This window comes from Schistocerca piceifrons, chromosome 1 (assembly GCF_021461385.2).
Source record: "Schistocerca piceifrons isolate TAMUIC-IGC-003096 chromosome 1, iqSchPice1.1, whole genome shotgun sequence".
Lineage (NCBI taxonomy): Eukaryota > Metazoa > Arthropoda > Insecta > Orthoptera > Acrididae > Schistocerca > Schistocerca piceifrons.
In genome coordinates, this window is record NC_060138.1 from 622,712,380 (window position 1) to 622,816,180 (window position 103,801).

Below are 103,801 nucleotides of genomic sequence, written 5' to 3' on the forward strand. Positions count from 1 at the left end.
CTCAATCGTTGAAAATCTAGGTGGTTATGATTCCAAGCTCGGATGCAAAGAGGCCTAGGTTTTATTCTGCTATATTCAAAAGTTTTGTAAATGCGCTTCACAAAACATTCTTCAAGATTAAACCTTTCAAAGTTAGCACAATGGTGATGTAAAAAAATAATCAGCACTCCGAATTTAATTTGCACTTCCTTTTAATTGCAATATCACGTAAACACAAAACATCACTTCACAATACAAAACATACTTGAAAACATCTTCCTCACAGTCACTGTTAAAGTTCACATTTTATAAGCGGACTACAATACGCGTCTTTCCAACATGACGTCCAGGACTTGACCTTCTCAAGGTCCGACTCTCTAACAAGTTAACAACCAACCAACTATCGCTTACGAGTCCAAAAATCAGAGTTACAAGTACGTCAAAGATCATAGTGACAAAAGAAAGAAGACACATAAGAATAATATCATTGCAATATAAACATATCGATGGATCAAAAGTGAAGTCAAATCTGAATGTTGTCTCAGAAATATGTTAAGTAGTTAATAGAAACAGTAGAATATTACTGGTATCAAGGGGTTCAGATGAGGTACAATAATGGTTACGTAATTAAAGTACCATTACAGGCTCTACGTCATGAAAATCACTGTTGTCTGTGGTGCAGTATCAGCGTTAACGACAGATGGCAACTCGAAATCTCAAATTAGCTTTCAGCAATGTGTTACAGTCTGTGGCGACACAGTCCCTCTTACTTTTGCCCGTACACTATACGATCAAAAGTATCCGAACACCTGGCTGAAAATGACTTACCAGTTCGTGGGGCCCTCCATCGGTAATACTGGAATACAATATGGTGTTGGCCCATCCTTAACCTTGATGACAGCTTCCACTATCCCAGGCATACGTTCAGTCAGGAGACGGAAGGTTTCTTGGGGAATGGCAGCCCATTCTTCACGGAGTGCTGCACTGAGGAGAGGTATCGATGTCTGTCGGTGAGGCCTGGCACGAAGTCGGCGTTCCAAAACATCCCAAAGGTGTTCTATAGGATTCAGGTCAGGACACTGTGCAGGCCGGTCCATTACGGGATGTTATTGTCGTGTAGCCATTCCGCCATTGGCTGTGCATTATGAACAGTTGCTCAATCGTGTTGAAAGACGCAATCGCCATCGCCGAATTGCTCTTCAACAGTGGGAAGCAAGAAGGTGCTTAAAACATCAATGTAGGCCTGAGCTGTTATAGTTCTACGCAAAAAACAAGAGGTGCAAGCCCCCTCCATGAAGAACACGACCACACCATAACACCACCGCCTCCGAATTTTACTGTTGGCACTACATACGCTGGCAGATGACGTTCACCAGGCATTCGCCATACCCACACCCTGCCATCGAATACCCACCTTGTGTACCGTGATTCGTCATTCCACACAACGTTTTTCTACTGTTCAATCGTCCAATGTTTACGCTCCTTACACAAAGCAAGGCGTCGTTTGGCATTTACTGGCGTGATGTGTGACTTATGAGCAGCAGCTCGACCATGAAATACAAGTTTTCTCACATCCCGCCTAACAATCATAGTACTTGCAGTGGATCCTGATGCAGTTTGAAATTCCTGTGTGATGGTCTGGATAAATGCGTGCCTGTTACACATTACGTCCCTCTTCAACTGTCGGCGGGCTCTGTCAGTCAACAGACGAGGCCTGCATGTACGTTTTTGTGCTGTACGTGTCCCTTCACGTTTCCACTTCACCATCACATCGAAAACAATGGACCTGGGGGTGTTTAGGAGTGTGGAAATCTCGCGTACAGACGTATGACACAAGCGACACCCAATCAGCTGACCACGTTCGAAGTCCCTGAGTTCTGCAGAGCGCTCCATTCTCCTCTCTCGTGATATCCAATGAATACTGAGGTCTTTGATATGGAGTACCTAGCAGTAGGTGCCAGCACAATGCACCTAATATGAAAAACGTATGTTGTTGGGGGTGTCCGAATACTTTTGATCACATATTGTTTTTATGCTGTCGTTATTCGTCTCTGGTTGTGTGAGCCAGTCAAACAGTCTTACCATCTTCTCCAGGTAAAGTCCTTCTGAAAGGAGACGAAACTACTCTCCTTGCTGTTCTGAGTCCATCTCGTCTCTTCTGTTTCTGCGGTCACGGTGCAAGAGCTGACTGTATGTGCGATTTGTCCGTTTCGTGCTCCCCTGCCCCTCAAACCAATGATTCGAAATGTCTCAAATTCAGAAAGATGGCAAACAGCTACACATGCACGAACTCCGCGGGTGCCGTGTTGCTATCTCCAAGTGAAAAGATCCAATGGCGTTAGACACATCCAGCAGCCACCAGGTACTTCCTCGAGTCATCATATATCGAAATGTCTTTTTTCTGTACTAAAAACAATGAAAAATATGCTCACATAAGGATGAAATTTTAATCAATATACAGGGTGGTCCCGAATTCATGGTACAAACTTTAATGGTAGGTACAGGACATTGTAACAAGGATTTATTGTATAGGAATGTATAGTCGCAGGTGACGCGGTGAGGCGTAAACAGGGGAAAGAGAAATGGAGTGATCGGTTGGTGTCACTGCCGGTAGAGGGCAGTAGATGAACATGATGTATCGCAGTAGGGACAAGCGCCATTCACAATTGTGCTGCCGTAGACGATGGGTGACTTTACGTATGCAGAAAAAGCAGACATGCATTACATGTACGGCCGTGCAAATGGTAACGCCAGAGCTGCGTTACGAATGTATCGCGCGGAGTATCCTAATCGACGAATGCCGGATCATAGAATTTTTCAACGGTTACATCGTCAACTTTGTGAAACAGGTACGTTCGACGTCAACAGACATGACGCTGGTCGATTAAGAGCTGTACGCACTCCAAGACTGGAAGAACGCATCTTGAACGTAGTGGCTGATAGACCCGAGTCAAGCACAAGAACTGTTGCGCGTGACGTACATGTGAGTCATCAGACTGTATGCAGAGTGTTAAATGAAAATCGCTTACACCCCTTCCATTTTCAAAAAGTACAAGCATTGAATCCGGCAGATTATCCTCTTCGCGTGAACTTCTGCCAGTGGTTGTTGCAGCAATGTGCGTTGCAGCCGGATTTCGTAGGTCATGTGCTATTTACAGATGAAGCGACATTTTCACGCGAGGGTGTCTTTAATGCGCACAATTCCCATGTGTGGGCAACAGATAATCCACATGCAACGCGTCCACATGCGTATCAACAACGTTTCGGTATTAATGTGTGGGCTGGTATTGTGAACGACTTTTTGATTGGGCCATACTTACTACCCACGCGACTCTGTGGCGAAAGCTATCTTATTTTTCTGCAAGAAGTGTTACCAGAACTGCTGCAAGATGTTCCGCTCGCCATTCGTAACCGCATGTGGTTTCAGCACGATGGAGCGCCAGCACACTTCAGCACTGCTGTACGGAATTACCTGAATGCCACGTTTGGTGCTAGATGGATTGGGCGTGGTGGACCAGTCCCTTGGCCACCCCGATCTCCTGATTTCTCTTGCCTCGATTACTTTTTATGGGGACATCTTAAGAGTCTTGTTTATGAGACTCCAGTTGACTCAGATGAGGATCTCGTTGCTCGCATATCTGTAGCTGCTGCAGGTGTGCGTGAAATACCAGGCATCTTTGAACGTGTACGCCAATCGCTGCACCGACGCTGTCAAGCATGTATCGCTCATGGTGGACGCAATTTTGAACACTTACTGTAAACATGACACTTGTCAGCAACGATTTCAATAAAATCTTTCGTTTTCCTTTCGGCCGTTATTTCCCCTGTTTACGCCTCACCGCGTCACCTGGGACTATACATTCCTATACAATATATCCTTGTTACAATGTCCTGCACCTACCATTAAAGTTTGTACCATGAATTCGGGACCACCCTGTATACTACTGGCGTGGAAATACTGAAGTATCGTAGTAACTTTGTCTGCGTGCTTACATTACACAGCAACTGCTTACTATTGCTGTGTTAACCAGGTGCATTTCGCTTTTATTTATACGGCTTACTTGGTTGTTATTAGTGTTTCTGCCTTTTGTTTACCGAGTGAGGTGGCGCAGTGGTTAGACACTGGACTCGCATTCGGGAGGACGACGGTTCAATTCCGTCTTCGGCCATCCTGATTTAGGTTTTCCGTGATTTCACTAAATTACTCCAGGCAAATGCCGGGATGGTTCCTCTGAAACGGCACGGCCGACTTCCTTCCCCATCCTTCCCTAATCCGATGAGACCGATGACCATGCTGTCTGGTCTCCTTCCCCAAACCAACCACCCAACCTTTTGTTTACATTTAACGTACTGCAAACCACTGGTTTTCGACTTCAACCTTCTCTAACTGTCCTAGTGCTTTCCGTTCCAGTCAGTGTAGAGACCGCGATTCTGTATAGAAGGAAAGTTACAGAAGCAACTGAGCTACAGCAGAACTGAAGTAATATTCAAGAACTAAGACGTTCATAATTGCCACAGCTAAGATCGAAATAGAGTCACGAAGAAAATCATAAGGAAAATAGTCAATTTCCGACTCCGATCGTAGCATGATTGTCTAGCACAGTGGTAGTAAACGTAGTCTCCACCACCCACTAGAGGGCTTTTCAGCTTTCATAGTATACGGCAGGCAGTTGTGTTTTGAAACCACATGCATTACGTTTTCGTAAAATGTTGACATAAAATATTTGATAATAAATTATTATTATATGCTTTAACATGCTTTAGCTCTACTTCACAAAATTTTGTTGTAGAGTTACTTCCCTGCTTTTTAAATTACAATTAATGTGAAACTGGTGGTCGGTTAGAAAATTTTATTACTCACAGAGATACAAAAGCGGGCGCCAGGTAGAAAAGCTTGACTACCACAGGCATAGCTCATGCTTCTATTTACATAAATTGCGTGCAGTATTTTGCACGTTTTCTTTTGCGTATAAGTTTCACAATGGCATTAAAAGTGATGGATTGTAGTTCGTCACTTTCTGTAAATTAGGTGACACATGTCGTCATTCGTTAATCAAGTAAAGGAAATTCTCAGATGCACAATTCTCTTTCTGTTATATATAAAGTAACATTTAAACACCACTGTCATGCAGCACTTACAAAAATTGTTAGATGTTTTTAGTGTATTCAGTGTACCTGTGCAAAACCGGTTTCGAGAGCATGTGTAGGGTGTTCCAGGAGGAACGCTCAGTATTCAGTGACATGACATGAACGATGATTAGAGGCACTACATACGGGCTCTAAAATGTATACCGTGAGAGCTGTGAGCACCTGCTCAGTACAAGAGATGGGTTGTCATAAAGCTTATAAACTCCACTCTGAAAAGTTTGCCAGGAGAATGATCATTATGCTATTCAGCGAACTGGACCCTGGTGTAGGTAACGTCGCTGTCTCCCAAGCCAGCGCTCTACGCTTTAGGTATTCCTAGCAGATCATTGGCGATACTTATCGTCTTTATAAAAGTGTAAACATTAGTCTTACCTGGCTATGGGGTGGTAAGTTATCTATTCCTCTATTTTCCTTCTCAGGAATAACAATACCACAACAGGAAAAAAATGGTTCAAATGGCTCTGAGCACTATGGGACTTAACTGCTGTGGTCATCAGTCCCCTAGAACTTAGAACTACTTAAACCTAACTAACCTAACGACATCACACACATCCATGCCCTAGGCAGGGTTCGAACCTGCGACCGTAGCGGTCGCGCGGTTCCAGACTGAAGCGCCTAGAAGCGCTCGTCCACTCCGGCCGGCCCACAACAGGAGCCTAGATGTAGTTTTATACCTGGATTAAACAACAACAACAACAACTACTACTACTACTACTACTACTACTACTGCTACTGATAGTCTTAGTACTAATCGATCATTCCTCCGGGAACGACGCTTGTTACGTGCTCTTATTTATCATTGCAAGAGAGAAATGATAATGTAAGGGAGGAAACGGGACACAGTCAATTTAGACGACGGAGGTGCAACACTTCCTCGCTAAAGTAATGACTCTTTTATATCAAGTGATGATTTTCTTACATGAAACAGTACATTGGAGAACTGATTTTTGTTCATATATCCCTATCTGAATACATCCAAAGTCCCTATTTCTCCTTCATTGCTAGTGATTTATCGGTTTATTGTGAATCTCGAGCAGTGTCTGACTATGAGCGATATCTGTCAACGGACGTTTCCACGAGACTTCTGCAGATGTTCACTAATCGTTACCACTGGACAATCGCAGTTTAGATACACCAACAGTACTGGCACACAAGGAACGTAATTGCACAGCTAGCAACAGAATTCGATTCTTGTTGGTACCTTGTCAGTGAATCGAGACTGAGTCAATTACTGTTGCATATCATTTAAGTAAATAATAGTTTTAGACACGACATGTTGTGGTGGCCATACCACTCCTTTTCAACTTCCATTGGGTAATTAACCTATCGGCTGTATCCTGTAAACTTGGTGAGCGAGGCGGCGCAATGCTAATGAACTACACCAGTATTCGGGAAGAGGACGATTCAGTTTTCCGCCCAATCATATTTCCGTTTTCTGCGATTCCCCTGAATCTCTTGTGGCAAATGTGGAGATGCTGTCTTTTAAACGTCACGGTCGATTACTTTCTCAACACTTTCCGCGTTTGAGCTTCTGCTTCGTTTCTTATGTACTGGTCGTCGACGGGACTCCAAAACCAAATTCCCCTTCCTTCCAATGAACTGTGGTTCGGTTCCTTAATTGGAATTACACCTGGTTTTCTACTTGATAATTATTAGTGTCTGAGAACCTGTATTTACTAACGCAGTCAAAAATAGATGGACCAAACCTTATACCATCTGAAGCTGCTTTTTACTACTAGTTTTATACAAACGGCGCACTGCAGCTCTCGCGAAAGTCAGGAACTTCATTTTTTGGGAATAAAATATGATATTCTATGTCGCCGATAGAGCCTTTATAGTCTCAAAACTTAAGTACTTAGTTTCAAAGTTAACAGTGAGGCATATTAATACTTTTCATGCCTTACCTGCACACTAAATTCCCACTTCGCCGAACGACTAGAAATGAATATGTATTTACTGTATTTCATGTCATGCACCGAAAGTGCATGGTGCCTTATTGACTGCACAGCACATCAGATGCTTGGTACTGTGTGATACTAATCCTGAAGCTCATTTACTTCTCCTCCTAAACCAATGGACTGATTTAAACCAAACTTGGAACGCATATCCCCTACTGTCATGCAACAACTGGTTTTAAAAAACATGCGAGATGTAACAACGTACGTTACACGAGAGCCTGCAGCTGGAGAAATATTATATGAAGTAGTAAAGTTCATTAAGCTTCTTCAAGTAGTCCCAATCATGACAGCAACAGCAGAACAGTCAGTTAACGCCCTTAGACATCTGAAGTCATATCTCCGATCAACAATGGGACAGAAGCGATTGAACAACTTGGGTGTTCTTCATGCCCACTGAGATGTTTTGGATGAATTGGATATCCGACCAGTCATCAACGACTTCATATTCAGTAATCCAGTCAGACGGTCAACATTTGCACCTTGCTACAGACAGTCTAGCCCTAATAATGGCATTTAGAGCAATATTAAAAATCTTTATAAAATAGAGAATTAAATACATACATAATGTTAAATTTTCAGTTTCGAAATATTAGTACTAGTTTAGTACTGTATTACTATAGTACAGTATTAGTTATTTTCAAATACGTAAATACTGTGTAAGACCCAATCAAAACCCGATATTTACATACCTTTTGTCTGAAAGTATTAGGCATACTATATTAACTTTATTAACTTTGAGATATTGTTTTTATTTAATGAACCCTGGGCCTTATTCAAAGTAAGCTTAAATTAGCTATTTCACTTATTAATCAAAGTACTATTACTGTGCGACAACAATATTTTATGTTTTATTCTTTTAATGATAGTTTAGGACTTATTTAAATATAATTTCAGTATTTTCAGAGCTATATATTCACTACTCTGTAATAGTCTATAAGCATGGTTATTACTGTAAATCAAATAAGCTTTTTACGAAAATACCGATCGTGTTTATGTTTCGTTTCTTTTTCCAAAGCCAAAAAATGTCTCAGGCTTGTCGAGTTTCCCTAAGTGTCGAGTTATCGAGAGTTCAGTTTTCGGGGCTCTAATGTTACCATATAACTCTAAAATGCTTAAAAACTTTAAAACTCACTATTTTTCATCTAAAATTTAGAACATTTCCCAGGACAAGACTCCCAGTATGGGCAGCCCCAATATTTTTTATAAGTCGGCGCCCCTGGAAGCCTCCATATCCTCCACATGATAATAATTATTCTCCACATCTAAATAATATGCCGTGGTTACTGAACGTTAATGTAACTTCGAAATTGAAATAATTTGTTAATCTCTCATTCAGCCATTATTGACACACATGTCATTTGTCATTGTCATTATTAATACTTTTTCATGATGATTCTGAAATTTTAAATATACTTAATTAATGAAATCCCTTCTCAAAAGTTATTTAGTAATTAACAGGACCCAAGGAAACTCCTTTTTATTAAATTCATTCTTAGTAACAATAATCTTTAGGCGGTGCTGCTGCACAGGACCCAAGGAAACTCCTTTTTATTGAATTCATTCTTAGTAACAATAATCTTTAGGCGGTGCTGCTGCTGCTGCATGCTGCTGCGCATTGCTGTAAACCACGAGGAAAAAGGCAGTCAGCTGAAGAGATGAGTCCAAAACTTAGAGCCAAAACAGAGATACTGACACACCACAACATGTCATGTACTCTAGTCCTGTAAATTCCGTTGCACAAGTCAGATTTGTATCACTTGTAAATTATTGTTCAAAAACGCAGTCAGATAGCTTATCAAAATGTTAGTTTTAAGGTTTTCATGTAACGATCTGTTGAGGGCTTAAATGGCAGTGAAACTGACACTCATACAACTTGCACATAGTGTTATGCAGGTTAGATTCCGTTTGCTGATAGCTCAGGTTGCTTATCGAGTCCAGTTTCATAGTCGAACATAGGCAATATTCAATCATCAAGAAATAGGCAATATTGGCTGCAGCTACGTTACAAAATATACCATTCTTTCATACATACTACAAGAGATATGACGCCATGAACACTGAAATATGTGAAAAATGCCGCACCGTGGGAGACGTTTTTAACATTTATTGTTTACTACTAAGACCAAGTAGATAAGAAAAGAAGGAAACTGGCGCTACATACTTACGCTGTTGGTTGTTTCGGAGCCAGTGTGGGCACCATTTTAAGTAGCCCACAAAACTATCAGGATACTGTTTACAAGTGTTTCTGTTCATTATTTCTGTCGCAAAAACTGTTTTAAATACTATAAATTATAGAGCTTACGTGAATAAAATAATTTCAGTAAGGCAATTTTGAACGTTTTTTTCTCTTGAATGTGTATTTGCTCTAATAATACGACACAGAGTGGCATCATGTGGAAGTGTCACCGCGTTGAACCTAATGTTTTGGGCAAGTTAAGATGGAGGGCATTGGCTTCAAGTTTATGTCGTAATGCCACCTCTATTTTTTTTATCTCCATGACTAAGACACTCCTACAGTCGAGTCAAGGAAAACTGACACATGGCAGCGCTTTTGATAGCTTAGTTGTGTTCCAGGTACAAACTACGGGATGGAAACTCGAAATTAATTACTATTTTGAAATTTATTCTGGAAACAAGGTGAAACATAACTCAGCGTAATCACTCGAGATTAGGGATAAGTAAGGAAAGGTGGGTAATATACAAAAACTAGGGGAACCGAGAAAAACAGAGGACCAAGAACGAAGTGCTCGGATTGAAAAGAGTATTCAGTCTGAACGTCGAGGAAGCAATGACGGAATTAAAAGAAAGGTTCAAGAGTGGGGTTAAAATTCTAGATTAAAAAAACATGAATACTCGCTGATGACATTGCTGTCCTCAGTGAAAGTGAGGAATATTTGCAGGATACGTTGAATGGAATGAACAGTCTTACGACACACTCTTTGGATTGAGAGTGAACCGAAGGAATACGAAAATAGGGAGGAGTAGCAGAAACGAGAGTAGTGATAAAATTACCAACAAAACGGGGATCACGAAGTAGAAGAAGTGAAGGAATTTTGCTGACTTCGAAGCAAGCATACTAGCAAGGGCAAAGAGGGCATTCCAGGTCAAAATTCTCTACTAGTGTCGGACATTGGCCTCAATTTGAAGAAGGAATTTCTGACAATGCCCGTCTGGAGCACAGCGTCACATGGAAATGACTTTGGGACTTTTGAGAAAACCTGGAAATATGAGAATCGAAGCACTTGAGATACGGTGCAATAGAAGGATGCTGTAAATTACTTGGTCTGATAAGATGAAAATGGGGTGGGTCTCCGCAAACTGAGGCAAGAAAGGAAAATATCGAAAACATTGATATGAAAAAGGATCATAACGATAGAGCGTGTGTCAAAACATCAGTGAATAGCTTCCATGGTACTGTAGGGAGCTCTTAGAGTGTAAAAACTGTAGGGAAAGACAGAGACTGGAATAAATCCAACAAATAATTGAGGACGCAGGGTTAAGTGCTACTCTTAGATTGGGACAGGAAGGAAAGTCGTGGCAGGCCGCATCAAACCAGTCAAAGCACTGAAGACACAAACACTTGTATAGATGGCAGTGGTAATATGTACGCTTACGTGCTGTTGGCTGTCGTCGGCGGTTTAGACTTAATATGGTACGCAAAGAATTGCATTACAAGGGAATAAACGAGTCAAAGAATGTAAGAACGTGGACGGTTTACTGTAACAGAATGAAACAAAGAACTCCGCACTGTATGGCATTCTTTTACGAGCACAGAGGCGGCAGCGATAGCAGGGCGGAAGTCGCGAACTCAGATGAAGATGTGCCGCCGCGGGAATCGGTTGTGCCTGGCCTCGGTGCTGCTGGGTAAGTGTCACAAGTACTATGTGGAGGCTGCATTTTCCGTTCTGTCAATGATTATTGGATAAGTACGATACCTTATGTTATTATTCACAATTTCATTGGCGTGTACTGGTATTTGTTCCCTAAACCGTCTGAATTGGTTAGAACTGGAGAGATGCCAGTAGCTGCTCTCCGATGACGTGATTTACGGTTCGCAGCTCAGCTTACAGCAGTTGGTACGTACTGTAAGCAATTTTGACACCCCACATTGATTTGGATGGGCTGCAAAAATCATAGACTGGTTTTAGAGCGAATATGTTTTTCTTTCGCAAATGCGGTCTGTATTAGTCTGCTGTGCATGTAAGTAGTGGAAAAGTCTGTGCAGCTTCTGATTCTAATAGTTTCGTATAGAATTACAAATCGGGGCACAGTGTTTCCGATTGCTACTGCGACGCAAATATCTACCTCCAAGCACTCTGAGACTAATACTAATTCTGTGCTCCTCAGGTGCCGAATTCGTAAATTCTATTGGGTGAGTTGTTGAATTGCCAACTTTTACCCTTATTCACTGTTGTGGAATTTTCTCTGCATACAGTCTATCATTAAACGGTGATGTTAGCATAAATGACTAGAACAAGGCGCTGCACTCTGGAACCGCGCGACCGCTTCGGTCGCAGGTTCGAATACTGCCTCGGGCATGGATGTGTGTGCTGTCCTTAGGTTAGTTAGGTTTAAGTAGTTCTGAGTTGTAGGGGACTGATGACCTTAGAAGTTAAGTCCCATAGTGCTCAGAGCCATTTGAGCCAATAGAACAAGGCAAAACTACCGGTATCAGTGTTGCTGATTTGATCACATTTTTCATGGGAATCGTTCTATAATTGGGCTGCTTGCGTTATGTCCGAGAAGTCCTCATAACCTAAGGTCGAAACAGTATAGAGTATATACCTAGGGCAGTTCATCATTATTCTTGTAGCGACGTTGAGGCACATAGGACATGATTATTCACCACAATGAGTTATCCAACACGGTAAGGTGCTGGCTTCGCTCACAGCGTTTCAATGGAAATGTTGATGTTGGTTAAAACCACGGCCAGTATGCTCCTAAACAGCGAAGTGTGTTGGAACTTCACACATGATCCATAATTCCCTTGTCTTACAAGGGGAGGCCACGACGTTGGGATCACACATTTACTTCAAACTTTCTACACCTTTTGTAGTGTTTTCCATGTCTGCATGACAAATACCATGCTGTAACATGTGATGCCGAGAGCTCATCCGACGAGTAATTAATTGTACATTAATCTCGTGGCCTGGAATATTGTGACTTACTATATTAATAATTGTGAATGCCATTCTGACATGTCAATGGACGTTCGAACACCCACGCAAACGCCATTAATCGCTGCTTAGCAGTGGCACCCAGTCCGCTAACATCAGCCATCATTCCAAAATTAAAAGACAGCAATACTGTAATAATACAATACAACCATGACAGAAATGATTTTCACCAGCTTCGAAGTAGAGACATCAGCAGAACAAATACTTAACTCCGGAAGTGTACAGTCCAAAGACGTACGGGAACTTTCTGGAGACCCTGTGCCCTCACATCACACTAACGTTTGCTGCGGGATGGATCTTCGTGGTTCAATAACTTCGTTAAAAAGAATCAGCTACTGGCACTTTTAACTACCACGACTTATTCGGCAACACGCTGCCATAATCAGGTGCTTTAAAGTTACATATATGTTAATTTTTTTGCTATACATTCCTTTAAGTGCGGTGAGGTCTGTTTGCTGGTTGTGCCAGAGACGTGGTCTATCGAAAGTTGCCCCTGTCCAAAAATATTTCCGTGTCCACCAGTACGTGTGTTGTGCGTTTAAGTAATCTCAGCGATGTCATTAGTCACATTTTTGCTAAATATATTCTTGTTTGCCACACAGGGCACAAAGCGAACATGTTACCATATATTCACACTTTTGCTTGCAGTTGCTTATATTCCAGTGGTGAGAAAACTTATTTCAGTTGCTAAGATAATGCACACACTCAGCGGTGCTCACCAAAATAAATCAGTATTTCTCGATAGAGACAAATTTTGGAAAATAACTTCTCTGGCACTCCCATAAGTTAGACCTTACTTACCACACTTCAGAGGAATCTATCAGTAAAAATTGATATACGTGTATTTTCAACTGTAGAGCATCTGATGATTGCAGCATGCTGCGGAAACGCGTCAGTCTCAGACCTCAATATATTCCACACAACATGGATAAATTTAAGTCAACTAAATTTCACTGCTCTTAAAATTCTTACCGAATTCTTTGCCTTTGAATCGAGAAATGGAATGTTAAAGTTTAGCATCTCGTCGAATACACACCATTAGAGCACCTGCTCATTTCGGGAAAGACTGGAAATAGGAACTGATTGTGACTTTTGCAAAAGGCTCATCCCGGAATTCGACTTAATTTGTTTAGGAAGATAACGGAAAATGTGAGGCCGGGTGTTCAAGCAGGACTCTGAAACACATTCTTCCTGAATCCGAGTCCAGACACTGCACCTATGCACAGTCCCGCTTGACGCATAAAATGCAAACAACACTGCAGTTAAAACACCAGTAGTCTTGTTTAGAAGGAACAAGCTTTACTTAAGTGACACATGTGCCTGTGCCAGTAAAAATCGTGGAGATAATGTGGATCGTATTGTCACTGTTTCATACAGTGGAGCTAACGCCTCCCCGCTATGCTCTCCACTATGAAGACGACTGTCGCCAGAGGAAATTGTTATCTCAGTCACTGGCATTCCTACCCAAGCCTGAGAGCAGTTTGTAATAGAATTTTTTTTTCTGATTCCTTACTTCACGCATATTCCAGTCTGGTCTTCCTTTGCTGATTCATTTCTGAGATATTTACTGTATATGTTTATATATATGTGAACCGCTCGAAATTCGCACGGTTCGCACTATCTACGCCAGAATGATCTGTCTGCCGTAACTGTAATAAATTATATAAAATAAATAAAATAAAATTATAAAAAATAACTGTAATAAATTATATAAAAACCTTCCTTGTAAATCTGCCTATTAGTGAAAACCATATCAGAATCTCTACAGTAGTTCCTGAGATCAGCCTTCATATACGAACAGAAAGATAAGCTTCAGCTATGTAGGTGCCAGCTCATAGCTCCTGTCATTGCCACGAGATATCACTCCAAATGCTAATTAAATATGGAACAGGTAACGACACATAACTGCATCAAAACCCCTACGGTAGTTCCCGAGATTAGCCTCCACATAGAGCTAGAAGAAACCGGTGACGGAAACATGTGTTTCAACATTTTTGGAAATTTAATCCCTATGGCGGTGAAATAGTTGATGAAAGCCTTTTTAAAATAAATAGTCTCTAAATAATTAATAAGCGTTTTTAAAGCTACATCTGTGAAAACTGGTATTTGACTCCTCGGTTACAAACAAAAAATAGGTGTTCCAGTATTTTTGGAAATTCAATCCCTAATGGGTTTTAAATAGGGGATGAAATGTTTTATGAAAGAATTTTTAAAGTTAAATCAACGAAAATTTGAATTTGGCTTCTCGTTTGAATATAAAAACTATGTGTTTCGGAAATTTAACCCCTAAGGGAATGAAATAGAGCCTTACTGATTCACTGACCCATCGCAGCGCAGCCCAAACCGCTGAGGACAGAAACTTGAAATTTCGAGAAAATGTTGATCTTATATTGTAGGAATCGTTCAGTAAGGGATTGTTAGAAATTCCATCCCTAAGGGGGTGAAGTAGGAGATTAAAGTTTTTTTTAAAATATGTCACTGTTAAGGTAATTTTGAAGGTAGAACTACGAAAATAGGTATTTACTTTCCTGGTTAGAAATATATTTCGTTGTATCAAAACGTTTTAAAGCAAAAACTATGAAAATGAAATTATGAAACGTGTTAGGCACGAAAGAACTCAAAAGGCAGGTTTAAAAAAGACATCTGACTCCAGCTTCAAAAATCGCTTTTTGGTCATAAGCACATTCGAAAAGACCGTGCTGCTGTGGCCTTAATTAACGTCAAAAGTTTAGAAGATGTTGCAGTTTGTGAGCAAGATTAAAATTCGATTGAAGAAAAAATAAATAAAATCTGTGGAGACGCTACAGTCTCCGCGAGCCTGCGTTAAATTGGTTTATAACATGTTTACATTGCTTGCCGTTTCTAATTGGTAGTTTAAAGTCTTATCTTGTAAGTATATTTTTTCTCAACAAACGTATCGAACCATTTTTGAAGATCATACCACTGGAATTTATGTAATTTCTTTTGATCATATGATTGGTGGTGAATGTTCCGGACAATTTCTGGTATCTACCACAGCAACTGCATTAGCCGTGCCATTTTAGTGAACGATTTTAGGACGATTTGAGGATAAATAATTTAATTATCGTAGATTGTTTAGTTCTGTTGAGTGATCTTGCATAACGATAGCAAGAATCTGAAGTTACACTATGTGATCAAAAGTATCCGGACACCCCCCAAAAACATACGTTATTCATATTAGGTGCATTGTGCTGCCACGTACTGCCAGGTACTCCATATCAGCGACCTCAGTAGTCACTACACATCGTGAAAGAGCAGAATGGGGCTCTCCGTGGAAGTCACGGACTTCGAAAGTAGTCAGGTAATTGGATGTCACTTGTGCCATACGTCTGTACGCGAGATTTCCACACTCCTAAATATCCCTAGGTCCACGGTTTCCGATGTGATAGTGAAGTGGAAACGTGAAGGGACACGTACAGCGCAAAGGGTACAGGCCGACCTGGCCTGTTGACTGACAGAGACCGCCGACAGTTGAAGAGGGTCGTAATGAGTAATAGGCAGACATCTATCCAGACCACCACACAGGAATTCCAAACTGCATCACGATCCACTGCAAGTACTGTGACAGTTAGGCGGGAAGTGAGAAAACTTGGATTTCGTGGTCGAGCGGCTGCTCATAAGCCACACATCACGCACGTAAATGCCAAACGACGCCACGCTTGGTGTAAGAGGCGTAAACAATGGACGTTGTGTGGAGTCACGAATCACGGTACACAATGTGGCGAACCGATGGCAGGGTGTGGGTATGGCGAATGTCCGGTGGACGTCATCTGTCAGCGTGTGTAGTGACAACAACTCGGAGGCGGTGGTGTTATAGTGTCGTCGTGTTTTTCATGAAGGGGGGCTTGCACCCCTTGTTATTTTGCGTGGAACTATCACACATAGGCCTACATTGATGTTTTAAGCACCTTCTTGTTTCCCACTGTTGAAGAGCAATTCGGGGATGATGATTGCATCTTTCAACACGATCGAGCACCTGTTCATAATGCACGGCCTGTGGCACAGTGGTTACACGACAATAACATCCCTGTATTGGACTGGCTTCCGCAGAGTCCTGACCTGAATCCTATCCTTTGGGATGTTTAGGGACGCCAACGTCGTGCCAGGCCTCAGCGACCGACATCGATACCTCTCCTCAGTGCAGCACTCCGGGAGGAACGGGCTGCCCTTCCCCAAGAAACCTTCTAGCACCTGATTGAGCGTAAGCCTGCGAGAGTGGAAGTTGTCATCAACGCTAAGGATGGGGAAACACCATATTGAATTCCAGCATTACCGATGGAGGGCGCCACGAACCTATAAGTCATTTTCAGGCAGGTATCCGGATACTTTTGATCACATAGTGTATATGTAGTCAAGCAGCCTTTGTGTTAAACGTTTACCGCAGGTGTATTTGCTTTCTCTAGATCGACTATACTGCTTTTGACTGGCTATAACTATCGACACAATACTGTGATAGATGCACCCCTTTAAAAGTCGAACGGTGTGAGGATTCATAATGGCGTCTGGTATAGGGTGTCTATAGGTAGGGCGAAACTTATAGGAGTTACGGAGACAGCAGCGGCCATCTTGAAATCCAGCCATCTTCCATTTGGGTTAGTGTTTCAAATAGGAAGGCACATCATTTTAAACTGCTTCTTTCTCAGGAATACACATGTGGAATCGATTTTAAGATATTTTAATTTGCCTAGGGTTTATGACCTATTAAAGTTTAGGACATTTGTCAGATTCGGTATTATAGCATATGCTCAATAGAGATATGACCTCCATTGCGCTGGTCACCAATCGGAGTCTCTTTTGCCAGTCCTGCTGCACACGTCGCAGGATCCGTGGGTCAGCAGAGGCACACACCTCCTCAGTACGCCGGCAAAGATGGGCTACATTGTTGATTTTTACCTCATACACAGTTGACTTCAAATGGATTTCAAATGTCCCCACAGACAAAAATCAAGAGGTGTAAGTTCTAGTCACTGAACAACACCTGTAGTATGAAGTTTGGATTCATGTTACACTGATCCAGAGCCGATTCTACAGACTGCATCCGCCGATCAGGGTCATTCTCCGTGACATGATGTAACAATTGTAAGCTGTACAGGTGCCATGTGTGTGTGTTCAACGCCCACAGGATTGAGGGCTGACCGACTCCGGATATGACTGATAACCGACGCGTACTGCGATGTGGAACTGCTATGTGGACTTTTCGCACACGATGCCACAATTGATGTTGCAGTCTCCTCGTATGTGGCTGTCCCTGGACGCTCACTGCGTGGCTTGCCCACCACATAATCTGTGGCACGAAATTTGTCCAATAACTTGGATACTGTCATACACTCCTGGAAATGGAAAAAAGAACACATTGACACCGGGGTGTCAGACCCACCATACTTGCTCCGGACACTGCGAGAGGGCTGTACAAGCAATGATCACACGCACGGCACAGCGGACACACCAGGAACCGCGGTGTTGGCCGTCGAATGGCGCTAGCTGCGCAGCATTTGTGCACCGCCGCCGTCAGTGTCAGCCAGTTTGCCGTGGCATACGGAGCTCCATCGCAGTCTTTAACACTGGTAGCATGCCGCGACAGCGTGGACGTGAACCGTATGTGCAGTTGACGGACTTTGAGCGAGGGCGTATAGTGGGCATGCGGGAGGCCGGGTGGACGTACCGCCGAATTGCTCAACACGTGGGGCGTGAGGTCTCCACAGTACATCGATGTTGTCGCCAGTGATCGGCGGAAGGTGCACGTGCCCGTCGACCTGGGACCGGACCGCAGCGACGCACGGATGCACGCCAAGACCGTAGGATCCTACGCAGTGCCGTAGGGGACCGCACCGCCACTTCCCAGCAAATTAGGGACACTGTTGCTCCTGGGGTATCGGCGAGGACCATTCGCAACCGTCTCCATGAAGCTGGGCTACGGTCCCCCACACCGTTAGGCCGTCTTCCGCTCACGCCCCAACATCGTGCAGCCCGCCTCCAGTGGTGTCGCGACAGGCGTGAATGGAGGGACGAATGGAGACGTGTCGTCTTCAGCGATGAGAGTCGCTTCTGCCTTGGTGCCAATGATGGTCGTATGCGTATTTGGCGCCGTGCAGGTGAGCGCCACAATCAGGACTGCATACGACCGAGGCACACAGGGCCAACACCCGGCATCATGGTGTGGGGAGCGATCTCCTACACTGGCCGTACACCACTGGTGATCGTCGAGGGGAGACTGAATAGTGCACGGTACATCCAAACTGTCATCGAACCCATCGTTCTACCATTCCTAGACCGGCAAGGGAACTTGCTGTTCCAACAGGACAATGCACGTCCGCATGTATCCCGTGCCACCCAACGTGCTCTAGAAGGTGTAAGTCAACTACCATGGCCAGCAAGATCTCCGGATCTGTCCCCCATTGAGCATGTTTGGGACTGGATGAAGAGTCGTCCCACGCGGTCTGCACGTCCAGCACGAACGCTGGTCCAACTGAGGCGCCAGGTGGAAATGGCATGGCAAGCCGTTCCACAGGACTACATCCAGCATCTCTACGATCGTCTCCATGGGAGAATAGCAGCCTGCATTGCTGCGAAAGGTGGATATACACTGTACTAGTGCCGACATTGTGCATGCTCTGTTGCCTGTGTCTATGTGCCTGTGGTTCTGTCAGTGTGATCATGTGATGTATCTGACCCCAGGAATGTGTCAATAAAGTTTCCCCTTCGTGGGACAATGAATTCACGGTGTTCTTATTTCAATTTCCAGGAGTGTACGTGAAATGTCATTTCTCTAGGATGCCGGGCATTGAAGTCAGCAGCAGTCACTCTGGTACTTCGTCCACCACTCATTAACACAATTTCAGTGCCTTCATGTTGTGTATGTGTCACTGTGGATCACCTGCAACAGTAAACAGAATTGATCACCGTGCAATTTCAAACTTTAACGTGACATAACTTCTACCCAAATAAAGATATCTTAAAACAAATTCCACATGTGTATTCCTGAGAAAGAGGCAGTTCAAAGTGATGTGGCTTCACATTTGAAGCACGTAACCCAAATGCAAGATGACGGACTTCATCATGGCCGCATCTATCTTCATAGCTCCTATAAGTTGTGCCCCAACCTGTAGACACACATACCAGACGCCCCATACCAGACTTTTGTCTAACCCTGTGTATACTTAGTAGGTACTATACTCTGACACATTCTTCGATATGAGGCAATTATCACTAAATAGTAACTCAGGGATAGTCCAGCACCAAAATACTCTTTTGAATAAACCATAATATGTAAGATCCTATGATAAACGCGGGGACGTCAGCGGGATACTCATTCAACTTCAGTGAGAGACACTACAAGACATCACTTGTCCCTCACGGAGAGATTTGCTATTGAAATTCCGATGACGCACATTCCAACAAGAATAGAGGAAAACATTACTTCCTCCCACATACACCTTTCTTAGTGAGAAAGCCCATAACATTCGAGCTCATATGGAGGTTTACCGAGCACCATCCGCGAATGGAAACCGAAAGGAGAGGAATGATAATTGCGCCCGAAGCATCCTATGCCACGCAGTGCAAAATGGCTTGCGATGTAAAGACATACGGGGTGAGCGAGAAGTCTCCGTAACCCTAGTATCGAATGCTAATTTATTTGTTGTAGCGTAAGTACTTACTTACGTATAAAGTGTATATCGGTAAATTCCCCATCATACAGTATCATATTTCCATACGCCTGCATTTTCTTCTTGACATATTTTTGGGCATGTCCGAAACTGAATATTTGTGGTAAGGTCTTATTGGGCCAAACTGCTGAGGTCATCGGTCCCTAGACTTACGCACTACTTAATCTAACTTACGCCAAGGACAACACACGCACCCATGCCCGAGGGAGGACTCGAACCTCCGACGGGGGGAGCCGCGCGGACCGTGACAAGGCGCCTCAGACCGCGCGGTGGCATGTCCGAAGTTAAAGTGCGAGATATACCATCGACAGCATTGCGCAGTACTTCGTTTGCGGCATAACGACGTGCAGGTAACGAGTTGTCTGGTCTGACGAGGCCAGGACTTCTTGGTGGACATTTCAAGGGAGCTAGTGTTGCTGATGAATCATGACATATACACCGCCCAGGAAAGTTTTTATTTAGGAACTAAAGTACTACAGAAGCTTGGTGTCTTGCTGCATCCATATGCGTTCTGTGAGTTGTCCTCGGTATACCGATTTGCGAGGCACTTTTACGTGTCGACTTAATAGGAGATTGTTCAATCGAAGCAGAGACTCCGGCACATACTCCTTCTCATGTTTCCTTTCTTACAGTCCGCGACCTGTCTTTAAACAGTCGAAACCAAAAGTACGCCTTTTCAATCCAGAAGTGTTGCTTTTAGCTGTGAAGTCTTATTAAATCTCCCCTGGAATGATCATATAACGTGTCTCATTGTCTGCCATGTGTGTCGTTGTTCGTGCACCCGCACAGTAGTCACTAAATGCTCCTCAATAGTGTAACTATGTCTGCTCACATATCCCACAGCAACAGATTAAAACCCGACTGTGACTGCGAGAACATGTAAACACGAATTCCAACAATCGGTATGGAATAACTTAATCACCAATCTCCATAATAACAGGGGCACGGGGACTTCTCGCCCACCCAGTAGGTGTAAACTAAAATATAATGCTTCATTTCTAAAATATGGCGAAAGGTATACAGATTACAAGAGCAAACGAAATTTTATTATGTAAATGTAATCCCGATACAATATCTCGGTTAATGGTTCGGTAAAAGATCTACTACTTGAGTCAATTTGTATACGAGGTGTCTTAATCTAATAAGTGAAAGTGTAGTTGAAGCTACACTTCGTCATGCGTGTACTTTAGTCAAACGCAGGTGATTCTCCCCATCTACAGAACTGATCAAAACAGTTGAAGCTTCACTACGTTGCCATTTTCTCCAAATTCCTTTTTGTCAGATCCATTGCCCAATCTATCACGTACATTTGCAGATTATCAACGACAGTAACAATAAAAATCAGTGCGAATGAAATAGCGGACTGAAAGAATTGTATTCTTTACTCCGAGTGCAGAACAATGGCACTCGAGGGGATCTGAGGCTTGGAATACGTATTGTGGCCTCTCCACGTCAGCGGGCAGACAGAGTGAGGAGTGCGGCGCTTGTCAGCAGCTCTTCCTGCGAGGATCTGCCACAGCTGGGCGCTCGCGGATGTCCCCAGATAGCGAGGCGTGTGTGTTGAGCCTCGCGCTGATTGCACCCACACCGGAAGTCTGTTCGCGGGCTCTGACCGCATTAAACATCTACACATCTAAAATATGGTCAGGGTAATAGCCAGCACCCTGCATCAACTGACGCGCGATTGATGTCTATCGTTCTCACTATATTTTAGATGTGTAGATGGGCTAATGAGGCCAGAACCGTAAACAATAAGAATACGTGCAATACATACGAAGCGTGATCAAAAAATAACGGGATTTTTTTTTTCTTACAGAATCTTTCTTGTTCATCGTCATTAACTTTATCCCCTTCAAAGCAATCCACTTCACATATAATACACTTGTGCCAACGCTTTTTTCAATATTCAACGATGCCGTTTTCATCTCATCAGTGGTCGCAAAACGACGTCCTTTCATCGTTCTCTTCAGCCTCGGGAATAGAAAGAAATCGCAGGGAGCCATGTCTGGCGAATACGGTTGCTGGGCCAATATAACGGGTTTGTCTTTTTGCTAAAATATCACGAAAAAACATTCTGGTGTGAGCGGGCGTATTATCGTGATACGATTTCCATGACTGGTTTCTTCCTGCCTCGTGATGACTGGGTGTTGTGTGATGTCCTTAGGTTAGTTAGGTTTAAGTAGTTCTAAGTTCTAGGGGACTGATGACCATAGATGTTAAGTCCCGTAGTGCTCAGAGCCATTTGAACCATTTTTGTTTCTTCGAATTGCTTCACGCAAACAGCGCATAACCTGCAGGCAGTACTCCTTATTGACCGTACGGCCATGAGGTGGGGACTCATGATTCACTATCCCACTGTAACCGAATCAAACGGTGAGAACAACCTTCACATGTGATCGAACTTGTCGATTTTTTTCGGTCTTGGCCTTCACGCAGTTTCCATTGGGACAGTTGAGCCTTGGTTTCGACGTCATACCCGTATACCCATGTTTAGTCACCTGTTATAATCTTCTTTAGAAGTTCTGGATCGTTGCTGACTTCTTTCAACAATTCCTGAGTGATTTCTATGGGACGTCTTTTTTGGTCCAGATTCAACAACTTCGGAACAAATTTTGCTGCTACATGTATCATGCCCAAAACATTCAAAAAAATTGCTTGGCATAAGCCAAAGATATGTTGACATCGTGAGCAATGTCTCTGATGGCGATTTGACGGTTTTACGGAACAATTTTCTTTACTTCTTCGGTGTTGTGGTCAGTAATTGATGTGTTAACGGCGTAGGACGGTCTTAGTCTTCAATGCCTTCTCGACCTTCTTTGAAACGTTTACACTAACCGTAAACTCTTGTCCTACTCATAGTATATTCGCCAAAACTCACTGTCAACATTTCGAATGAGGTGCTGCACTTTATTCCATTAAAAAAATTAATGTAAACTGCTTAATTCATCTTTTTCGAAAGTAAAATATTCGTCGAGCACTCAAAAACACTTACAACCTTTAAGACGATAAACTAGATATTAAAAACAGCTGAAAATGCAGACAGACATCAGACATGTACCAATAAGATAAAAAAATTGAAAATCGAATGTATAAAGCCAGCGAAATTAAAAAATTCTCGTTACTTTTCGATCACACCTCGTACAGTTTCTGAAGGGAAAGTCTTTTGAAAGTGAAATTTTATTTTCCCAAGAAGGTTCTAACAGTCATCGAAGTCAACCACTATAAATTATCAGGACTGACGGTAAATGTAAAGTATCACGTTCAAGATCTCGTGCTGGCACTGAATTCTGCTATCTTCACGTTAAGAATGATCTGCACTGTCCCTCAGACTGAAATACAAGACTAGTTTACTTTGCTTACTTTTACTGTATTATCTGTACGGTATTATATTTTTATCACGAAACTAGGGAGAGAGTGACACGCATACGATACGGAAGTGAGATTGCCAATCATTAAAACAAACGAATTTTTCATTGCGGCGAGATCTTTTCACGAAATTTCAGTTCTTTTCCTACGAATACGAAAAAAAAATTATGACATAATTTTTTTTGGTTGGACATCCACAACTGTTCAGTAACATGTTCATGGTAAACAAATCCGCCACAGTAGGAAAATGCTTTTATTGACCGAAGTCTTCCACGACAGAAGTCGCTGTACACTGCCACGGTTTCGGGGTCTTAGCTGCATCATGATGTGTATTTGAAATCTGGCAGAAGTTGGACGTCACGTCCACAACCACGCAAGCCGCGCGGGATTAGCCGAGCAGTCCAAGGCGCTGCAGTTATGGACTGTGCTACTGGTCCCGGCGGAGGTTCGAGTCCTTCCTCGGGCATGGGTGTGTGTGTTTGTTCTTAGGACCATTTAGGTGAAGTAGTGTGTAAGCGTAGGGACTGATGACCTTAGCAGTTAAGTCCCATAAGATTTCACACACATTTGAACATTTTTTTAAACCACACAACTAGTAGGCAAACATCTATGAAAGTCAGCGTACGGTAGATATTTGCCTATTACTTGTTGTATTAGTATCTGCAGTAATAGTAGTAGTAAGTAGAAGTAGTAGTAGTAGTAGTAGTAGTACATAGTTGCTTGAGCATGGGCGTGACTACTGTCGTGTAAAGGCTTTGGTCAGTAACAGCATCTTACAACTGACAGATTTTACTTGCATGTCCGGATGAAAAGGCGTTGTTGACGATAGACAGCCGTCCGAAATTACTTCGAAATGAATTTGCTGAATGCGAGTAACTTGGCTTCAGCTGTGTTAGGTATAGATGTACTACTTAATGTTGACGTATGAAAATTTGTGCCGACCGGGAAAGCGAACATAGATTTCCCGCTCATCGCGAGCGGACGCCATAATCATTATGCTATCCTTACACGCCTCCCGGACCCATCCAAACTTCCATGTCTCACACTGTCTACATCCCTTTAGCATAGTCTCGCACATACATCACAAAATTCTCTCAACTATGCTCTGTATTCCCGCAAAAGTGATAATGAGACAATGAGGAATCGAGACCCACGATGTTATCGTCTATAGCAAAATAGTTAAGGCGATAAGCGAAAAATACGGGTTCGAGTCCCGGTCCGGCACAAATTTTCATAGGTCACCAGTAGGTAGTACTTCTATAGTGTCTACCTAATACAGCTGAAACCAAGTATTCGCGTTCAGAGAATTTATTTAGAAGTGTGGCGGATTTGTTTGTCATGATCATGAAAATATTTTGTTGACTCCCACCTACATAGGTGGGAATAAACGTCGCAATAAAAGAAATTGAGTGGAAAGATCTGGGTTATTTTTTCCATTTGCTGTTCGAGAAATATGAAAGTGCCAAGTAATTGAGTGTGGACTGCAGAGTTGTCATACAGATGTAGATATTTTGGAGCAGCTCTGTGCACTACCAAAGAATATTATCAGCCGAAGAAACGGCCGGCAGAATGACCTGCATGTAGTTTATTATTCAAGTGTCTGGGAATTCTGACTCAGCATCCTAGTACATACAGGGTGATTCCTGTTAACTTTTAAAAACCTCCGAAGCGACGTAAATGATGCTGAGACACTTAATTTAATATGGAGACACATGGTTTTGCAAATTTGGGGAAATACCGGAAAAGTAGATGACAAATGTTGAACAACACTTGAAGTCACCAGATGACGTACCTCGCCGCACGTGCAGCGGTTGAGTCTATCGGTCTGCCGCACGTGATCATCCCAACCCAAGTCAAGTATTCACGTCCATGTGGCTCCAGACCTAAATGTGCGACTTTAGCTGGGGCTTAGAGTTCGAGTCTTGCGTCTGGCAGTCAGCAATTTTTTCATTGCATTAGGCAATTACGTGTTTTCATTGAGGTATGGATTATTATTTACCGAACTCGCTGTCTCCGCTGGCTTATTATGAAGTACAGTAAAACAAAAGCCTACCGTTGATTTACAAATACATGGGTATAAGCTTCTGAACTCCATCATTACCACCAGTAAATGACCTATGTTTTCTTTATTAAATAAAGTCTGTAAACAAAAACAAAAAAAGAAGGGACAAAAGGAAAGAAACACAAAATAAGAACAACTTTTATTTGGTTACAGCGAGAATAGCAATTTTGTTACTTCTACGTTTACAACAGATAACATCTACAAAGGTTTTCGAAATTGGCGCCGTTTCCTCGAATGCAAGTACTGTATCGCTGAATCATCCCTTCACACCCAAGCCCAACCGCTGCACGCGCGGTGAGGTACGTCATATGATGACGCCACATGTTCCACATTTCTCATCAGTTTTTGGGGTATTTCCCGGCATTTGCGACCCTTTGTCTCTTGTATAAAATTACTTGTCTCAGCAACATCTACATCGCTTCGGGGCTTTTTAAACGCTAATAAGGATCACCTTGCATATTCCATGGTGGAATCGGTTGTTGTCAATACTATGTCATTCAAAAGAAACTACAACATTCATTCAGTGAAAAAATGATGGGTAAACGATATACAGTTGGATAACACTTCCTAAAAGCATTGTACAGCAAGGTGTGCACTATACAGCAGGTTTCATTTTCACTAACTTACCAGAAAAACTGAAAAAATTGAACGATAAAAATCAAGTATTCATATCCAAGTTGGCTTCACAGTAGTTGAGAATTTTTCTCTGTAACTTATTATTTATTCATATTTATTATTTACTCATATTCGTATATTCTCTCAATTTTTTTCATGTCTTCTGATTCTTCACTTACTTGGTTAACAAATTTTCTTATCAGCATTCTGTAAACTATGCACTGACATGTTCCTTGAGCACGTAGTTCTGGTTGACATTTTCCCGCGGAACCCGATACATAAGTAAATACAAAAAATATCACACCACCGCCGTTCTGTATGCAAATCACAGTCTCGTGTGCTACCTGGATTCCATTCATATTGAATCTCTTTTGTCAAGTAACAATGGTTCGTCAGGACTGCAGCTGATGGAATGGTGGAGCCAATAAAATTTCTTCAAAAATGGTTCAAATGGCTCTGAGCACTATGGGACTTAACATCGGTAGTCATCAGTCCCCTGGAACTTAGATCTACTTAAACCTATCTAATCTAAGGACATCAGACACATCCATGCCCGAGGCAGGATTCGAACCTGCGACCGTAGCGGTCACGCGGTTCCAGACTGAAGCGCCTAGAACCGCACGGCCACACCGGCCACCTTAAAATTTCTACATACTTTTTATCAATATTAGTAAATATATAGGAGATGTCGCTACACAACTTTTTAAGAATTGTAACTCGATCTGCAGACTGCTTGAGAAATGTGAGCAATTTGTGGTAGTTTTTTTTAGGAAAGTAATGTTTATCAAATCAGTCTTCTCATTGATAACTTGGTTAGGGACAATATTTTTTGTGTGTGGGCATCTATCTCTTGGAATCTTAATGCTTCACTTAACTGCTAGGTGTAAGATATTCCTGTTTGTGAGTGAGTGATGTTATTCAGCAATATGAGTTGCGAATTCATGTTTGTTTAGTTTATCGAGACGTAAAGCGTCATTGGGTTCTGTCTATCTTGTCTCAAAGTTTACACCTGTCTGAATAAAGTAGAACACTTTTTAGTTATATTTAATATTGTGTATTCCAGATTTTCTGTGGGGAGCATAGACAAGATTTGCATCATGGATAGCTTTTTGACTGAAGTTTATTAGTAGCAGAAAAACTGCTTTTAACGTTATTCTAGAAAACTAGGTTTAATATTTTGTACGAAAGGGGGTCTGTATGTGGAATACTACATAATATCGCGCGGTCTACGCTAGGGTATGAGTTGTGGGCCAGTGGCCATTGAAGGAGAGCTTTACTTTGTGCATTGGTGGTTTTTCTTTTTATTGTGTTGTAGTTATTGTTACCGGAAAGAATGCGCTGTTTTTTAGGGCACTTCGCATTAACAAGGTAAGTGTGTTTTCGAACACTTTGTTCTCTCTATTTTGGTTGCCCTGTGAGTTTTAACAATGTTTTATAAGATTCATCTGTCACTTTTTGTATCATTTCATAAATGGTTAGTAATGGTCATTATTATTAAACCAAACTTCCCTTTTCTTTTCTCATGTTCCAGTATTTGCGCTGGTGCCAGTAGCTTCTCCACAAGAGAAGAATGACACGAAAACACTGGTAAGGTTCAGCTATAAATATTGACATACTTACTCTAGAATCATCGCCTGTTAGTAAGAGCTACTGAGCTTGTGAAGAGCTTCAGTTTGTAGTAAGCTTTTCACACGACGTAGGCCGTATATTAGTTTCTGGCGGCATGGGCACAATTTTGGTAGCTTAAAAATACACAGATGATAGAAATGGCTAGGGCGTCTAGTGACAAACACTTCAGGGCAAATATAAATAATTTTGTTCCCCACTTGTTTTTCCTTTCTTCTGAGTTGTAGTTATTGATGTAGGTTTTATATCAGTTTTGTCTGAAATATGTTGACAGTAGTCATGAGATTGCGTTAAAATCACCCAGTCGAGTCCGTTTTCAATGGGCAACTTACAGGGGTGGACAGTAATACGAAAAAGCAGTGAGAAATGCATGCATGAACATAAATGCAGATACTAGTTAAGCCTGTAGATTGCACTGTTGTATTAGACCATGAACAGGACCTACGTTGCAAGTATCATTCGTGGTTAGAACAGCGTTCCGGGTTGTTGTGAGGGCATTATGTCGGAGCTCAGTGCATTCGAACGCAAATTGTTGGTACTCATATGCTAGGCAGCAGAAGTGTTTCAGATCTTCATATCGAAGACCTGTACCGCATACACGGAAAGAGGAAAAACATCATCCACTACATCACACGAAAGAGACTAGCATTTAAGAGGATTACGGCGAAAAATAAGACGACAACAGCTGCAAAAGTCAAAAGGCACTGCAGAACTGAATGACGTACTCGCGATTCCTGTCAGCATCAAATGAACACGAAGGGACGCCATAAGCTGGGAACTGCACGAGAAACTGGAATTTCAAAACCAGTCACCAACGCTACAAATCTCCGTAACAGAAAAACATGCTACCGAAGCCATAGAACTGGACTACGGAGCAGCAGAAGAATGTCATTTGGTCGGATGCTTGTTGTCTCACACTGTTGCCAACCTCTGGACGAGTTTAGTCCCAAGAGTGAAACATGGTAGGAGTTCGGTGGTATTCCTGGTATTCCATGGGCCCCATGATTACTGTTGAAGGTCACATTATTGACAAGGATTACGTCACAGTTTTGGCTGATCTGGCTCATCCCAAAGTACAATGTCTGTTTCTCAGTAGTGCTGCTGTGTTCCAAGGCGACAGGGTCCCTGTTCATGCAGGTCACATCGTCCATGACTGGTTTTGTGAGGACGAGGATTAATTGTCACGTAGCCCCCGGCCACCACAGTCATATGATCTCAGTATGACTGAGCCTTTGTGGTCTACGTTGAAGAGAATAATGCTCTATCGCTGCCCACCTTCATCATCTTTACCTGAACTTGTCACTATTTTGCAGGAAGAAAGAATAATATTCGCTTGAAAACCACACGACACCTGTATTTACCCATTCCGAGACGACTGGAAACTATTTTAGATGCAAACAAATTTCCTATGCCGTATTTGGCATGTTAATATGTTGTGCTTTGGCGTTTCCATATTTTTGTCCATCCCTTGTATATTTCAAGTGCTCGTTCGTGCCAATATCGCGTTGTAGGTCAGTCATGTCTGTTGTATTCCTTTAGAGAAAGACACCAAAGAGGAGCTCCATGTTCTTTTGTCTTTCTCTTGGCGAATGTAATTTTATTTTAAACCAGCTACGGTCGGGATATGGGTGTATCTGTATTACAGAGTAATATATACTGCCAGAAAAAAATTAGTACATCCTTTTACAGGCTTCCAATTCACTCAGGGTTTGTTGTTGTAATAGTGCATATCGAGTATGCGAAATGATTACATTTACAGATAAATAGCGCAAGCGGTTCTGAGGTACCAGGTACCGACCCATGCTGAAACACCCAATTAGTATGCGGTGTAGTCTCCACGGGCAGCAGTGCACGGGCTGACTTTGGCACGCAAGTGATCGTACAGATGGAGAATACTGTCCTGGTGTCGTTAAGTCACCCCTGCCCGACCTTTTTACGTATTTCTGTAAGAGTTTTGCTTGACGAGTTGTACGAGTCACTTCTCGTCCCATCATATCCCACATGTGCCCAATTGGAGACAAGTTTGGAGATGACTTCTGAAATTTTCCCGCCGTATTTCTTCTTCTAGTGATTTTCGCCTTTGCAGCCGGATCCCGTCAACACTCTGCCACGATATTTCGGCACAGAGACGTCCGGCCATCCGCATGTGAGTAGACGAAGTACTGAAGAAACCTGATGCAGTCATGGTATTTATAGCGAATTCCGCGCATGGGAATCGTACTGGCGGTTTACGGCGCATGCGTTAGGAGGTGACATACGCGAGGCATCCAAGTTCAGTGTGCTGCCCTCAGTGGTGAAGTAAGAACAGACTAATCGTTGAGTATGGACTGAGCATGTCGATTCCATTGCGAGTGCATAATTTTAATAACTGGATTCCAATTTTTATCAAGCTGAAAGCCGTTATCAGGATTCATTAAATTGTCAGTAAGACGTATTTCCACGGATTCTTTAATTACAGAGTCCCAGAAGCTGGAAATCGGTGCTAAAATTTTTGATATTATTGTATTCCACTGAACGTCCCACGGAAATGCAATGTTCTGCCACTGTTGATTATAAAGGTTGCCGCAGACGGGTGTGTCGTCTGTGTTCTACACAGAGCACACTAACAGGGAATTTTATAAACACCCGCCTTCCTCAATTGTAAATCGTCTTTAACGGATCCGACTAAGGCCCTACTCTTTGCTGGTGGACGGAAGATGACACTAATATTATTCTTCCTAAGTAATCTGCCTATTTTAGAAGACACGTTCCCGACATATGGAAGGAACGCAGTTGATTTATAGTCGTCATGTCTCCTCAGAGAGCTGCTTCTTTTTATTATAATTGTGCATGGCCTTCCGTATTTGAAGCGAAGTATAAACATTCTCTTTAAAAACCTTCCCCAGACGCACCAATTCTTCGTGAAGGCTATCAGCATTCGATATTACAAGCGCCCGATGAATTAAAGTACTAAGAACAGCGGCGGTTTGTGCAGGGTGATAGCAACTGACGCCTGAAGATGTAGATCTGTTTGTGTGTGTTTTCTGTACACCGAATGTCCCTCAAATCCACCATTATTACGGCTACTAACAAGTCTAGAAAGGGTAAAGTCCCATCTTTCTCAGTTCATAGTAAACTTGATGTTCTCATGTAAAGAATTTAAATGACAAAGGAATTTTTCCAGTTCTTGTCTGCCATACGGCCATACAACGAAAGTATCATCTACGTAACGCAAGGAAACCGTAGGCTTTAAGGCCGCAGACTCAAGAGCTTTCTCCTCGAGATCTTCCATAAAAAGACTGGCCACCACAGGCTCTTCAGTACTTCGTCTACTCACCTGATGATGGCCGGACATCTCTGGGTCGAAATACCGTGGCAGAATGTTGATGGTATCCGACTGCAATCCCAAAAATTACTGGAAGAAGTCCGGTGATCGTGCTAGCCAGGGCAGTTGCTACACGTCTTGCACAGCACGTTGAGTTTCACGGGCAGCGTGTGGGCGAGCATTATCCTGCTGGAACAACGCATCACCTTCCTGTTGCAAGAATGGCACAAGAACGAGCCTATCAACGTTCTGCACGTACCGAGCGCTGGTTAGTGTCCCCTCCTGAAACTCCAGACGTGAACGAGAGTTGTAGCTTATCGCGCCCCAGACCATAAAGCCTGGGATGGGGTCACTATGTCTCGGACGAATGCACTCTAAGAGACAGCTCTCACCAGCTCTACGTTGTACGCGCAAACTGCCATCACTTGCTTGCATGCAGAATCTGCTACATATGTCACTGCGCTATCTGTTGGCGGACGATGGTGAAACCATTATCAGAACATCTATTATACATATGCCGTCATCAGATAAAAATCGATGTAGTCTTTACAGGTTTAATAATTTTTTTCGGCAGTGTATATTGGTTCAGATTAATGAGTGGTAGTATCGCACAATGTGCAGCGTTTTCTATGTATATTTTAGAGTTCTGCTTCATTCTGCGAAGTTGAAGAGGGTAGATTTCCCTTATTTGGTAGATTATTTTTGATTCTGTATATCACAACCGAATTTACATTCACTTTTCAGTTATAAGCGTGTAGAAATATAGTACACTATTGGCCATTAAAATTGCTACACCACGAAGATGACGTGCTACAGACGCGAAATTTAACCGACAGGAAGAAGATGCTGTGATATGCAAATGATTAGCTTTTCAGAGCATTCACACAAGGTTGGCGCCGGTGGCGACACCTACAACGTGTTGAAATGAGAAAAGTTTCCAGCCGATTTCTCATACACAAACAGCAGATAACCGGCGTTGCCTGGTGAAACGTTGTTGTGATGCCTCGTGTAAGGAGGAGAAATGCGTACCATCACGTTTCCGACTTTGATGAAGGTCGGATTGTAGCCTATCGCGACTGCGGTTTATCGTATCGCGACATTGCTGCTCGCATTGGTCGGATCCAATGACTGTTAGCAGAATATGGAATCAGTGGGTTGAGGAGGGTAATACGGAACACCGTGCTGGATCCCAACGGCCTCGTATCACTAACAGTCGAGGTCACAGGCATCTTATCCGCATGGCTGTAACGGATCGTGCAGCCACGTCTCGATCTCTGAGCCAACAGATGAGGACGTTTGCAAGACAACAACCATCTGCACGAACAGTTCGACAACGTTTGCAGCAGCATGGACATCAGCTCGGAGACCATGGCTGCGGTTACCCTCGACGCTGCATCACAGACAGGAGCGCCTGCGATGGTGTACTCAACGATGAACCTGGGTGCACGAATGGCAAAACGTCATTTTTTCGGATGAATCCAGGTTCTGTTTACAGCATCATGATGGTCGCATCCGTGTTTGGCGACATCGCGGTGAACGCACACTAGAATCGTGTATTCGTCATCGCCATACTTGCGTATCACCGGGCGTGATGGTATGGGGTGCTATTGGTTACACGTCTCGGTCACCTCTTGTTCGCATTGACAGCACTTTGAACAGAGGACGTTACATTTCAGATGTGTTACGACCCATGGCTCTACCCTTCATTCGATCTCTGCGAAAACCTACATTTCAGCAGGATAATGCACGACCGCATGTTGCAGGTCCTGTACGGGCCTTTCTGGATACAGAAAATGTTCGACTGCTGCCCTGGCCAGCACATTCTCCAGATCTCTCACCAATTGAAAACGTCTGGTCAACGGTGGCCGAGCAATTGGCTCGTCACAATACGCCAGTCACTACTCTTGATGAACTGTGGTATTGTGTTGAATCTGCATGGGGAGCTGTACCTGTACACGCCATCCAAGCTCTGTTTGACTCAATTCCCAGGCGTATCAAGGCTGTTATTACGGCCAGAGGTGGTTGTTCTGGGTACTGATTTCTCAGGATCTGCGCATCCAAATGGCGTGAAAATGTAATCACATGTCAGTTCCAGCATAATATATTTGTCCAATGAATACCCGTTTATCATCTGCATTTCTTCTTGGTGTAGCAATTTTAATGGGCAGTAGTGTAGTATACTTCGTAAAACCAGTCTAATCTTGCTATACGAACTACGCATAATTTATAAACTTTGGTATCGTGGGGTTGGGAAACATTACCTGCTAGCAGGAGAGCTACGCGTACTGTGTACACAGCATCACTGCTGTGTGTTGATGAACACAAATGGTTGCATGGTAAACTGTCGAAGCTAGTACTCACGTCCGAAAAGAGGTAAGTGCAGGGAAATGCAGCCTAGTTTATTGTAGACTCAGACGAGAGAGCACATTCTTGGTGTTAGTGTCCCGCGTGTGCGCCAGGTGTCGCAGCCAGAGGACAAGGCGTACCAGCGCTGCCTGACGGCGTCGGGACAGGAGGGCCACTGCCGCTCGCTGCAGTACTGCCTGCCGTCCGACTTCCGCAGGACCTTCACCAGGCTGCTCGACTCCATGTGCATCATCAACAGGGCGTGAGTCCACACTGCTTACTCGTCAGCCAGTGACACGGGCTGTCACCCTAGTGAAACGTAGCATACACTGGCGAGCCGAGACATTATGACTACCTGCTTAATAGAACGTTGGTCAATCTTTAAAACGCAAAACGGAAGCAGGTCTGCGTGCCACGGATTCGAAAAGTCGTTGGTAGGTTACCAGGGTGTGTGGCACTAGATGTCTGCAAACAGTTCATGTAATTCTTGTACTTAACGGATCGGTGGTTTGTTGGCGCCAGAGGTGGCGTGCTGTTGCGTCCCAGAAACGTTCCATCGGTTTCAGATCAAAAAAATTCGGTGACGAAGACGTCAACTGTAGTTAACTATCATGCACCTCAAACCACAGCAATACGATTCAGACTTTGCGACGCAGATAGTTATCCTGCTGGAAGATGCCGTCGCCATCAGGGGAGACAAGCATGAAGAGATGCAAATGATTCAAATGGCTCTGAGCGCTATGGGACTTAACTTCTGAGGTCATCAGTCCCCTAGAAATTAGAACTACTTAAGCCTAACTAACCTACGGACATCACACTCATCCATGCCCCAGGCAGAATTCGAACCTCCGTCCGTAGCGGTCGCGCGGTTCCAGACTGTAGCGCCTAGAACCGCTCGGCCACCCCGGCCGACGAAGAGATGCAGATCATCCGCAGTAACGTTAAGTAGGCACATTGTTTTCGATTACTGCCAAGTGTCCCATGTGAGGCCAGGTGAATGTCCTTAGCATAATGCCGCCCCCACCGACCAGCGTTCTTGGCGCGGTGCACGTTTCGAGCAGCCGTTCCCATGGGTGACAGCACTTCCACACACGACCGTCGAACTGGTGCAACAAGAAATGTGAGATATGAGATTAGAAGACCCGTTTGCACTGATTCACGATCCAGTTTCGATAATCCCGTGCTGTCTGCAACCGCAATTGATAATTCGTTAGGCCAACATGGGAACATGTAAGGGTCATTGACTGCGGAGCGCCAAGCTCAACAATTTGCGATGAACCCTGTGCTCCGAAATATTTGTGCCTGCACCAGCATTCTACTCTGTCGTGAGATATGCCACAGATGGTCGCCTGTCCTACTTTACAGAGCGGACAACACTCCGACTTCCATGTTTCGAGATGAGGTGTGGATCTTGAACGCCTTGTACCTAATCGTGGTTTTACCGTGATTAAATCGTTTCCCGTATATGCTCACGACTTAGCACGCTCACAGCCGATCAGCTTGCCATTTCAGAGATGCAGTGTCCTAGGTGGCGGGCTGTAAGAAATTGTCCTTTGTCAGTGTCGCTTGTGCCACTGGATCTCCCCATCTGCATTTCGTATCTCCACTTATATTCAGGGTGATTATCATTAAACTCTCGCTATTTGAGCCACTGTAGACAAAAAACTATTTACCATATGGGTACCTAAGTTTATAAGGATGAAGTTCAGATTGTGCACTGCACGATTTGGGTTGTTAGTCGTGTTAGTGCCATGACTTGCCGTCAGGGGCGGTTGCATAGCGACGCTGGGTTGAATCACAAGCATCAGTGTGCATTACATTTGCAGACAGTCAACGTAGGTCTGAACAAGGTGAACAAGGCTTCACTCTAAGCTTGTTTTATCAAAACAAAATCAGTAGTGTTGTTGCTCTTCGCGAGTGTCGACACTACAGGAATACGGAAAGATCGTCTTTCTGCACCGGGCTTCATAATCATAATTGGGAAGTTCCAATTAACTGGTGATTTGGGAATTTCTCTTGGAAGAGGCCGACATCAGCTGCGCCACAAATTGCTGAAGAAGTTACTGCTGCCACGACTCGGAATGCTACAGGCAATGAGCAGTCTGCAAGCCGTGCACGAGCTGTGTTACGACAGCTGAACATTCCATGGTCAATGCTCCCAGGCTGTCGTGGATGTAGATACTTGTGACACTGAACGATGTTTGTAACCTGGAACGTAAACATGGCACACAGTTGACAAATGTTACCCTCTGACGAGGAAATTAAAATGTTTTCCTTTCAATACCTGAGTCGTTCTTTTCTTCCGCATGGCCTTGTAAATGTTTCCACGGGGTTTCATTGTCCTACGATCACTCGTTTTTCATGGGAGCCCTCTCAAGTAGCGAAAGTTTAAGGGCGACCACCCTGTAATCTCCTTACCACGTCACTTGTACGAATGTCATCAGGCAGAATTCTGTCTCGTGATGTGCAGTGGTCATAACGTTTTGGCTCACCTGTGTGACACTGTTGCTGTATCGGTCAGCAAACTTGTCTCTTGACAGCTATTCTTTGCACTGCAACGCAACTGCCGCATCGCACATCATCGACGATCACCTTCGAACCGTCCAAAAAAGGCCACAATAGACTAAAACTACTATTCGTACAAACATGCTAGCTGTGTCGTACGATCATCGCACATGCCTAAAGGAACCTCATCCATCACATTCTCGTCTATACTGACCTTGTATGGATCTCCGCTCCCACCTAAGTTTAACCACTCCCTCCAAATACAAAGTAATACACTCTACCTCGATTTACATATCATATTAGCCTCTCCTTCCGTCTTTCATACTAGATGGTAAAGTCACATATCCAACACATAACCAACGAATGGGTAACATTTTACGAGTCTGTGCGTAGAATGTCAGCAGTCTGAGTGTGGTAGGGACGCTATAAATATCTGAAAACGGAAGTCAAATGGAAAGAAGATAAGGATTTGTATTCAGACGAATGTAATGTAATATCAGCAACAACAGCAAATGGTTTAAAGAGAGTAGGATTCGTCATGGATAGGAAGGTAGGTCAGAGAGCAAGACACTTTAACCAATTTGGTGATATAATTATTATCGTCACAGTCGACAGCAAACCAATGCCAACACTAATAATTCAGCTAAACACGCCGACGTCACAAGCAGAAAATGAAGAGATAGAGAGAGTATATGAGTTCACTTAACTGGTTGTTCAGTGTGTAATGGGAGATGGAAGCTAATAACTATGGGGGGATTGGAACGCCGTGGAAGGGTGAGGAACCGAATACGTTGTTATGGGAAAATATGGGCTTGACAACAGGACTGAGAGAGGAGAAAGACTAACTGAGTTCTGCAATGAATTTCAGCTGTTAATAGCGAATACACACTCCAAAAATCACAAGTGGAGGAGTGATACTTGAAAAATGCCTAAAGACAAGGGAAGATCCCAATTGGATTACATCTTGGTCAAGCAAATATCTGATATCAGATACTAGATTGAAAGGCTTACTCATGAGAAGATGTAGATCCAGGCCACAGTTTAGTAATGATGAAGAGCAGGCTGAAGTTTAAGAGACTCGCCCTACACAATCAACGTGAAAGAATTCGAATACTGAAGTACTGAGAAATGATGGTGTGGATTTGAAGTACCTCAATTGATAGACGAAAATAGGAACTACAAAGATGCTCATGGAAACAGAAGAATACAGCAATGTAAGTCACTTAGAATTGAAATAAATAATAAGCGTATGGAAGCTAAGGCTAAACGGTTACAGGAAAAATGTGAAGAAACAGAAAAGTCGTCGGAAGCACCGATTTACATACAGAAGAGTCAAAATCCCTTATTGAAATTAAAAGCAAACGTGTTCACAAAGTGCACGAGGAATTTTGCTGTCGGACGCCGAGGCGGGAGCGGATAGGTGGGAAGAGTACACTGAAGACCGTTACGAGGGAGCGAGGGAGAGGAACATCTGGTGACGTGACAGAAGAGAAAATCGAAGTCAGTATGGAAGACGCGAGATCCACTATTAGAGTCAGGGAGTAACTGAGCTTCGGAAGTGTTTTGATCAAATAAGGCCGAAAGCATAGATAAAATTCCAGCGGAATTTCTAAAATAATTATGGAAAGCAACTACCAAATGACTAATATAGTTCATTTGTAGAACATTTGAGTCTCCAGACGTACACCAAACATGCGGAAAAATACCTTCCCCACCGATCCCGAAGATAGCTAGGACAGATAAGTGCGAGAACTATCGCACAATCAGCTGAACACAATGATTCCAAGTAGCTGTCAAGGATAATATACAGAAGAATAGAAAAGAAAACTTTGGGTCTGTTAGACGACGATCAGTTTGGCTTTCGGAAAGGTAAAGGCACCAGAGAGGATGTTCTGAGGTTGCGATGATAATCGAAGCACGACTTAAGAAAAACACAGACTCGTTCATGGCATTTGTCCACGTCGAAAAATCGTTCAACAATGTAAAATGGTGCAAGATGTTCCAAATTCTCAGAAAAATAGAAATAAGCTTCAGGGATAGATGAGTAAAACACAATATGTGCAAGAAACTGGAAGGAAGAATAAGAGTGGGAGACGAGGAACGAAGTGGTAGGATTATGAGGGGTTTAAACAAGGTTGCAATCATTCTTTCAGACTCTTGAATACGTATATCGAAGAAGCAACGACGGAATTAAAAGATGGAATCAAAAGTAGGAGTAAATTATAGGGTGAAAGACACTCATTGAAAGAAGATTGACACAGGAGATACTAAATAGAATGAACAGTCTGAAAGTAAAGAATGAGGACTGAGAATACACCGAAGAATGTAATTAGGAGTGGCAGAAATGAGATTAGTGAGAAACTTCATATCACATTTGGAGGCCGCGAAGTAGTCTACTCCCTTGGAAACAAAATAACTACGCTCATGTTCAGGAAAAAAAAAAATCAGAACACTTTGAACGATTGGAGATAGGACGTTCACATTCTCAGGACATGTACCTTAGTGTGTTCTGCATAAATAATTAGCATTTCAGTCACCTCAGTTCAGCATGTGTCCTGTTGCGTAGTAGGGCCAGGGTCCGCCATGGGCCGTGATAACTTGTTCCACGCATGACACCACCGACTCGTATAAGACGCGAATGGCGTCCTGTGATATAGCCATCCATGCTGTATTCACCTGGTTCCAAAGTTCATCTGCGATGGTTGGCATTGGGTCAGATCACTGCACCCGTCGTTTCACCACAGTCACACATTTTCTATTGGCGACAAATCTGGTACGCCAGGGCAAAAGGCTGACATCCTGTGACACCAAAAAGGCACGTGTTCGTGCAGCAGTATGTGGTCGTGCATTATCTTGCTCAAAAAAGGCGTCTGGAGTGTTGTGCAGAGAGGGTATGGCTAAGGGTCGCAGGATGTCATTCACATAGGTCACATTGGTCACAGTGTCCTGGACATACACTAACTATGATTTATGGTTGTATCCAATAGCATTTCACACCATAAGGCTTTGAGTTGGCGTTGAACGTCTCATGCGAATACAGTCACCGTAATGTCGTTCCCCCTGTCTGTACCGAGCGAGGTGGCGCAGTGGTTAGCACACTGGACTCGCATTCGGGAGGACGACGGTTCAATCCCGTCTCCGGCCATCCTGATTTAGGTTTTCCATGATTTCCCTAAATCGTTTCAGGCGAATGCCGAGATGGTTCCTTTGAAAGGGCACGGCCGATTTCCTTCCCAATCCTTCCCTAACCCGAGCTTGCGCTCCGTCTCTAATGACCTCGTTGTCGAGGGGACGTCAAACATTAACCACCACCACCACCACCCGTCTGCGGCGAAACAAAATGCGGCCATCATTTTCAAACAAACAGAACCTGTATTTGTCCCAAAACACTATCTGATGCCATTCCTGTCTCCAGTGACGTCTTTCCTTACACCATTGCCGTCTAGTATGTTTCTGCACATTCGTCAAGGGTCGGCAGATAAGTGGATGACACGCATGAAATCCACGCTGTAATGAATGGCGACGGACTGTCACCCATGATAGTGTACCGTGTGTTACACCCATTTCACTCTTGCGCCAGAGCCGAGGAGAACACAGACCTGTCCTTCAGTGCCATTTGGATGAGGTGTCGACCTTTTCAGTAGGTGTTCTGGGTGGTGCGATCTGACCCATCTCAACACGTTCTAGTGCCTTCCGCGAACCATTCTGTACTCACCCGTTACACTGCCGAAACACTTCGTCCTAAACGAGCAGCAGTTTCCCAGATGAATGCGTCACATTCTCTCATGCCAATAATGCGCCCCATTTCAAAGTCATTGATTTGACGGTATGCTTTGAGCGAGGTATCCTGCACGTCTGTTCACGTCACACTGGTCCATTACTTTCGGTTTATAGCGACAACGAGGACCACAGGCGCCTTGATATCGATGTTGATCTTGAACCCGCGGGTTGACGTGATTCAAATGCTAATCATTTTCTGCAGAACATACTAATACACATGTCGTGTGAATATAAACAATTTTTGAGGAAATATGTCTGCAAGACAGCATAATATGGAAGTGAAACATGGACTGTGGCAACACCAGAAAAGATGATAATCGAAGTGCCGAAGACGTGGTGCTGTAGACGGGTGAGGAACGTTTGGAAAACACTGACAGGGAGAAGGGACAGGATGACGGTACATGTGTTAAGACATCGGAGAGTGACGTCCTTTGTGCTGGAAGGGTCTGTAGTGGGTGAAAGCTACATCTTGAGGTGATTTTCTGCAGAAAATTTCACTATTTGCTTCCTTGTTTTTCTGAACCACTACCACCAACAACGAAGAATCAAATGACAAAATGAGTTAAATTACCAGCTGTACTGCAGAAGATAAAAGCAACATGAACGATCTAATGTGCTGTTAAGTAGAATAGAGAGAAACTCTTTGATAACGGTAAAAATCACGGAAACATGTATAGGACAGCTGGGCAAAGTTTTTTTTTAAACTAAGTAGCAATAGACGGACATACGTATAAATGAGTGATTATGATCTACGATTACTGAAGTATAATATCGAGTAGTTCAATTACCTTAGCATCAAATTAAGAACTTTAAATAATTCAGTTTTTACAAAGTGGATTCATCTCCTCCTGTAGCCATCTGTGTAGTGGGGCTCTTATGTACCCGTCTGGCTGAGCCCCCTACAACACAGTGATCGCACTTCTGATAACTGAGCTGTGCTATGAGTGGTTGCTTGCCATTCTAGATCATCAGAACTCTCGGCAATGACCAACATGCCAGATGGCCCTTGCTGTGGCTGGGTGGTGCCCTTAGGAAGAGCCCCTGATTGGAGTGGGTGATATCAGGGCAGATGCGTTGGGTATGAAACGTGTCAAGCTCCAGAAAAGTGGCTGTACTTCTACGGTTGTCTCTTAAGTTGGTGACGGATTATTGAATGCTGTTTTTATGACCCTGTAGCCTTCTCTTCCCTGGCTATACCCTGGGAGAAGAGCTAGGCTCGCCGGCTTGTGGTGGAACACTTTCCCCACTACCTGGTCCCTACTAGGAAAGACGGGTACATATTCATCGCCACAAAGCCGTTACTTTTTGTGGAAAATATTGAAGACAATTTTGGCGAAGTGAAGTCTTGGGTTCCCTGTTGATCAAAACGTCTTCTACGGCCCAATCTGCAGCCCTTCATGCTTGTGATCATCTTGGCGACGTCCCAGTGTCCATTACTCCTCGCCAGACTTTGAATGTGGTTCATAGAGTCATTTTTCATAGAGAACTCATCCTTCAAATTGATGAGGAACTCCGGGCCAGTCTGGAATGACGGGGTGTTCATTTTATTCAGTGTGTCCAGAGAGGTCATAAGGGCAATCACACCGATACTGGCACCTTTATTCTGGCTTTTGAGGCAGATACCCTCCTTGAGAATGTCAAAGTTGTGTTATCAATGTGATGTGAAGCTGTATGTTCCGCCACCCATGAGGTGTTTTCGGCGCTCGCGTTTTGGGTTTATGTCTTCCCACTGTACGGTGGACTCTCTATGCGGTGCATGTGGACATCCACCCATGTGTGTTGTTATGACTGTCACTCTCCATGCTCACCAGACTTCCTGGCTTCTAAGAAAGAAAAAAGAAAAGAAGATACAAAAGTTTAAGTCCCTTGGTCGTTTACCTTACACTGAGGGTCATCAGAAATTTAACCAATTTCTTCTTGTGTCGAAGACTTCTACTTTTGCCTCTGTTATGTCCTTTCGCCCTCCTTCCTCTTCCTTACTCCAGTCCAGTCGGCCTCTCCTCTCCCCATTTCCATTGGTTCCCATACCTTCCCCTCTGGTTGACACTCCCCTTCCCCAGCCGAAAAGTGTCAATCTTCTTTGGTGCCCAGTGGTGATGGGGCTCCCTCCCAGGACTCCTCCACCTGGCATCTCTCATGCCTGCTACCACAACTCGACCATAGGACACACAGTCTGTGTGCCCCAATGTCGCCAGCTCTCTTTCAGTACCAGATCTTGCAGAAGCCTACTTCCCTCTGTGGCCCCCTCACAACCTGAATCTGACTTCTTATTTATGGGTGTCATCTCATCCTTGGTGACAGACAGTGACGCGGTAGCGTGATTGGCTGCAGCTCATCCATCTCCCATATGGATACCCATTCTGTGCTTATTCAATGGAACTGTAATGGATACTACTGTCACTTCCGAAAGTTGCAATTGTCTTTTACTTGGCATCTTGTGTCGTTTTCTAGGAATCTCATTTTACTGATACTCACTCACCAACACTTTATGGGTTCCATGCTTTCTGTCGGAAATGGGTCAGCCCTTTGAAGGCTTCCAAGTTGATATTGTTAGTACATGGATCCCACTTCCTATCCCATTGGAAGCAGTTGCCACTGGGGTACTCTAGGACTCTGTGGCTACAGTCATCAATCTATACCTCCCTCCTGAAGGTCACCTACATCTGCTGTCCTAACTGCACACCTTTAGCATCTTCCCTCTCCCTTCCTTCTCTTGGAAATTTTACTGCCCGTCACCCTTTATAGGACAGCGGTCTTCATCTAGTCAAGGGCCCCTCACTGACCAATTTCTTGTGGAGCATGGCCTGTGCCTTCTTAATTATGGTTTCCCTACTCATTTTAGTGCCACGTATGGCACTTTCTCTACCACTGATCTTTCGCTCTCTTCCCTTCCCCTTCTTTCTTCCTTACACCAGTCGCCACGTGATGAACTCTGTGTGATAGTGACCGCTTCCCATAGTGTCTCTATTACTCCACTGGGCTTTCCCTCATGCTGATTGGTCTCTGTATACGTCTCAGGTCGTGTTTCCACCTCTTAATAAGGTTGTAGTGATGAAATTGTCCGTGATCTGTCCAATAAGATAATCCGAACTGCGAGAATTGCTGTTCCCCACTTGAGAGGCTGGTGGAGCACGGCCATTACCACCACTTCAACACCTTAATCCTCCATAACGCCAACATCTCCTCCAGCTGTTTAACTGTATTTAGCTCCAAGGCATTCTCCTCTCTCAATGGAGAGACAGCATTGTGGTTCCCGTCGTTAAGCCTGGCAAGGATCTGTCGTCCCTTGATAGTTACCAGTCCATCAGCCTGACCAATGTCCCCTGCAAGTCACTAGGACAGTTGGTGGCTCATTGGCTAAACTAAGTCGTTGAATCTCAGGATATTTTATTTCCTTATCAGTGAGGCTTTCGGGAGGGACTGTCTCCTATCGATTACCTGCTTTGACTGGAAACTGCATTTCGGCAGACCTTTTCTCAGCGCCGCCATCTTATTGCAGTTTTCTTCGATTTTCGTAAGGCCTACGTCAGCTTGGCGGCATCACATCCTCTTTACACTCATTGAGTATGGTCTTTGGGTGCTCCTCCCGAGTTTTATTCGCCAGATCCTGTTCCACCAGTCGTTGTTTGGGTTGACATTGTTCCCAGCGCACCGCAGGCAGAGGAGAACGCCGTTCTACAGGGCTCCATATTAAGTGTCCTTCTTTTCCTCGTCGTCATTAATGGACCTGTGGCCTCTGCTGTACTGTTGGTCATCCCTGCTTTTTATGTGAATGATTTCTGTATTTGAGCTAGCTACCATTCGGTGGCCTCTGTGGAGCGACAGCTCCATGATGTCATCTGGTGTGCTTCCACGTGGACACTCTCACAGGGTTTTCAGTTCTCTCCCCTTAAGTCGATGGTGGTGCATTTATGTCGCCATACTGCGATCCATCCTGATCCAGAGCTGCACTTCGACGGCCAGCGTCTCACTATGGTCTCCCAGTTCTGATTCTTGGGTCTTATTTTTGACAACAATCTTTCTTCATTGCCCCATATGAGTCATCTGAAGGTTGCCTGTTTTCTTGAACTCAATATTCTTTGCTTCCTTGCCCACACGTCTTGGGATGCAGATCATTTGACCCTTCTCCACCTTTCTGGGCATTAGTTTTGTGTTGTCTGGACTATGGTTGTCAAGTTTATGGATCAGATGCCTCATCCACGCTGGCACATTTGGACCTGGTTCAGCATTGTGGTACCCGTTTAGCCACAGTGCCTTTCGCACTAGCCCTGTCGATAGTCTTCTGGTTGATGATAGGATCCCTCCCCATTCGATTCGGCGGTCCCAGATCCTTGTTTCCTATGCCATCACTATCTGCTCTTCCCCTGCTCGCCCCTGCCATTCTATTCTTTTTGTGGCTTTGGGCTGTCACCCATCCACTGCCTGCCCATTGGTGGGTTTACTGGTTGGGCTCCATCTCGCTTCTGTCTGCCGTGACTTCCATCTCCCCTCCTTCTCCACTTCTCTACGTTTTCTCCCGACCACTCCTCCCACCTCCTCACTCCTCCAGGTAGTTCCTCGGCCACAGATTCGGATGAATCACATCTGGGGTCAGAAAGTTTCCATTTCTCCAGTGGTATTCCGTTATTTGTTCCAAATATTTTTATAGGAGTTTCAGGACGCTACAGTTCTTTACATCATCATCATCATCATCAGTGTTCTGCCTAAAGGCAGGTTTTCACATGGTAGTTCTCCAGGCTGTCCGATCCTCTGCCATCCTCTTCAGATCTGCATAATTTCCTCTCCCCTTTATGTCATCTATCACCTTGTATCTCCTTCTTCCTCTCAGTCTTCTCCCACAAACCAATCCTTCCAAAGCATCTACTAGCAAGCACTCCCTTCTCAATGACTGTCCCAACCAGTTCTTTTTCCGTTCTCTTACAACCTTCAGCAGACATCTTTTCTCACCAACCCTTTCCAATACTCTTTCATTACTCACTCTTTCCATCCAGCTTATTCTCTCCATTCTCCTCCACATCCACATCTCAAATGCTTCTAACCTTTTTTCATCCTCTCGTCTCAGTGTCCATGTTTCTGCCCCATACAGTGCCACACTCCAGACAAAACATTTGCCAAGCCTTTTCCTTAGTCCTTTATCTAATTTGCCACATAAGAGTCTCCTCTTTCTGTTGAATGCCTCCTTTGCTATGGCAATTCGAGTTTTCACCTCCTGGTTACATCTCAAGTCTTCAGTTATTGTGCTTCCGAGATATTTAAATTGACTTACTTGGCTAATGGTAGATTGTCCTATTTTAATGTTGGACAGTCTGCGTCTTATACTGATGACCATACTCTTTGTTTTTGCTGTGTTTATTTGCATCCCATATTCCACACAAGCTTCATTCAGATCTTTGAGCATGTTATTCACTGTCCGCTCACTTTCTGCCACTAATACCATGTCATCAGCAAATCTTATACATTCTATTCTCTTTCCACCAATACATATTCCTCTTTTCCCATCTAAACTTTTAGCAATAATCTCTTCAAGGTATACGTTACATCAATGGCTCTAAATCTATCAATCATGTAGGAAATGCTTTCGTTTATTCTGTTCGCACGGAACACCATCTCATACCTGCCACATGTGGGGTGTTTACTGTGGAATTGATGGCTATTTATGGGGCCATCAGCTTCTTTAAACAGTCCGCACTCACTGCCTCCACCCTTTGGCCCTTCGCACTGAATACGTCCTCCCACCTTCCTTGCCTCGGATATCAGCGGATGACCCTCGCATGTTTACCTCTGTTCTCGGTTTCTTCGCTAAAGTGGTTTGGGCACTCAAGTATAAGTCCTTGACGTTTGCTCTGGAATTTGAATCCCTCCGTTAGCGTTGGCTTTGGTTATGGAGGCCTTGACATTCCCTCCAAAAAAGGGTTCAAATGGCTCTGAGCACTATGGGACTTAACTACTGTGGTCATCAGTCCCCTAGAACGTAGAACTACTTAAACCTAACTAACCTACGGACATCACACACATCCATGCCCGAGGCAGGATTCGAACCTGCGACCGTAGCAGTCGCGCGGTTCCGGACTGCGCACCTAGAACCTCTAGACCACCGCGGCCGGCCATTCCCTCCACACTAGCCAGGTTCCCCAGCCTTTTCCCTACATTTTAACTGGTCTCTTGTGCTGTTTTGTTTCTCTTTTTCTTGTGTCGTCTTCCCCGTTGTGTTGTCCCTGTTGTATCGCGGTAATGGTATTGTGTGGGAGTTGGGATAGATCGATGGCTGTGCTGGTGTCCCACCGCATGTAGCATTTCTGGGGTACCCCTGCTCTTCCCGTTTGCACCGACCTCCCTCCTCTTCTTTCCTCTTCCTCCTGCTCTGACGTCCCTTTTTCCTTAGTTCCCACGTTATCCCTTCTCCTTCACCGGACTGTGCTGTTAGTGTTGTTCCTCCCTTGATATCTACCATCCTAGATCACAGGGCAGATGACCTCGCTGTTTAGCCCCCTCCTGCAAATCAACCAACCAACCAAAGTAGCATTACGGAGTCAAGATGTGACACTTTCAACATAATTTCATTAAATGACATGAGTCACATTAATTCTCAATATTAAATGCGCAAACTGACACTTTACCTTACATCAATATAACTAAAAAGCGCGAAACTTTTTATGAGTCCGAAGAGCAGCACAGCAAACGCGTTAATGACAAGGTCCTCCAGAGAGGTTACCTCAAGGCCAGCATCTTATAGCCCTCAGGATCCCATTAGCCACTTTTCCCGCCATGGACACTTTGTCCAGCTCTCTCTATTGGTAACGGAAGAATGAAGGCAGAATCCTCAAATTACATTTACTGTTAAGACATGCAGTGATTTACGTAATGGTAGTTTATTTTATCTGCATCTTGCTAATCTATTCAAGTTTGCAGACGACACTCAGACCGCGCACTGTACAGTGCTGCAGGCTCTCCTTTATATTTCTTGCAAATGTGTATGGCCTTGAACATACCCTAGATATCGTTGACAATGACATGTTTGTGGCTGTGCTGGCGCGCAGTTTTGTAGGCATCTGCTGCCCGGACAAACCCACCGCCGAGGACGGCCCCGTGCTGCCAGGGGACGGGTCCCCACCGTCACTGGAAGAAATCGTCTCGAGGCTCAACAACCCAAGTAAGTGCTGTCTGCTGACGGCGTTTTTCTAAATATTTTCTTTCAGATAAGTGTGCTGACGCATGGTAGAAAAACTACTAACGGAAGATCAAGGAAGATTTGTTTTAAAGATGTTATGGCTAATATGCAGCAAAGATTGGTCCTCGAATTGCGAATAAACATTTCTATAGCAAATGTGAAACAGTGGTAGGCAATTAGAAGACAGTACTACAGCAGACCTACGAGAACAGATGGTGGTGCGTACATTGTTCGGAAGCGTTTTCTGGGTATTTTGCTGTAATGAGCCTATGACGTCCTGATGGCTCGTCACAGAATAATAACGTAACCATAATTTATTCAATTTTTTACCGCTATTATCTTAGTTTCTGTGAAAATATCTCCACAACGGTGAAAAGAATGTAATATTCAATTATCAAAACGTACAAAACAGGACAATGCAACAACCGTCAGATGAAAGAGGTATATTTTTATCACAGTGGTTTCATATGTTCTGTCAGTGTACAGTTACAGTACGCAACAAAAGCAAAACTGTTCCGTTTCAGGAATTGTTCAAAACGTCGACCAACATGGTCAGTTCAGAGTTACTCTGACAGAAGCCCAGGAGTTTGGCGTACTACTTCCGCACCTGGGACAATTGTGCCAACCAGGACGGCCGAAGTCTCGTAAACCAGGCTTTTCAAGGGTCTTCAGAAGAAGGCCACTGGAATAATGCTGACGATCATATCGGCCATAGAACAAGAACGCCGTGACCAATCCATTGTTGTCCAAACGAAATGTAAGGGTCGTCAGTCGTGCTTGGGTATCTCGTTCGCTTGAGCAACTGCCCACGATAGGCAAAACTCCCAACTTCGAGAATCGTCCAGCGCACAATTTTAATCTGCCAGGAAGTTTCATATCAGCGCACATTCCGCTGCAGAGAGAAAACTTCATTCTGGAAACATCCCTCAGGCTGTGGCTAAGCCGCGTCTCCGCAATATCCTTTCTTCCAAGAGTGCTGGTCCCGCAAGTTTCGCAGGAGAACTTCTATGAAGTTTGGGAGGTGGCAGACGAGGTACTGAACGTAAATAAAGCTCTGAAGATGGGACGTGAGTCGTACTTGGGTAACTCAGTCGATAAAGCACTTGCCAGCGAAAGGCAAAGATTCCGAGTTCGACTCTCGATCGGTTCAGGGTACAGTTTTCATCTGGCAGGGAGTTTCATATCAACGCACACTCCGCTGCAGAGCGAAAATTTCAGTCTGGAAATGCAGTAAATTTGCAGATGCGAAGACCAGGGTGCCTTATACCAAACTCTGACGCCACAACTTCACCCTTCGTCTTCATGTGTTATCTTCTATGCGCCAGTACCATTGTGTCATTTTACAACAGAACAAAGGTCGTTCACGCACGGCACGTGTGTCTCCATACCAACTGTCCGTGTGACGTTGAGGTGCGGCCGTGGTCAGCAAGGTACCCGGACCTGCCCCGATAGAACACATGTTGGAACAGGTCGGACGTCTACTCCATCCCAATGCCAGTTTCCAGGATGTCAAGGACTAGTGACAACTGTGTGCTAGTTTGCTTCGGGAGAGAACGAAGATGGTTTATGACACCCTTCCGAGCTGAACCCCGCGTGCATCACGCCCAGACTGGTTGCAACGTCATACTGCCAAGTTCTTTGTAAATTTGACGCGATAGAAGGGAGAACCGATTGAGGTACTCAAAGTACCCTCCGCCACACACCGTCGGGTGCCTTGCAAAGTATGAGTGTAGATGTAGATGTAGATGTTCTAATCATCGAATACCATCTCTTACTCTTTCAAACAGTGAAGTTTAATTTCGTTTCCGCCTCCTCTTCTGGCTGCTTTACTTCAAGCAGTGTATGTCCCTCTTATTTCAACCTCTTATGTGCACTCTCTGTCTTGTTGGTGCAGGAAACAAGCTGCTATAAAGTGATCAGACAGTGCGAGTTACGAGTCGTATGTAGTGAAGTAGACGCCGTGCTATGAACCATCCACAATTTTTTCCACCTTGTTGTGGTGTAAGTGCTACTGTTCGGCTGCAGACCTCCCCTTTAACCGTTGCTATCCCCGCCCTTGGAGAAGTAAGTGACAGTGGACGATGTGGCGCTTGCAGCTTGCGGCAAGACGGAGCAGGGCGAGTGGCGATGGATGGTGGCGCTGATCCGCTACGGCGAGGAGCACTTCTGCGGCGGCGCGCTCATCTCGGAGACGCACGTGCTCACCGCCGCGCACTGCATCGAGCCGTGAGTACCGCGCCGCTCCGCTGCTGCGTCTCGCCTACCGGCCGCCACACTCTCCGACATCGCCAGATGTGGACATATGGCGGTCTGCGCTAAGCGCTGCGACAGAGCTACGATCTGGGCAGCTCTCGTAGATTGTTAGCAGATACTATCTACTAAAGTCATCAGAAGATCAATACGAATCTCGAAACGATTTAGACAAGATACCTGCAGAGTGCGAAAAGTGGCAATTGACCCTAAACAATAAAAAATGTGAAGTCCTCCACGTGAGTACTAAGAAAATCCAGTTACATTTCGGTTACCTGATAAAGAACACAAAGGCTTCCGTCCTTGTCACTCCATTCCACCGTCATTCAGGCTTGCTTCAGTACCTCATCCCTCCACACCCTCCGAAGTTCCTCAAACAAACATACACCTCCATAAAACCTACACACCACCTAAGATCCCACGATGTCCTTACTCCTGGGAGAATACATAAATTCAACACCTCATTCATCTGCGTAAACATCTTGTTGTTATTGTGGTCTTCAGTCCAGAGACTGGTTTGATGCAGCTCTCCATGCTACTCTATCCTGTGCAAGCTTCTTCATCTCCCAGTACCTACTGCAACCTACATCCTTCTGAATCTGCTTAGTGTATTCATCTCTTGGTCTCCCTCTACGATTTTTACCCTCCACGCTGCCCTCCAATACCAAATTAGTGATCCCTTGATGCCTCAGCATATGTCCTACCAACCGATCCCTTCTTCTAATCAAGGTGTGCCACAAATTTCTCTTCTCCCTAATTCTATTCAATACCTCCTCATTAGTTATGTGATCTACCCTTCTAATCTTCAGCATTCTTCTGTAGCACCACATCTCAAAAGCTTCTATTCTCTTCTTGTCCAGACTATTTATCGTCCACGTTTCACTTCCATACATGGCCACATTCCATAGAAATACTTTCAGAAACGACTTCCTGACACTTAAATGTATACTCGATGTTAACAAGTCTCTCTTCTTCAGAAGCGCTTTCCTTGCCAGTGCCAGTCTACATTTTATATCCTCTCTACTTCGACCATCATCAGTTATTTTGCTCCCCAAATAGCAAAACTCATTTACTACTTTAAGCATCTCATTTCCTAATCTAATACTCTCAGCATCATCTGATTTAATTTGACTACATTCCATTATCCTCGTTTTGCTTTTGTTGATGTTCATCTTATATCTTCCTTTCAAGACACTGTCCATTCCGTTCAGCTGCTGTTCCAGGTCCTTTGCTGTCTCTGGCAGAAATCTTAAACGATCAAAAAATCAGCTGTTTATCATCTAGAGGTTGAAGCTCTTTTGCCCATGTTTGCTTTAACAATACATATGTTTTTGGATGGAGTCCACCTTTAGATAAACATAATTTTGTTTTATATCCCAAACATGTTTCACTGCAGTTGCAGCATTATCAGTGGGCTTATATTTTATGGCTGTAAAACATAAAGAATGTTATATAAAAAGGTATGAATACATAATTTTATGTGTTCTTCAAAAAAAATTATAATTACAATTTTAAGAACTAATATCTACATGCGTACAAACAGTAAAGAACATTCTTTATGTTTTACAGCCATAAAATGAAAGCCCACTGATGACGCTGCAACTGCAGTGAAACATGTTTGGGATATAAAACAAAACTGTGTTTTGCGAAAGGCGGACCCCATCCATAAACACATGTACACCTATTTATCTTTTAACCAAGGCAGTTCTCCATCTTTATTTTGTGAAAATATTCAGCTTTTAACGACTTGTAAAAATTGCAATACGTTTTAGACATTTTAAGATCGTTTGCCTGAAGAGCGGCGAAAAGAAAAATAAAGAAATACAAGACGTGTTTTTTAAGTAAGGTCCGTTTTGTTATAGACACTAGTAGTTCGCGCGCATACCGCAACGAGCACGTGCGTCGTGTACTGGCATGCCTCGGGAACAACTGTGCTCAGTTTCAACTCTGTAGCTAGCCTGTACGATTCTGTTCTGTGCTTTCAAAATGTTTAAGACTATCAACTCGCCCGCCACGTGTGAGGTTCACTCAGTGATACGGTTTTTGTCAGCAAGGAACCTGTCTGCTGCAGAAATTCATTGACAGATTTGCGAAGTGTACGGTGATACTGTTATGAGTGAAAGCAAAGTGCGTAAGTGGGTACGAGAATTCAAAGATGGCCGTGACAACGTCCATGATGGGGACCACTCCAGTCGCCCTTCTTTGATTACAGACGATTTGATGGCTTCAGTTGAAGCAAGGATTCGTGAGAACAGGCGCTTCACAATAACAGGTCTCTCAAACGAATTTCCAGACGTGTCGAGATCAGTGCTTTACAACATTGTTTCTGAACACCTTAAGTTTAGGAAACTGTGCTCCCATTGGGTCCCGAAACTCCTAACAGAAGACCATAAAATCCAAAGATTTGAGTGTACGATGACGTTCTTGACTCGTTATCACGAAGAAGGTGACGGCTTCTTGAGTCAGATCATAACTGGAGACGAAACATGGGCTTCACATATCACGCCCGAATCGAGACAACAGAGCATGGAATGGAGACACACACACACACACACACACACACACACACACTCGCCTGTAAAGGTGAAGGACAAACAGACTCGGTCCCAGTGCAAAATCATGGCGTCGGTGTTTTGGGATAATCATGGTGTTTTGTTGGTTGACGTCATGCAACGAGGAACCACTATCAATGCAGAAGCATATTGCCAAACCCTGAGAAAGCTACGCAGAGCGATTCAAAACAAAAGAAGCGGCATGCTGACAAAGGGAACTGTCCTTTTCCATGACAATGCAAGACCTCACTCTGCAGGTCAGACCCGCGATTTATTGGACAGTTTTGGCTGGGAAGTTTCAGACCACCCACCCTACAGTCCTGATCTTGCGCCTAGCGATTACCATCTGTTCCTCCATCTCAAAGAACACCTCAGTGGCAACCGTTACAATGATGACGAAGACGTGAAAACGGCAGTGAACTCTTGGTTATCGGAGCAGGCGGCAAGTTTTTATGAGGAGGGTATTTTAAAATTGGTTGAGAGGTATGATACGTGTTTGAACAAACTTGGCAACTATGTCGAAAAATAGAGTGAAGTATGTACTTTCTGTAAATAAATTTACTTTCTTGAAATAACCTCTCGTTGTATACTTATGTTCAAATGGACCTTACTTAAAAAAACACGCCTCTTAACACATATGTAAGGTTGTAGACTTTGATAAATACAAGTGGATAGAAACAATGTAAACTGGAACCATTACACAGAAAATGAAAATGCGAGTTTTAAAGACAGAACACTTGGAAGCTGCAACAAATCTACTACGCTTGTCCGTCCTCTTCTGTTACTGTGCTGTATAGGATCTTTACCAGGCAGGACTGGCAGAGGATATCGAGGAAGTTCAAAGAAGGGCTGCTGTATTATCGCTAAATGCCATGCATATTATAAGCGATTTCGAATAGCATCAATAAAACAAAGGTGTTTTTCGTTGCAGGTATATCTTACCACAAAACTTCAATCCCCAACTTTCTCCACCGAATGCGAAAATATTTTATTAGGTCTCATCTATATAAGGAAAAATGACTCTCTTAAGAAAATGAGAGATATCAGCTGTCCCTCGAAAAGATTTGAGCGTATATTTTCCCCAATTGCTAATCGAGAATGTGTGTGGTCATCAGCTAATAACCGATTCGCTCTGTTACAGGTAATATTCACTATTCGCTAGAAACAAGTCCTGAACAGCACGAAAAACAAAAATTACGATCTCTAACATGACAACATTTCCGCCATTGACTATTATTACTGTTTATTTTTCACTTGCCATTTTCGTCTATTCCCCCACCGTCAAGCGGTAGGTGCAACGAACGGGAGACAGTTACATACAAAGGTGTCAAAACTATAGTCCTATATCTCTTACATCGAATTGTTGTAGAATTCTTGAACACGTTTTACGTTCGCTTATTATGACATTTCTGAAGACCGAAAATCTTCTGTGTAGGAATCATCATGTCAAACCCAGCTCGCTCTGTTCCTCCACGAGGCCTAGAAAATAGTAGACGCCGACGACCAGGTAGATGCCGTGTTCCTTGACTTCCGGAAGGCGTTCGATACAGTTCCCCACTGCCGTCTAATAAACGAAATATGAGGGTACGGCTGGGCGGAGTGGCCGAGCGGTTCTAGGCGCTACAGTCTGGAACCTCGCGACCGCTACGGTCGCAGGTTCGAATCCTGCCTCGGGCATGGACGTGTGTGATGTCCTTAAGTTAGTTAGGTTTACGTAGTTCTAAGTTCTAGGGGACTGATGACCTCAGCAGTTAAGTCCCGTAGTGCTCAGAGTCATTTTTGAACGAGAGTACGGAATATCAAACCTGCTGTGTGATTGGACTGAAGAGCTTCTAGCAAACAAAACTCAGTACGTCATTCATAATGGACAGAAATCTTTAGAAGTAAAAGTAACTTCAGTAATACTCCAAAGGCATAATATAGGACCGTTACTTTCCACAGTATATATAAATGTGTCCCAGGCGATAACACAGAAAATTCAGTGAATATTCTCACGGGTGATGTTGTTGTACACAGAGAAATCACCTCAGTATAAAACTGTGTCGAAATCGAAGAAGACCTGCAGACGGCTCAGTCTGTGATCCGCACCATATAGGGTTGATAGACGAAGTAAAGAAGATTCAAACAACAGCAGCGCGTTTCGTTACAGCTTCAGTTAGTAAGCACGAAAGCGTCACGTAAGTGGTCAGCCAACGCCAATGGCCGACGCTGCAAGGGAGACATGCTGAATCACAGTGTGGTTTATTCTTAAAGTTAGGGGAGTGTATTTCCTAGAAATGTCAACCAGTGTACTGCTTCCCCGTACGTATATCTTGCGAAAAGACCATGAAGGTAAAATGAGAGAAACTCGAGCCCACAAAGAGGCTTACCAGTAATCATTCTACCCGCGAACCATTCGCGACTGGAACAGGAGAAGGAGAAAGTGACAGTGGCGCTCAAAGAACACGCCACGACGCAGCGTGAAGCGGTTTGCGGAGTATGGGTGCAGATGTAGACAAAATGACAGAATTGCAAGCAATGACGGCTTATTACTACAATGAAGAGGTGAAAACTTACTCGATGCGGGTGAGGAGAAGTCACGAAAAACCGAGTCACCGACGTATGATAAGAAAGCATGACTTACGTCAGGATGATATCCTGTCCTCAGGCATGTCAAAAAAATGTTTACTTATTCATTGTACTAATAAGCAGTGACAGCCTTTAATTTTACCGTTTCTTGTCAATGTTGTGAAAAATTTACAGTCCGTTCCTTGCAGGTACAGCGTGGCAAGTGTATTGATGCCGAAATTTGGCGAATATTGGAAACTAAAAGATAATTACAGGCGATCACATTGTCATTTTTAGAAATTTTGAATGACTGTGGTACATTCCCGAAAGATATTAAAAATTAGGATGCTTGGGCAGGTATTTGAACTCTTAAGAACTAAACATTTTTGTAAAACGTAAACTTTCGCAGCGGTAATTGTCACAATTAATAAAATATTCCGGGCTATTACGCCATGTCGGATGATTGCACATTAAAACCCAAAAAAACCAAGAACCAGAAGGAAAAGAAGTGACAAAAAATTACTAGAAAAGCACAAGGGCAACTGCAGAAGGGGAGAGACTGACAGAGCAGCTGTTGCGGAACATGCTTTGCAACCAAGAGACCTCCTGACTGTTTCTGGTAAGGCTCAAGTACTGGTAGCCTCAAGCGGATACCATCAAAAGCTATACAGAGGCCATAGAGATTACAAAACACCCCAGGAATTTCAGAGGGAAGTAGGAGGGCGTGAAATTGAGTGACATCTGGATCCCGGTGATGAATAAGATGTGTACCAGTCTTTCACCATTACGTGATATCAACAGCGCAGGACGGTAACCGTCAACGCCAGTTGCGCCCGGGTATTCGAAGCATGTGACGTCACACCACTGCGCGAGAGCACGCGAAAGCGGAATTTTGCTACAGTCAGTAGCGAGCCAGGGTATTAATCGGACACTCAAAGAAACTACGATCCCCCTTGAAAATATCCTCGGCAGATGCGAACGAAACTATTGGTTTCAGTGTCAAGTCCATCGAATCACGGCAAAATAACACGGAATATTCTATTACTTTAGTTGTTTTTATATACTTACAAATTAATTTCGTTTTCAAAAGTTCTCCCTAACTGCAAAGAAATGCCGTGGAGCAACTACTCCTTTGCTCCTTTCTTCCTCATTGTCTTGGTCAGCTTCTCGTATTTTAATTTTCTAGAGAATTACAAAAGGTAAAGGACAGCGAGTGATGGTATACTCATAACGGCAAATGTTCCCCATTCCAAAACATGACTTGAAAACTCCTTAGCACAATACTCGAAGGCTATCATCAATAACCCACCTGGCTGTTCAAATGGCTCTAAGCACTATGGGACTTAACATCTAAGGTCATCAGTCCCTAGAACTTAGAACTACTTAAGCCTAACTAACCTAAGGACATCACACACATCCATGCCCGACGCAGGATTCGAACCTGTGACCGTAGCGGTCGCGCGGTTCCAGACTGAAGCGCCTAGAATCGCTCGGCCACTCCGGCCGGCTCACCTGGCTGTCACAGCATCCTGCAAACCTGATGTGTCCTCCGATCGCAGGTAATTAACTTCAACATTCATGAAATCGGACTATCCAAATTTCTTTGCTCTCATAACCACATGGGCCGGCCGGTGTGGCCGTGCGATTCTAAGCGCTTCAGTTTGGAACCGCGTGACCGCTACGGTCGCAGGTTCAAATCCTGCCTCGGGCATGGATGTGTGTGATGTCCTTAGGTTTCAGTAGTTCTAAGTTCTAGGGGACTGATGACCTCAGAAGTTGAGTCCCATAGTGCTCAGAGCCATTTGAACCATTTGAGCCATAACCACATGAGACACCTTAGCGGGTGGTGCATATCTGTATAGCTTCATGCTCAGTTGGCCTCCAAACGACAAAGTAGTCCGGGTGAAAGCTGTCGCCAGTCAGATGGACGCCGAGGTTGCACTTGCACTTTACTACGGTGTCCATAACGTCTACTAAGCATTTATTGAGAATCTCTATTGATATGAACAGCTGAACACCAATTTCTTCCTCATCACTGCTAGCAACTGAGGCTTAGAGTGTGAAGAATATTACGAATTTCATGTTAGAAACAGAACTGTATAGTAAGGTCTCAGTCGAATAGCAGCTTTTCGTCTCTCAAATCACAACTTACATGTGCGCGAAACTACATTTGCACATGCATCAAACAGCAAAACGCAGGCTACTAGCACTCACAACATCGAATAAGTCTTACTTGGTAGAAATTATTCTAACATACCAACAGATACAGTACATTTCTTTAATTCTCTTGTATCTCTTTCATTTTATCTTTCCTTCTGTCGCAAATAGTAGAAGCAATAAATTCTAACCAACTCAGTAACTGACGTTCACAGCAATAAGTAGGAAAAGAACAGTCCAATGAAATGTAAATTTTCTTGATCAGAAAAGTCACACTTATTAAAATATTCTGTGCTAGTTTTTCATGGTCGAATGAATTTCTTGCAGAAATATATCGCTGCGTACTAGATGCAGAGGGGGAGGGAGGGTTTAAAGCTTCTATGAAGGCCCGATTCACATCCGAACTCGCTACTGAATTAATTAAAATTTTGTTACCGTTTAATCCCACACAGAGGCAAGACGTCACATGTTTTAGAAACTGAATTGTATCTAAACTGAAAAGCCAAAGAAACTCGTACACCTGCCTAACATCGTGTAGGAACGCCCCAAGAGCACGCAGAAGTCAGGCAGCACGATGTGGCATGGACTTGACTAATGTCTGAAATAGTGCTGGGGGGAACTGACACTATGAATCCTGCAGGGTTGTCCACAAATCATAAGAGTACGAGGGGTGGAGATCTCTTGCAAACAGCACTTTGCAAGGCATCCCAGACATGCTCAATAATGTTAATGCCGGGGAAGTTTGGTAGCCAGCCAAAATGTTTAAACTCAGAAGAGTGTTCCTGGAGCCACTCTCTAGCAATTCTGTACGTGTGGGGTGTCGCATTGTCCTGCTGGAACTGCCCAAGTCCGTCGGAGTTCAGAATGGACATGAATGGATGCAGATATCAGAGAAGATGCTTACGTACGTATCACCTGTCAGAGTAGTATCTAGACGTACCAGGGATCCCATATCACTCCAACTACACATGCCCCACGTAATTACAGAGCCTCCAGCAAGTTTAACAGTCCCCTGCTGACATGCAGGGTCCATGGATTCATGAGGTTGTCTCCATCCGCTCGATACAATTTAAACGAGACTTGTCCGACCAGGCAACATGTTTCCAAACATTAACAGTCCAATGTCGGTGTTGACAGGCCCAGGCGAGGCGTAAAGCTTTGTGTCGTGCAGTCATCAAGGGTACACAACATCGCTTTGGTTCACTCCGAGACGACTGAACACTTTCCTTGTTGAGAGCCTTTCCTGGCACAAAGTAACAATGCGGACGCGATCGAACCGCGGTATTGACCGTCTAGGCCTTGTTGAACTACAGACAACACGAACCGTGTGCCTCCTTCCTGGTGGAATAACTGGAACTCATCGGCTGTTGGAGCCCCTCCGTCTAATAGGCGCTGCTCATGCGTGGTTGTTTACATGTTTGGGCGGGGTTAGTGACATCTCTGAACAGTCAAAGGGACTCTGTCTATGATACAATATCCACAGCCAACGTCTGTCTTCAGGAGTTTTGGGAACCGATGTGATGCAAAACTCTTTTTGGTGTGTGTATATAACATTCCAGTATTGTATAAATAGTGGATAATGGACTTTGGGAGTTATCTTCTTCCTTAGTAATCTTACGTGTTTCAAGTCAACACAGTAATACTGAAATGATCAGCTCCGAAAAAGGCATTTTGTCGTCGATCCCACAATAATGTGTGTTCCAGGCCATTACAATCTATTGCGGCCTCGACTTACTATCAGGTGTGTCCACTGCAAAGGGAAACAAGCAAAAAATGGCATAATAAGAACAGTGCTTCGACGCATTGCTAATATTATAACGTGTGACATTGCTTCTGTGAACAAACTGATACAGGATGCAAATAAATTGTTCATATAACCGTCAGTCAATTACTGCAAAATGAAAGTATCCGCAGGGTACCTTTTTCTATCAGCAATGATCATTTTCACATATGTTGTCCAGTGAAACAATCCAAATACATTAGTAATGGGGTGTGTAGATTTATACAAATTAGTGAACTGACAGAACAAACAATCATCCATGTTTGCAGTGTATTGTTCAAGACAGATTGGATCCTCTGGAAATTTCAAATTAAAGTGGATACCCCTACACGAAACAGTGGCTATCAATTGGATAATGCATCTGTCTTATTTTTTCTCCATTGTCACTCAGTTCACTGGAGCGTAGGAATCTAGCTTGAGGATTTCTTCGTTCTTGTTGAAACTGTGGTCACGTTTTGGAATTTATATTGCTCTCTGAAGAAAAAGACTTGGCATCTCTTCTCCACAATGAGAACCCGCGTATCGGCACACTTTATCTTGTGGTCGGCCTCACATACCACGTGCGCCCCCCCTGCTCAACCTGCAATACCGCTTATGTTCGATGTTCCTGGTGCTGATGGATCGGTCGATCATTTCAACACAGACTTCAGTGCACGTTCACGTCATACGGTATTCTCCCGACAGTGTGAACTGAAAACCAACATACAGGGACGTTGCCTACACAAAGTTTCAATCACCAACCGAACCAGAAAAGACGTATGATTAATACGTTATTGACGCCAGCTAGATACTTAGCGATACTTGGGTACCTCAAACACATTTTTTTTGGGACAGTTCGACCTACACACCTACTTTTTACAATTTCGAGTTGTTCGACTGATTTTAAAATAACTTCAGCTGTGCACGAATTTCAGACAACTCATTCAGAATCATAAAATATCATTCACAATGATGTTCCACTCCAATCAAAGAACATAAATTCCAAGATTCTCACCAAGAATCACTGGGAGCTAAAATGAAAAGTCTATGACAACAGCAGATAAAAATTAAATTATGCATCACAACGAGTTGTAATACCTCAGAGATTTGAAAAGAAATGTCATTGCAGTGAATAGAGACCATTTATGAATCAACAAATAAGATCAGAGAGTAACACAGATCTTAAAAGAACAATGAAATCCACTCGCTGTGTCATGTATATACCGCACAACGTGAACATGTGGAAAAGTATGTGTTGTAATGACCAAATTATCCACCAACACCAGAATCATCGAACGCACACTGGAATGACAAAAGTCATGGAATACCTCCTAATATTCTGTAGGACCTTCTTTTGCTTGGCATAGTGCAGCATCTAGATGTGGCATGGGCTCAGCAAGTCGTTGGAAGTACGCTGCAGAAATACTGAGCCATTCTCCATCCATACCCGTCCATAATAGCGAAGGTGTTTCCGGTGCAGATTTTGCGTCCCATAACAGTTCAATGGGATTAATTTAGGGTGGACTGGGTGGCCAAACCGTTCGCTCGAACTGTTCAGAATGTTCTTCATACCAGTCGCTAACAACTGTGGCCTGGTGACATGTTTGGGAACATAAAATTAATGAATGGCTGCAATGGTCTCCAAGAAGCATAAAATAACAATTTTAGGTCGATGATCAGTTTAGTTGGGCCAGAGGACCCAGTCCATTCCTTGTAAACATAACCGACGCCATTACGGAGCTACCACCAGCTTGCACAGTGGCTTGTTGACAACTTTGGTTCATGGCTTCGTGGGATCTTTGCCACACTCGAACCCTAACATCGGCTCTTACCACCTGGAATCGTGATTCATCTGACCAGGCCACATTTTTCTAGTCGTCTATGGTCTAACCGATACGGTCATGAGCCCAGCAGAGGCGCTACAGGCGATGTCGTGATGTTAGCAAAGGCTCTGAAATCGGTCGTCTGCGGTCACAGCCCATTAACGCCAAATTTTGCAGCATGGATACGTTCGTCGTACGTCACGCCTTCACTTCTGTGGTTATTTCACGCAGTGTTGATTGTCTGTCAGCACTGACAACCCCGCACAAACACCGCTGCTCTCGGTCGTTAAATGAAGGTCGTTGGCCACTGCGTTGTCCGTGTTGAGAGGTAATCCTATAATTTGGTAATCTCGGTTCTCGGCACGCTCTGGACACTGGAGATCTCGGAATACTAACTTCTCTAACGATTTACGGAATGGGATGTCCCATGCGTCTAGCTCCAACTACCATTCCGTCTTCAAAGTCTGTTAATTCCCGAGTGCCAATGGCAGCCCCGCAATGCACTGATTACCCATACCTTATGTACGCGATGCTATCGCCATCTGTATATGTGCTTATTGCTACCACATGATTTCCGTCACCTCAGGGTAAACGCTATTGTGTTCTGGAAGTGGAGGAGTCGGCCGTGGCGCAAACGCGCAATGCAACTCTAGTCACATGTTGAAATTCACCGATACGCAGGTTCTCGATGTGGAGAAGTGCTTCCATGCCCGTTTGTTCAGGGATGCCACAGAAATTCACAAAAATGACATTAGTTTCAACAAGAAGGAAGCAAGTCTCAAGGTAAACGGATCCTGAATTGTCAGGCTGCAATGAACGACCGTTACAGGTAGCAATGGGAGAACCACAATGGTAATGACCAGCCCTCAGATGTTGGCGCAGAGGGTACACACAGGGTGATTCAGCTGCCGCTACCGATGGGTTGTATGCAACCTGCAATGCCTTCAAATACCACACACAAAATTTTCATATCCTCTCGCCTGCTAAGTGCAAACTTTTAGTCCTACAGAAAAAAGAATAGGATCTTTCTGTAGGAAATACAACGTAGCTACATTTTGTACTGGGATACATTTTCGGTAGAGGACATAGTTTTCTAATTATTCAAGATAAACATCCATGTGTGACCTTCAAATGCATTTTTCTTGAATACATCGGAAACCGTGGCATTCGGTGAAAACGTATCCCTGTACAAACTCTAACGACATTAAATTTCCTACGAAGAGATCCTGTTTATTTTTTCTGTAGGACCAATAGTTTGCACGTTGGGAGCGAGGGAACGTGAAGATCTTGCGGGTGGTTTTTGAAGGTGTTGCAGGTTTCATAAAACTCATTGGTATGGGCAGCTGAATCACCGAATTTAATCTACGGACACAGGCTTAAGTCCAGATCGCCACCAGCAGTGGAGGGTGAATCGCTGACAATACTAGCCACTTTTCTTGGTGAAACTCGAGAAAACTCGTTAAACCAACGACGGCCAAAGATTCCAGAACAAACATATTCTTCACTGAAGTCTAAACAAACTGAAAATGCCAGAAAGAGAGAAAGTAGTGGTTGTTTCTGTTTTCGTAGGCATAAACTGACCGACATCACAGTACGCTTGGGAGAGTACGACCTGGACCGGCGCGACGAGACCCGTGCCGTCGACCTCCGCGTCGTAGAGGCCACGATGCACCCGCGCTACGACCGCTCCACCTACGAGAACGACGTCGCGGTTCTGCGCCTGCGCCGCAGAGCTGCCTTCAACTCCTACGTCATGCCCGTCTGTCTGCCGGCCATCGACGAGGGCTTCGTCAACAGGACAGCCTACGTCACTGGTGAGGCAGATGCGCATCTCTTCTCTCTCTCTCTCTCTCTCTCTCTCTCTCTATGGTTATTACAATGTTTGTTTCCCCATTATTTCTATTCATGTAAAATATTGACACTAGTGCATGTAGTAGATGTTTCAGTGAACCACTGATGGAACACTCCAGCTTCTCTGGATACTTTGCCGTTAGTTGACGGCCGTGCTATCTTAGATTACATCATCCTATCAATTTTGATTGTAGTATCTTCTGTCAGATAACCATTTCTCCCTAGCCGGTCTGTGATTATATATATATACCGTCCGTCCAAAAAGTTTCGAGACTGATTTTATTCCTGACGTGTAAGCGACATCAGCGCAGTAACTATGGCGGCAACTTGAACCAACAATTTCAAATAACAGGTGTTTTTCGACCAGTCGGTTGTGAGCAGGCCGTAGTCGGCTTGCGGTCGTAGTGTGTCAACGTTGCGTCAGAAATCAAAGTGGAGCAACATCTCTAAATCAAATTTTCGAGATATTCTTCAGAAATTTTTAAAGCGAAGAAAAGTGTATGAACTTTTTTACCACGCATCCTTCTCCCGAACAAAAACAACAACTGTCACGCCTTGATTGAAATGCAAAACGCGGACAATTTTGTTCTGGAAAAAATCTTCACGGGTGACTAGGATTGGGTGTTATCAAAATGAACCTACAACAAAACTACAAAATGTAAAAATTCCCATAAAGGGTCAACGCTTTTCTAAAATAACCGACATTCAAGCCAATGTGACGCAAGAGATGAAAAACATCTCAAAGAAGGCAGTTGCACATGGTTGTATGAACGTTCTGTGCGCTGTTCTCAGGTTGAGGAAGACTATGTAGAGCAGTGGAAAGCAAACTTTCTTGCTTAAGAGCCAATATTGACAACCTATGGCGACTCTTCGTATAGCATTGGAGGAAGCAGATAAGGGAAGGGGGCAAGCGACCACTCGAAGAGAAGTTCTATTGTCACCAAACCATTGTTACTGATAGAGTCTTAAATGTGCATTTTTCTGAAGGCTTACATAGTGGCCAATTTTCCATATCCAAGTGCGTACTGTGGTCAATGCGATCGAAACAGAATCCTATGTTTGTTTTTCTAATTTCCAGGCGCATTATCTCAGCATCTGTACATCCTAGCACGTGAAAGAATACCGAACGGCTGAAACAGACAATTTTCAATCGGACTTTTGTATTCGTATAATAGAAAAGAGACGATTTCAAATAATACAGCTTAATTAATTCAAAATTGTCACAAAGGGATAGAGTAGCGGATGGTAGCTTTGAATAGAAAGGATTTAGAACTCAATTTTATATCTTGCATTATGCGTGTTTTTTGGAAGTAACTAACTTTTACTGGGGTAAACACTTTGGCCACTTTTCCTGACGAGTAGTGTGTCCTCTTTTCCAGAATGGACGCCGTGTTGGCATTACTGATGCACAGAAGGAACTATCAAACTGAAAAATGAAGTTGTTTAAACATTTATATCGTAAAAAATTATTACCCTTCAGACAAGTGAGATAACAAGAATAGCCGCGCGGATTAGCCGCGCGGTCTAAGGGTGTCTTGTCACGGTCCGGGCAGCTCCCCCCGTCGGAGGTTCGAGTCCTCCCTCGGGCATGGGTGTGTGTTGTCCTTAGCGTAAGTTAGTTTAAGTTTGGTTAAGTACTGTTTAAGCTTAGGGACCGATGACCTCAGCAGTTTGGTCACATAATACCTTACCGCCAATTTTTTTAACAAGAATAATATACACTGAAGTGCGAAAGAAACTGGTATACGTAAGCTTATTCAGATACAGAGATATGTAAACAGGCAGAATACGGCGCTGCGGTCGGCAACCGCCCATAAGACAACAAGTGTCTAGCGCAGTTTTTAGATCTGTTACTGCTGCTGAAATGGCAGGTCATCAAGATTTAAGTGAGTTTGAAAGTGGTCTTACAGTCGGCGCACGAGCGATGGGACACAGCATCCAAGAGATAACGATGAAGTGGGGATTTTCCCGTACGACCATTTCACGAGTGCCCCATGAATATCAAAAACCCGGAAAAACATCAAATCGACATTGCTGCGACCGAAAAGATCGTGCAAGAACGAGACCAACGACGACTGAAGAGAAACGTTCAACGTGACAGAAGTGCAACTCCTCCACAAACTGCTGCAGATTTCCGTGTTGGACCATCAACAATTGTCAGCTTGTGAACTATTCAACGGAACACCATCGATATGTGCTTTCGGAGCCGTAGGCTCACTCGTGTGCGCCTGATGACTTTTCTACACAATGCTTTACGCCTCGTCTGGGTCCGTCAGTACCGACATTGGGATGTTGATGACCGGAAACTTGTTGCCTGGTCGGACAAGTCTCGTTTCAGATATGTCGAGTGGATAGACGTGTACGGGTATGGAGACAACCGCATGAATCCATGGACCCTGCATGGAGCGGGGGATTGTTCAAGCTCGTGGAGACTCTGTAATGGTGTGGGGCGTGTGCAGCTGGGATGATATGGGACCCCTGATACTTCTAGCTACGACTCTGACAGGTGACACGTACGAAAGCATCCTGTCTGATCACCTGCATCCATTTATGTCCATTGTGCATTCAGAAGGACTTGGGCAATTTCAGCAGGACAATGCGATGCCTCATACGTCCAGAATTGCTAGAGAGTGGCTCCAGGAACACTCTTCTGAGTTTAAACACTTCCGAATGCGAAAATATTTTACTAACGCCGACCTACATAGGGAGAAATTGTCTTCATAATAAAATAAGGGAAATCAGAGCCCTCATGGAAAGCTATAGCTGTTCGTATTTTTTTCCACGCGCTGTTCGAGAGTGGAATAATAGAGACTTATTGTGAAGGTGGTTCGATGAGTCCTCTGCCAGGCACTTAACTGTAATTTGCAGAGTATCCATCTAAATGTAAATCTATCACTTCTGACAGAACTAACGTTCCTGTCACTTCTTGTTTCTATGAGTACTCCTCCTTCAACTTGCAAAGAGCAATGGCGAAACTAGGACATGGTAGCTGTGGTGTTGTTAGCTCATGTTTGCTTAGTGTAGAGCATATCGCTTTCTCCCTTGTCCGTTTAATGATCTGTAGCTCGTCGCCTGGCCAATAAAGTAAGATTTAAATTAAGATTGGCCACGATACACCTGCCAGGTTAGCCGAGAGCGCTAACACGCTGCTTCCTGGACTCGAGTAGGCGCACGGGTCCCCGATCGAATCCGCCCAGCGGATTACCGACTTCAGTCGGTGTCCCGGCCAGCCTGGATGTGGTTTTTAGGTGCATACCAGTCTGGTCCCCACGTTCCGCCTCAGCTACACGACTCGCAGACATCTGAACACGTTCGCACTATTCTATGAATTACACCAGACGCAGACAGCAGGGGTACACTAATTCCGTCTCGGGGGTTACGGGGTGGAGGCAGGAAGGGCATCCATCCATCCCTTCCACTAACCTTGCCAAATCCGTTTCTAACAATGCCGACCCTGCGTCAGCGTGGTACATGGCACCAGTGAAAGAAAGAAGAAAAAAAGAATTGGTCACCATACATTATGCTCTGTGCCAGTCACAATCAATAAGAGAGCAACAAAATAACATATGTTTCTATTTCTTTCGATAAAGCTATCTAATTATTCACTAACATCTTCTTTTCTTTCACTGCAGCGATAACATTAATCTGACCACCACCTATGTTCAACGTGAACGTGCAATAACCATTCACAGATGGCAGGTGGCAGCACTAGCAGTGTGGGATATACACTGAAGCGCCAAAGAAACTGTTACAGGCATGCGTATTCAAATTCAGATATATGTAAACAGGCAGAATACGGCGCTGCTGTCGACAACGTCTATATAAGACACTAAGTATCTGGCGCAGTTGTTAAATCGATTACTGCTGCTATAACGGCAGGTTATCAAGATTTAACTGAGACTGAACGTGGTGTTAGTCAGCGCACGAGCGATGAGACATAGCATCTCCGAGGTAGCGATGAAGTGGGGATATTCCCTTACAACCATTTCACGAGTGTACCGTGAACATCAGGAATCCGTTAAAACATCAAATCTCCGACATCGCTGCGACCGGAAAAAGGTCCTGCAAGAACGGGACCAATGACGACTGAAGAGAATCATTCAACGTGGCAGAAGTACACCCTTGTGCAAATTGCCTGCAGATTTTAATGCTGTGGCATCAACAAGTGTCAACGTGAGAAGCATTCAACGAAACATCATCGATATGGGCTTTCGGAGCTGAAGGCTCACTGGTGTACCTTTCATGACTGCACAACACAAAGCTTTTCGCCTCACCTGGGCCCCTCAACACAGACATTGAACTGTTGATGACTGGAAACATGTTGCTTAGTCGGACGAGTCTAGTTTCAAACTCCATCGAGCGGATGGATATGTACGGGTATGGAGGCAATCTCATGAATCCAAAGACCCTGCATGTCAGCAGGGGACTATTCAAGCTGGTGGGAACTCTGCAATGGTGTGGGGTGTATGCAGTTGGAGTGATATCGGACACCTCGTACGTCTAGAAACGATTCTGACAGGTGACACGTAAGCATCCTGTCTGATCACCTGCATTCATTCATGTCCATTGCGAATTTCGACGAACTTGGGCAATTGCAGCAGGACAGTGCGACAACCCACACGTCCAAAATCGCTACAAGTGGCTTCAATAACACTCTTCTGAGTTTAAACTCTTCCGCTGACCTCCAAACTCCCCAGGCATGAACATTATTGAGCATATCTGGGATGCCTCGCAATGTTCTGTTCAGAAGAGATCTCCACCCCGTCGTACTCTTACGGATTTATGGACAGCTCTGCAGAATTCATGGTGTCAGTCCCCTTTAGCACTACTTCAGACATTAGTTGAGTGCATGCTACATCGTGTTGCGACGTTTCTGCATGCTCGCGCGGGTCCTACACGATATTAGTCAGGTGTGCCAGTTCCTTTGCCTTTTCGGTGTAGGTATCTTATCTTACACCAATCGACCCAATAACAAAACATTTTTTACTAAAAAACTAACGGAACACGCTTTCTCTGTGAGTTCATTGACAACAATAGCAGTGTGTTTTAGAAATAGTCTAAGAACTTCACGGCAAGCAGCAGCGCTGTTGATGACAAAAAAATATGCAATGGCCGTTTTTGCCTTTCTGGCCACTTTACAGCCTCATCAACATGATTACTCTGCAATTCACAGTTAAGTACCTGGCAAGGGGTTCATCGAAACGCCTTGAAGATATTCCTTCACCGTTCCAATCTTGAAAGCTCGCGTGAAAAGCGAACACTTAGGTATTTCCGTGCGAGCTCTGATTTCTTTTATCTTATTATGTAGGTGAGGGCCTACAAAATATTTTGCACTCTGAAGAGAAATCTAGTGACTGAAATTTCATGAGGAGGTACTGCCGCAACAAAAAACGCATTTGTTTTAATGCCTGCCATCCCATTCAGTGTACAATATCTGTGCCACTCTCTCCCATATTTCGAGTAATACAAAACGAGATTTTTTCTTTGAACTTCTTCTTTGTTCCCCGTCAGTCCTGTCTGATGCAAATCCCACACGTTCCCCTACTGATCTCACTACTAATTGGTGCAAATGGTTCAAATGGCTCTGAGCACTATGGGACTTAACACAGGAGGTCATCAGTCCCCTAGAACTACTTAAATGTAACTAACCTAAGGACATCAGACACATCCATGCCCGAGGCAGGATTCGAACCTGCGACCGCAGCAGTTCAGCGGTTCCTGACTGAAGCGCCTAGAACCGCTCGGCCACAGCGGCCGGCTTACTAATTGGTAACCTACATAAATTTATATGTTATATTAATTAACAAATCCTTTGATTTGAATGTCATTTTTCTTTTACTCATCATGTTGTATTATAATAGCCTTAATTTGATTTCATATAATTTACTAAAAAAGTTTACCACATTTCAAGATGACTTTCTCTACAATACGCATTCACGAATTCATGCTACTTTCCTTTTACGTTTGTATCATAGTGGCTGACCGGCGCTAGTTGCATACGCTGATGAGTAGTCAGCATTATAAGACAAAAAAAGAGATATTTCCTCCCTTATTTCTGTCAGTTCCGCTGTGGCCACGCTACATATCACATTGTCCCTGAGGTGAACGGCAAACTTCATTCAGCTCACGGCCCAGTTCATCATCATCATCATCATCATCATCATCATTTAACACTGATTATGCCTTTCAGCGTTCAGGCTGGAGCATAGCCCCCCTTATAAAATTCCCCCATGATTCCCTATTCAGTGCTAACCTTGATGCCTCTTCTGATGTTAAGCCTATTACTTCAAAATCATTCTTAACCGAATCGAGGTATCTTCTCCTTGGTCTACCCCGACTCCTCCTACCCTCTACTGCTGAACCCAAGAGTCTCTTGGGTAACCTTGCTTCTCCCATGCGTGTAACATGACCCCACCATCTAAGCCTGTTCGCCCTGACTGCTACATCTATAGAGTTCATTCCCAGTTTTTCTTTGATTTCCTCATTGTGGACACCCTCCTGCCATTGTTCCCATCTACTAGTACCTGCAATCATCCTAACTACTTTCATATCCGTAACCTCAACCTTATTGATAAGGTAACCTGAATCCACCCAGCTTTCGCTCCCATACAACAAAGTTGGTCAAAAGATTGAACGGTGCACAGATAACTTAGTCTTGGTACTGACTTCCTTCTTGCGGAAGAGAGTAGATCGTAGCTGAGCGCTCACTGCATTAGCTTTGCTACACCTCGCTTCCAGTTCTTTCACTATGCTGCCATCCTGTGAGAATATGCATCCTAAGTACTTGTAACCGTCCACCTGTTCTAACTTTGTTCCTCCTATTTGGCACTCAATGCGTTTATATCTCTTTCCCACTGCCATTAATTTCGTTTTGGAGATGTTAATCTTCATACCATAGTCCTTACATTTCTAATCTAGCTCTGAAATATTACTTTGTAAACTTTCAATCGAATCTGCCATCACAACTAAGTCATCTGCATATGCGAGACTGCTTATTTTGTGTTCACGTATGTTAATCTCATCCAGCCAGTTTATTGTTTTCAACATATGATCCATAAATAACATGAACAACAGTGGAGACAGGTTGCAGCATTGTCTAACTCCTGAAACTACTCTGAACCATGAACTCAATTTACCGTCAACTCTAACTGCTGCCTACTATCTATGTAAAGACCTTTAATTGCTTGCAAAAGTTTGCCTCCTATTCCATAATCTCGTAGAACAGACAATAAGTTCCTTCTAGGAACCCGGTCAAGTGCCTTTTCTAGATCTATAAAGCATAGATACAATTCCCTGTTCCACTCGTAACACTTCTCTATTTTTTGCCGTAAGCTAAAGATCTGGTCCTGACAACCTCTAAGAGGCCTAAACCCACACTGATTTTCATCCAATTTGTCCTCAACTAATACTCGCACTTTCCTTTCAACAATACCTGAGAAGATTTTAGCCACAACGCTGATTAAAGAGATACCTCGGTAGTTGTTACAATATTTTCTGTTTCCATGCTTAATGATTGGTGTGATTACTGCTTTCGTCCAGTCTGATGGAACCTGTCCCGACTCCCACGCCATTTCAATTATCCTGTGTAGCCATTTAAGACCTGACATTCCACTGTATTTGATGAGTTACGACTTAATTTCATCCACCCCAGTCGCTTTATTGCACTGCAATATATTGACCATTTTCTCCACTTCCTCAAATGTGATCCCAGTTCATCAACATCAATTAAAATTAAGGACCTCTTAGACTATTACTGTCTCTGCAAGTAGTTTTGTTTGTTGCGACCAAGAAAAATACACTCCTGAGAAGCTCTCAACGTTAGTTGACGTTGTTATATTCTACTGTTAGTTGCTAGAAGCACACTACCTGTACTATAAAATACGGCTGAGAAACAACACTTGATTTGGGCCGCATGTTGCCCGCGGACTGGATTTTGATGACCACTGATGTAGAGTCACTCTCTTAAGAGTATTCTATTTTTTTTATTAATCGAGACTCGAAATTTTTTGAGAAATTTTGATAGTTTATGAGTTCAGAGTGTAATGTGTTTCGTACTAAATCGATACTTGTGACCTATATTTCTGTATTCTAATGGTCACTGTAGTGGTATATCGCTTTGTAAAACCATTTTCTGTCAAATCCAGTATTTATTTATGTGATTGGCACTATAAATGTTTGTAAGCGAAAATTATATTATGCCACAGCTGGCTGCTATGAAATTTACTGTTTCTACCAGTTTCTGATGAAACTAATCATCAGGATTATCAGGCACAATCAGTTTTTCAATTACAGTATGTGGATAGATACATACACGACGTTCCATTTCGCTCTACTTAACGTGGAAGACATGTGTTTGAGAAATATCTGCAAGCTGTGCGACACCAAATATCCTTACAATATTCAAAGATCTGACGGTTGATTAATTTTCGACGAACAATTCACAATCCGGACGTCCTGTGCAACTGAAGTTAGCTTCATTTTTATTTTTATGTACTGTTGTAGATGTTTTATTTTAGCTCCGAGTGAATGTAAGTAAGTCTCCTTATTTAGAAGCTTGGGATGTACGTTCCTTGACTTTAACTGTTATGGAATACCATTGCGAATGATATTATCTAATTTGGAATGAATTGTCTAAAGTTCGTGAACATGTTAAGTTGTTTTTACGTCAGTCGAACAACTCGATAAAGTGTTGAAAGTAGGTATACTGGGTGAGCTATTCCGAAAAACGTACTTGAGGTACCCGAGTATCGCAAATATATCTACTCCCACGGATGCTGTTTCCCCTGCAGAAAAGGCTGGTCCGCAGCTTGCCCGTCTACGTGACTGTTAGTGGCTTGTTAGTGGGAAGACCAGGCGCGTTGCACAAGGGAAGCAGTGTAAGGGGAGAGCATGAATTGAGGGCATTGGGTGCAATAAATTATTATTATTGTCCACATCCGAATAAACGATATCTGCTGTCCATGTTCTGATGTCATACTAGGTTCTTTCCAACGGTTGGCAGAGATGGTAAAAACAACCAGTCTTGCTTGTGGCACTTCGACGAAACTCGCAATCTGTAACATTGCTCCCAGCCGTGACCGTCGATCTCCATGTTGGAGCAGAATGGAAGACCTGCACCATACACTTTGGCTTCGACTTTCTAGGCCAGTACGACAGAGCCAAACTGATCGGAGATGAATTACACAGGAGAGACGGCTACATTGCAGCTTACTTTGTGTGGAAAGCAATTTTTTCTTTTTTTAGATAAGAAATCTCGAGTGGTCAAGATAAACGGTGCTGCAGGAAGCTGGAAAATACTCATATCACACTTAGAGTAAGCCCGTGAATCGTTGAGAATGGGAAGATATTAGTGATAAATTAAGAGGCATTCGAAAAAAAAAACTGCTATAGACTAGCACAGCAATAGAACTTAATTTCTGGAGAATACAGATATTCATTTTCATAAATAAAGTATAGCCACTATTGTCTACATCTGCAAAGAAGTCGCATGACAGGAACGCAGCAGCCAGACCAGTGTGCTCAGTGATACAGTCTGGAGCAAAACCTATGATTCTAAAAGCATTATTGTTAATCAAATCGCGTCTACGTTGCGTGGCTGTTGTGCTAGAGAGCAGAACCTGACTGTCTTAAACTTTTAACCGAACGCGCTTGTGTGTTGTGTCTCACGCCCCTTTCATTTTGTACCTATTAGTGGTAAGAAATCCGCTATTAAAGTAACATGCATTATTACTAGTCCTATGCAGATTATCTTACAAGAATTTTGGAGCACCTTCTGATAAGTCTCACGAAACTATTAAAATGTTGATTAAAGTGTGCATGAATTAAGAATAAGATAGCATTCTTTATTAAAGATGTATATTGTGTATAGCAACTGCACAACAGAAGCCGACGTCATACAGTGTTAAACTGTAAGTCAGTTTCATACTATTAACGCTGTTGAACTTATATCTACAATATGCCATGTTGTAACAAAAAAATGTAATATCAACAGTCAAACAGCTAAAAAACCTGATGTAAATCACTAAAAAGCACCTGAAGATGAGCCTCCAGGGCTCGAAATGCTTAGTGCAGTAAATAAAGACAACTTGTAACTGAAGGCGGTTTGTTCTTCATTTTACGAAAGTAAAACAGTCGCGGACGAAACACTGAAAAACAATGGATAAAATTAAGTTTGTTAAAAATACTTGCCAGTATTTGAATAAGAGTCTTTTTAAGCCTATTGTATTGGCTTCTGTGTCAGGCTCTACGTTTGAACTCAATCCTGGGCAGAAAATTAATATTGCATGCATATTGAGAGGAATAGTGTCAGAATGGCAGCTGAAATCGAAATGAGATGTGGAGACAGTGAAAAAAGCTGCCGATGGCATATTAGCTGGAAACCTCAGCATCAGAGAAGCAGCAGGGCATTTTTCCCTGCGCAAGAGCTCATTAGGTTAACGATGCTATTTTCGGAAGAGGGAATGGGACACAAATGATACCTCCCTTGCGCAGATTTAGAAACTTTTCGTTAATGAATTGAAAGATGGGCTAATCAAACATCTTAAACATTTATACTTTTGCCCCTAAACAAAATAGAACTTTTAAAATTAGCTAATTATGTAGCGGAAAGTTTGAATCTGGCACATCCCGAAAACTCTAGGCAATAATTTTTTTTTGGATTCCACGAAGCGGCATTCCGAAATTGCCTTACGATCCGCCAAATCTACCAGCCTTCAAAGAGCACAACGTTTCACAGAGAGCACTCAACTGTTATTTTAAAGTTCTATGACAACACTGATATTACCGTTCTGTTTAATTTTCTTTTTGTGTTAACACTCCCAATGTTTTGTGCTTCACACATTGTGATCTGTGTTGGAAACAGTATAATCATTATTTTAAATACTTATTAAAATATAATTAACGATGTTGAAAAATACTTATTTTTTATTTATTATCGTGAATTTTAGTATTTATGTATATTTTCACCATGAAATAGTTTTATTGTAACACGAGGGTATTTCGGAAGGTAAAGATACACCGTACGCCAGAGGAACAGAAGAGTTTTGGCGAGCAAGTTGGCAACACTGGTGTTAACTTTGAACCGTTAGCTTTCTCCTCGCGGTCGTTCGGCAGTTGAACTTTGCTTCTGGTTGGAGTAGGTCGTCTTTAAAATGGCTGCGCCAGTTCAGAATCCTGCCAAATGCGAAGTGCGCTCCGTCATACGTTTTCTTCATGCAAAAGGTCGGCGACCAGCGGATATTCACAAAGAAATTGTTTCTGTTTATGGGAACATTATGAATCGACAAAATGTAACGAAATGGTGTCGTCATTTCTCTGAAGGTAGGACCGATGTTCATGACGAACAAAGAACACGTCGGCCATTGGTGATCTTTTATGCCCTTCTTTGGAGAGCGGAGGAAGCAATTCATGCGAATATACGTCTCACATTGAAAGAATTGCATCAGATCATACCGGACGTGTCAATGACAACTCTTTATGAAGTTGTGACTGTGAAGTTAGGGTACAGGAAATTGTTTGTGTGCTGGGTTCCAAGACTGTTAACGGAAGAACACAAAAAGACAAGGATGGGCTTTTCACTCGACTTCCTCACACGCTATGCTGAAGCAGATGATGAGTTCCTTGATCACATTCTGACCGGTGACGAGATGTGGGTTTATCACCATACACCTGAATCCAAGCAACAATCAATGCAATGGCGCCATCCGAATTCACCAAAAGCCAAGGAATGCAAAACGTCGATTTCAGCGAAGAAAATCATGGCTTCTTTTTTTGGAGACAGACAAAGCATTCTTCTGTTGAAATTTATGCCTCCTGGAACGACAATTAATGCTGCTGCATATAGTCAGACTTTGAAACGTCTTCGAAGGGCATTTCAAAACAAACGCAGGAGAATGCTGACAAGTGGAGTCCGCTTGCTTCATGACAACGCTCGGCCTCACACAGCGCTCGTAACCAAAGCACTACTCAAAACAATTCAAATGGGCCTTATTGGACCATCCGCCATACAGCCCGGACCTTGCGCCCACCGACTTCCATGTCATCTGTTACCTGCAGTCACATCTTGGTGGAAAATCATTCCACGACGATGAAGAGATCAAAGATGAAGTTGAAGTGTGGTTCCGACAACAGGTGGCTACCTTCTATGACTGTGGGATACAAAAGCTTGTGCATCGATTTAACAAATGTTTGGATAACGGGGGTGATTATGTCGGAAAATAACAAATAATACCGTTAATAAGATGTAACTGACGTTTTCTAAATAAATGTTCAATTTAAGGACTGCGAGCCATTGTATCTTTACGTTTCGAAATGCCCTAGTATGTTGATAGGAATCCTACGAATTGTGTGTCTGCCAGTGAGCCAACATCCCTTGTTGATTGAATGCGAACAACAAAACACGACACGGCTAGGGTGACAATGAAGTCAACTAATAGGGCAGTATTTATCTGCGATATTGGCAGCCGCGGGGCCGTAGGACTGTTTCCCTATACCCTGACTCGTTCTTCTGCGCTGGCTACAGGGTGCACAACGTTTTTTTATTTTTCTGCGCAGGCTGGGGTTCCATCCAGTTCGGCGGCCCCGGCAGCCCCGTGCTGCGGCAGGTGGGAATCCCCGTGTGGCCGCACCAGCGCTGCGAGCCGCTCTTCTCGCAGCCCATTCTGGACACACACCTCTGCGCAGGCGCATACGAGGGCGGCAAGGACTCCTGCCAGGTGAGGCAGTCGCTGCATGCGACACACCTCACCCACCAGCATGCTGCACGTTACTTGAAGGGATGATTATTAGAGAAATATTGAGATCATACAACATAATGCACTGATCAGTATAAATATTATGACCTGTTTAATACAACAGAGCGTGCGCCCGATAGCATGATGTGTTACATCGGGTTCAGACCAAGCGAACCAGGTGGTTAAAACATGAACGTGAGTCCACCACCGTGCACCTCAAACCACAGTAGTACGAGTCTGGCCTTGTGACACACAGAGTTATGCTGCTTTAAGATGCCAGTGCCACTGCGGAAGACACCAAGCATGTACGATTGCAGATACTCCGCAGTAATGTTCATATACTGCACAGATACACTACTGGCCATTAAAATTGCTACTACACGAAGGTGACGTGCAAAAGACGCGAAATATAACCGACAGAAAGAAGATGCAAATGATTAGCTGTTCAGAGCATCCACACAAATTTGGCGCCACGTGCTGAAATGAGGAAACTTTCCAACCGATTTCTCATACACAAACAGCAATTCACCAGCGTTGCCTGGAGAAACGTTGTTGTGATGCCTCGTGTAAGGAGGAGAAATGCGTACCATCAGGTTTCCGACTTTGTAAAAGGACGGATTGCAGCCTATCGCGATTGCGATTTATCGTGTCGCGACATTGCTGCTCGCGTCGGTCGAGATCCAATGACTGTTTGGAGAATATGGAAACGGTGGGTTCAGGAGGGTAATACAGAGCTCCGTGCTGGATCCCAACGGCCTCGTATCACTAACAGTCGAGATCACAGGCACCTTATCCGCATGGCTGTAACGGATCGTGCAGCCACGTATCGATCCCTGAGTCAACAGATGGGGACGTTTGCAAGACAACCACCTGGACGAACAGTTCGACGACGTTCGCAGCAGCATGGACTATCAGCTCGGAGACCATGGCTGCGGTTACCCTTGACGCTGCATCACGGACAGGAGTGCCTGCCGTAATAATGGTGTACTCAACGACGAACCTGGGTGCACGAATGGCAAAACGTCATTTTTTCGGATGAATCCAGGTTCTGTTTACAGCACCATGATGGTCGCATCCGTGTTTGGCGATATCGCGGTGAACGCACATTGGAAGCGTGTATTCGTCATCGCCATACTGGCGTATCACCCGGCGTCATGGTATGGGGTGCCATTGGTTACGCGTCTCGGTCACCTCTTGAACGCATTGACGGCACTTTGAACAGTGGACATTACATTTCAGATGTGTTAGGACCCGTGGCTCTACCCTTCATTCCCTGCGAAACCCTACATTTTAGCAGGATAATGCGCGACCGCATGTTGCTGGTCCTGTACGGGCATTTCTGGACACAGAAAATGTTCGACTGCTGCCCTGGCCAGCACATTCTCCAGATCTGTCACCAATTGAAAACGTCTGGTCAATGGTGGCCGACCAACTGGCTCGTCACAATACGCCAGTCACTACTCTTGATGAACTGTCGTATCGAGTTGAAGCTGCACGGGCAGCTGTACCTGTACACGCCATCCAAGCTCTGTTTGACTCAATGCCCAGGCGTATCAAGGCCGTTATTACGGCCAGAGGTGGTTGTTCCGGGTACTGATTCCTCAGGATCTATGCACCCAAATTGCGTGAAAATGTAATCACATGTCAGTTCTGGTATAATATATTTGTCCAATGAATACCCGTTCATCATCTGCATTTCTTCTTGGTGTAGCAATTTTAATGGGCAGTAGTGTATTATAATTGTCACGATAGAAACGAAGTCAATAGCCATCACAGAAGCACAAGCTGAAATGACAACTAGCTCTGCAGCTGATAAAGAGATTGAAAGACTGAAAGATAAAGAAAATAATTCACCTAAATACAGGAGACAAAAATTTTGTTGTCTTAGCTGACTGAATCCGATAGTATGAAAACTAAAAGAGCGAAAAATAATAGGGGTAGAAGGACTGTGGTAAAGAAATGAAAGAGGAAGCCTCCTGGTAGAATGTTTCACAGATCATAATTTAATTATTCCCAACATTCGGTTTAAGAATCATGAATAAGGACTGTATCATGAAACGACTTGAACACTCTGGAAGGATTTAGATTGATTATGCAGCGTATCTCTCCTAAGATTCGTCAGGCGCTTTTCCTCTGGTGTTCCGGAATATATCTGCAATTTCGTTTTTGCAGTATGTACCTGGAATCAGTCCAAACAGACCCTACACATATTATCTTTCAAGTGACGCCCATTGTCAATGGAAAGTGTCTGTTTCTTTCCCGTTACAAATCAAATGATCTTTAAAGTGGAATTTTATATGCCCATTTGACAGAACAGCCCCACATTGGTCTATTTCGAACAAGGATTGTAAAAAAGTGAACAACGAACAGTACTCTAGCAATGACTGAGCAGCGCTACTTCATAGCGGTAGCAGTCCCCACAGGCCAGAACGGCGCATTCACTGCTAGAATACTGATTATTCTTCTTGCTTCACTGTCTATGTTACTATATCTCGATAAAATGATTATCGCGCTAAACTAATTTAGCACCGCTCAATCGAATGGGCTCTTAAAATTCCGCTTTAAAATTACATTGTTTGAAGCGAGAAATAAATAATTTCCACTGACACTGGGGGAACATGAAAGACGTGATGAGCACTGTTTATTTGTGCTGACTATAGAAACACATTGAAAAAACAAAATTGCAAATACACTCCTGGAAATGGAAAAAAGAACACATTGACACCGGTGTGTCAGACCCACCATACTTGCTCCGGACACTGCGAGAGGGCTGTACAAGCAATGATCACACGCACGGCACAGCGGACACACCAGGAACCGCGGTGTTGGCCGTCGAATGGCGCTAGCTGCGCAGCATTTGTGCACCGCCGCCGTCAGTGTCAGCCAGTTTGCCGTGGCATACGGAGCTCCATCGCAGTCTTTAACACTGGTAGCATGCCGCGACAGCGTGGACGTGAACCGTATGTGCAGTTGACGGACTTTGAGCGAGGGCGTATAGTGGGCATGCGGGAGGCCGGGTGGACGTACCGCCGAATTGCTCAACACGTGGGGCGTGAGGTCTCCACAGTACATCGATGTTGTCGCCAGTGGTCGGCGGAAGGTGCACGTGCCCGTCGACCTGGGACCGGACCGCAGCGACGCACGGATGCACGCCAAGACCGTAGGATCCTACGCAGTGCCGTAGGGGACCGCACCGCCACTTCCCAGCAAATTAGGGACACTGTTGGTCCTGGGGTATCGGCGAGGACCATTCGCAACCGTCTCCATGAAGCTGGGCTACGGTCCCGCACACCGTTAGGCCGTCTTCCGCTCACGCCCCAACATCGTGCAGCCCGCCTCCAGTGGTGTCGCGACAGGCGTGAATGGAGGGACGAATGGAGACGTGTCGTCTTCAGCGATGAGAGTCGCTTCTGCCTTGGTGCCAATGATGGTCGTATGCGTGTTTGGCGCCGTGCAGGTGAGCGCCACAATCAGGACTGCATACGACCGAGGCACACAGGGCCAACACCCGGCATCATGATGTGGGGAGCGATCTCCTACACTGGCCGTACACCACTGGTGATCGTCGAGGGGACACTGAATAGTGCACGGTACATCCAAACCGTCATCGAACCCATCGTTCTACCATTCCTAGACCGCCAAGGGAACTTGCTGTTCCAACAGGACAATGCACGTCCGCATGTATCCCGTGCCACCCAACGTGCTCTAGAAGGTGTAAGTCAACTACCCTGGCCAGCAAGATCTCCGGATCTGTCCCCCATTGAGCATGTTTGGGACTGGATGAAGCGTCGTCTCACGCGGTCTGCACGTCCAGTACGAACGCTGGTCCAACTGAGGCGCCAGGTGGAAATGGCATGGCAAGCCGTTCCACAGGACTACATCGAGCATCTCTACGATCGTCTCCATGGGAGAATAGCAGCCTGCATTGCTGCGAAAGGTGGATATACACTGTACTAGTGCCGACATTGTGCATGCTCTGTTGCCTGTGTCTATGTGCCTGTGGTTCTGTCAGTGTGATCATGTGATGTATCTGACCCCAGGAATGTGTCAATAAAGTTTTCCCTTCCTGGGACAATGAATTCACGGTGTTCTTATTTCAATTTCCAGGAGTGTATCTGCCGGAACGTCAGAGAAAATACTCCTGACGACCCTTAGAACAGACATCCGGTGTAATAGTTAGACAGCGATTTTAAACTGTAAAGCATTCCCAGGGACAGATGTGGACACTAACCATAATATTTTGATTACTAACTGCAGAATAAAAGTATAGAGACTTGAAAAAAGCAGGAAACTAAGGAGATGGAACCTGGATAAGGTTAAAGAACCAGATGCTGCTGAGAGTCTCAGAGAGAAGATTAAATAGCGATTGGCTGAAACAGGGGAAAGGCATACAACAGAAGATGGAAGCGTAGCTGTGAGAGATTGTATAACGAAGGCAGCAGATGTTAAACTGCTAAAAAGACAAGGACCAGTAGCAATTCTCCTATAACATAGGAGATATTAAATTTAACTGGCGGAAGAATGAAATATAAAAATGTAGCAAATAAAAGAAATGAGATTGACAGAAAGTGCTAAATGGCTAATCAGGAATGGCTAGGAAACAAATGCAAAGTTAAAGATGCATGTATAACTACGGCATAGACAGGTGTCGCCTAGAGGAATATTAAAGAGATGTTTGGAGGAAAGCTCAGATGGCATGCCACTACAAAACAAAGAAGGGAAAATTAAAAGGAGGAATAAGTGTATAGAGGGTCTATACAATTCGAACTCAGGACTTTATTATAGAAAGAGCAGAAGAAGCAGATGAAGATGAGATGGAAAATATATTGCGAAAAGAATTTAACAGAGCACTGAAAGACCTAAGTGGAAACAAGACTCCAGGAGTAGACGACATTCCATTATACTTATTGAAATTCTTAGGGAAAGCCAGCTATGACAAAATTATTCCACCTGGTGTGCAAGATCAATGAGACATGCGAAATATCTTCAGACTTCAGGAAGACTGCTATAATTGCAATTCCAAAGAAGGCAGGTGACAGGTGTGAACACTATCGAGCAATTATTTACCTGTCCCAGATGTTATTCAATCTGTACACTTAGCAAGCTGTGTAGGAAATCAAGCATAATTTTGGAAAGGGAAAAGAAGTAAAAACCTTCGGTTTGCTGATGACATTGTTATTCTGTCAGATACGTCAAATGGCTTGGGAGAGCTGTCGAGCGGAATGGGCAGTGTTTTGTAAAGAGATTATAAGATGAAAATCAACAAAAATAAAACACGTTAGATGGAATGTAGTAGAATTAAATCAGGCGATGCTCAGGTAGCCAGATTAGGAAATAAGACACTAAAAGTAGTAGATGAGTTTTGCTGTCTAGGTGTCAAAATAACTGACGATGCCAAGGCAGAGAGCACATAATATACAGAGTTGCACTAAAAAGAAAAGAGTTTCTGAAAGAGAGGAATTTGTTAACATCTAATACAAATTGAAGTGCTATTTAGTCTTTTCTGAAGGTATTCGTCTGGAGTGTACCTTTATGTGGAAGTGAAACGTGGACAATAAGCAGTTGACAAAAAAAGAGAATAAAAGTTTTTGAAATGTGGTGTTATAGAAGAACGCTGAAAATTAGACCGGTAGATGGAATGAGTAATGAGGAGGTACAGAGAGTGATTTGGGTGATAAAGCAGTCTTGAGTAAAAGAAGGGATCTGTAGTTAGGGCACATCCTGAGGCATCAAGGAATCGTTAATTTGGTAATGGAAGGAAATATAGGAGGTGTAAATTTTGGAGGGAGATCAAGGGTTCGTTGCAGTAAGCAGAGTCAAATGGATGTAGGTTGCTGCAGTTACACAAAAATGAAGAGCCTTGCACAGGACAAGCTAGCATGGAGAATCTTCCGACTGTTGATCACAACAACAATCCACAGCTGTCACGGTGCTTGTCATTACTTCACAGGTAACGTGGAATCCCAGGTGAGTATCCTCCACAGCAAAATACTACCGCCACCGGTCCCTGCCCGTGGCGTAGTGCGTGTTTCGAGGAGACGTTCGCATGGATGACGGCGTATTAGGACACAATTGTTGACCTGCTGCAACAAATGTCTTTCTTCGGACAAGGTGATATGTTTTCATTGATACATGGCCAAACTAGAGGATTCTGTGACTACTACAGTCGTACGTAATTAACGATGTCATCGGGGCAACATAGGAAAACGTAAGGGTTGTCTGCTGCGGAGCCTCTAGTTCAACAGTGTGAACTTATTGCTCTGCAACACTTGTAGCTGCGCCAGCATTGTACGCCAGATCTTCTTTGTGGGGTGGACAAGCCTCCAACCTCCACGTCCTGGGCCCACCGCTTTTAGGCCCTTCAGTCCGGAACCGCGCGACTGCTACGTTCGCAGGTTCGAATCCTGTCTCGGGCATGGATGTGTGTGACGTCCTTAGGTTACTTAGGTTTAAGTAGTTCTAAGTTCTACGGGACTGATGACCTCAGATGTTAAGTCCCATAGTGCTTAGAGCCATTTGAACCATCTACGTCCTGAGACGAGAGTGGACGTCCAAGAGCTTATTACCTACATATGGTTCCACCGTCGTTCGACCAATTTCCATAGGCGTTCAAGACAGTAGCAAGTAAACGGACGACTGTTTTCGTTTTCTCCGAGACGCTCGTACCCAGGCGCCAGACCATGTCACTGTCAAAGTCACTTACTTCTGCGCTCCGTATCGTCGTTGGAATGATTCCCCATTTGTCTGTGCTTCCCTTATATACTTTCCTTGCAATGTCACATGCCCACAACACTAACAGATGGCTTTCAATCTCGCTGCTGGTTGTGGTCCCAAAGTTTTAGCTCATCAGTCGGAAAATTTGGAAATTTGTGGTAAGGTCTTATGGGACCAAACTGCTGAGGTCATCGGTCCCTAAGCTTGCAAACTATTTAATCTAACTTAAACTAACTTACGCTAAGGACGCCATACACACACCCATGCCCGAGGGAGGACTCGAACCTCCGAAGCGGGGAGCCGCGCGGACCGTGAAAAGACGCCCTAGACAGCGCGGCTACCCCGCGCGGCGGCTCTTCAGTTATACGACAGTTTACGACAGAGGTGTCTAGCTAGAGAATTATTTGACGATGCAGCACAGAAATTAAAACCGGGGTAGCAATAGTGAAAGAATCATTTTGTAGGAGCAGGAGAGTTTTTCGCAGCAATATGGTAAAGAATGAAATAATGTTTTGTATGGAGTGTCGTCCTGTACAGCGTTAGGCTTGAGGCTTTTGAATTGTGGACATGGCGGAGGATGGAAAGAGCATGGTGGACTGCTAGGGCGAAAAGGAAGATGTACTACGGGGAATAGGAGAGCAGAAACAATTGCTGAGTGTAATAAAGAGAACAAAAACAAACTGGACAGGACACACGTTAAAGAAATAAGGAGGGACTTACGCACACAGTCTTAGGATGGCATGTGGAAGGAAGCAGAAGAGGAGGAGATGCTGGCCGGCAGCACACACAGCAGCATAAAGAAGAAAGATAAGGACCATCTGAAGTGCATACGCAAAAAGTCTCATAACATAACGGGACACAGATGATGGATTACTATTTATTCTTGTGTCAGAAACATACATATTTACACGATCAACAAACATTACTTCATGTACAATTTGACCAAAGTTTGGCCACTTCTAGTGCATTCGCTGAGGCCTGATGCAAGTCGTGTCCCATACATGAGTTTGGAGACAGTCGACACTGAAGCATAGATTTAACTGTCTGATCTCCTGCACAGTAGCACTTGACACTGTCTTCTTTGTCGTAACCCCATCTTGCCATATTAACCCTGGATGTGCCTACTGCTCAACAATGTATGTGCGTATACGAGATTCGAAGGATATGGCGGAAGAGCCGAGTAGTTGCACTGCTAAAACGTGGCAAAGAACAGGACAATTGAAGAACTTTGGACCAGCTGCAGTGCTATGTCACATCTACAAACTACTGAAAAGACGGATCTTAAATCGCCTTCTCCCTGTAATTGACTTTGTATTTAAACTTCAGAATAGAAGGGAGAACCGATAGAGGTACTCAAAGTATCCTCCGCCACACACCGTCAGGTGGCTTGCGGAGTATGGATGTAGATGTAGATGTAGATGCAGAAATATGGATTTCGTCCTTGCACAAATTGTACTAGAAAAGTCTTAAATTTCACGCAGCTCTTAGAAGATAGTTTCGAAATTCTTGGGGCGGCTGGAATAGCGTTTGTCAACTTATTAGCAGCGTACGACACCGTCAACCATGGGTTACTATTAACTAAGCTCCACAACCTGACGAGGGACTTCAGCCTAACCAGGTTCATCGCCATACTTCTGCAGAATCGTAGGATCTTTGTTGACTTCCAAGGACAGCACAGCCGACGAAGGTTACAGAAGAACAATGATGATAATATGTTAGGAAGGCCTGACGTGTCGTCATATGGGTAAACCTGCGAAAGCTTAATTATTGAAATGACTTGTCCCACTCTTTTGACACTGATGATCGATTTACTTCAAGTACTGAATATCTTGAATGATTGTAGTGGCAGCCAGGCCCAGCCGCAGGTGGTGCGTCCAGTGTCCACTAATCAGCCATGAGTCATTGACATTGTACAGTTGTTCAGTACTTGAATGAAATCGGTTATCATTGAAAAAAATGCGGTATTAGACTACAGTGAAACTGATCCTCAGTTGATAAAGCCTTTTTTTAACAGATCATCGCCGAAAGACAGCTACCTTTCGACGATGACACATTAAAAATAATCTTTATCACATGAGGGTGTGTCTTCTAGTAGCTCGAAACCGGTCGTGACTTTTAATAAAAATTATTCTATAATTTGATCTATATATATATATATATATATATATATATATATATATATATATATATATATATATAATGTGAAATGAATGGATGAAAATGGGGAAGAAATGGCTTTAAATATTTTTGTTATTTACTCTTTCAGTACGAACTTTGTTGTAGAACCCCTTTTTTTACGTGTGGTAATAAAAATTCATTTAGACAGAATAAAGCACATTTAAAATTACGTGAACTTTAGCAACCCTCTCATGCTGATAAATTCAAACTAACTGATTAATAACATTTATGTCTTTGAAAATTATTTAAATTAATTTTTTTTACGTATTTCGGCCTTGGCACATATTTTCTAGATGCAGTGGGTTTTTAAATATTTACTGAATTCTTTCCCGGCGTTAGCTATGGAACACAAGACTGTCTCTGTTAGCATAAAATGGTTAAATATTGCCAAGCCGACCTGAACGTTTAATTATCATTGACAAAACACACTTCACTATACGTTTAGTTATTTGCTTTAGAAATTGAAAGAACCAACAGATTAACAACTTCAACGTTAATTATCAGCCTATGAATGCACAAATGTAAAACCAGTAATAAATTCAGTCAGTCTCAGGATCGCTGTAAAAGAAAAATATTTCGTAATTCACTGCTAATTTTACCTGCTCCCGATTTACGGGATTGGTTAATTTTATAGCGGAACAATTTTTTAAATGTGCCGCCGCTGCAAATCGTTCGGTCGCGGCGCAGCCCAGCAACACCAACGACAATCGCTAAAAGTGCTGAAAATTCTTTAAAGAAATATTATAGATGACATGGGCAAGCTAATTTACATTAGTAATACAAAATTTTGATAAATTATAATGTATTTAGATCATAACAATAGTTAAAATTACACACCTTTATAATTTCTCCTCTAATGGCGGCTAAAGATAGATACAGACAAAAGAAGTCTACTCATTCATATAATGCTACGTCACAGGTTCCTCTCTCTCTCAGCTCTCGAGGGAGACGACAAAGAATGCACATTATGTAGTGCTATTTATACTATTGCTGATTATGAATATCTCTTTGTAATCTTACAACATTATTTTCCTCTTTGGTTATATTTTACATTTTTTCATCGCAGATATTAACATATTTCGTAATTACATTATGAATATAGAAATATTACAATCATAAATACATCGAGAATATTGTTACAGAAAATATTACAATAATAACCAACGTCCTTTATACAAAATTAAATAATATTTTTTGTTAAACAATTTCAGTATATACGAATTGCTTCATAGCGGCGTACATAGTACAATTAAATGTCATTTCAGTTTATTAATAGTGTGTGTGCTGCCAGGGAACGTTACAATAACCAATGCAGATTATTTCTTTCAAAACTTTTTACAAAGTTTTCATCACATTCTATGGCATTATACCAGCATTTGTAAGAGCATACTCGTATGAGGCAGTACTGAAAGGTAATGCCCGAAATTTTTTATGTGCAATCTCTTAAACTTTTTAAATATAACAAACGTTATTAACATTCTTTATATTTATTCATCATTTTTACACATCCTTCTGCCACTAGAGTGTTCCGAATTATAGTGTGTACCATGGCGGTGTATATCGTATGTGTGTTGATGCTTGAAAAACAGCGTGCTGTAATTGAGTTACGATTTCGTAGAGTTCGTCCATACGTGGGGCTCCCTCCCATTCAGCATAACAGTGCCAGACCACACAAGAGCGCTGTGACGTCTACATCACTCCGACACCTTGGGTTCACTGTCATCGATCATCCCCCATACAGTTCCCACTTGGCCCCTCCAATTTTCATCTGTTTCAAAAACTTAAAGAATGTCGTCGAGGACTTCGCTTTGATAGTGACGAAGCGGTGCAAGCAGAAGTGATGTCGTGGCTTCGACAACTTCAAGCACTTTACAGTGACGGTATCAACAAATTTGTCTCTCATTGGGAGAAATGTGCTAGTCGCCAGGGTGACATGAAGAGTAAAGATGTAGAATGTTAATAAAGTTTGCTTTATTTAAAAAGCTTTAAGAATTTTCACATAAAAATTCGGAGACATTACTTTCCAGCACGCCCTCGTATATTCCCCGTTAGCAAAATGTCGTGTCCTGTAGTCGTAGTCATGTTTTCACTGCAAGGATTACGCTCTCTTCATCTTCCAAGTCTATCCCACGTAGACAATCTTAAGTGGCTCAAAAAGACTGCAATCCGAGGCATCACGTCCGGGCTGTGCGTCAGATGATGCAGTGAGGATCACCCCAGTTTGGCAATGGGTTTCCGTGATCTGAGACTTGCGTGTGTTCGAGCATTGTCGTTTAGGAACAAGATTTCTTTTGGATTCATGCCAGACGGAACGTCAGAAGAGATTGCTGAGTTTGTTCAGTATCTTCCCATACGCTTTTGAATTAATGATTGTCTCTTTTAGCAGCATTTCCACAAGAATGACACTATAACTATACCAAAAGACTGTCACCATGACTATGCCAGCAGAGGGAGTTGTCTAGAATTTCTTCTTTTTCGGTTATTTCGGGTGGTGCCACTGCAGTGTCTGCTTTTTGTTGCCGGCTGAAGGTGATACACCTAGGTACCGTAACGACCCGTGACAGAAAGACATCTCCAGAAGCGTCAGGATACTCCAAAAACTGTGATGCAATTGCTTTACTTTAAATATTGCGTCCTCCTGTGCGCATCCTTCGAAACCATCTTGAGCACTCATTTGAATATCCAAGAGTCTCAATCAATGCGCACGCACTTCCGACTCTCAGCGATAGCCGTAGAGCTAACTGCCACACCACTCTGCACGAATTATGACACCCGCGCGGTTCACCAGAGGGAGCAGTGGCTGTGAAAAGACGTTCCGAACATGCCCGAGCATGGCGTTACTCTTCCTGATGCTCTTTTTACCCATCACCCAAGAGTTCTGTTAACAAGTGCGTCATTACCATACACCACACACGAACGTTTATGTATCTCCACCACGATTTCTTTCCCCGCAACCAAGAATTCAATTTCAGCACGTTGTCTGTAACGAGTGTCTCGCGTAGATTTCATTTTGACATCTGACATCTGTCGAAGTGGTTTCAAACTTTGGATATTGCAGAGGAAACTTCAGATTGAAGCACCTAAAATGTTCTGAAATTTGGGACATTATTTATTGAACGACCTTCGTACAATCCATCAGTTAAGTACATTGTAATCAGTAAGTACTTATTGCAAAGAGTTGCATTAGTACCTTTCCTAATTAATAAACACATATCTTCAACAGTTTTGGGCTTTATTTTCATTCAAAACTGAGCTGCTTTTTCTTCCCTCCCCTAAGCTGAGATTCTAGGTATGGTCTTATTATTTCTACTTGCGTTCCCGTTCGTTACTGTGTCGTAAACAGTACGTTCCTACAAATCCGTTTATGTATTTGCAATTTTGGAGCAATAGGAATATTACTATGCTACTGTTTTTAAAGATAGTAACAACCAGAAGAATGGTCCGAATCATTCAAAATTGAAACTCGTCTACAACAGCGGAATCATAACGAGTGATTAAGATTGCAGAAAGATATCTTGCACGGAGGCCCAGCAGCGCCCTGTTTTGTGTGACCGGAGAGGTCAATGTTTCGCGGACTGCGCGCGGCCCCTCCCGCGGGAGGTTCGAGTCCTCTCTCGGGCATGGGTGTGTGTGTTGTTCTTAGCGTAAGATAGTTTAAGTAGTGTGTAAGACTAGGGACCGATGACTTCAGCAGTTTGGTCCCTTAGAAATTCACACATTTGAACATTTCAGTGTTTCGCCACGCTCATTTGGTGCAAACACTCAAACGAAGTGGAGACGTGCAAGCGAGTGCCTATAACTCTCGTCGACGCCGAAGGGCGCAATATCGGCTTGTCAGTGAGTTCGAACGGGGCAGAATGATTGGTCTCCGAAAACACATTTGATGAACTATGACATTTTACCTCAGTCAGGGCACGCTGCTACGACAATGACTCTTGTATCGAACCAGTGGATAGAAAAGGTCAGTATAAATGGAGGAGCGCACGAAGTTGATCACACCGCGGGATGACCGCCATATTGTCTGCATGTCCGCAACCAACAAAACAGCCTCGTCCACACTGTTGGTTCGACGTTGGAGCACTACAACAAGTGTGGATATGTCTCTATCGACGGTTGGACACCTTCAGCTGAGACCTGAGCAATCGTACGCTTGCTACTGCTTCGGTTTCCATCGCCATTGGTGTGCTGAGTGTCATACCAAGTCGGGCGAGTCTTGCTTCATCTTGACCTACAGTGATGGCCGCGTACGTGCTAGACACTACCGTCGAGAACGCAATCGGCAGACTGCATTGACGGGCGGTAAAGCGAACAAACGCCAAGTGTGGTGGTTTGGGGCGCCATTGGGCTATAACATGCGGTTTCGCCTCTTACATTTTAATTCCACAATTTAAGTTGTCCCCTCTCTCATCAATGAAAGTCTGTTGATTTTGTGCTGCTTCGAAATGTTTGTGCTCTTTCTCAAACTTATCTACTATAATCGCTCAATGTCATTCAATACGATCACGACGACACCCCTCGATCGACGTTAATACTCGTGGTGTCACTCGCCTTCATACATGGCAGTGATTTAAATGTATTTCCCGGCTGACTCTTGATTCAATTACTGCCACGGGGGTGAGGAGAAAGAACACATCCTCGTGGTGCCAGCATTATGGGTATTTAGATGTTCGATTAATCTGAATGGTTTGCAATGTTCCAGCGATTCTATTCGAACACTATGCTGATGTACCAACAAGGACCATTTTCGCAGATAAACATGCAAATACGTAATGGATGTTCAGTTTCTCAATATAGTTCGTCGCACTCACACATTATACATCCGCTGTAAGCACAATTTCATGCATTTACATTTTTGGTGTCCCACAAAATTGGTTGGCAAAATATTAAGACGATATGTTGCATACAACTTCCACAGATATTGTTTATCATGTAGTCAGGACTACGTAATGAAGCAAAATCGCGGATAAAATTGAAATGTAGTTTGTTTATTAACACTTCTCTTTTCACTTATTAAATATGAAATATGAATCGGGATTGGAGGTGATGATCGTGTCTTTCTTTTTTAGTATTTTAGGCCCCCTTTAATTAATATCTGCTAGTTAATAAGCGAACTATTTTTTATGCTGGCGCGTTGTTTGTATCAGTTACCCGCCGCAAGTGTCCGAGGATAAGAGTCTATTTATGTTCCGCGCACACGCGTTTCACCATTTTATAAAATGCAGAATTACGTAAACTATAGCTTTCCGTTTCGCACAACTTTCGTGGGTTCAACAACCATAATAGTTTCCCAAGAGTATTTTTTCCAGCTAACACAAAGTTCGAATTATGTTGTCTGATTTATTTTCACTCCACCCGGCAATAAACGTCTCTGATCACTTCGTCACACGTAATGTATTTTAAACGTGCTTGAAGAGACTTTAAATAATCTCCTTAACGAATTTCGCAGTCGCGTACCACTTTTTCATCGACTAGCCTGATCGCGATAACTGAAGGTAGAGAGCTCAATAATGTGTTACATGTTCTTTTATATGTATTAAAAAACAAACGCGCCCCTATATCTTTCTGTCCCACTTGGTCTTTGCTACTTTGCTTTTTATTACTTTTCATTATATTGCTTCTTAGTAATACTGTGCAGTTATTAAAGTTTCCCCTTTTTAATTCTTCCAAAATAAAGTCTATTTATCCCCCATTTTAATTAATATGATGCTAATTGACACGCCTGCCCGCAAAGTACCGTTATAATACGTAGCACTATTGTGCACAGTAGACATAAGTGATCGTTATGTACTGGGGTGTTAGCTAATATGTGGGAAAGCTCTATGGAATGGATTGGATATGTTCAAAAATAAGCAAAAAATTCATATATACATATGGTCAATTCCTTTTATTTTCTTTGTTACAGACACTTTTTTGCTGTTGCACTTGAGTTCCGTTTCTGACATTTTGTTTTTCAATTTACATTTTGGTCTACAGGTATTTTTTTCTTTTCAAATGTTTTTTGTTTTGGAAAGTGATAAGTCAAAGGCTTTTTATGTTTATATTAGTTTCCTTCGTACTAGTAAATAAACAAAACCTTTTGGTATTGAGATCACTATTAGTAGTGGAAGCTTGCTCTACAGTTCTCACTGGACTACTGTTTAGTGTGTACTGAACATTATTCCTCCACCAGGTATCGAATAGGCTGTGTCCGAGAAGGGTACTTCCGAACAAGCGTGAGTTAGCAACCTCAGCTAGAGAGCGACGTGTTCTGTCTGACTGTCTGCCACGGGGGACGCCTGCTCGGCCGTATTCCTGTTTGACTAGCGTATGCTGTATATTTCTGGCTAAAATATTTTGTAATGAGCACACGGTGGACATGCACTTGAAGTATGGACTTGTAAATCGTTTGAGAAAAGGTCATTTCATTGTGGAAAACGAACTAGTTTAGAGCACCTGGTTTAGATGATCGGGTACTTCGTCATACTGAGGACAGTAATGGTGTCAGTACCAGACAAATAGCACAAACTGAGAATATACGTCTTGTGACAAAGTGGAAAGTGTTACGAGAGCACCTCCTTTATCCATACCATCTTCAGAGAATGCAAGGCCGTGCTGAAACAGATTTTCAAATCATAAGAGGTTTTTGTAATTGGTTGTTGGGGACATGTTCTCAAGAACAACACTTCTTGTCTACCATACCATCCACTGATCGAGTATAGTTTACCAGAAATGGGCTGCAGAATTTTCATCGCACTCATGTAGGGGTGGATGAGAACCCATATGCAATTTTGGAAACAAGACATCAGCAACAGTTTATCATAACTGGAGACAGATTAACTGGACTTTTCATTTTGCATAGAACACCCAATAGAGCATCATGCGATGAGATTTTAATGGAGCACTTAAATATTTTGCTGGAAGACTTTCCAATACAGTTACATCTGAACAAGTGGTTCATGCACGGTGGGGCACCACATCATTTTGCTCTGTAAGCAAAAAATGGATCGATCGTGGGGCAGCATCTTGGTCTGATCGATCTCCTGTTGTCCGTCCGTTGGAGTTTAATTTTTGGGAGCATTCAAAGGACATAGTATATTCAAGACCTAATGCGAATGTTGACATTGTTCGCCAGCATGTTCAAGGATTTCAGCAAATACAGCAGACACATGGAATGGGGGGGGGGGGGGGAGGCAATCCATGATGGTGCTTCAGAGGCTTTTGTTAGAGCTAATGGTAAAAATTTTGACCTTGAAAAGAAAAAATATGTGCAGGAACAAGCTGGAAATTTATAAACAAAAAGACGGAAACGAAGCAAACATATAAAAGTGTTTGTAACTAATAAAAAAAAGAAAAGGCCATATATGTATCTGAACTTTTTTGCATCTTTTTTAGCCCTCCATCCATTCTTCAGAGTTTTCCCACGTATTAGTTAACACTCTGCGTAGTATTCATTCATGTAGGGTGTTATGCGTAGTGGTTAATATTATTTTACAGAGGAATGCGCGGATGGGATGTATCTGCTCCTTCTAACGGCTCGCCACCATCTTTCGTGTCCATTTTGCTACGCATTAACCCGTTATATGTTCGTTTCTTTGACAACCTATTTGTCGGCTGCCCTAGGACAATGAGGCGAGGCTTGTACCAGAAGCTAATGCGCAATGAGCCGATTTCAAGCTTTCGCTCTCAGCGTCTTCCACATAGGATTAGTGTGCGATTAGTATCCGAACAGCAATCGCCACATCTGGGAAGTTTTAGAGCCCAAGGTTCCACTCCTCCTTTCGGCAGCTCCACAAGGCATATTTCAGTAGGATAACGCACAGCTGCATGTGGCAAGGAATGCGCAGGCCTTCTTCGAAGGATGACAGGTATCACTGTTTCACTCGTCTGCACGTTCGCCCATCAAACATTTCGTGGATATGATCAGTCAGCCACTTGTTCGCCCTGGTCCTCATGCAACCACTGTCGATGCTTTGTTGACGCGCCTACAAACCGCAGAGCAGCGCGTTGTCTAGCAGCATATGCTGACCTATTTGACTCTGCGCCGCGTCGTCTAGAGGCTCCGATTTCAGCATGTAGCGTTTCACATGGTACTGAATTCTCACAGCAGAAAGTGCATGTACGGTTTTGTAATTCTAATCATTTGTGTATTATCACATCCTTGATCTGTGGAATAAATTTCATTGTAACCGCATGTCTCCTTCTTGATACTGCAATTTTTACAGACAGTAGTGTCGTGCTAGTGCACAGTGATCAGTTTTTTAAGCAGACACAATATGTGGTTTCCTTCCAGCATTAGTACTGTTCGGTAGTTTTAGTATAATACGAATGGAAGAGGGTGCTTTTCAGTAGTTGCTCAGTAAAGTGGTTTATCATATTACAAGGAAGAATGCTCACTTGAGTAATGCTGTGTGCGCAGAAGACAGGTTCACCATAAAACTACGATGTCATTTGACATAGTAAATTGTAGGCTAACCGGTAGTACTGGTAACACTGGTAGGGAAAGAACATACACGAATTTGTAAGAAAGAAACTAGAAGCCGACGACTTCTCTTTGTTCTTTTGTTTGTTTGTTTTACATAAAATTAGAATTGCTCATCATTCAGTGTTAGTCCACTGTGCATTTTATATCCTTACGAAATGTAAATTGCATTTTACAAATAATAAAAATTAGTTGACCCCGTAACTGCATTTTTTTGTAACCAAAGCAATTACTTTTGATGCACGTACAGTTTACATGCACAAATATAAAAAAATAGGTAATTATTGTAGTAGTTACTTTGTACTTAATAGAAATTTCTTCATCATGATCAAAGGCAAGAGTTTTCTTTCACTATTGATAAGTGCGAAAGATGTTTACGAAGAACAGAAACAGGTTTTGTGTAAGTTCAGCGAAGTATTGAAGCGATGTTTGATATACTTTTGTTTTGCGTTTTTTATGTTACCTTTTTGTTGAGGAAATTGCTTTTTCTAGCGCTATAAGACAATTCTGTATTGGGTGCTTCATTTTCGCTACAACATCATTCTGTTTCCTGTTACAATCAATAATTTTCCAATAATACTGGAATTAAACATTGACAGTTTCCTTTCTATTATAAATGCTGATTATTTTTAAGTAACGGGCAGGAGTATAATTATGTAGAACAAAAATGTTCCATAGGCCTTGCGGCCCTTTATGTATCCTCACTCTCTTTCTAGACGGTTCACCGCTTTCGGTTTCTCGAGGGACCTAGTAAAATACTGGTTGAATACGTAAAGATAACGACCGTTATGAGGTATCGCCCGACTGGTATGCAACACACATAACGTACAGGCATACAGGTAACACCGTTATGACCTTAAGGACGGTATTCTTTGACAAAAAAATATGATCAAATATTCTACAAATTTCTTTGACACAGATCTTCGACGTGGTGTTAAAAAGAGGTATGACACTGTCATCTTATCGTTCGTCAAAGTTAGAAGACGAACGACTTTTATGATCAAATCTACGGCGAGGCCCTAGATTTGATCATATTTCTTTGACGAAAGGCGAAATTTGACAAAGTTCCCTACTACACTATCAAATTTCTTTGACATAAACATTTGACATATCAGATTTGACAAGGAAATATGATAGCGTAATACTGGCCTAAGTGACCAAAGCTACTTGGAAAACTACCGTAGTGTATGCTTACTTATGACTGTAAACTGTGGACTACGACAGTTTGACAACTCTACGTATACTACAGTATAATATAACATGTTGTCTTCAGGGTGACTCTGGCGGCCCCCTGGTGATCCAAGAGGAGGATGGTCGCTGGGTGGCGGTGGGCGTCGTCTCCTGGGGCATCGGCTGCGGCAACAAGGACAGCCCGGGCATCTACACGCGCGTCTCCAAGTTCCTGCCCTGGATAGCCAAGACCATGGCATAGGCCAGCTAGGCTACAGGGTGGCAGTTGGTTGCCAACATTCTAATGCCTTGAAATGTGCTGCTGGTCAATTGTAGATGTACAGATTTTTAACTTTGTCATTAATCTATGTCATTTACGGTTTTATTACAAGTTCTTCATAACGTATAGATTGGTGAGAGTAGGGTGTCTGCGGTTGGGAAGGAGGAGGGAATGATTTTATATTTACAGAAACGCGAGGGTATCAGTACAAATCATCACTTTCATTGTATGACAATAAAGTTTTAATCTGTAAAATGAGATAGTGTCGTGGAGACAGTTCTTTAGAATATGAATATGGCAACTGTTCTTTCGGACATATCCGAAAGAACAGATGCCATTGGCGACCGTGCAGCTCTCTAGAATGAAATTACAATTAAATCAATACCATTAGTTGCTGGCGGGCGTTGATATACATCCACGAGGACAGTAGAAAATGTGTGCCCAGACCGGAACTCGAACCCAGGATCTCCTGCTTACATGGCAGACGCTTTATCCATCTGGGCCACCGAGGGCACATACGATATTGCGACTACAGGGATTTATCGCCGGCACGCTCCCCGTGAGACCCACACGCTACATTCGTAGTCCCTTTCCATCGTTTAAGGCTAACCGTCTGATGACCTTCTTCAGTGCAGATGCGCACTATTTGCCTGAACTCTTACGGGGCTCGGTGGATTGTCTGTCGCGAGTAGTGGGTGTAATGGCAGGGGCACTACGAAGGTAGTGTGTGGACTATAAGTTGAGAATGTGGGTCTCACGGGGAGCGTGCCGGCGATAAATCCTTGCAGTCGCACTATCCTCTGTGCCCTCGGTGGCTCAGATGGATAGAGCGTCTGCCATGTAAGCGGGAGATACCGGGTTCGAGTCCCAGTCAAGGCACACATTGTCAACTGTCCCCGTTGATGTATATCAACGCCGTCAGCAGCTAATGGTATTGATTTAATTGTAATTCAGTTCTTTAGAAGACTGAATGTGACTTTGCCGCGTTCGAGATTGTTCGTGAGGTACCTGGTACCTGTTGCCGGCTACGGGTATTTTGGCGATCTGTGCGTGCAATACAGATGGTGAGTTCCTCCCTCCCTCTGGGCGCTTATTCGTATTATTTCTATTCCAACAAAATAAAAATTGATGGGTGAATAATAAAACAGTAATAATGAATCAGAAATCCTATACCAATAAAATGCGAGATTCTATTCTGAAATAGCGTAGCAGAACTATTGCAAATCAACAAAGTATCTGAATTACGAGAATTCGAAACAGAACAGTTACATTAACTAGGTCTCAGTTACTGTGTTCAAGTACAATAATTAAATAAAGCCCCTAATTCTGTTCTTATATCATATAACATGCAGAACAATTTTGCGTATGGGGAAAAAGTTAGTCAGCGCCCTCAAGTGAATTTCATCCCTTAAATTTGGATACAAGACGCAGACACAGTAAAACCTAATCCTCTTGCACTGAAAAAATAGTAGCAATAATCATATAATTACTAATTAAACTAACGAGCGCCAATGAACATCTGTAGTAAAGGAAAGGATTGAGAGTTTTAAACTACAGTAAACTCTTAGGAATGGTAAGCAATAAAAAATTCTTGTAATATATAACATTTTTAATTTACATATGGAAAAACTAGCAAATGAGATTGCACTTGGCGAGTTCTTGCGTGGTCCAAATAGCAATTCTTCAATACTATGCTGATCAGGAGGAAAAATCGCTAACAATGCAAGCAAATGTATACCCATTTAGTGGAACTTGGAAAGTATTTGCCCAGATTTTTGTCGTCTCTAATTTCTCACACTCTAGCGGCCACCTGGTTTGTCACTTCGGTAGAACCGATGCTACTTTCACGTTAGCTGTGTGATAGATTTGCACAGCTTACCAGTACTTATTATTCTCCGTATCTGGATTTATAAATGTGATAGATGGAACAACGGAAAAATGAATGATATCTTTTTCAGCATTTTATTATTGTTGAAATAAACCAACTAATCATGCGACAACAATGGTGAAACGTAACTGTAAGTATCTGTCAAGACATATTGCAAACTAGTCATACCTTAGGGGAACTCGCAGTTGAGAGCCCCTAGCGGGCTATGCAACCGTGCGACACGAGCTGAATGTTACAATAGGACCTGATAGTGTATAATGTAAAAGCCCTGTAATCGTAAAGTTTCAGAACAGCCTTATTGATCTATTCATTTGACAGTACTGCATTTTGCATTCCTATATCAGACTTTTATTTATTTTCATATGACCAATTATAAAAATGAAAAGACATTATTATTATTAACATGTTTCAGTTTTCTTAATTAACAGTTCGCTTATTAGCATGTATCGAATTTAAATGAAAGTAATTTTGTGCATTCTAATTGCAAGTTTATAATTATGACTATGCTTTAGTCACTCAACTGTCGGCGAATATGTCAAAAAGGCTAGAAATTATTTATGCTGAACAGTGCTCGTAAATCTTATAATCTTCAAGGGTATTGTATTATTGCTTCAGGAAATTCAATATCAGGCATCCCCCTTTCAAGATAAGCATGAAGAAAATCGAAGAGAACCACTCCATCAAGTTCCCTTGTTAGTACGTGTACATACAGAGTCCGTATAAGATTAGGAGATTCCGTTTTTTATGTGACAGCCCCCAGCGCCCAGTATTTTTGTTTTCAGCTTGTATCAATGTACAGAAAATCAAAATTAATTTATTTTTTATAAATTCCGCTCTACCAATCTAGAATCACATCATAGAGTTACTGTCTAAAACGTATGCCACTTTATCAACAATGAAACGTCCTCTTCTGATGTTTAGAGCCTTCAGCTATATCTAATCGGAAGAAACAACCTGCTAACTGCAAAGCATACATAACTGTATACTGGATGTAGCAATAAATTTAAATTGTTTGTCATCTGAAATTCCTGATATTTATTCTTTGTGTATCCTCAGATAATGTAGTCAAATTTTAGGCTTGAGACACGGTGATAATGAAATACTGTTTTACATTATTGTACAATTAAAATTTGGAAATAAAAATGTAATGTGTATTCTTCTGAGAAGTACTCTTCAAACCATGGAACTGGGTACACCCATGCTACTCTTGAACTGCTGCTTCCTTTTAAGCGAGTTGCACTAAAATCCAGAGCAAGCAGTGCAGGACAGTGTTACAATCGGCCAAGGACCAAAACCTGCAGCGATCCTGAAAGAAAAAAATATGAATTGTTTAGCATGGGATCCAGACGTCCAATTGGATCGTCTTGGCACTGCCGTCTGTCGGCAGCAAAATAAAACGGCACATTGCAGTCTACATAGAAGTGGCCATACCAATTTAATAATATAGTAGGCTACTGCCCTGGAACAACGAAATATTTCACTTTGAAAAACTTATGTTTACCGTTTTAGTGCCTTGGTCTACCCCCGTGATTTTTGTAATCCACACTCTTTTTCTTTACGAATAACTATTCTTGGATGTCATAGAATGCGTCATGTTTAGCTGTCCCTCTCTACAGTCAAGTTGTCGCGTTGGATCCTGTTCTCCTTGAGTTGAATAGAAGAGAAAAGAGCTTGAGGGGACAATTTTGAGACCCTGAAATCTAAGTATCTGCCTGCTACAAATGAAAGTATTCACGTCATCACAAAGTAACATACTAAAATGTACAAGATTTAGTTCTATTAACTCTTTCCAGAGCTACAGTAAAGTGCATCTAGTGGATAAAGAGTGGCATTATTTACTGTGCATGGTTACTGCTACATTTTTAAGTGCTTACCTGAAATGATAATAAGTATAAATGATATGTCTGTGTCTCATTGTACGCTCTTCGACAGATGGTCCGGCCTTTACTTCACGGGCACCACAGAGGTTAGCAATAAGTGTTGTTAAAGCGAGAGTTTTAAAACAACGGTTAGTCACAATCATTGCCTTCGCTATTTCACCCAGAAGACGGGAACAGTGGAATACGTTATTTTACACTTTTTCCTGTAGTGAGGAACCTGCAACGTGCCACAACATGGGAACCTATTCAAATCATACTGTATCTTGTCCCCAATACAAGTTTTTGGAGGGTATAATGGGAACGTAGAAAATCTTGTGTATGTGACCCTGGGGAGCGGGAGGGAAAGATTACAAGTTTAGATATGACATGGTGTCATTGAGGCTCCATCCTACGTTGGTTACTCACCAGGAGAGTAGCAAGTTGCATATTTAGCTTTCCACGTGTGCCTCTATAGTTTAATTCTTAAATCTCATCTGAAACATGGAGGAGGCCCTGCCTACGACAAGCAACGATGTAAGGTGCACTTGTGTTCACGATGTGGCTCACGTCGGCACTAATGATGTCTGTCACTTGGGTTCTGAGGCCATCCGTACGGACGACTGGCGGAAGTGGTGAAGGCTGTTGGCCTCGCTTGCGGGGCTCAAGAGGAACTACAATTTACAGCATCTTACCCAGAGCTGAACAGGGTCTTTTGGTCTGGAGCCGAGTGGAAGGTCTCAACCAAAGGTCTTCTCGATTCTGCGACGATCTTGGTTGCAGATTTCTGAACCTGCGTTATGGACTGGAGAATTGTAGGACTCCCTCTATAGGCCAGGGGTGCGCTTCACAAAGGAAGCAGCTGTTTCGCTAGCAGAGAGCTTGTGGAGTATACATAGAGGTGTTTTAGGCTAGACGGTAGTTTGAGATCCTCTGATAAAAGCTTACCAATCGATACGCAGAGAGCGAAATCAGACTGTTTACAAAGAAAAGACACTTCGAATGTTGGAATTTTAAGAGTGAATTGTCGAAGTGTTTGTAACAAAGTTCCTGAATTTACTGCCCTCAAGGAAAGTAATCGCGCTTGAGTTATTCCCGGAACCGAGCTGGCTGAAATCCGATGTAAAAAGCTCCGAAATATTTATCGGGGCATGGAACGTACATCGACAAGACACGTTAGACGCCATAGGAGGGAGAGGGAGGGGGATGTTCACTGCAGTCCACAAAAATATTGTGTTTATCGAGGTCGAAATTGAGTCTAACTGTGAAATTATCGGGACGTGAGTACTAGCCACCCGATTCTGCTGTGACAATCATTCAAAAAAAGTTGGAGGCGACTTTACCCTACTGAGTATAAACTAGACGTCTATGGATTCATTGCAGGGGGTACGGACAAGCAGTCTTGCGAAGTGCTTTTAAACCAACTGTCCGGAAACTGTCGTGAGCAACTGGTTCGACAGCCTATACACAATGGAAATATTTAGGACCTTGTAGCTACAAACAGGCTTGACCTTATCGACAGTGTCAGTATAGAGACAGGGATTAGCGATCATGAAGTCTTCATAGCGACGATAGTTACTAAAAATAAACCATCAAACTAGGAGAGTATTTTTGGTAGAAAGAGCAGATAAGTGGTTGTTAGAATTCCACTTAGACAACGACTGGACTAATTTAGTCCCATTATTATGGACGTAGAGGAATTATGAACAAGTCAAACAAAGGAACATGTCGGAAATGTTCCGATTTCTCCACACGGTATTCCATTTCCTGGCACCTACAGTTCCACTCACTATCTCCAAATCACAAAATGACAATATATAAACTCAGACAGCAATAGTAAATTACAAGTAAAAAATTACAATCGATAAATAAATCCATAGCAACAAAAATACAAACATGCAAAACAAAAACCACATAACAGAATCGAGTACATTGTCCTCGGCGGCCAAGTGTTCATCAGAGACGAGGATATCTTCAGGAGTGCCCCAGGTAAGTGTGATGGGATTGGTCTTACTCTCTGTACACATTAATGACCTGACGGTCAGGGTGAGCTGCAATCTGCGGCTTTTTACTGATGACTTAGTCAAAATTCTAGTTGGTGTGACGAATGGAAGTTTGCTCTAAGTACGATGATGTTTGGTTTGTGGGGCGCTCAACTGCGCTGTCATCAGCGCCCGTACAAATCCCGATTTTCACGCAGTCCAATTTTTACACAGTCAAATCTAGCCATTGTCACGAATGATGATGATGAGGATGAAATGAGGAGGACAACAAAAACTTCCAGTCCCCAGGCAGAGAAATTTCCAATCCGGTCGGGAATCGAACTCGGGCCCCCGTGATCCGGAGGCAGCAACGCTAGCCACTAGACCACGAGCTGCGGACTTTGTCCTAAGTATAGGAAAAAATGTGTTAATACAGATGAGTAGTAAAAACAATCCCGTAATGTTCAGATACAGCGTTGGTAGTACGCTCAAATGGTTCAAATGGCTCTGAGCACTATGCGACTTAACTTCTGAGGTCACCAGTCGCCTAGAACTTAGAACTAATTAAACCTAACTAACCTAAGGACATCACACACATCCATGCCCGAGGCAGGATTCGAACCTGCGACCGTAGCGGTCGCCCGGTTCCAGACTGTAGCGCCTAGAACCGCACGGCCACTCCGGCCGGCTGGTAGTATGCTTCTTGACACAGTCACATCGGTGCAACTTTGCAGAGCGATATGGAATGGAACGAGCAGGGAAGGTGAATGGTCGACGTCGGTTTGTTGGAAGAACTTTAGAAAAGTTCATCTCATCTGTGGAGGGCCCGCATATAGAATAGTAATGCGATCCATTCTTGAGTATTTGAGATCCCAACAAGGTCGATTCAAAGAAAGACACTGAAGCAATTCAAACGTGTGCTGCTAGATTTGTAAACCGTAGGTTAGATAAACACACAAGTGTTACGGAGATCCTTCGTGAACTCAAATGGGAATCCTTGGCAGGAAGACGACGTTAGTTCCGTAAAAGACTACTGAGAAAATTTAGAGACTCGGAATCTGAGTGTAGAAAGATTCTGCTGCCTCCAACAAACATTTCGGGTAAGGATCACGAAGAAAAGATATGGGAAATTAGGACTCATTCGAAGGCATCAAAGCAAAAATTAGAAAACTACATTAGACCTACTGTATATTATAAGTTTGAAGAAAATCTTTTTCGCTACCCGTATGTTTTCCTATCAGAAATATCTCATCCGCAGCCAAACGGCTTATTCGGCTTGCGACTACAGTTTCGTCTGGAGAATCGAGAGTTCAAGGGAACAGATTGCCCTGACGTCTCAGTTACAGAGGTGTTTCTAAATTTTGGTAACGCAGCTACGTCTATCAATTACAGTGGTTTAAGAAAAATAGGCGGAACAGGATACGAAAAACTACTGAATTACGAAAGACAGCAATAACGAACATAGTAATTATCCAAGAATGCCACTGCAACGATACACTTACTTAAAGAAATCTGTCAACTTCCGTTGTTTTTTTAGTGCTTCGTAAGTTGAAGCTCATATTGCTTACCAAAACTGTCTCATAAATACCCGTTGAAACAAACAAAAAAAGAGGTTCTGCGATTGAGGCTGTCAAGTAAGTCAGCTTCATTTCCTACACCGTTGCAGCTGTGTGGAGAGACAATAACCATGTGTGCATGTGCCTGACCTTTCGAAACACGCACAACTCCCGGAATTTCTATGGGTACGTATAAATAATAAAACATTCGGTTTATCAATTTCGAGATATATCTACAAATATTTAAAATTCCGTACGGTAAACCGAATGTCTTCCACTTTTATTTGGAGTCGTTCCCGAGAGTCGCCAGATGCCCTTTCTTTGGTGTTTCGTCAGATATTTCCAGTTTTGTTACTGCGATCTGTGGATGGGAGTCTTCCTAAAGGCCCCGTGGGGTAGTCGAGCGGTCCAGGGTGCCTTGTCATGGTTCGCGCGGCTCCCCCCGTCGGAGGTTCGAGTCCTCCCTCGGATATGGGTGTGTGTGTTGTCCTTAGCGTAATTTAGAATTTAGTTTAAGTTCGATGAAGTAGTGTGTAAGCTTAGGGAAAGATGACCTCAGCAATTTGGTTCAATAAGACCTTACCACAAATTTCAATTTTTCTGCCTAAAGAAATACTTACTCATCACGTGATTCATGCGATACCACGAGTCAATGGGGAGAATTGATTTGTTTCTTGTTACAAACAAAACGTGTATTAAAGCAAAAGCTTATAAACCAGTTCGATGGAGCGGTAAAATATAAAACTTCCTGGCAGATTAAAACTGTGTGCCGGACCGAGACTCGAACTCTGGACTTCTGCCTTTCGCGGGCAAGTGCTCTACCAACTGAGCTACCGAAGCACGACTCACGTCCGGTACTCACAGCTTTACTTCTACCAGTATCTCGTCTCCTACCTTCCAAACTTTACAGAAGCTCTCCTGCGAACCTTGCAGAACTAGCACTCCTGAAAGAAAGGATATGGAGGAGACTTGGCTTAGCCACAGCCTGAGGGATGTTTCCAGAATGAGATTTTCACTCTGCAGCGGAGTGTACGCTGATATGAAACTTCCTGGCAGATTAAAACTGCGTGCCGGACCGAGACTCGAACTCGGGACCTTTGCCTTTCGCGGGCAACTGCTCTACCAACTGAGCTACCCAAGCACGAGGACGGGGCGTGAGTCGTGCTTGGGTAGCTCAGTTGGTAGAGCACTTGCCCGCGAAAGGCAAAGGTCCCGAGTTCGAGTCTCGGTCCGGCACACAGTTTTAATCTGCCAAGAAGTTTCATATCAGCGCACACTCCGCTGCAGAGTGAAAATCTCATTCGGTAAAATATAGTTTAAAACCATTTTCGATTCCATGCTGCATCTTAACAGGGCCAAAAACAAAAAAGAAAGAAAAGGACACCACACGAAGATTATCTTGTATTCGAGTTTCTAAGCAATGTAAATGTACGTTTCCACGGGCCACAAAAATTGCTGAATGCCGACACTGTGTCCCGACAATGTTGTTCGACAGTATTGCGGTCACATGAATTGCAGCCAGTTGTAATACAACAGTACCAGCCACTACTGCCTGACTAACTTCGTGGCAATAAATTTCCTATCAAAAGTGTTTACAGGGGGTTAAAGAGCCACCATAAAATGATGAATGCGAGCTAGTGGAAGTGAGTGTAGTTCTACCGCCATTAGATAACTCAAGAAATAAGTTAGAAAGAACAAGAGAAATAGGGCTTTACGAACGTGTTATTTTCTAAGAAGAGGAATGCTTCACAAAATCTAACATTGAGAACTGGTTCTGTATGCATACCTTTTCTCAGAATCTTTCCAGAATATCGAATCATGATTAAGAATATTTCGTTAATGAATTTGTCCGAGAGTTTCTATAAAATGTAGACTACACAGTCAGACGTCGACGTGCAATCACCACTCACAGACGGCAGGTGGCACTACTAGCAGTGGAGGATATATAAATCGTGTCGAGGTAGACGTGGAAAACAGTGCAGTCGTAGTGCAGAAGCGGAGCGATTTATCTGACGTCCAGAAGGGTATGATGATTGGCTTTCAGACCAAGGGCGGAAGCATTTCCGAAATGGTTAAGTTATCAAGCTGTTCGTGTGCCGCCGTGGTTAAAATGTACCGTGGCAAAATGGCGCTATTCAAAACCGGCGTCGTGGCAATTGTGTTGCACCACTGGCCATAGATGACAGGGGTGAACGACAGCTGCAGAGATGCATACGGGCGAATAGACGTGCAACTGTTGAGCAGCTAACCGCCCAGATGAACCACTGTGCTGCCAACAGTGTCTCCCCAACGGCATTTCAGCGAACACTGTTGCGTGTGGGCGTCTGCAGCAGGTATCTGTTTCAGGCTCCCATGCTGACTGCTGTTATCGGCGACGAAGGTTGGAACTGCCACGCCAGTACCATATCTGGACGTCCACTGAATGGTGACGGGTGACCTTTGTAGATAAATCACGTTTCGTGCTCCATCGACCAGATGGCCGTCAGCATATACGGCGTGAAACGTCTGAAACCAAACACCTGTAACAATCGTCGAAAGGGCACAGGCCGGAGGAGGAAGTGTTATGGTCTGGGGAATGTGTCATTCCCTTGTTGATCTCGTCATTCTGTAAGGCACAGTGGATCAGCACAAGTATACATCTATGCCTGAGGACCATGTCCACTCCTAAATGTAGTCTGTTTGTCCTCGGTACTATGGCATCTACCAGCAAGACAATGCAACGTTTCACAGGAGTCCGCGCTGCAAAAGGTGGTTATTCGGGCTTTTGCTAGGTGGTCTGTGTACAGTATATTTACAATCCGATTGGCCATCACTCGTCTGTTTTTAGCTACTGGTAGTCGTACTGAAAAATATTACTTTCATACATGTTGAATACATTTGCTTTATACATGTGCTAATAAACATGTCCTAATATAATGAAACCATGGTGATAACGTCAAAACATAGGCATAAAATCAGCTTAGCGTCGTCACACACACAGTACTGACAATATGGCGTAAACTAGGCCACAGTGACGGTAGAATCATCCTATTAACATCAATACTGTTCATAATAAAATGCTATACAGTAGCAACAAAAAATGCGTCGCAAGCTCGTTACATGTCACTACCGTACTCCTATACGTATTCGTTCATTATGTAATTGTACGAAATGCAGTAAAATGAAAACTGCAGTAGGTAAAAATCTATAGTGGGCTTATCATGTATGAAAGTAACATTTAGATGTACACTGTCCACCAGTTTCATTTGGTTTACCCATGTTTTGCTGCAGATCTGAAAGTGGTCATCGCTCATCGAAACCAGAAGTCTAAGCAAAAAACAATTTTGTGAT

At 43.3% G+C, this 103,801-nt stretch overlaps 1 protein-coding gene and 1 non-coding gene across 2 annotated transcripts; one reads left to right on the forward strand and one right to left on the reverse strand.

Annotated features, from left to right (window-relative positions):
- Positions 1-10,855: 10,855 nt before the first annotated feature.
- On the forward strand, positions 10,856-93,447 carry LOC124785536 (proclotting enzyme-like). The gene is made up of 8 exons (XM_047254190.1): positions 10,856-10,949; positions 27,522-27,577; positions 33,380-33,528; positions 46,589-46,701; positions 48,816-48,945; positions 61,377-61,621; positions 74,211-74,371; positions 93,013-93,447. Exons 1-8 carry the CDS (start codon positions 10,898-10,900, stop codon positions 93,169-93,171), a joined length of 1,065 nt encoding a protein of 354 aa, XP_047110146.1. The 5' UTR covers positions 10,856-10,897; the 3' UTR covers positions 93,172-93,447.
- An 8,088-nt stretch (positions 93,448-101,535) lies between these two features.
- Trnas-cga lies at positions 101,536-101,612 on the reverse strand. The gene has a single exon. It is a non-coding gene; the product is annotated as a tRNA-Ser (tRNA).
- Positions 101,613-103,801: the final 2,189 nt, after the last annotated feature.

Coding starts and splice junctions, on each gene's coding strand:
- LOC124785536 (XM_047254190.1), top strand. CDS start 10,898: ATGAAGATGTGCCGCCGCGGGAATCGGTTGTGCCTGGCCTCGGTGCTG. Junction 10,950..27,521: donor CCTGGCCTCGGTGCTGCTGG/GTAAGTGTCACA, acceptor CTCATGTTCCAG/TATTTGCGCTGGTGCCAGTA. Junction 46,702..48,815: donor CTCGAGGCTCAACAACCCAA/GTAAGTGCTGTC, acceptor TGGCGCTTGCAG/CTTGCGGCAAGACGGAGCAG.